The 105,368-nt window shown below is 37.6% G+C and overlaps 3 protein-coding genes across 7 annotated transcripts; 2 read left to right on the top strand and 1 right to left on the bottom strand.

Moving 5' to 3' along the window:
- The first annotated feature begins 872 nt into the window (after window positions 1-872).
- On the top strand, window positions 873-99,801 carry BLM (BLM RecQ like helicase). Of its 5 annotated transcripts, XM_037833101.1 has the most exons (24): window positions 890-957; window positions 2,570-2,643; window positions 18,965-19,027; window positions 33,882-33,983; window positions 34,852-35,543; window positions 36,676-36,838; window positions 40,458-40,585; window positions 52,976-53,108; window positions 53,425-54,119; window positions 55,777-55,968; window positions 57,827-57,945; window positions 58,872-58,985; window positions 59,844-59,942; window positions 60,193-60,341; window positions 67,275-67,381; window positions 68,432-68,592; window positions 76,970-77,165; window positions 78,727-78,917; window positions 83,891-84,032; window positions 89,627-89,826; window positions 90,272-90,464; window positions 93,830-93,952; window positions 95,651-95,852; window positions 99,086-99,801. In XM_037833101.1, the coding sequence occupies exons 4-24, from the start codon at window positions 33,886-33,888 to the stop codon at window positions 99,261-99,263; spliced, it is 4,275 nt and encodes a 1,424-aa protein (XP_037689029.1). In that variant the 5' UTR covers window positions 890-957; window positions 2,570-2,643; window positions 18,965-19,027; window positions 33,882-33,885; the 3' UTR covers window positions 99,264-99,801. The 5 variants fall into 5 exon arrangements, with proteins under 5 accessions (XP_037689032.1, XP_037689030.1, XP_037689031.1 ...); XM_037833100.1 differs by lacking the exon at window positions 18,965-19,027 and having other exon boundaries at window positions 881-957; XM_037833102.1 differs by lacking the exons at window positions 18,965-19,027; window positions 99,086-99,801 and having other exon boundaries at window positions 880-957; window positions 93,830-93,971; window positions 95,651-95,765.
- On the bottom strand, window positions 48,537-50,440 carry C4H11orf98 (chromosome 4 C11orf98 homolog). The gene is given in 2 exon segments (XM_037831587.1): window positions 48,537-48,960; window positions 50,370-50,440. Coding segments are annotated over 2 exon segments (495 nt in total).
- Window positions 50,918-52,134, top strand: LOC119531641 (60S ribosomal protein L23a-like). Its single transcript, XM_037833105.1, has one exon. The coding sequence runs from the start codon at window positions 51,328-51,330 to the stop codon at window positions 51,784-51,786; it is 459 nt and encodes a 152-aa protein (XP_037689033.1). The 5' UTR covers window positions 50,918-51,327; the 3' UTR covers window positions 51,787-52,134.
- Window positions 99,802-105,368: the final 5,567 nt, after the last annotated feature.

Raw genomic sequence — 105,368 nt, 5'->3', positions numbered from 1 at the left:
TGGTGAGAGAACATTGCAATATTACTGTTAACTATGGTCCATAGTTTGCATTAGTTGTATTTTTTCCATATACCACCCCGTGAGTTCTGAGAGGATCCTATTCACCACAATGGGTGGTATTGTTTGAGTCTAAGTGTTAGGTGCATTATTCTTTTCGTAGAGTACTCGTATCTTTTGTTGTCTCTATCCTGCTTCATCCTTGGCCATTTTGCTTTAAAAATCTGCTTACCTTACTCTGCTTTTCCTTTTTCCTATAGAGAAGGGTAGCCTGAGTAGTAATCTGTTTTATTTGCTTGCAGTGTTTTGTTTTGTTTTTGCACTTTAAAAATCGGCAGATTTCACCAAAAAAAAGGAACCCCACATTTTCAGGGTTTGTGTGTGTGTCTTTTTAAAAGGTAAGATCTGGGATTACAGAACCAACATTCTCTGTAGTTGGAACCCAAGTGTCACAGAAACAGCAGTCAGAGCCAAAAAGACGGGAGCACGGAGGCTTGGCCTGTGGGAACTGGAACGTCTCAGGCTCCCTTCAGTCTCCAGGGTTTTTCAATTCCGCCACATCCCGGGTTCCAGGGCCCTGTTTTAGTTAAAGACTTTACAGACATTTAAATAAAAAAAAACCACCCATACACACACCCACACCCCAAATCAAAGTCAGAATTCAATTCGCGCCAGCAGCTCCAGCTTAGTCGCGATCACGTGACCGCGGCCCTCCGGAGTCTGATTGGGTTTTGAGACTACGTGCCCCGCCCACCACCGTACGGCGACCCCGCCTCAGAAGCCCGGTGGGGCGGGGATAGACGCCAAGGAGAGAAGCTATTGGTTGTCTCGCTCAGGACGCAGCAAATCGGAGTCCGCCGACTTCCGGCGCGAAGAGGAGCTAGCGCGCCACTTGGGTGCAGTTTTCGTGGCGCGGGGAGTTTGGATCCCGGTTAGGCCTGCTTGGATCTTACAGGCGAGGTGAGTTCGGCGCGCGCGGTCCCGCCTCACCCCAATGCAACGCGGCGGACCGGTTCCCCGACGCCCGAATCGGAGCCAGAGAGGCAGACCCCGCCAGCTCCTCCGCAACCCGCTCCAGTTCAGCCATATCCGCTGAGTCCTCTCGTCTGGCGAGCAGCCTTGGGGGGAGGACGGAGACGCCTTCCCTGGTGGGGAAACAGAGGCCCGGGAGCAAACTTTACCAGGGTCGCCAGGGCGTAGGTGACAGAGCCGGGCCTGCAGCCCATAATGTTCGTTTCTGTACTCCAGTGACTGGCATGATACCTGGCACACAATAGTCACCGGGTACTCCCAGCCCAAGGTGTTGCCATTACCCCTGTTTCTCTCCTAACTGAAACCAAAACTCTTGTATCTTTTTTATGCCCTCCTATAATCACGAGCCGAGCTTCTGGGTTTTGTCATGTGCTTTGCACCCGCTATCTTAAAATTGTAGCTTCACAATTCTCCAGCGAAGTGAAGTGGTTAATACGGACTGGGTTCTAATCCAGACTCTTTGACCTACTAGCTGTGTCGCTATCCACACGTTACTTAAACTCTTTGTGGCCCAGTTTCATTCTGTCATTTGGGAAAGTTATCTCTTCTACATCCTGGAGTTTTTGCTACCATTAAATGAGTTAATATATGCAATAAATGCTTCAAAGAGTACCTGGTGCCTAGTGAGGATTCTATTTATCATCATTACCCAGAGAAGTTGGTGAAATTGTCTTCATTTTAGATACAAAGAATGAAGCCCAAAGCGATTGTGTCTGTGCCGAAGGGCATATGGCGATTAAGTGGTAGAGGAAGGACTTGAAGTAAGGTCTGTCTGACTCTAAATCATCTTCCACAACATCAGATATTCTCGCATACCCCCCATCTGCCCTTAGCCCACACAGAACTCTGGATACCTAATGGCATGAAATGGAGCAGACATCTTACAGCTTCTGTTGCCACCAGCCTAGATAAATAGCACTCTTGTGCTGTTGTTAAGATCAAGGGACAGTAATTGGAGAGACTGGTGAGAGATCAGAAATTAGAGAAGGGGGAGGGAGAAGTATTCTGTGTGGGGAATAGTAAATAGAATCAAACTGAACCAGCATTTTTTTTAAGCCAAGCTACTGTACCCTCAGAAGGTAGCTCATAGGCTACCAGGATGAAATGAAATCTCTAGATCCTGAGTCCCTTTCAGTTCCAGTCACCACAATTGGCATCTTGTACTTAATTTCTAATCCTCACAGTAATTGGGAGAAGTAGCTATTGCCTTCATTTTACTAATGAGGAAGGTGAGTGTTTACAAATTGGGCAGACCTTAGGGTTAGATGTGTAGTAAAAGAACACTACACAGTGAAATTATTCACATCCACTTTAGGATAGTCAGTATTACCTGTGAAGAGGGAGGGAAGACAAGTAGATAAGGGGAGTGAGTAGGATTTTAAATATATCTGAAATGTTTTATATCTTTAAAAGAGAGAAATAAGAATTCTTAAATTTGGTTGGTGGATACATGGGTATCATACTATTTCTGTACTCCTCTGTATATGGTATTTGAAATATTTAAAATGTAATTTTTTTTTTTTTTTTTTTTTTTGTTAAGGGAAGAAAGAAAAGAACGAAGAGGTCCAAGGTACTTCCAAAATCATCTCAGGAACTCGATGTCAAAAGCCCCTGGTGAGTCTCCATTGCCTGTAGGATGAAGTCTAAGCTCCTTAACATCGTACACAAGGCCTTTGAGCAGTCTACCTCACTAGCCACCTACTCATTCTATCTCAGCCGTTGCACAAATAGTGCATGGACTACCCAGCTTCACAGCCTTAAACCTGCCTGGAAGGTCCCACTTGTCCTTCAAGATCCAATTCTGTTTTTTTTTGAAAGGCTTCTCTATGATTTCCCTCAGTTTTCCCTTCATCTGGGAAGCCATAAAAAAAGCTTTTATTTTAGAACTTATCCCATTGCACTATATTTATTTGTTTACATGTCTGTTTCCCACTAGCCTAGAAGCTCCTTGAGGGCAGAAAGTATGTCTTGTTCATCTCATACTGCACTGCCTAGCATGATGTCTGGCACAGAGTAGTCACTAGGTAAATAATAGCTGAATGAAATATAGAAGTCAAATAGTGGAAGTTCTTGAAGGGAGTTATGAAATAATGGACTTTGTTCCCTAGAATGGCAAGGAACTGTTGAACTACTCTATTTTCAAAAACTCCTTTATCTTATTGAAGTATATTCTCAATGTCAAGAAAAATACTGTACTCCTAATCATATCTTTCAATCTTTTCAGCTGTTTTCATTTTTCGTGAGTCCTTTCCAAATTTTAGCTATGCACAATTCTTAGGTAGCTATAACCATAATGTACTCATAATTTAGTGTTTTGTTTGTTTTCAGTGTTAAATTATTCCATGTGGCTATACAACAGTCTTTATGGTTGTCATTTATCTTATACATTATCACAATATTCCACTCTCCTTCTTGGTTTAGTAGATATAAAATGGTACTCCCTGCTATTAATTATTAGAAAATTTGACCTTCTTCTTTTTCCGTAAGTTTATCTAGTGTTGGTATATTCTGGTAAATTGTGTGTTTCTTTTCCTGATCATTTGTTCATGGGAACTTGTGTGTTCTTTCTATAGTGTTTTTGTTTTTGTTTTTAACTTTTTATTACTTTCAGGAAATACTTTGGAATTACAGGACAGTTATGAAAATAATACAAACCTCATTCAGAGAACTCCAGTATTCCTGTACCCACCCACCCCTAGATACCCAGATCCACCAATTTTAACATTTTGACACATTTGTTGTGTCATCCTATCAATCCATTTTTTGAACACTTGAGTGTAGATTGTATACATCATGTTCCTTGAACACTTATTACTGCCATGTACATTTCTTCAGAACAAGGATATTCACATATGTGACCACCTTAAGTGCAGTTATTCAGTTCAACAAATTTAACTTACAGTTTTATATGCCAGTATTTTCATATGTCCCGGTAGTGTCCCTTTCAGCTTTTTCTCCACCCTTGTTAGAGCCCATCCAGGATCATGTATTGTATTTGATGGTCATTGTCTCTTTGGTTACTCTTTTTTTTTTTTAATTGTAGGAACATATATGCAACATAAACATTCCCCTCTCACCCACTTCCAAGCGTACCATTTAGTGGGATTAATCACATTCACAGAACTGCAGTAACCCTTACCACCTGCCATTAATGAAACTTTTCCATCTCCCCATTATACATTAGCTCCCCATTAGCTCCCCATTCCCCTTGCCGTCTGCCCCTGGCAACCTGTTTTCTAATTTCTGTCTGTGAGCTTCACATATTCTCCATTATTTTCTTTGTAGTTACCGTGGGGCTTAAATTTAACATTCTTAATCTGTAACAACCTTGTTTGCTTTGATCTTGACTTAACCTCAACAGTATACACTATGTTCCTATACCCCTCTGGACACCCACTTTTATGTAGTTGTTGTCATAAATTACATGTTTGTATGTTCTGAGTCTAAAACCACTGATTTATTGTTACATTTTATGCATTTGCCTTTTAGATCCTGTAAGAGGTAAAAAGTGAAGTTACAAACCAAAAATACAGTAGTACTGGCATTTATATTTACTCATGTCTCCCTCACTGGAGATCTTAATTTTTCATGTGGCTTCAATCTATTATCCATTCTTATCAACCTGCAGAACTCTCTTTAGTATCTGTAGGGCTGGTCTAGTTGTGAAGAACTCCCTCAGGTTTTGTTTATCTGGGAATGTCTTAATCTCGCTCTTTTTTTTTTTTTTTTTTTTAATTAAATTCAGTTTTACTGAAATATATTCACATACCATACAATCATCCATGGTGTACAATCAGCTGTTCACAGTACCATCATATAGTTATGCATTCATCACCCCAATCTATTTTTGAACTTTTTCCTTACACCAGAAAGAATAAGAATAAGAAATAAAAGTAAAAAAGAACACCCAAATCATCCCCCCCATCCCACCCTATTTTTCATTTAGGTTTTGTCCCCATTTTTCTACTCATCCATCCATACACTGGATAAAGGGAATGTGATCCACAGGGTTTTCACAATCACATTGTCACCCATTGTAAGCTACATTGTTATACAATCATCTTCAGGAGTCAAGGCTACTGGGTTACAGTTTGATAGTTGCAGAGATTTACTTCTAGCTATTCCAATATATTAAATCCTAAAAAGGGTTATCTATATAGTGTATAAGAATGTCCACCAGAGTGACCTCTCGACTCCATTTGAAATCTCTCAGCCACTGAAACTTTATTTTGTTCCATTTTGCATCCCCCTTTTGGTCAAGAAGATGTTCTCAATCCCATGATGCTGAGTCCAGGTTCATCCCTGGGAGTCATATCCTGCGTTGCCAGGGAGATTTACACCCCTGGGAGTCAGGTCCCACGTAGGGGGGAGGGCAGTGAGTTCACCTGCCAAATTTTGCCCTTGTTTTTGAAAGATAGTTTTGCCAAATATAGAATTCTTGGTTGGCAATTCTTTTGTTTTCAGCTCTTTAAATATATCATCCTGCTGCCTTCTTGCCTCCATAGTTTCTGATAAGAAATCAACAGTGAATTTTATCAAGGTTCCTTTCTGTGTGACACCTTGCTTTTCTGTTGAAGCTTTCAGAATTCTCTCTTTGCTTTTGGTATTCAGAAGTTTTGATTATATGTCGTAGTGTGGGTCTATATGTGTTTATATTGTTTAGAGTTCTTTGAGTGTCTTAGATTTGTGTATTTTGTGTATTTTGTTTAATGTGGGAAGTTTTCAGCCATTATTTCTTTGAATATTCTCTCTACCCCTTTCTCTTTTTGTTCTCCTTCTGGGACTCCCACAATGCATATATCAGTATGCTTGATGGTATCCCACAGGTTCCTCAGGCTCTGTTCACTTTTTTCTTAGTTCTTCTTTCTGCTCCTCAGACTGAATGGTTTCAATTGTGTTATATTCAACTTCACTGGTTCATTCTACCAGCTCCAATCTGCTGTTGAACCTCATGGGGAATTTTTAATCTCTTTTACTGTAGTCCTCAGCTCTGTTATGTTCCTTTCCATAATTTCCATCTCTTTATTGATTTTCTTTTTGGGTTTGTCTGTTGTCCTGATTTCCTTTAGTTCCTTTTCCACATTTTCTTCTGACTCTTTGAGCATATTTAGGACCTTTTTAAAAAAGTCTTTGGTATGTCCCAGGTCTGTTTTTCCTTGTTGATGGTTTCTAATACTTTAGTCTTTTCCTTTGCCTGGGCTGCTGCTTCCTATTTCTTTGTTTTGTAATCTTTTGTTTTTGTAATCTTTTGTTGACATCTGGACATTTTGATATGATTGTTGCTGGAATTTAGACTCTGAGGCATCTGTTCCTTTAGCTTGTTTGTTTTAAGACAGAGCTTTCCTTGAATGCCAAGAAATAGACAAAAAAAAAAGGGGGGGGGAATAAACCACTTTTCCATCTTTACAAATTGATTTACGCATGTAGTGCTTGCTCTCTTTAAGGGCTTATCCATACAGTGAATTAGAGAATAACTGCAGGCTACGGGCTTCCTTTCTGCTCATGCCTCTTGTCTTGGGCATGTGCATGTGGCCGTAGGAAATTACATGGTTACGAATATCCCCTCTTCCCCAGGAAACACTTTCCAGAGTATTGCACTGTATGCCCCACAACCAGCAATCCCTTGCCCCAGGTAGCATGACTTGACTGGTCTGTAGGAGAGATCTGATCTGCCTTCTACATGCAGCACAATTTCTGGGATGGTGAGTTCTTCTGGCCATGACCAGACACATTGGGCCAGACATACATTCTCCAAGTATGTGCACAAGGGTTACTCTGCTCCCTCTTGGCCTGGAATCAGGGATCCTCATGGGAGCGTGGGCCAGCTCCACAGCAAGCCAATGAGGGGTGGAAGGGGGCCAGCCAGGGCGCCATAAGATCTTACTGCTCTTACATAGCCTTTTTCTTGATTTGATGCTTGCTATGTTAGTAGTCCTTTAACTTTTTCTGGAGCTTTGAGAAAGATGTTTCTGCCAGTTCTTTCTGGTTGTTCAAAGCTTATGTAGGGGTAGAGAGTCCTGAAGAGTCTCATTCTCCATCTTTATTGGGGCCCAGGTCTTTTTATATGTTTTTAATATTAATTCTTTATCTGTCATTTATGGCTAATATTTTCATTAAAATTTTTTTATTGTGAGAAACAAGATAAATATTTGAAGCACATAAATATTTATATATATATATAATATAAAAACTATTTATAAAGTGAACATACACATGAGCATCACCCAGAGCAAGAAATAGAACATTACTGGTAGCCCAGAAGTGCACCTTTCTCGTCAAAACTGCTCTCCCCAGTAGAGGTAAATGTTCTCCTGATTTTTGTGATAATTGCCTTGCCTTTCCTTATAATTTACCTTCATATGGGCATAATAATATGGTTCAGTTTTGCCTATTTTGAACTCTATAGATGGGATGGTACTATTTGTATTCTAAAGTATCTTTCTTCTTTGGCTCAGTTCTTCCATATTGTAGATATAGTTAATTCCTTTTTGTTGCTGTAGAGTATTCCATTATTTTTATATTACAGCCCATTTTTCTATTCTACTTTTGATGGACATTTGGGTTAGTTTCAGTATTTGGCTATTAACGTTGCTGTGAATGTTCTTGTGTGTATATCCTAGTACACATGTTCATGAGTCTGTATGTAACTAAGACTAACACCGTTGGGTTAAAGAATATGTGTATATTTAAACTTACTACATAATGCCACATTGTTCTGAAAAGTGGTTGTACTCCCACCACGTATTAGACTTTCCATTGCGCCACATCCTTGTTAATACTTGGTATTCTATTTTTGGTATTTGCTAGTCTGATAGCTGTATAGTAGTATTTCCTTGGGGGTTTAATGTGCATTTCCCTGATTATTAGTGAGATTGAACACTTTGTTGTTGAATCTATTTTCTTTGTCTTTGAAGTGCCTGTTCAAGTTTTCTGTCTCTTTCTGTTGGTTTGTCTGTCACTAGCTTATTGATTTGTAGGAGTTATTTTTACATTCTACATACCAGTTATTTGTCAACAATATATATTGTAAATATCTTCTTGGTGGCTTATTTTTTAATGGGTTTAACATAATTTAGTCAACTTTTTTAAATATATCTTTTATTTTGAAATATTGTATGTTAGGCATAGATAAACAGCTGTGCAGGAATGAATTAACATAGTAGGCCTGAGACAGTTATCTTTAGAAGGCCTGCTTTCAAGGTTGGCCCTTGACTGGCATCTGGGAACTTGGCTTTTGAATCTTTCCTACACTGATAAAGTTGTTTTGTCCACCTGGGGCACTGAACACCTATTTTCCTTCTGGGGATCTGGAAATTTGGTGGCCAGAAGGTGCCTATGTGGTCAGCCTCCAATGAAACCCCTGGACTTTGAGTCTCTAATGGACTTCCCTGGGCAGAAATATTGCACATATGGGGCTGCATTTTTACTGCTGGAGAGAGAGTGGTTTCTCATAGGAGGTAGACAGCCTAGGACACCTGCATATGGACTCTTACAGACTGCCTGATGGGTCTTTTTCCCTTGCTGAGCTGGCTTTGTATCTTTATTGTGTCACTGTAATAAATCTTAGCCATGAGTACTACTATATACTGAGCCCTGTGAGTCCTTATAGAGATCACCAAGCCAGAGAATGGTCTCTAGGGACCCACAAAACAACAGCTTATTAAAAGCAAACACCCCATACCTACTTCCCAGGTAAGAAATAGAACATTGCAATACCCTCACAGGCTCCTCTGTGCCCCTTTTGTACCTCTACCCATAAATAACCATTATCTTGACTTTTGTGGTTATCGTTAATTTGCTTTTCCTTGTATTCAGGGTGCCCCAAAAGTCTTTGTGCAGTTATAAGCCATTTGATTCACAAGTTCTTAATAAAAATGCAGTCCAGTTTATTAATCTTTTTCTTTTTCGTTAGTAGTTTTTGTAGGTGTTCTAGTTTGCTAATGCTGCGGAATGCAAAGCACCAGAGATGGATTGGCTTTTATAAAAAGGGGGTTTATTTGGCTACACAGTTACAGTCTTAAGGCCATAAAGTGTCCAAGGTAACACATCAGTAATCGGGTACCTTCACTGGAGGATGGCCAGTGGTGTCCGGAAAACCTCTGTTAGCTGGGAAGGCACGTGGCTGGCGTCTGCTCCAAAGTTCTGGTTTCAAAATGGCTTTCTCCCAGGACGTTCCTCTCTAGCAAGTTTGCTCCTCTTCAAAACATCACTCACAGCTGCACTGAGTTCCTTCTCTTTGAGTCAGCTCATTTATATGGCTCCACTGATCAAGGCCCGCCCTGAATGGGTGGGGCCATGCCTCCATGGGAATATCTCATCAGAGTCATCACCCACAGCTGGGTGGGGCACATTCCAACCAAATCTAATCAGCACCAAAATGTCTGCCCCACAAGACTACATCAAAGATAATGGCTTTTGGGGTTCTTATTATAATACATTCAAACTGGCACAGTAGGTTAGTTTAAGAAATCTCTGGGGTTAATGAAATTAATCTCCTATATTATATTCTAGAAGGCTTATTGTCTTGCCTTTTACATTTAGATCTGCAGTTCACCTGAAAGTGATTATGTGTGTGGATTTAAATTTCATTTCTTCATTATATGTATGGATTTAAATTTCATTTCTTCTCCATGTGGATATAAATATCCCAGCACTAGTTATCAAAATGCCTCTTCTTCCCTAATGCTCTGCAATGCCACTTATGTCATAAGTTAATTGTCCGTATATGGGTTTGTTTTCGGGTTCTTTATTCTCTTCCACTGGTCTATTTATCTATCCATACACTATTGCTCACTGTTTTAATTATAGTGACATTTTAGTAAGTATTTATGTGTTTGGCAGCACAAATCTTCTCAGCCTGTAGTTCTTCAGGAGTATCTTGTCTCTTTTTCTAATTTTGTTTCTCTTTATAAATTTTAGACTCAGTTATTAAGTTCTTCCCCCCAAAAAAAAAACTATTAGAATTTTTATTGGAATTACATTTTTATAGATCAATTAGGAAAAAATTGACGTCTTGACAATATTGTCTTCCAGTCATATTTATGGTTCAAATATCTATCTCTATGTCTCCTCCTCAATTACTTCTAACGATTTATAGTTTTCTGAATAGATATTGTCTTAGTCTACCTGGCTGCTATAACAAATGCCATGCAATAGGTTGGCTTAACAACAAGAATTTATTGGCCCAGTTTTGAGGCTAGAAGTCCAAAATCAAGGTGTCAGCAAGGTGATGTTTTCTCCCCAAAGTTGGTAGCATTTTGGTGGTAGCTGCCAGCAATCCTTGGGGTTTTTTACTTATCTCTGCCTCCCTTCATAAGGCTTTCTTTGATTCAGTGACATCCAGGTTATTTATTTCTTTTTATTTTAATGCAATTTTTTTGAGATACACATTTTTTCTCTCTTTTTTATCCTTTTAGTTACTGTTCTGGTTTGCTAATGCTGCCATTATGCAAAATACAAGAAATGGATTGGCTTTTATAAAGGGGATTTGTTAAGTTACAAAGTTACAGTCGTACGGCCATAAAAGTGTCCAAATTAAGGCATCAACAATTATAATGCCAACTACTAAATGTAAAATGAATGATGATTTCTGACTTAATTGCATTTAGTTTGTGAACATGTTATTGTGATTTCAATTCTTTGAAACTTGTTCAGACTTTATGGCCTGGAACATGGTCAGTTTTTGTAAATATTTGTTCTTAAAAAGATTGTGTACATTTTGTAGTTTTTTGGTGCAGTGTTATCTATATCTGTTAGGTCAAGTTTGTATTACTCAAATCTTCTGTAACATTACTGATTTTTTTAGTTACATGCTCTATCAATTACTGAAGGAGATATTTTAAGCTCTATTATACTTACAGTTTTTTCTGTTTCTTCTTATAATTCTGTCAGTCTTGCTTAATGTATTTTGAAGCTATTTTATTTATGAGCTACACAAATTTAAAGTTATATCTTCCTGGTGAATTGAATTCTTACCTATTATACAGTGACCCTCTTTATCTCTAGTAAGGCTTTCTGTCTTAAAATCTATTTTGTCTGATATTAATAAAGCTATCACAGCTTCCTTTTGTTGAGTATTTGCATGTGTTTTTATCCATCTTCTGACTTTTAACCTTTCTATAACCTAATATTTTAGATATGGCTTTAATAAACTATATATTCAGTAGTTAGCTATTATGTTTTACTCAGATTGATAATCTTTTTAACCAAGGCAATTAATCAGTGTACATTTAATTAGTGAACATTTGGATTTAAATCTACTACCTTATTTTGTGCTTTGTATTCTATTTTTCTTTTCCTCTCTTTTATATAGCTTTCTCTCTCTCTCTCTCTCTCTCTCTATATATATATATATATATATATATGTATATGTATATGTATATATATATTTATAAAATACCTTTCTTTTAGGTAAAGTTTTTCTGTCTTTGTGCCAGTACTACTGTGGCTTTATAAGCAACTTCAAAGTCAGGTAGTATAAGTCCTCCCACTTTGTTTTTCTTTTTTAGAATGTTTTTAGCAATTTGAGGCATCTTTCACTTCCAAATAAATTTGATAACTAGCTTTTCCAAGTCTGCAAAGTAGGTTGTTTTTAATGTAATTTTATTGGGATATATTCATATACTATACAATCATCCCAAGTGTGCAGTATCATCACATAATTGTGCATTCATCACCACACTCAATTTTTTGGACATTTTAATTACTTCAAAAAATAAGAATAAGAATAAAAATAAAAGTAAAAAGAACACCCAAAACATCTCATACTCCTTTTTCCCCCTATTATTCATTTACCTTTTGTCCCCGTTTTTTTAAAACCCCACAAAACCTTATTGTTGTTGTTTTGTTCAGGATAAATTTGCATAGATTTACCTGTATATTTATTACTTCCTTTGTGCTTTGTTCAACCTGTCATCTGAGATTTTCTCTCTAGGCTCAGTTTTCTACTACTTTAAAGTACATCCTTTAGCATTTCATTTAGTGAGTCTGCTGGTAGCAAACTTGTTTTTTTGGGTAGTTGGAAAATGTCCTTATTTTTCCTTAATGTTTTCTGTACATCAGCTTTATTGAGATATAATCCACATATTGTAAAATTCACCCTTTCAGAGTATACAGTGGCTTTTAGTATAGTCATAGAGTTGTGTGACCATCACCACAATCCATTTTAGAATGCTTTGTCAGCCCAAAGGGAAACCTTAACCCTTGACTATCATCCCCTCACCCTCTACATTCCCCCCAGCCTTAGGCAACCAGTAATCTACTTTATGTCTCTAAATATTTGCTTATTCTGGATATTTCATATAAATGACGTCATACAATATGTCGTCCTTTGTTCACTTAGCATAATGTTTTCAGGGATCATCCATGTTGTAACATGTATCAGCACTTCATTTCTTTTTATTAGAAGATATTCTGTTGTATGGATATAGCGTATCTTATTTATTCATCAGTTGATGAACATTTGGGTTGTTTCTACTTTTTGACTATTATGAATAGTGCCTCTATGAGCATTCATGTACAAGTCTTTGTTTGAATACATGTTTTCATTTCTTTTGGGTATATACCTAGGAGTGGAATTGTTGGATCTTATGGTAACTCTTATGTATAGCCTTTTGAAGTGCTGCCAAACAGTTTTCTAATGCAGTTATGCCATCTTACATTCCCACCAGCAGTGTATGGGGGCTTCAATTTCACCACATCCTCTCTACCACTTGTTATGATCTGTCCTTTTTATTATAGCCAGATTTTTTATAATACTTTTACTGAGCTATAATTCATCTACTATATATTCACTATTTATTGAATGAGTGGAAAATAATTAAAGAATCAGAAATAGTGTCTCAAAAGTATTACAGTGTGATCAGCTGTGGCTTATCCCAGAAATGTAAAGCTGGTTCAACATTAAGTGAACCCATTAATATGATGCATCATCTTACCATTAATTAACAAAAACTAATATGATCACATCAATAGATTTTAAAAATACCTTTCTGTTGGAATATAGTATACATTAAGTAAAGTGCACTAGTCTTAAATGTATCTACCTCAAAAATTTTTACTTATCTATATAACTGTATAAGCGCAGCTCAAATCAAGATACAGAAAATTCCTAGCACCCAAGAAGACTCCCTTGTGCCCCTTCCCAGTTAATACCCCCCAGGGGGTAACCACTATTCTGATTTGTATCATCATAAATTAATTTTGCTTGTTCTTGACGTCTTGATTCATGTGTATATACATATATATGATTCATGTATACATGATACATATAGTATGTATTTGATAATATATATCTATATATATAGAATCACGTACTATGTATTATCAAACCACTGCTACTAAACATACTAAAAACGTAGAATTAGACTTAAAGCCAAAAGCCAATGTAATGTCTTATATTTTACATTAGGAGTAAAAATTAAAGTAGAGGCAAAAACAAGACTGTTTTCTTTTTTCCACTCTCATTTTGGGCATTCTTGCCAATACAAAAATATTCAAAAAAGAAAAAATACTGGAAAGGAAAAGACAATATCATTACATGTAGACAACATGATTGTATACCAACCCAATCCAAAGAAAATCAGCATAACAATAGATAATTAAAACTTCAGTGAACTGGTTAAATAAAAGATAATATAAATCCCAAAAGACAAAAGCATTCTCATGTAATAGTAATAGCTAACTAGAAAATACATTTTTAAAAGGCATTCAATTAAAAATAGTGAAGAAAAATAGTAAATAACTAGCAACTAATGTAAAGAAGTGTATATATGACTATAAGAAAATAACCAAATATTACTGGGAGAAATAAGGAGTTGTTGAATAGAGAAACGTTTCATGATTTTAGTTGAAAGGGCTACTTCTTCATAAACTAATTTCTGGATTTAACAAAATTCCAATTAAAACACCACAGGAGACCAATTGATTCTTCACTAGGAATCAAGTCCTCTTAATGGAGAAAAGACAGTCTCCTCAACAAATGATGCTAGGAAACTGGATATCCATGTGCAAAAGAATGAAAGTGGTTCCCCATCTTATACTGTATTAAAAAACTCACCTAGACGTCCCTGAAGATCAGGAAAGTGATTGAACTAGAGGAGGGGGTAGCAACAAATTCCAAATTCATTTGGAATTTAACAAATGATTTTGAATACTGAATATGTATACAATCTTTTTCTTAGTTGCTAGGGTATTAGAATAGTTAGAAGGAAAGAATTGAAATGGTGGAACTGTAGCACATAGCATCCTTTGAAATTTGTTCTATAGCTACTTGTTAAATAGCTTTCAAATATACCTTTTTGTATATATGTTTTTTTATTTTTTTTTACTTTATCAAAAAATTAACAAACAATAAAAAGAACATTTCAAATAAAACCCAAAGGAATAAGAAAAAACAAATAACCTAAAATAATTACATTGCTCCCAACATATCCCTACCCTACTCAAAGAAAATAAACAAACAATAACCAAAGGAATAAGAAAAACAAATAACCTAAAAAAACTACATTTCTGCCGACTTGTTTCTACTATACCCCCCAAAAACTAACAAGCCATAGTAGTTCCTAAGCATTCCCATAACATTGTTTATCCTCCATAACTTGTCTGTTCTTATTAGATTATCGTTCCCCCTTCACTATTTGCTACATCCCCTACATTCTAAAATATAAACCTTTTATTTTACATTTTTCACAGAGGTCACATTAGTGGTAACATACAGTATCTCTCTTTTTGTGCCTGGCATATTTCACTCAGCATTATGTTTTAAAGATTCATCCATGTTGTCATATGTTTCACGACCTTGTTCTTTCTTACTGCCGCATGGTATTCTATCATGTATATGCCACAATTTTTGTTTATCCACTCAACTGTTGAAGGACATTTGGATTGTTTCCATCTCTTGGCAATTGTGAATAATGTTGCTATGAACATCAGTGTGCAAATATCTGCTCAAATCACTGCTTTCAAATCTTTTTGAATATACCAAGTATATACCAAGAAGTGAAATTGCTGGGTAGAAGGGTAACTCAATGTCTAGTTTTCTAAGGAACTGCCAGGCTTCAGTTCCTACCTTTTGAAGTGTTTTTATCAAAAAAGGATGCTGGATTTTGTCGAATGCTTTTTCAGCATCTATTGAGATGATCATTTGATTTTTCCCTTTTGATTTGTTAATGTGTTGTATTACATTGATTTTCTTATGTTGAACCATTCTTGCATACCTGGAATGAACCCCGCTTGGTCATGGTGCATGATTTTTTTTAATGTGTCTTTGGATCCGATTTGCAAGTATTTTGTTGAGAATTTTTGCATCCATATTCATGAGGGAGATTGGCCTGTAGTCTTCCTTTCTTATAGCATCTTTACCTGGTTTTGGTGTTAGAGTGATGTTAGCTTCATAGAATGAGTTAGGTACTGTTCCATTTTCTTCAGTGTTTTGAAAGGGTTTCAGTAAGATTGATGTCAGTTCTTTTTGAAAAGTTGGTAGAATTCCCCTTTGAAGCCATCTGGTCCTGGGCATTTATTTGTGGGAAGCTTTTTGATGATTGATTGAGTCTCTTTGCTGGTGATTGGTTTGTTGAGGTCTTCTATTTCTTCTCTGGACAGTCTGGGTTGTTCATGTGATTCCAGGAAGTTATCCATTTCCTCTGCATTACCTATCTTGTTGGCATACAGGTGTTCATTGTATCCTCTTATAATTTTTAAAATTTATTCAGTACCTGCAATAATGTCACCTATGTCATTTATTATTTTATTTGGGTCTTCTCTCTTTTCGATTTTGTCAGTCTAGCTGGGGGTTTGTCAATCTTGTTGACCTTCTCAAAGAACCAACTTTTGGTTTTATTTGTTCTCTCGTTTTTTTGTTCTCTATGTCATTTATTTCTGCTTTAATCCTTCTTATTTCTTTTCTTCTACTTGGCTTAGGATTAGTTTGCTGCTCATTTTCTAGCTTCTTCGGTTGTTCCATTAGTTCTTTGATTTTAGCTTTTTCTTCTTTTTAATGCATACATTTAGAGCTATGAATTTCCTCCTCAATACTGCCTTTGCTGCATCCCATAAGTTTTGATATATTGTTCTCTCGTTTTCATTCATCTCTTGATATTTAGCCATTTCTCTTGCTATTTCTTCTTTAACCCACTGATTGTTTAGGAGCATGCTGTTTAACTTCCAGGTATTTGTGAATGTTCTAAATCTCTGATGGTTATTGACTTCTAATTGTATTCCATTGTGATCAGAGAATGTGCTTTGAATAATTTCAATCTTTTTAAATTTATTGAGGCTTGTTTTATGGCCCAGCATATGATCTGTTCTGGAGAAGTTTCCATGAGCACTAGAGAAGAATGTGTATCTTGGTGATTTGGGATGTAATGTTCTATATATGTCTGTTAAATCAAATTCATTTATTACATTGTTTAGGTTTTCAGTTTCCTTATTTGTCCTCTGTCTGGTTGATCTATCTATAAGAGAAAGTGATGTATTGAAGTCCCCCACAATTATTGTGGAAATATCTGTTGCTTCCTTCAGTTTTGCCAATGTTTGTCTCATGTACTTTGGTGCACCTTGATTGGGTGCATAGACATTTATGGTTATTTCTTCTTGGTGAATTTTCTCGTTTATTAGTATATAGTGTCTTTCTTTGTCTCTTATGACATCCTTGCATTTAAAGTCTATTTTATTGCTGGAAAACATGTTTCATCCCGGCACTTTTTCATCATTACTAAATATCTATTCACCATGCTAAATGGCATTGATTACTGAAGTGCTCACGTTTCCAGCAAAATAGAATATGCATTAAGTGTGTGTGTGGTGGGCAGGTGACTGTGGAAAAGATGCAAAGAGAGTATGACGGTTCTTGATTAGCATTGCACTATTCAGAATGGAGGCTCCCCTAGGGTCCTTTCCTTGGTTAAGTGCAGTCTTCCCCAGGTTTGTTCTGCCATCGACCTCCATTAGACTAGGTTAAACTTGGATTAAACCTGGATTAAAGTCAGGATGGAGTGGTGGAGATGGAGAAGTGGTCGAGGAATTTGGGCTTCCTGAGAAAGGAAAATTTACCATGAAGATAATGAAGCTTGAACCTCAGCACACCTCACTTTCTTCAGCCTCTTCCAGGACCCTTAGAGACACCCAGGCAATATGTTCACATTGCCATATATTTGTGTAAAATTGGAAAAAAATAAACTATTTTTCCATTAAAAAATAAAGTCTGTTTTATCTGAGATTAATTTTGCTACTCCTGCTTTCTTTTGGCTGTAGCTTGCATGGAATATTTTTTTTCCATCCTTTCTCTTTCAATTTCTTTGTGTCTCTGGGTCTAAGATGAGTCTCTTGTAAGCAACATATTGATGGTTCATATTTTTTAATCCATTCTGCCAGTCTGTATCTTTTAATTGGGGAGTTTAATCCATTCACATTCAATGTTATTACTGTGAAGGCATTTCTTAAATCAGCCATCATTTCCTTTGGTTTTTATTTGTCAGATATATCCCCCCCCCCCCATTTCCTTTAACATATCCTTTAGTTCTGAGCCCTTCTCCATACCTCTCTCTCCTTTCTTTTTGTCTCTGCCAGTATGGCTTCCTTTAGTATATCTTGTAGAGCAGGTCTCTTGTTAGCAAGTTCTATCAGCATTTGTTTGTGAAGATTTTAAGCTCTCCCTCAAAATCTGAAGGAGAGCTTTGCTGGATAAAGAATTCTTGGTTGGCAGTTTTTCTCTTTCAGAATTTTAAATATGTCATACCACTGCCTTCTCACCTCCATGGTGGCTGCTGAGTTGGCATTACTTAGTCTTATGTTGTTTCCCTTCTTTGTGGCGAATTGCTTCTTTCTTGCTGCTTTCAGAACTTGCTCCTTCTCCAGCTTTTGACAATCTGATGAGAATATGTCTTGGAATGGGTTTATTTGGATTTATTCTGTTTGGAGTTCATTGGGAGTCTATGATTTGCGTATTTATGTCATTTAGAAGGGTTGGGAATTTTTCCCCAACAATGTCTTTGAATACTCTTCCTAGTCCTTTACCCTTCTCTTCCCCTTCTGGGACACCAATGATTCATATATTTGTGCACTTCATGTTGTCCATCATATCCCTGAGATTCATTTCAAATTTTCTGATTTTTTTCTCCACTCACTCTTTTGTGCTTTCACTCTCCGGAACATTTTCTTCAAGTTTGCTTACTCATTCTTTGAATTCATCTAATCTGCTGCTCTTTGTTTAGAGGATCTTTTTAATTTGATCAACAGTTTCTTTTGTTTCCATAAGCTCATCTATTTTTTATTTACTCTTGCAAATTCTTCTTTATGCTCTTCTAGGGTCTTCTTGATGTCCTTTATATCCTGAGCCATGATCTTGTTGTTTGTGATTACTTCTTTGATTAATTGCTCCAAATTCTGTGTCTCCTCTTTTTTTTTATTTGGGCGTTTGTGTTAGCCGTAACTTCTGGTTTCTTCCTATGATTTAGAATTTTCTGTTGTTTTTGGCCTGTTGGCATTTGCTTATCTTGATAGGGTTCTTTTTTAGGATGTTCAGACTTATTTGAACAATTATCTGTCATTTGACCAAGCTACAGCTTGATGGACTGCACTTTCCCTGACCTACCAGCAGATGGCGCCCCCCGAGCTACCTATTACCCTCATGCCAGTTCTCCCCCAACTTCCTCTCTGCAGCTAGTGGGGGTCCAAATCTTGTGGCGGTCCAAACTGCACCAAATTTCCGTGTGCAGTGCAGACCACCAGCCCTGAGGGTGGGGTGTGTGCCCTATGTAGTTAGGCAAGGAAGACAGCTTTAAGACCCAGAACTCCCAGCTGTTCCCAGGGCTGTGACTGGAATACCCTGGGGCTGTTGCACAAGTCCAACCCTTTAACTCAGATTCCCCAGTCTCTCTCTGCCATGGGCCCACAGGTCCCTGGGATTGGTGTAGGGCTCTTGGTACTTCTGTTGCAGGACCCCACCTCTAAGATGTGCACTCCACGGACCTCCGCAGGGGAAGACTGCACAATGTCACAGGTGAGCAGAATCCCCAAGGGAAGCTCTCGGCTGTGGCACCACGAAGGGGCGTCTCCCATTCTGCTCTAAAGATGGCTGTACAGAGCATGGTAATATCCCACTTCCACGGTCCTCCACCTGCTGCAGCAGCCCATTCCTGTCTCCGGGACAATTGGCTGCAGGTGTGTGAAAGGCTATCATCCACACCAGATACTGAGGCAGGTGCCTGGGGCATGGAAGGCACTCCTCACCACGCTCGACTGCGGTTCTCTCTGCTGGATCCGCAGCTGCTTTCCAGGTTTTTAAGCTAACCCATCTCCAAACACGGATCCCAGGTTTCTCCCCACTGCAGCAGCCTCACTCACTCACTAGATTCTAAATGCAGACTCTCAGTTTCACCAAGTGCACAGTCACTGTGGATGTAAAGGAACTAGTCCAGCCAGTAAAACCCTGGAACTGCTATTCTGAAGCACTTTCTATCTTTTATCTAGTGTTTTTCACAGAGAAGTCTTTACTCTGTCTCTCCTAATCTGCCATCTTGGATTCTCCTGCCTTGTATATATGTTATATTTCACAATAAGGAAATAACTGAAACTATGGTACTATAACTCATAATAACTTTGGAAATTTCCTATATATCTACCTGTTAAGTCATACTTTGAGAAATACTGCCTTTTTGTACATGTTATTTTTCATAATAAGGAAATAACGGAAACTGTGAAATTGTAACCTATAATATTCTTTGAAATTTGCTCTCTAACTACTTGTTAAATTGCACTTGGAAAGTTATCACTTTTATGTATGTATGCTATATTCTACAAATGAAAAAAAGTTTAATTCTTCATTTCAAAAAAAAAAAAATTTTTAACTCAAAATGGACCAAGGAACCTCATATAAGAGCAAAAACTATAAAACTCTTAGAAGAAAGCATAGAGAAATGTTTTCAGAACCTTGTATTAGGCAATAGATTCTTAGACTATACACCAAAAGCATGAACAACAAAAGAAAAAAATAGATAAATTGGACTTCTTTGAAATGAAAAACTTTCCTGCATCGAAGGACATTACCAAGAAAGTGAAAAGACAACCTAGAGAATGAGAGAAAATATTTGGAAACTATATTCTGGTTTAATATTCAGAATATATAAAGACTCCTGCTACTCAGTAACAAAAAGACAAACAAACCAATTAAAAAATGGACAAAAGACTTGAATGGACGTTTCTCCAAATCAGATGTACAGCTGGCTAAAAGCATATTAAAAGATGCTAAATGTCGTTAGCCATTAGGGAAACAAATCAAAACTATGATGAGATACTATTTCACATCTAATCAAAATGGCTATTATAAAAAAAAATACAAAAAATAATATGTGTTGTTGAGGATGAAGAGAAATAGGAACTTTAGTACGTTGCTGGTGGGAATGTAAAATGGTACAGCTGCCATGGAAAACATTTTGGTGGTTCCTCAAAAAGTTGAACCTAGAACTACCATCTGACCTGATTTCTAAGTATATACTCAAAATAATTTATCGCAGGGACATGAGCAGATATTTGCACTCCAATATTCATTGCAGCGTTATTCACAATAGACAAAAGGTCGAAGCAACCCAAGTGTCCATCACCAGATGAATGGATTAACAAAATTTGGTCTATACATACAATGGAATAGCATTCAACTGTAAAAAGGAATGAAGTTCTGATACATGCTATAATATGGATGAACTTTGACTATGTCATACTAAGTGAAAAAAGCCAGACATAACAGTCAGATATTGTATGACTTCACTTATATGAAATAACTAGAAAATGCAAATTCATACAGGCAGAACATGGATTACAGGTTACCAGTGCAGAGAGTAGGGAATGGGAAGTTAATGTTTAATGGGTACAGAGCTTCTGTTTTGGGTGATGGAAAACTTTTGATAATGGATAGAGGCAGTTGTCAACTTTGTGAATGTAATTAACACCACAGAATTGTATACATGGAAAAATGATTAAAATGGGAAATGCTATGTTATATGTATGTTACCAAAATAAAAATTTTTTAGTAAGCACCACAAGAATATTTCACCAAAATCAACAAAAATGCTTTGAAAATTCCTTTGATGAAAGCATGAGACAAGAACATTAAATAATATTGGACTCAGGATAGCACTGGAAATATTACGATCGTATTAAAAGGAATAGTAATATAAATGACATGGTACTCATCTTTAAAAAGCACACACACACCACGAAGCCTAGTCTCTAAAATATAACAATGTGTAATGTAAGAAATATAACCAAATAGCAAAAGGAATCAGTATTTAGCAGATGTTATTGGGACAGTTAGTAAGTGTGATGGTTAGGTTCATGTGTCAGCTTGGCCAGGTGATAGTACCCAGGTGTCTGGTCAAGGAAGCACTGGCCTAACCTTTACTGCAAGGACATTTGTGGCTGGTTAATAAACCAGAAGGCTGATTTATTAAATCGTCAGTCAGTTGGCTGCAGCTGTGACTGACTGCATCATCGAAGGGCGTGTCTTCCACAATGAGAGAATGCAGTCAGATGGATTTAATCCAATCAGCTGAAGACTTGTAAGCGAGATGGATAGAGGACCTTCACTTCTTCAGCTAACCATCGAAGCATTTCCTGAGTTCATCGAAGTTGCCAGTTCGTTGCCTGAGGAGTTCATCAAACATGTTCATCAGTGTTGCCAGTTTGCTGCCTGAGGAGTTCATCAAACATATTCATTGGAGTTGCCAGTCTGCTGCCTACCCTACAGAATATGGACTCATGCATACTCACAGTTGCGTGAGACACCTTTATAAATCTTATATTTATAGATACCTCTTGTTGATTCTGTTTCCCTAGAGAACCCTAACTAATACGGTAAACAATATACTCTGGATGAGAGGTTGGTAAATTACAACTTACTGGCCAAATCTGGCCTGCTGCTGATTTTTATAAATGAAATTTTATTGAGATACAGCCATGTCTATTTGTTTGCATATTGTCTGTGACTGCTTTTGCACCATAGTTGAATAGTTGTGATAGTGAATGATTTGCCTGTAAAGCCTAAAAGATTTACTGTTTGGCCCTTTACAGAAAAAGATTGTTCACTCCTGGTTTTAATTATTGCTGGATAAAAGACAATATTCTTAAAAACATCAAGGCTCTGTCAAGAAGACAAAAGAAAGAAAAAATTACCATACCAAAATATAAATGAAGGGAGGAACCCAGAGAGGTAAAAAGAGCACAGAAGACACTTCTGTCCCCAGGAAATCTGTCTAATCTTGAGAATTTGAGCATCTGTTTTGATAGCTGTGCCTTGTTTGAATGTTATGTCCCCCAGGAAAAGCCATATTCTTTGATGCAGTCTTGTGGGGCAGGCGTTTTGGTGCTGATTAGATTTGCATGAAAATGCACCCCACCCAACTGTAGGTGATAACTGATGGATTTTTCCATGGAAGTGTGGCCCCACCCATTCAGGGTGGGCCTTGATCAGTGGAGCCATATAAATCAGCTGATGGGCAGAGGGAACTCAGTGCAGCTGTGAGTGACATTTTGAAGAGGAGCTATAGCCAAGAGGGACACTTTGAGGAAAGCACGGGAGCTGCAGATGAGAGACAGTTTGAAGACAGCCGTTGAAAGCAGACTTTTGCTCCGGAGAAGCTGTGAGAGGAAAAACACCCCAAGAGCAACTAAGAGTGACATTTTTGAGGAACTGCAGCCTAGAGAGGAACGTCCTGGGAAAAAGCCATTTTGAAACCAGAACTTTGGAACAGACGCCAGCCACATGCGTTCCCAGCTCACAGGTTTTCCAGACACCACCGGCCATCCTCAAGTGAAGGTACCCGATTGCTGATGTGTTACCTTGGATACTTTATGGCCTTGAGACTGTAACTGTGTAACCAAATAAACCCCCTTTATAAAAGCCGATCCATTTCTGGTGTTTAGCATTCTGGCAGCATTAGCATACTAGAACAATAGCCATGAAGAGAAAAGACAGAAGTCTGAATCAGGGCTCACCCAGGGTGGGAAGTCTTCCCCTATAAAACCATGTCCCCAAAGGTCTAGATCTTTTGGGAGTGGGTAAACCAAAATTAAGTCCATTTCTACCCCCAGGGATCTACAAGGAAAATAACATTACCTTATTGCTGAAGGGTTAGGTAGGGGAGACCCTGAAACCACAAGCCCAAGAATCTTTTTGACCCAGGTTTCATCACCTGAGTAATTCAAATAACTTCAAGCCATAACTTTAGAATAAAGTGATCCCAACTCCAAGGCATCTGGCAGGAGCTAGGGTGTTCCTAAAGGAATGCCCTTCATCCTAGGCCTCAAATAATTTCCACAAATAATTTTCCGAGGGCAATGCAAATACATAGTAAAAAATAGTCAAGCACTCAAGGAAATAAAGCACCAGAAGTAAGAACTAGTAGTAACAGAAACACTATTAGACATAAGAGTATTAAGCAACTTTGCCTGTTATGATTAAAGAAATAAAAGACAAGCTTGGAAGTATCTTCAGGGAACAGAAAACTATAAGAAATGACCTACAGATTTAAAAAACAATCCAACAGAACTTCTAGGAATGAAAAAATACAGTAACCAAAATTAAGAATTCTATAGATGGATCAGTACATTACAGACACCTGAAAAGATATTAGTAAATTGAAGGGAAAGCCAGAAGAAAATATTTAGGATCTATTTCCATGGAATTCAGACATTCCTTCATAGTCCAGGCCTTTTGAGAAAAACAGTTTTGAGTAGCAAACAGCCTTGGAAGCTAGAGATAGTGTATTCCAGAAAGATCTGGAGTCATACCTTCCCAGAGACATCAGAGAGTAGTAAATACAATTTATAATATAATATTATATTATATATTTTATATATACTTATTATATCATATCATATATTATATTGTGTCATATTATATCATATCATTTATATTATATCATATCATATCATATCATATTATGATTTCTTGCCCTGAGATACTTTCTTTACATTTCAGGATAATGAACCACAGGATACCTTCTCCCTCTCACCTGAGAGAGATTTGCTACACTCCAGGATAATGAGTAATCTTGCTGGAGGGGAGGATAGGCAGATATGGCAGCAGCCCTATAAAAGCTTGAGGTTCCTCATAACTTGGGGTTCCTCTTTTGTGATGCATTCTACTGTATATGATTTCTCTTATAGAAGTGTTCCAGCTAACGAATGAAGAAGGGATGACATAATGAAAATGTCACTATTTTGAGTGGTTGACTTCTGCAATAGTGGAGTCAAGACTTCAATGAACTCATTCTCCCTCTAAAAGAATGAAAATTTGGGGAAAACAAGGAAAATCAGTGATTTCAGGACTTTAGCAATTAACCAAAACCAGAGATCAAACTTATCAAGAGAAACTGCTGAACCTCAGTATGGCAGGGTCTGTTCCCCATATCCTCTATGTATAATAAAAAATTTGGCCTCCCGTGAAAGGTCTGTCCTTTGTCCTATTCCTGGGGGTAATCTCTTAAACTTTGGAATTTCCCAAATGATAGGAGTGTCTTTGTTATTCATGGTGGGCCCATCAGACCATATCTAATTATTTATTATGGTAACTATATTTAGCATTTTAAGGAACTGCCAGTCTTCTAACATGCCTGTATCATTTATATTCTCAGCAGCAGTGTATGAGGGTTCCAGTTTCTCCACATCCTCACCAACTCTTGGTATTGTCTGTTTTTTTTACTTACAGCCATTCTAGTGGGTGTGAAGTGGTATCTCATTGTGGTTTTGAGCATCTTTTCATGTGCTTATTGGCCATTTGAATATCTTTGGAGAAATTTCTATTTAGATTCTTAGCCCATTTTTTAAATTGGGCTGCTTGTCTTTTTGTTATTTTGAGATTAATATATTCCATATACAAGTCCATTATTGGGTAAATGATTTGCAAAAATTACGTACCAATGTGTCAGTTAACTTCATTTTCTTCATGGTGTCATTTTGAAAAGCACAAAGTTTTTTCATTTTGATGAAGTCTATTTACCTGTTTTTTTTTTCATTTTATACTTATGTTTTTGGTGTTGTATCTAAGAGACCATCGCCTAATCCAGGGCCATGAAGGTGTACCAAGATATTTCCTTCTATGAGTAGTGTAGCTTTCACTGTTACATTTAGGTTTTTGATCCATTTTGAATTCATCTTTGTATGTGGTGTGAGACAGGCATCGGACTTCATTCTCTCAGATGTGGATATCCAGTTGTTCCCTCACCATTTGTTCAAAAGACTGTTCTTCCCTCATCAGATTGTTTGGCACCCCTAACAATCAGTTGACGTAAATGTGAGAAATTGTTCCTAAACTCTCACTTTTATTCCACTGACCTGTATGTCTGATCTTATGACAGCACTAAATTGTGTTGATTATTTTTTAAATTAGAAAGTGTGAGTCCTCCAACTTTGTTGTGCTCTTTTTTTTGAGATTGTTTAAACTATTCTGGGTCCCTTAAATTTCCATATGAATTTTAGAACCAGCTTGTCAGTTCTGCCAAAAAAAGGCCTCTGGGATTTTGATAGGAATTGTGTTGAATCTGTAGATCAATTTGGACAGTGTTATCACACTATTAAGTCTTCTGATCCATGAACATGGAATCTCTTTCCAATTATTTATATCTTTTTAATTTCTTTCAACAATTTTTTTTTGTTTTTAGTGTATATGTTCTACAGTTCTTTTTAAAACTTTGTTCAAAAATATTTTATTCTAATTTTTTAAGTAGTCTTTTATTTTTTTAAGACAATTTTCATTTTTCAGAAAATTTCACAAAGTACAGAGAGTTCCTATATTCGTTCCCCAACTTCCTATCTCCCCCATTATTAACCTTTTGCATTAGAGTGGTATATTTGTTGTTAATTGATGAAACAATATTGATACATAGTTTCTATTAGGGTTCATTCTTTGTGTTTAGTTCTGTGTGTTTTGACAAATCCATAATGTCTTACTTCTACCATTACAGTATCAAACAAAATAGTTTCAGTACCCTAAAAATGCCCTGTGCTCCACCTATTCATCCTTCCATTCCTCCCTCTGAACCGTGTGCAGTCAATGATCTTTTTATTCTTTCTAGAGTTTTGTCTTTTCCAAATTGTCATGTACTTGGATTCAAATGGTATGTACCCTTTTCAGACTGACTTCTTTCACTTATAATATGTATTTAAGGTTCCTTTTTGTCTTTTCTTGGCTTGATACCTCATTTCTTTTTGTCGCTGAATAAGATTCCATTTACAGATATATCACAGTTTACCCATTCTATCCACTGAACGTCATTTTGGTTGCTTCCAATTTTTGGCAATTATGAATAAAGGTGCCATAAATATTTATGTGCAGGTTTTTGTGTGGACGTAAGTTTTCACCTCATTTGGGTAAATATCTAGGAGTGAGATTGCTGGATCATATGATAAGGCTATGTCCAACTTTTTGAGAAACTGCCAAAATGTTTCCCTAAGTGGCTGAACCATTTTGTATTCATATTAGCAACGAATGAGAGTTCTGTTGCTTCACAGCCTCGCCAACATTTGCCCATTGTCGGTGTTTTGGATATTAGCCATTCTAAAAAGGGTATAGTGGTATCTCGTTTTAATTTGTAATTCCTTAATGACAAATGATGTTGAGCATCTTTTCTTGTGTTTATTTACCATTACTTTCAATTCTTTGGTAAGGTATCTGTTCATATTTTTCCCATTTTGTAATTGAGTTGCTCGTTTTCTTATTGTTCATTGTTAAGAGTTCTTTGTTCTTTGTATATTTTGGATATATGTCCTTTATCAGACATGTATTTTGCTAATATTTTCTCCTAGTGTCTTTCATACAGTGAAAGATTTTCATTTTAATGAAGTCCAGTTTACAACTTTTTTCTTTAATGGATTATGCTTTTTGTGTTGTATCTAAATAGCCATTGTCAAACCCAAGATTTTCTCCTATGTTATCTTCTAGAAGTTTTTATAGTTTTTGCATTTAGGTTTATAGTCCATTGAGTTAATTTTTATGAGAGTTGTAAAGTCTGTATCTATATTCTTTTTTTTTCTTTCTTTCTTTCTTTTTTTTTTTTTTTCTTTTAAACCTGTGGATGTTCAGTTGTTCCAGCACTATTTGTGGTAAAGACTGTTCTTTCTCCATCAAATTGCCTTTGCTCCCTTGTCAAAGATCAGTGTGGATCTGTTTCTGGGCTCTCTATTCTGTTCCATTGACCTATTTGTCTATTCACTTACCAATATTATACTGTCTAAGTCACTGTAGCTTTATAGTAAGTCTTGAAGTCTGGTAGTGTCAGTCCTCCAACTTTGGTCTTCTCAGTAGTTTGTTGGTTATTCTGGGTCTCTTGCCTTCCATATAAACTTTAGAATCAGTTTGTCAATATCTACCAAATAACTTGCTGGAGTTTTTATTGAGATTATGTTAAGTTTATAGGTCAACTTTGGAAGAATTCGTATCTAATAATATTGAGCCTTCCTGTCCATGAACATGGAATAGCTCTCCATTTATTTAGATCTTTCATTTCTTTCATCAGTTTTGTAGTTTCCTTAAATAGATCAGGTACATATTTTGCAAGATTCGTACCTAAGCATTATTTATTTGGTGCTGATGTAAACGGTGTTGTGTAGTTTAATTTCAAGTTCAATTGTTCATTGCTGTATATAGAAAAGTAGCTAACTTTTCTGTGTTAATTTTCATTTCCTGCAACCTTGCTATAGTCACTTAGTTCCAGGAGGGTTTTGTTGTTGTTGTTGATGATGCGTCTTTAAGGTTTTCTACATAGACAACATATCAGCTGTGAATAAAGGCAGTTTTATTTCTTACTTTCTGATCTGTATACCTTTTATTTCCTTTTCTTAATTCAATTTTTTGCTTTTTATAGTTTTGTTGGTATTTTCTATTTCTTCTTAAGTTATTTTGGGTAACTGATATATTTCTAGGAATTTTTCCATTTCTTCTAATTTGTTGGTGAACAATTGTTCATAATATTCTCTTATAATCCTTTTTATTTTTGTAAGGTCAGTAGATAACATCATTTTGCTTTCTGATTTTATTTATTTGCATCTTTCCTCTTTTTTCTTTGTTAGTCTAGCTAAAGGTTTGTCAATTTTATTGATTCTTTTCCCCAAAGAACCAAATTTTTGTTTGACTTATTCTCTAAATTGTTTTTCTGTTGTAAATTCCTTTATCTTCCTTCTAATCTTAATTATTTCCTTTATTCTGCTAACTTTGGATTTACTTTGTTCTTGTTTTTCTAATTCCTCAAAAATATAAATTAGGTAATTAATTTGAGAGCGTTCTTGCTTTCTTTCATTTTTTTTAATATGTGCATTCATAGATACACATTTCTCTGTGAGCATGCCTTCACTGCATCCCACATGTTTTGGTATGTTATATCTTTTCATTTTTCTCTAAGTATTTTCTAATTTCCCGTGTAATTTCTCCTTTAACCCATTGTTTGTTTAAGAGTGTGCTGTTTAATCTCCATGTTTGTAAATTTTCCAGTTTTATTTCTGTTATTGATTTCTAGCTTTATTCTATTGTAGTCAAAGATGTTACTTTTGTGATTTCAGTATTTAAAAATGTATCTAGACTTCTCTTGTGCTTTAACATATGGTCTGTCCTAAAGAATGATCCATCTGCACTTGAAAAGTATGTGTATTCAATGTTGTTGGATAAAGTGTTCTAGAAATGTTGGTTAGATTTAGTTGGTTTATAGTGTTGTTCAGGTTCTCTGTTTCATACTGATCTTCTGTTTGGATGTGTTATGTCCCCCAGAGCACCATGTTCTTTGATGCAGTCTTGTGGAGGCAGATGTATTAGTGTTGATTAGGTTGGAATCACTCGATTGTTTCCATGGATATGTGACTCAAACTACTGTGGGTGAGACCTTTGATTGGATAATTTCCATGGAGTTGTTGCCCCACCCATTTAGGGTGGATCTTAATTAAATCAGTGGAGCCATATAAAGAGCTGACAAACAGAACGACTTCAGAGCAGCTGAGAGTGACATATTGGAGAGCAGCTGAGAGATACATTTTTAAGACAGCATTGAAAGCTGACACATTTTGGAGAACGACATTTTGAAACACAACCTGGGAGCAAGCAGTCGAAGCCACGTGCCTTCCCAGCTAACAGAGGTTTTCCAGGTGCCAGTGGCCTTTCTGCAGTGAAGGTAACCTTTTGATGCCTTACCTTGGCCACTTTATGGCCTTAACACTGTAACTTTGTAACCAAATAAACCCCCTTTATAAAAGCCACTTCATTTCCGGTGTTTTGCAAAACGGCAGCATTAGCAAACTGAAACAGGTGTGCTATTCTGATTTGAAAGTTGTGTATTGAAGTTCCCATCTGTCATTGTAGAAATATTTTTCCATTCAATTCTGTCAATGTTTGCTTCATATATTTTGGTGCTTATCTGTTAGGTGCATAATTGTTATATCTTCTGGTTGAATTGACCCTTTTATTAATATATAGTGTCCTTCTTTGATCTTAACAATTTTTGACTTAAAAGCTACTTTTATTAATATAGCCACCCCTGTTCTCTTGATTATTTGCGTGAAATTTTTTTCCATACTTTCACTTTCCACTTATTTGTATCTTTGGATCTAAGATGGGATGGGTCTCTTGTAAACAGCATATAATTGGGACATGTGTCTTTATCCATTCTGCCAATCCCTGCCTTTTGATTGGAGAGTTTAATCCATTCACAGTTAAGGAAATGACTGATAAGGCAAGATTTACTTCTGCCATTTTGCTAATTTTTTTTCTTAGTCTTACACGTTTTCTGTCTGTCGTTTCCTCCATTACTGCCCTCCTTTTTGTTTAGATGAACTTTTATAATAAGCTATTTTGAATCACTTCTCCTTCACTTTTGTGTAGATTTTTAAAGACATGTTCTTACAGTTACCATGGGGATTACAGTTAGCATACTCTATTACAATTTAATTTGTGTTGATTCCAACTTGACTTCAGTAGCCTACACAAAGTACCTATACTCTCCATCCCTTCCTTTTAAATTTTTCATATCATAAATTACTTTTTTATGTATTTTGTGCCCAGTAACAAAGATTTAAGCTTGCTTTTTATGCATTTCGGTTTTTAGCCTCATAAGAAGAAAAAGACAGCATTACAAATGAAAAATAAAAAATTCTGGTATATATATTTACCCATATGTTACTTACACTGAAAATCTTTATTTCTTTATCCAACATTGAGATTGTCAAGTGTTCTTTCCTTTCATTGTGAAAAGCTTCCTTTAGCATTTCCTTTAAGGCAGGTTTAGTGATAATAAGCTCCCTCAGTTTTCATTTGTCTGAAAATGTCTTACTTTCTCCCTCATTTTTGAAGGACAACTTTGCTAGGTTTATTATTCTCAGATTAACAGTTTTTTTTTTTTCTTTCAGCTCTTTAAATATGTCCTCCCACTGCCTTCTGTCCTGAATGGTTTCTATTGAGAAATTGGACGTTAATCTTGGATAGTAATCCTATGGATCCCTTATATGTGACACATCACTTCTCTTGCTGTTTTTAAGATGTTGTCTTTGTCCTTGGCATTGGACAGCTTGATCATAATGTATCTTGATATAGATCTCTTGAGTTCATCTTGCTTGACTTTTGTTGAGTATCTTGGATTCATTAATTCATATCTTTTATCAGATTTGGGAAATTTTCTGCCTTTATTTCTTAAAATATTTTTTCTGACCCTTTACCTCTTTTTTATTCTTCTCAGATACCTATGCTGCATATATTAGTATACTTGGTGGTGTCCCACAGATTCTTCAAACTCTTTTTTTTTTTTTTCCATTCTTTTTTCTTTCTGCTTCTCAACCTGGAAAATTTCAGTTGTTTCATCTTCAAATTCACTGATCTTTTCTTCTGCTTCCTCTAATCTATTCTTGAACCCCTCTATGGAATTTTTCACTTCAGTTACTGTACTTTTGAGTTCCATAATTTCCATTTGTCTGTTCTTTATGATTTCTGTCAAATGATTGACATTCTCATTGTGTTCATATATTGTTTTCTGTAACTCCTTTTGTTCTTTGTCCATAGTTTCTTTTAATTCATTGATCCTATTTATGGGAATTGTTCTAAAATCTTTGATTAGTAATTCCAGAGACTGCGCTTCCTCCAGAATATTTTCCATCCAATTCTTTTTTTACTGTGACTGGGCCATACTTTCCTGTCTCCTTGTATATTATGTAAAAATTTTTTGAGAAGTGGGCATTTTGAGTCTTATGTTGTAGTTGCTCTGGAAATCCATTTCTCCCACTCTTCAGTCCACCAGACTAAGCACAATAAGAAGAATAAAAAAAGGGAAGAAAAAGGAAAAAAAAAGGAAAAAAATACTAAGGAACAAAACACCCATGCAAAATTAATAATAATAATAATAGGGGAAAAAAAGATGTAAAACTTTCTACTCCACCATTTTGTACCTGTACCCTTTATCATCCTTTTATTGTCCATAGGATCAGTAGTAATGATCCCTTTTTTATTTCTGATATTAGTAATTTATGTCTTCTGTCTTTCTTGCTTAGCCTGGCTGGAGGCTTATCTATTTTGTTGATCTTTTCAAAGAAACGGCTTTTGGTTTCACTGATATTTCACTGTTTTCCTTTTTTTTTTTTCAATTTCATTGATTTCTGGTCTAAATTTTATTACTTCTTGTTCTAGTTTGGTAATGCTGCCGGCATGCAAAACACCTGAAATGGATTAGCTTTTATAAAAGGGGGTTTATTTGGTTACAAAGTTACAGTCTTAAGGCCATAAAGTGTCCATCAACAAAGGGTACCTTCACTGGAGGATGGCCAGTGGTGTCCAGAAAATCTCTGTTAGCTGGGAAGGCATGTGGCTGGTGGCTGCTCCAAAATTCTGGTTTCAAATTGGCTTTTTCCCAGGATGTTCCTCTCTAGGCTGCAGTTCCTCAAAAATGTCACTCTTTGTTGCTCTTAGGGTGTTTTTCCTCTCTTAGCTTCTCCAGAGCAAGAGTCTGCTTTCAACGGCCGTCTTCAAACTCTCTCATCTGCAGCTACTCTCTCAGCTTCTGTGCATTCTTCAAAGTGTCCTTCTTGGCTGTAGCTCCTCTTCACAATGTCACTCACAGCTGCACTGAGTTCCCTCTGCCCATCAGCTCATTTATATGGCTCCACTGATCAAGGCCCACTCTGAATGGGTGGGGCGCATATCCATGCAAATCTAATCAACACCAAAACGTCTGCCCCATAAGACTGCATCAAACAATATGGCTTTTTCTAGGGGACATAATATATACAAACCGGTACACTTCTTTTCTTCTGCCTATTTGGATTTAATTTCCTCTTTTTTTCTGGTTTCCTAAGGTAAAAGCATAGATTGGTTTCAGATCTTTCTTTTTCTCTACTATATACATTCAATGCTATAAATTTCCCTTTAAACACAGCTTTTGCTGCATCTCACAAATGTGGATGTTCCTTTTTCCTTCATTTAGTTCAAAATATATTTTTAATTTCTCTTGAGATTTCCTCTTTGCTCCATTGTGTTTTAGAAGTGTTTAATGTCCAGATATTTTGGAAATTGTCGGCTCTCTTTCTGTTGTTGATTTCCAGTATAATTCACTTGTGGTTTGAGAGCATACCTTGTTGATTTCTGTTGTTTTAAATTTGTTAAGATATGTTTCACGGCCCAGGAATGTGGTCTTTGTTGGCGAGCATTCGAAGTGAACTGGAGGAGACTGTGTTTTCTGCTCTTTTTGAATTAATGACCTAATGTTAATTAGATCTAGTTGATTGATGGTGCTGTTCAGTTCACCTATATCCTTACTGATTTTCTGCCTGCTGAACAGAGGGGTGATGAAGTCTTTAATTATAATAGTGAATTTGTTTATTTCTCCTTGCATGTTCACAGTTATTATTGATATAGTTGGATTAATAGTTACCATAGTTATAACTATTTTCTATTCATTTCCCTTGTTCTTTCTTTTTTGGTCTTTCACTATTTTTTTGCCTTCTCAGTTTTTTCTTTGTTTGCTTGTTTTACATTTTTATTGTGGTAACATGTACACAGTATAACATTTCCCATTTTAACCATTCTCAAGTATATAATTCAGTGGTGTTAATTACATTCACAATGTTGTGCTACCATCATCATGATCCATTACCAAAACTTCCGCTCTTTTTCTGCCTCCTCTGGCTTTAACTGAGCATTATATATGATTCCATTTTCTCTCCTCTCAGCATATAAGTATACTTTTTAATTTTTTTGGTGGTTGCCCTAGAATTTGCGATATACATTTATAACTAATCTAAATCTACTTTCAAATAGCACTTTATCACTTTTCAGATAGTGCAGGTACCTTGTAATGGCATATTCTTATTCTTTCTTCCCATCCCATATAATGTTGCTATCATTCATTTCGCTTATCCATAAGCTATAAATCATCTCACAACCACCTGATTTTGCCTTTGGGTAGAGAATTTTGAATCGATTTATTTGTTCTTTGGGTTTTTAGTATATTGTACTCTGATGATTTACTATCTTCTCACTCTCTAGCTTCCATACATCTTTCAGTCCCAGACCAGGTCACATTTTTCTTTAAGCCCTTTCCAAATAATCCATTTTAAACTGATCCCATCCTAATGTCTTTTGTACTTATTTTAGCATTGAGGGGAAATCTGGTCATTTTGTTATTTAAGTGAGCCTTCCGTTACAGATTATAAATGTCACATGTCACCAGTTGTAAATGTCAGAACACTATTGACATAAAAAAAAAAGAAGTCTCTAATTACCCTTGGCACAATTAGAACAATATCTGTTTGAATCAAGTTCTCCCTCTTCCCCTGAATAAATATTGTAATTAATACAAAGTACATAACTCCATTTTCCCCCACTCCCTCACTTTTAGGGCCATGGCTGCTATTCCACAAAATAATCTGCAGGAGCAACTGGAGCGTCACTCAGCCAGAAAACTTCATAATAAATTAAGTCTTTCAAAACCCAAATCTTTGTAAGTATTTTGGTTTGTCTGCTGTTGTAAAAGCACTAACATACTATGTCATACAAATGAAATATTTAGTTTAACCCTTTCATTGTTCAGATGAAGATATGAAGCTCACTTTCAATTTCCCACTTTGCAAATAAATTAATGGTAGAGTGTATTTTAGCAGCACCAGGTGATAACTGTTCGGCACCTTTGCACATAATAGATGCTTCATTAATATTTGTTCATTGTATAAATAATGAATCTTCATATGTGTGTTTAATATTTTAATATAATTTTGTATCCTTTTAATTTCTGCCTTCTTTCCTAAGCTATATTCCAGCTTTCTAATGATATCTGATAATAATTTATATTCTTGTGCATTTATCAGGTTCCAAGCACTGTTCTGGGGTTTGACTTTAAAGTCACCATCAACCTTCATGTTGCTAAATCCAACTAAATCCAGGACTCTTGCCTCTTCTACTTGTCCTTTAGATCTTAGCTTAGCCAGCTGTTTTAACTCTTTTCCCCATAAAACCTGAATCAGAGTACTAACAAGTAGTTACATTTGAGTCTCTTCTCTTTTTCACTTATGCTGCCCCTTACCTCTGGAGGTGGTATTAATTAAGGTCTACCAGCCTGAGAAATTTAGGAGTGGCAATGGCCTGGATACTCTAAAAATTGAATAATTAGACTCTGAATAGGAAAGATCAGAGCATAAAGTATAATTTAAGTTACATTATATGTTTTAAAATCACGAAGGGAGATGGATATTCTTTGCTCATTTGTGATATAATCAAGATAACTTATATGTGTTAGTGGAAAAATTTAATGTTTTGTAGAGTTGGTGGGTTTGTTGAAATGAATCTAATTCACTTTTTCAATTATTTTTCAGCGGTTTCACTTTTAAAAAGAAAACTTCAGAAAATGATGTATCTGTAACTAGTGTGTCAGTAGCAAAAACACCTGTGTTGAGTGATAAAGATGTTAATGTTGCTGAGGCCTTTTCCTTCAGTGAACCTTTAGCCCGTGCCACGAATCAGCAGACAAGCATCGGTGACTTTAAAAATGCCGCAGTAGGACAGCAAACCAAGAGAGTTGGTTCAGAATTATCTTCACCAGATTTGTTGCGCTTTTCACAGGAAGTTTTGTGTACTGCCCAAAACACACCTGTTACAAAGGAACCCCGTGATGCTACTTTCAAGTTAGAATTTAGTTCTTCAACAGATTCTTTTATTACCGTCAATGATTGGGATGATATGGATGACTTTGATATTTCTGGGAATTCAAAAGCATTTGTTACACCACCCAAATCTCACTTTCTAAGAGTAAGCACTGCTCAGAAATCGAAAAAGGCCAAGAGAAACTTTTTTAAAATACAGCTACCTAAAACAAATACAGTAAAAGCTGATTTGTCTCCCTCCTCTGAAAACAAGCAAGTAGATTTGACTAAGGAACAGCAAGGTGACTCAGAATGGCTAAGTAATGGTGTGATTTGCATTGATGATGACCCCATTTCCAAAGGACTTATCAATGAAGATACTCAGGAAAGTCACTCTTTAAAAATTCACTTGAGAGATGAAAGAGGTAAGTATCATTTTATCCTCTTTTTAGCATGTTGTTTTTAATTGTTTATTGAAAGCTGGGCATTGGAAACAATAGTAATTATGTATGATACAGCTTTTGTCCTTCAGGATCTTTGAATCTGTAGAGGTGCTGTTGAACATTCTGTTGACCTCATTAATGGGGCTGGATATATTGATAGAATGGAAGGTTTTATTGTACACTGGTTTTTAATAGCACCAAAGAGAGCTCTGTGATTTTATACATGAAGAAAACAAGGCCCAGGCAGGTTAAACTAGCTTGTTAAAGGCTTATTGGCTGATTAGTGGTAGATTTGGGAAGTGAAATTCAGCCTTTCTATTGTAGTTCCAGTATGGTTTGCTGCCCCCTAATATTGATGCATAATATGATCTATGCTAGTAAAATATTATAAATAAACTCAAATTATTTTGTATGTATATTTTATATATTTACATTCAAACTCAATAGCTGAGATGGCTATATATATAGAAGTAATTCACCTAATGAAATAGTTTGTAAATATGACACTAAACTGAATCCCACCAAGGTCAGAAAGGACTGAAAAGTGATTGATAGTAAGCAAAACTGTATTGTCTAATCAATTGTGTTACCAATTCTGAAGGAAAATTGGTAAAAGGTAAACCAGAGAGCAACAATTTGGCATTGCATTTTCTAGTGTAGTACAAGAGAGAGTCATTGAATCTGATAGAGTTAAATAGCTAGGAAGCCATTGCAGGAAAGAAGATAGAGTTTACCTGTAGAAGTAGCAGGGTTTTTGCAATTATCAGACTTATTTGTTGCATTTACCTTTATATAAATATGAGTGAAAAATAGAAAAATGAAAGTGCTGATGCTAAGTATAGGTTTCATAATTTAACTGAAGACAATCATGAAAATCCTTAAGAAAATCTTCAGCCTCAATCCAGAATTCATTGGATTTCATCTAGTTGACTTCAATGATCATTTGTGCAGAAATAAGCCGACATTAACATGTGAAAGGAAAGAACTTGTATATAAAGTGGTATATTGTTGTTTATGACTGGCCTGAAGCTCTTGCTCTGAAGTGTTCACATGCTGTCTTTTCTGTCTCATTAATTATTAAAATAACCTACTTCCATCATCTGTTTTACTTTAGATAATAGTGAAAAGAAGAAGAGTTTAGAAGAAACCGAATTACACTCAAATGAAAAACCTCCATGTACTGAGTTTGATGAGGATGATTTCAATTTAGATTGTGTTCCACCATCTCCAGAAGAAGGAATCACTTCTGCCTCTTCTTCCTCCTTAAAATGCTTTAGGTAAAATAGCTAAGTATTAATAAACCTTATTGTTTCTGGGATAGCTTAAATAATTTAATTTAGTTATATAGTACCATTTCTATTCAATGTACTTTGTGCTCTGCACTGTTTATTTTGTATCCAAATGGAAACAACAAAAAAATCCCTATTTCTACATTTCATTTAATTTTTAGTATTCTAAAGATGTAAAGTCCCATTATAATTAATTATGTTGGATCCTAAACAATTTTATGTAGTTGATTTTGATATAACGAGTGTCTTCCTAAAAATATTTCTAAATTCTTGAACCTGAAATGATACACAGCTAACGCATTATTTGGGAAATGAATTAGTTAGTAATATGTCCTTTTTTTTAAACCAACAGAATAAAATTTCCCATAGTATTGATAATTCACTGAATTTTAGTAAAGCGTGACATGATTCTATTTAATGATAATATTATGGGGAAAAGGAATACTCCATGTAGCCCACCAATAACTCACTTTGCCAATTGTAACTGTCACTTCCATTACCTCCCCAATCTAAATCACAGTCCATTTCAGTGGTGGTGTATATACTATGCTATTAACCAATATTTTTATGAGAAACAATTCCCTATAGTACATCACCTTATTTATTTATTTATTTATTTATTTTTGGTATATAAAGATATTTATTACATCATGACAAAAGATTATCTTTAATTTATAAAGAACACATACACATCAAGAAAAAATCAAGACCCAGTTGAAATTAGGTACATCACCTTATTTAGGGAAGGAAGGAAAGAAGAAAGAAAAGAAAGGAGAGAGGTGTTTGTATACCTAACCTAGTTTCTCTCGGTTTGTGTTTTAACTTTTATATTGGGATATTGGAAGAGGTGGGAAAAATTGAAGCATACTTACTATTTAATAACAAAACTAAAGAACGAAAGAGCTCCCCTCTCTTCCTCTCTTTTTCAACAGAAATTCAGACAGACTTGTAGATAGTTAGCTCTGAAAGCATGCCTGGATTCTAGATTAGAATTCTCATTTAACATGGGAAGTAGCTGAGGCACAAGTAGGAGCAGAGAATTGTCCAAGATTATACAATTAATGGCAAATGGACTAGGATCCAGGGCAGTGCTTTCCTGTGCTACCCTGATTCCTTGTGGAACACCTGACTTTTTTTTTTATTTAAAAAATTGTGTATTACACAACTAACATTGTAGCCACATTAACAGAATTCCAAATAAGAGAGAAGAAACACTAACTCATAGCCCCACAGTTCTAACAAACCAAACATTTTCTTTGACCATTTTCAATTTTGATCCTTCTCTCAATTTGTGTATGATTTTTTGCGTTGTTGTAATCAACTTGTGACTATAATTTTTTTTTATTAAATTCAGTTTTATTGAAATACATTCACATACCATACAATCATCCATGATATACAATCCACTGTCCACAGTATGATAACATAGTTATGCATTCATCACCACAATCTATCTCTGAACATTTTCCTTACATCAGAAAGAACCAGAACAAGAATAAAAAATAAAAGTGAAAAAAAACACCCAAATCATCCCCCCATCCCACCCCATTTGTCCTTTAGTTTTTATCCCCATTCCTCCACTCATCCATACACTAGATAAAGGGGGTGTGATCCACAAGGTCTTCACAATCACACTGTCACCCCTTGTAATCTACATTATTATATAATTGTCTTCAGGAGTCCAGACTGCTGGGTTGGAGTTTGGTAGTTTCAGGTATTTACTTCTAGCTATTCCAATACATTAAAGCCTAAGAGGTGTTATCTATATAGTGCGTAAGAATGTCCACCAGAGTGACCTCTCGACTCCATTTGGAATCTCTCAGCCACTGAAACTATTTCGTCTCATTTTGCATTCCCCTTTTGGTCAAGAAGATACTCTCAGTCCCACGATGCCGGGTCCACATTCATCCCCGGGAGTCATACTCTGTGCTGCCAGGGAGATTTACACCCCTGGGAGTTGGGTCCCACGTAGCGGGGAGGGCAGCGAGTTCACCTGTCGAGATGGCTCAGTTAGAGAGAGAGAGGGCCACATCTGAGCAACAAAGAGGTACTCAGGGGGAGACTCTTAGGCACCATTACATACAACTTTAGACTCTCCTTTGTGGTAATGCTTCATAAGGGCAAGTCCCATGCTCGAGGGCTCAGCACATCAAACCGCCAGTCCCAATGTTTGTGACAACATATGCTAGGGGATCAGCATCTCAAAGTTTAGAGATAGGCCTTACAATTCAGGGATAGAGTTAACTGCTGTAAGAGCTTACAATCTAGGGACTATTACAATTATTGTGTGTGACTATAATTTTATATTCTGCTTTTTGTCTCCTAATATTTTTTAAACATTTCCCATATTACTGTATAGTCTACTTTTATTCCTTTTAATGGCTACATAATTTAAATTATCATTCTTTGGTTAACTTAAGTTAGATCTTCAGCAATCAGAAAATGGTTATTTCCAAGGTAGTTTCTCTAGTATTTTTTTCCATTGCAATCCAGTATATATATTTGTATAAATTATAAAACTAAAAACATTTTTGCAAATGATACTACTTTATATACAGTAAACTCTTAAATTTTCTGTTCTATTTTATTTCATTTTTTTAAGAATGCTGTTTGTGATACCTAAATTAATTTCAGAGGTCAAATGGTCAGACAATATGTAATTGAAAAGAGGAATATTTTTGCATCTCTTCTGTTCCAAACCTTTTAAACTGGCCCTTGTAGCCCTCCATATTCTGGCCCTAGATTATTTTTTCATTTTTATCTCCAGTTACGCCCTTTCAATAAGCCTTAGCTTCAGTGAGCTTCAGTCAAACCAACAATTTGAAAAACAATGCTAAAAATATTAGGAGATTTTTTAAATTATAATAAAATATCATTTTGCAAAAGATACAAAAAGATTTTAAAAATATAAATGATATACATCACTGTTTTGATTTAGTTAGAATATTGTAGTCCATAGTTCTGCTTGAGGCAAGTACAGGTGATTCCTGGATATCAAACAAATGTCTTTTTTATCACTCCTTCATAGTTTCGTAGTATGTCATTTTAAGTACATCCAGTTCAGATTGATCATACTTTTATATATATATTTGTGTATAATATGTATGAGTTAATTTTATATGCACATATACAGATACACACACACGTACTTATACATATTGGCATAATGAGAGAAGTCTGGGTAATGTGCTTTGGACTCCCAGAAGAGAGAGATATCAATAACTACCCAATGGAGGGCCTAGAAGGACAAGTGATTTAGATGAGAAAAGATTGCAATGACAGTTTTCAAAATTGAGAGAGGAGCAGAGGCGAAATCCCTAAAGTAGACAATGCAGGGCTCATATGGAGAATGTAAGTGGTGCAACATAATTGAATGCTGAAGTTATTGAAAGGGCGTAATTGGAGATAAGTCTATTGGGGCCAGAAGATGGAGGAGGACTTTGAGAGCCAGCTAAAGAGGTTTTGGAATAGACGAAATACGAAAACATGTCTATTCTCTGTTGTATATTGTCTGACCAATTGTAGAAAAATATTCGGGGTGGGTGGGATTATGTATTTGTTTGGTCCAGTGTATGTTATAATTGGCTTTATGTTTCTTTATTTGTAGTATGTTAAATAACCTTGATACCTCTGACATAAAGAAGGATGTTCTTAGCACATCAGAGGACCTTTTGTCAAAACCTGGGAAAGTGACTACACACCAGCCTAATGAAGAAATCAGCGCAGACTGTGACGGTACAAAACGAATTTTAGATATATCAAATATTTCAACTACTTACTTTTTTTTTTCCCTCGCCCCCCCTTAACTACTTATTTTTGAAAACAAAATAAGATTGTGTTCTAAACCTGTGACTGTACTGTATAAAATCACAAGTTTATGGTTCCTTTTATTCTAATACCATAGAATCATCCCTTTTCATTAGTTAACCTGCATTTGCTTGAATACTTTCGGGATCGTAAACTTATCCTCTCACAAGGTTGTTCATTCTGTATAGAAAATTTTTTCTCATATTGAGTCAAAACTTACTTCTCTGTAATTTTAATCCTTATGAGGTTAGTGTAAAACTCAAAGAAACCCCAGACTAAACATTGTTAGGTCTTTTAACTATTCTTTTTCAGTATTGGTTTCTGGAATTTTCATATCCTTTGTTGTTCTCCCTTGTATATACTCTAGCTCTGGATCTTGATGTCCCTTTAAAGGTTAATACTTTTTCATTATTTTATTTGTCTTTTAATTCATATTTTATTTCTATTAAATATATAGTATGAATTGTCAGAAACAGCAGTCCACTTTACTACTCCTGATTTCTATTTCCTTGCAGCTCTTTTATTCTGGAGATTGTGTCCTTCCGTTCTGGAAATTTTCTGGTATTCTTTCTTTTTGTTTTCTCTTTTTGTTCTTCCTGGAACCTTCTGTTATTTGGATGTTAGACTACTCTATTTTCTATCTCTTGCTTTTGTACTTTCTAGGAGACTTCCTCAATTTTATTTCTCACTCTTCCATGGAATTTTCCTTTTTATCAAATCAGTTTCCAAAAACTCCTTTTTGTCCTCAGAATATTTCTGTAATGGATCCTATTCTTATTGGATGGATGCTGTACTTTTCCTATGATATATATGTGTGCACATACCTGAGTATAGTGTTCTGCTCTCTCTGTGCTTTTCTGTTTCTTCCAAATTATTGTTTGTTTTGTCTTTGAATTTCTTTTAGGAAAAGACATCCTAGGCACTGTTCTAAATGCCTTATATATTAATTAATTTAATCCTCACTGTAGTCCTTTAAGGTCATTTCTGTTATCCCTATTTCATAGATAGGGAAACTGAGATATAGGAATGTTAAATAATTGCACGAGGTCATAGAATCAGAAAGCAGCCAAGCTTGGATTCAAACACAGGTAGTCATGAGGCTCTTGACTTCACATATCTCCATTGCACTATACTGTCTCTACATCAAGTTTCACTGAAAAAATGATTGGCTAGGGGCAAAAAGAGAATCCTACAGAATGTCATTAGAGGCCTCCCTCTCAGTTGAGATCAGTCTATTCATCACTACTTCTTGTTCAAGCAGTTATAAATCAACCTGCAGACCATGTTTTTCTTCCTAGTCCACGGGGATGCAGAAGTCATATGACTTGGTCATATGGTTTATAAAAGGTCAAAGTCTGAGACAGCAAGGAGGAGTGGATGGGGCATTGTCTCTAGGGTGATACAGACCTGAGTCAGAAACCTGACCCCCTACTCCTAGCTGTGTGACTGGCAAATTAAATTTCTCTGAACCTCAGTTTTTTCTTCTGTAAAATGAGGGGGAAAAAAATAGCTTTCTTGCATGGTAGTTGTCAGGACCTTCCACACTGTAAGCTTGTAATAAATAGAAGCTATTATTGTTCTCTGCCAGTCTAGTAATCCTTTCAAAGAATGAAGTGCATTAAGATGACTGGTTTGTCTTTATGAACTCTTACTAACTCTATAATTATTTCCTCCTCTTAGAGCTCATGGAGCAGCCACTTGATAACATGTTCTAGAGTTTTGCCTTGGAGTGACATCAAGATCACCAGTCTGTAGTTTTTGACAATCATTTTCAGAGTTTTTTGAAAATTAGAACAATGTTTCCCTGTTTTCACTCTTCCATCAACTCTTCTATTCACTGGATGCAACAGTGGCTCCAAGATCTTGTTTGCATGTGGTCTGTTTGGACAAGGAGACTTGAGCTCCTTTGCAGTAACTAGGTGCTCTTGTATCTCTCTCTGAGCCTGTCTTGGCTTTCAGTTCTTTGAGAACATTGTTTATTCTCTTTTTCCCAATCCGATGCCCATTCTCTTTGCAGAGAAAACAAAGTAAAATAGGAATTTAGCAGTTCCACTTTTACCATCTCTTACCTGCCATCCTAATTGACCTCTGTCACCATTTGCCAAATTTCCAAGATCATTCTCACACAAACTCTTGTTCCCAAGCTTCTCTGTCCCCCCTTCTTCTCCTTCCTCCCCTTTAAACCTTTCAGCTGACTGCTCTCAGTCATTTCCCTATAACCTTGTTCTCTTCTCCGAGTATTTTCCCCTGATTGTCTCCTGAGAATACTATTTCTTCTGCAGCCCACTTAATCTTTTTGTTTTCCCACATTCCTTAGGCCTTGGAGGGGTAGTAGGCATCTACTCTCGTTCTTTCCCATTGCTGCCCTAAACCATTTTTTTCTTCCCTTCATCTAAAACCTCAACTCCTTTGAAGTTTTTAGTTATGTGTCTCTTGTCTGTCTCCTCCCACTAGAATGAAAAACACTGTAAGGACCAGGCCTTTATCTGGGTAGTTAACTGTTGTATCCCTGGGACACAGATAGGTAGTAAGCATTTGTTAAGTGAGTGAGTGCATAAGTGAGTTGATTATCATTACATATTATCCTACCTTTTCTTTGAACTTACCAAGATCTTCTATTTTGGATTGCTTTCTCCCTAAACTTCCATCACTTCCAAGTCACCAACCGATTTCTCTTTATTAATCAGTATTGTGTCCTAAGGTTCACTTCCCTTATACCAAGAGGTGAAATTCTCAGCAGGACATAAGAAACTTTGTCCAGTTACACCATTTTAGCTAGATACAGCTTTCTAAAAAATGGCTAGAGCTAAGGTTTCCCCACCCAGGAATGCCACTGTTCAGTTTTATTACTTGCTTTAAAGGCTTCCTATTTTCCATCTGCCCAGTGGTCTACAGTAGATACCCCCAGTGACATTCCTTCTGTTTATTTAACTTGTTTCTACCTTCAGGTTTGTAGATGTATATGACTTTGGCCTAGATGTCCCTTTACTTCTCTTTATACCCTTCCATTGATGCAATCCAGTGGTGAATCCCATCACACCAACTCTCAGGTTTGGTTTGCTTTGTTTATTATATCATGTTTCATTTAGCATTTTTTAAAACTTTCAGTTAGCTTTTCAGAAGAGAGGGTTGGTGTATTAGATAAGCCTCATTTTGCTGCAAGTGACAGAAAACTCCTTCTCCCTCCCTCTCTATCTCTCTCTCTTTCTTTCATTAGAGAAGTTGTGGGTTTAGGGAACAATCATGCATAAAATATAGGATTTCCATATACCACCCCACCACCACCACCACCTGTCGTTGGTGTGGAACATTTGTTACAATTGATGATAGCATGTTTTTATAATTATACTATTAATTAAAGTCCATGGTTTAACTTAGGGTTCACTGTTTGTGTAGTGTGGTTCCATGTATTTTTTTATTTTTATTTTTTTACCAAATATACATGCTAACAATTCCCCCTTTTAATTGTATTCATATATATATAGTTCAGTGCTGTTAATTGTGTTCACAAAAGTTGTGCTACCATCACCAACATCCATTACCAAAACATTTCCATCATTCCAAATAGGAACCCTTCACTTTTAAGCCTTAACTTCTGATTCCCTATCCCCATGCCGTCCCCTGGTAATCTGTATTATAGATACTGATTCTATGAGTTTCCTTATTCTAATTGTTTCAAAACAATGAGATCATATAATATTTGTCCTTTTGTGTCTGGCTTATTTCATTAACATGATGTCTTCAAGGTTGATCCACGTTGTTGCATGTATCAGGACTTCATTGCTTTTTACAGCTGAATGATATTCCGTTGTATGTATATACATTTTATTTATCCATTCATCAGTTGATGGGCACTTGGGTTGCTTCCATCTTTTGGCGATTGTGAATAATGCTACTGTGAACATCAATGTGCAAATGTTTGTTCGAGTTCCTACTTTTAATTCTTTGGGGCATATACCTGGAAGTGGGATTGTCGGGTCATATGGTAATTCTATACTTAACCTTCTGAGGAACCACCAAATTGTATTCTGCAGTGGCTGCACCATTTTACCTTGCCACCAGCAATGGATGAATGTTCCTGTTTTTCCATATCCTTTCCAATACTTATTTTCCATTTTTTATATAGGAACCTTTCTAATGGGTATGGATTGGTATCTCATTGTGGTTTTGATTTGCATTTCTCTGATGGTTAATGATGTTGAGCATCTTTTCATTTGCTTTTGGGCCATTTGTATGTCTTCTTTGGAGAGATGTCTGTTTTGCCTGTTTTTTAATTGAGTTGTTTGTCTTTTGTTAAGTTGAAAGATTTCTTTATAAATTCTAGACATTAATCCTTTATTGGATATGTGGTTTCCAAATATTTTTTCCCATTATGTAGGTCGTTGTTTTACTTTCATGATAAAGTACTTTGAGGATCAGAAGTTTTTAATTTTGATGAGGTTCCATTTATCCATTTTTTTCTTTTGTTGCTTATGCTTTAGGTGTAAAGTCTAAAAAACCATTCGTAACACAAGGTCCTGAAAAATGCATCCCTACATTTTTTTCCAGGAGTTTGATAGTTCTAGTTCTTATATTAAGGTCTTTGATTCATTTTGAGTTGATTTTTGTATACATTGTATAATATAGGTCCTCTCTCTCTTTTTTTTTTTTTTTTTTTGCAAATGGAATTCCAGTTTTCCCAGCACCATTTGTTGAAAAGGCTATTCTTTCCCAGTAGAGCAGTCTTTGCCACCTTGTCAAAATCATTTGGGTATAAGGGTTAATTTCTGAGCTCTCAATTCAATTCCATTGGTTTATATGTCTGTCCTTGTGCCAGTATCATGCTGTTTTGATTAATGTGGCTTTGTAATAAGTTTTAAGATGAGGAAGTATGAGTCCTCCAACTTCTTTCAAGGTGGCTTTAGCTATTTGGGGCTCCTAACCCTTCCATATAAATTTGATGATTGGCTTTTCCATTTCTGCAAAGAATATTGCTGGAATTTTGATTGGGATTCCATTGAATATAAATTGCTTTGGGTAGTATTGACATATTAATGATATTTAGTCTTCCAGTCCATGAAAGTGGAATATTATTCTATTTCTTTAGGTCTTCTTTAATTTCTTTTAGGAATATTTTGTAGTTTTCTGTATACAAGTCCTTTACATTCCTTGGTTAGATTTATTCCTAGATATTTGATTCTTTTAGTTGCTATTGTAAATGGAATCTTTTTCCTGATTTCCTCCGTAGAGTGCTCATTAGTAGTTTATAGAAAACTGCTGATTTTTGTGTGTTAATCTTGTTTCCCACCATTTTGATGAACTTGTTTATTAGCTCTTATAGCTTTGTTGTGGGTTTTTTAGGATTTTCTATATATAAGATTATGTCATCTACAAACAGGAAATGTTTTACTTCTTCCTTTCCAATTTCAATGCCTTTTATTTATTTATTTTTGCCTAATTGTCTGACAAGAACTTCCAGTACAGTGTTGAATTACAATGGTGACAACGGACATCCTTTTCGTGTTCCTGGTCTTAGAGGGAAAGCTTTCAGTCTTTCACCATTAAGTAGGATGTTAGTTGTGGACTTTTCATATATACCTTTTATCATGTTGAGGAAGTTTCTTTCTATTCCTAGTGTTCTAAGTGTTTTTATCAAGTATTTTGTCAAATTCCTTTCTGGCATCAATTGAGATGGTTGTGTTTTTTTCCCCTTCATTCTATTAATATGATGTATTACATTAATTGATTTTCTTATGTTGAACCAACCTTGCATGCCAGTAGTAAATCCCACTTGATCATGGTGTATAATTCTTTTACAATGCTATTGGATGTGGTTTGCTAGCATTTTGTTGAGGATTTTTACATCTGTATTCAGAAGAAATATTGGTTCTCTAGCTTTCTTGTGGCATCTTTTTCCAGCTTTGCTATGAGGGTGATTTTGGCCTCAGAGAATGAATTAAGAAGTGTTCCCTCCTCTTCAATTTTTTGGAAGAGTTTGAGCAAAATTGGAGTAAGTCTTCTTGGGATATAGAATTTCCCTGTGAAGTCATCTGGTCCTGAGCTTTTCTTTGTTGGGAGCTTTTTGATTACGGATCCAATCTCATAACTACGAATTGGTGTTTTGAGATCTTCTTTTTCTTCTTATCAGTGTAAGTAGGTGGTGTGCTTCTAAGAATTTTCCGTTTCATCCAGGTTATCTAATTTATTGTCATACAGTTGTTCATAGTACCCTCTTTATAGTCCTTTTTATTTCAACAGGGTCAGTAGTAATGTCCCCTTTATCATTTCTTATTTTTGTTATTTATATCCTCTTTTTTTTTCTTTGACAGTGTAGCCAAAAGATTGTCTTTTCAAAGGACCAACTTTGGGTTTTGTTGATTTTCTATTGTTTTGTTGTTTTCTATTTCATTTATCTCCTTTCTAATCTTTGTTATTTTCTTCCTTCTGCTCGTTTTGGCTTTAGTTTGCTCTTCTTTTTCTGGTTCTTCCAGTTTTGAGGTTAGGTCTCTGATTTGAAATCTTTCTTCTTTTTTTAATGTAGGCATTTACAGCTATAAATTTCCCGCTTAGCACTGCTTCTGCTACATCCCGTAAGTTTTGGATTTTTGTTCTCTTCAAGGTACTTCCTAATTTCATTTCTGATTTCCTCCTTAACCCATTGGTTGTTTGAGCATGTTGTTTTATTTCCACATATTTGTGGATTTTCCATTTCTTCCTCTGTTACTGATTTCAGGCTTCATTCTCTTGTGGTTAGAGAATACATGTGGTATGATTTCAGTATTTTTAATTTATTGAGACTTGTTTTGTGACCCAGCATATGGTCTATCCTGTGCATTCAAGAAGAATGTGTATGCTGGTTTCATTGTGTGCAGTGTTCTATATATGTGTTAGTTCTAGTTGGTTTAGTGCATCCTTCAAGTTCTGTACTTCCTTATTGATCGTCTGATTAGATGTTCTATCCATTATTGAGAGTGGTGTGCTAAAGTCTCATACTACAAACATAGAACCATCAATTTCTCCCTTAAAATCTGTCAGTATTTGCTTTATATATTTGGGGGCTCTGCTATTAGGTACATATATATTTATAATTCGTATGTTTATGAATCTATAATTCAACATCATCTTGTTGAATTGTCCTCTTTATCAGTATATAATGACCATCTTTGTCCTTCCCAGCTGTTTTTGACTTAAAGTCTATTTTATCTGATATTAGCATAGCCACCCCAGCTGTCTTTTGCCTACTATTTGTGTTTCCTTTCTTTCACCATCAACCTCCTTGTTTTCGGAACTTGAAGTATTTCAATCCATGGCCTTCTTGCCTCCATGATTTCTGATAAGAAATCAGCACTCATTCTAATTGAGACTCCCTTGTATCTAACACATTGCTTTTCTCTTGCTTCTTTAAGAACTCTCCTTGTTGTTTGCATTTAATAATCAGTATATGACAGGTTTTATTTTTCTTCCTGCTTATCCTGTTTAGTGTTCTTTGAGCTTCTTGCATGTGCATATGCATGTCTTTTGCTAAGTTTGGGAAGGTCTCTGTCATTATTTCTTTGACTGTTCCTTCTGCCCCTTTCTCTGTCTTCTCCTCTGTCACTCCCATAAGGAGTATATTGGTGCATTTGATGGTGTCCCATAGCTGTTTTAGGCTATTTTTACTTTTTTTTTTTTTTCCAGAACTCTAGGCCTTTATTACAAATAAACCCGTTCCCTAGCTCCCTCCAATCTTTCTTTTCTACCCTGTTCCTTCCCAACAAGTCCCTCCAGCCTATCATGGAAGAGGAATCTGGGGAGAATGGAAAGGGGCAATGCTTTCTCCTAAGTCTGCTGAAACCTGGGCTCCCCTGGCAGGGGCCTCCTGGCTCCAGATGAAAATCATTTGGTGGAAGGGGTGAGAGATTCAGCTCTCCTCATCAAGTTCTTCCATTTCTACACCCTGGGGGGCTTTCGTCTTCTTTGGGCGTTTCGGCTGTGGTTTGCTAGTCCTGGCTGGCTTTGGGGGAGCTTCCACATCCATGGCTGCCTTCTCCTTCTGGGCAAGCCAGATCTGCTGGAGGAGTTTCCTCTGCTTCTTCCCTGACAGAGTAATGTTGGCATGAGAACTGGACGCCCATGTCTTGAGGTGGTGCCACATGATCAACCCTTCATGTGTCACAGCTCTGACCACACAGTGCCTCAGTCGCCACTGCCGGTTCAAAACCTGCCGTCAGTTGAACAGCTTCTTCAGCTCTGTGCCAGGCCGGTTGACTTTCCCTCCCAGAGCCCGGTGGTAGCGCTGCGACCATGGCGCAGGATCCTGGTTTCCGTTTGTCTCCGGGTTCTGCCTATTTTTACTTTTAATATTTCTTTTTTCTTCTGCTAGCTCCAGTCTGCTCTTGAAACCCCCCTGGGCATTTTTTCATTCAGTTATTGTAGTCTTCAACTCCAGTAGTTCTGTTTGGTTTCTTTTTAAAATTTTTATCTTTATTTTGATTCTCATATTGTTCATTATTTTCCTGATATCCTTAGTACTTTTTCTGTATTTTCCTTCATCTCCTTCAGCATTTTTAAGATCATTTTTTAAAGGCTTTTGTTTGATGTGTCCACATTCTCGTCATCTTTGTTGTTTTCTGTATTTTTAGCCTCTTCTATTGGTTGGGCTATCATTTCCTGTTTCTTTGTGTGTCTTGTACTCTGTTGCTCACTGTACATTTTAATATTTTAAAATGTTAACTCTGGAATTTACTCCCTGGCATGTCTGTTTGCTGGTGATAAGACAGAGACTCTCTTGCGCTTTAGCCCTCCTATCAGGAAGGTCTGCCCAAGGTGAATACAATATGCAGGGTTTTTCCTGTCTTTCTGGGCCCCTACTTGTCCTGGGCTTTTGCTTATTAGTTGTTTTCGAATTCCCCTGTTTATAGGAGTTTGGTTGTCCCCTCTGATTCCCAGAGGACAGTCTTGCCTCTCCCAGGTATTTGACACTAGCAGGCCTTTGTCCCAAATTGTCCACCTATATAGTTTTTTACAATCCTTTTGTTGTCTTACACTGCTTTTGCCTGGAGGGCAAATTCTGGGAGGACAGTCACCCCAGAGTAGACTTTCCTAAGTCATTCTTTCCCAGTTACAACAGGGCCAGGGACCCACCGAGGGGTTGCTTACTGGCTCCAAGCACCCTGGAGAAGGGATCAGAAATGTTCCAGAATCTTCTCCAGTGGCTCCCCAAAGCTGAACATTCTTGGACTGTCCAGCAAACGCAGCTAACTGTCATCTGCAACCCTGAGGAAGCCCTGTGTCTTTAAATCTCTACCGCCTCCACCCCAGTCTGGAGAGGGTTAAAACAATAGCTACCCTTAACAACCAGGAATCAGTGATCTGAATTCACTAATCAAAAGCCGAGATCAGTGATTGGACTTACCCACCCCTGTTCTTGAGGAAGAGGCTTTTTATGTCCCTTTCTGTCAACAGCAGCTAGCCAGGGTCTGGACCCCGCAGCAGCCTGCTGCAAGAGTCAGGTTTGAGCACCGGTAGCTGCCACGCAGAGAGAGCGACTTACGGCTCTTTACCATAATTTATCTGCCTCTTCCTCCCTGTCTTCCGTGGATGCTGTACAGTGTTCTTCTGGCCTCTGGAGTTTCAAAATAGTTGTTTCAGACAGTTCCTGCCTGTTTAATAGTTGTTTTGGTGGGAGGACTGAGTCCTGGAGCTCCCTACTCTGCCATCTTCCCCAGAAGTCTCCCACAGGCTTATTTCTTACTGACACAGCAACCCCAGGAAGAAGATAGCTTTATTCCTAGTAGCTGCAACAGAAGTCCGGATAGTGTTCATAATGGTCCAACTTGGGCTAAGTAAGCAACCATAACTGAACCAGTAACTCTTCGCTACTCTCACTGGCCAGGTCTGGGTCATGCCACCCTGAACCAGGAATTGGAGAACATCAGGGTACTATTTTTAAAAATGGGAGGAATGCTTGATGAGCAGGCAAAGATAAATGGGTAAGTTAGAAGGGAATCTTTGACTTCGTAGCAGACTTAACTTGTATTTTAAATGATAATGAAACCAGCTATCCCAATATTCATATGTGAAAATGCCTTCTTGAGGGAGTCAGGTAGTTATCTTTCCATCTATATGTGCCAAACGAAAAAGTCTTTATGCCTCAAAGAAATCTATAACCATAGTTGTAGAATAGAGGCACATAGGTGTTTTAACTTGTACATTGACTTTAAAATCCAGCGCCCCTCACCCCTATAAACTGAAAATTACTGGGAGAATTCATGAGACCAAGGCCCAAGAGCTGGGGAAAGACAGCTTTTAGAGGAGCCAGACCAAAGATGCCATCTTAAAAATGTCCCCATTTATCTCTACAACTTTTCAAAGAAATGTGGACCTGAGCAATCAAAACCAGCAAACATTTATTGAGGACTTCTTATGTGCCAGGTTCTACACCAGTTGCTCTCACATGTCTAATTTCTTCAGTATTCATGATAACTAACAAATCTATTAACAAATATTAGGTTCTAGGTACTTGAAATTAGAATGGAGAAAAGTCTTAAAGAATACTTCAGAGTTTTCTACTCATTCCCCCATTCATCTGGAATTTGATAATTATCTTAGAGGCAGACTGGTTTGAATGTCCAGATATCTGAACACAGCTTACCTTTAGAGGTACCTAGGTTTTAGTGTTCCAAAAATTACTATACAGCCTTTTCACGAAGATGGCACTGAAAGCGAAGAAGGAATCCCCTGCCCCTCCCAAAACCGAAGCCAAAGCAAAGGCTTTGAAAACCACGAAGGCAGTATTGAAAGGCATCCACAGCCACAAGAAAAAGATCCGCACTTCACCTACATTCCGGCAGCCCAAAACACTGTGTCTCAGAAGACAGCCCAAATATCCTCCGAAGAGCGCCCCCAGGAGAAACAAGCTTGACCACTTGGCCATCATCAAGTTCCCCCTGACCATTGAGTCAGCCATGAAGAAGACTGAAGACAACAACACACTTGTGGTTGTCAAGACCAACAAGCACCAGATCAAACAGGCTGTGAAGAAGCTCTGTGACATTGACGTGGCAAAGGTCAACACCCTGATCAGGCCTGATAGAGAGAGGAAGGCATATGTTCGACTGGCTCCTGGCTATGATACTTTGGATGTCGTCAACAAAATTGGAATCGTCTAAACTGAGTCCAGCTGGCAAATTCTAAATATAAGTTTTTTGACCATAAAAAAAAAAAATTACTATGCAGATTCTATATGGAAAACCATGTATACCATACTCTGGCTGAGTTAAAGGATTTTTCAAGAATAATTTGAACTGAACTCAATTTTGCCTCACCAAAACCGATGGCTTTGTAAGAATCCTCTCCACTGGACTGATGGGCCAAGTAAGGCAGGTTACCTTTGTGAAAGAGGCAACATTTCTGCTCTATTTGACCCTATAGCACTTTCTCTCCAGAAAATATATTTGCAATATAGCTGGTATATCTCCCTATACCTTAGACTCAGTCTCCCCCTACTCTAGTAGAAGTTATATATGGACATGATTTAGGAATTACAATCCCTTAATAGTCATAACTTTTATTGGAAGTGATAGAAACACTCAACTGCCTTATTTAAACAACAAAAATGTGGCTTGGGCTGACTGGATTCAGATGTCCAAACAATGTCATCAGGAATTTCTCACTCCTGCATTCTCTCTCCTCTCTTCTGTTTCATCTCTCCATCTTTCTCCCCATTTCTTTCTGTCTCTGCTTTTTGTTTTTCCTTGCGTTGGTCTTCTCCTCAAGCTATCTTTCCCTATGTGGTTGCAAAGAGGGCCACCTGCAATGATCACGCCTGCTGAAAACAGAAGGCCCCTTTTGGTCATTCTGAAAATTCCTAGGGTTAATTCTCGTTGGACTACCTTATATCAGATGCCCAGGGAGTGTTTTGGGGAGGGGTGTGCCTCAAAAAAGAAAATCTGTGTGCTCTGCTGTTACCATTAAAAGATGGATGCCAGATGGGCCAAAGCAACAAGTGTGGGTTATTGCCTGTCCATCCCTTTATGATATACCTGGTACGGGCAGGTGAGATTTATACCTGAAGTTAGTAAAAAATTCATGGTAAATTGATATACCTTTGTACCCTCTACTAATGTTTGTTGCTCTAAGAGAAATACCAGTTATTAACATGAAATTAAATGAAAACACAGATATCTGTCTCTCATGATACAGAATAGAGACAATCTGATTTCATTTATTTCACAGATAATAAGACATTGTATGTTGTTTATGATCTTATTTTAAATGACTTCAAATTTTACATGCCTATTTCAAAATCTTATGTTTTTTGTTTTCAAAGAAGAAAATAACAACATAATTGCTTTATAGCTAGACAGCTAAGTTTACAGCAGCAGCTTATTCATGTGATGGAAGACATCTGTAAATTGGTTGATACTATTCCTGATGAGGAACTAAAAGCTTTGGATTGTGGGAATGAACTGCTTCAGCAGCGGGACATAAGGTATCTTGATTTTTCTTCTCCTGGAATATATCTGATTGCATTTCTACCACTTTAAGGCAAAAATAGGCAGGGCAAAATTTCCAGATATTCTAGCCAGGAAATTGGTTAGGACGATCTCATTAATATTGTCACCCTTTTAAATTCATTTACTTTTTCAAGCGGTTCCTTGAGCATTTGTGTTCAAATTTTTGAGATTGGAAAAAACAGGATATATTTTGCCACAATTTTTGTTTAGGATGAAAGCTGAAAATATACTTGTGTGTAAATATAAGTAGGTTACTCCCGTTTAATATGGTGTTCTGTTTTCTCTCTTCAGAAGGAAACTCTTAGCTGATGCAGATTTTAATAGAATTGATTCAGGTGTTCTTGGCTCAGTGTGGAAATGCAGCCCTGTGGAAGATATGGCATCTCTTTCCTCTCCTTATTCATTTCCAAAGGGTGATTCCTATTCTACACAGAATTCTGTTAAGAAACTAAATTTTCCACACCTTCCTTCAAATTCCGTTTCCAGTGAAGAATGTTTACTGACCACTACCCCAGGGAAGATAGGATTCTCAGCCACCAAGAAGAATCCCTTTGAAAGACCATTATTCAACTCCCATTTAGACAAGTCCTTTGTAAGTATCAACTGGGCTGAAACACCAAGGATAGAGAAAAGAAATGAAAGCTCCTATTTTCCAGGAAGTGTTCTCACAAGCACTGCTGTGAAAGATCAGAGTAAACACACTGCTTCAATAAATGACTTAGAGAAAAGAGAGATTTCAGAAATCCAGGCTTCCTGTGATATTGATAATTTTAATATAGATGATTTTGATGATGATGATGACTGGGAAAATATAATGCATAATTTAGCAGCCAGCAAATCTTCCACATCTGCCTATCAACCTATTAAGGAAGGTCGGCCAATTAAATCAGTATCAGAAAGAATTTCTTCAGCCAAGACAAACTGTCTTCCAGTGTCATCTACTGCTCAAAATAAAAACTTCTCAGAGTCAATTCAGAATTACACTGGTAAGTTTAAAATAAATTGAATGCTTATGTATTAAAGGAAAACAAAACTGTCCAAAGTGGGAATTGCATAGGAAAAAGCATAGCAAGCCATCATTTCTTGAAAACCATATTGTTTATATGCAAATTTCTACTGATAATATGAATTACAAATCACAATTTCAAAAGCAAGTTGCTCTTTTGTCTCTGTAGCAGCTGTAGTTTTATAAAATGTGTAATTATAACCTATTGTAGTAAAGCTTTAAAAGTCATTACAAATGTGCTTTGCCTTTAAATTAACATTTTTAGTCTTTTAAACAAAAAAGCTCTAAAACAAGAGAGCCAAATTTTAAATGATTTTGGGGGGTGGGCAAAAGTAAAGATGAATTTATATAGTAAAAATGTGATTGTATGTATTTTTAGAATTCTAGATTGGTGAGAATTGATTAATTTGTATCATAGAGAAACACATTCTATGTCTTAAAATGCAGGGCAGTCGAAGGATATGAAGTCAGAAATGACATAGTTCAATCATTTATTTAATGCCTACTACGTGCCAAGTGTTGAGCTAGGTTCAGGTGATAAAAGATGAATAATGAATATTTCCTGCCCTCTTGGAGCTCACAGTTTAGTGAGAGAGAAGTTTTTGGAGGCATGAAATCAGCCACTCTGAAGGCTACAGAAGAAAGCCAAAGTTAATTTTTAAACATTACATCAACTCTATAATGTTATCACAAAATATGTTTTAGCTGAAACAAGTTTATGTGTGTGAGATGTTATAAAGTACAGCCCTCCCTGTTTTTACTGTTGATGACTTAATACCGTGGAGGTTGTTCTTGCAGTTATGCTGTTGACCTTTAAAATAACCATTAATAGATTTATTTTTGTATCATGTTAGCATGTGTCATACTTGATGTTCCAAATTATCTTTGAGACAGTTGAGTGTTGGGGTTAGAGTAACTGCCAAAGCTGGCATGGTACTTCTTGTTCTCTGTACTGAACCAGAGTTGTGACAGCAAGGGTGCAAGAGCAGGGAGTGAATGTGAGAGATATTATGAAAGAAGATTCAGAATAAGCTGAGATGACTCTAAGTTTCAGGCCTGTGTGACACTGCTAACAGAAAAAGGGAAATCAGGAGGCAGAGTCAGATTTGGAGAAAAACTGAGGAGGCTATTTTAAGACTTGAGCTTAAAGTGTTGGTAAGTCATTCAGGTGGAAATGTCTAGCAGACAATTGGAGGTGTATTGAGGACTGGAACTTAAGAGGATGTCAGGCGAGTCTTAAGAGAGAAATCTAGGCATTCTCTGCACAGTGGTGATGTGTAAAATCATAGGACCAGGAAAAATTAAAAAAAAAAGAATGTGTAAAAATCCCAGTCAAAAGTATTTTAAGAACTCCCAAATTTAAAGGGCCAGTAAAGGGAATTCAGCATGAGTAGAAAATACGTGATTGTTTTGAATGTGAAGTAAGATGCAGAAGGACAGAATAAATGATGGTGGTGAGTGCTGCAGAAGAGTCAAAGACAGACTTCGCTTTGGATGTCTCTGGTGACTTTGAGAGTACAGTTGCTGGAGAGTGGGGGGGAGGGGAGGAAACCTTGGTAAACAGCTGAACGAGGCATGTGCTATGTGTGCTGACTTGTTACATTGATGCACTGATTTTTCTTAACATTGGTTTTTAGGCAAGTCTGGGCAAAATTTAGCATCCAAAAATCTGAAACACGAATGTTTCCAAAGTCTTAGTTTTCCTCATTCAAAAGAAATGATGAAGATTTTTCATAAAAAATTTGGATTGCACAATTTTAGAACTAATCAGCTAGAGGCAATCAATGCTGCGCTGCTTGGTGAAGACTGTTTCATCTTAATGCCCACCGGTATGTATTTTTAGATACAAATTGGCAAGAATCTATTGGCAGATGTTAAATGAAAGCCCTTCAGTAAAAATAAAAAGAATACCTAAACCGTGTTTCCATCATTTTGAGACATTTAAACCTCCCATGCCATAGCAAGAAAATTCATTACCTCATATCCTATGTTCTTGTTGACATGGTAACATTTATATAGCCCTTTTAAGATTTTTACTTAAAGCTCATTGTGTTAAATTGGTTTAGACTTTCTCGTCAGGATTTTTTCTTTTTTCTGGACTGAATAAGTCTGGAAAGCAAACCAAAAAGTCACTGTCAAAGAGCATGACCATTTCTAGTATTTTATTTGGTAGCAGTCTAGCATTGCATTGTGGTTAAAAACGTTGGCTCTGGGGTTATGGCCTGGGTTTAAAGCTCAGCTCTGCCACTTATTGGCAGTATGACATTGGACAAGTTACTTAACTCCCTAAACATCAGTTTCCTTATCTGGCAGTAGGATAATAATAAAGTATCTACCTCTTAAGGATTGCCATGAGGAATAATGTAAAGTATTTAGCAAATTCTTTCTTGGCCCCAGTTTTGAAAAAGTCCAGGACTTTTCATTTTGCTTTTAAAACTCAAAACAGCTGTCCAGTGATTTATAGCTGTCCAAGTAAGAATTTAAATAAGCGGTTAATAAGTGTCCCATAACAACACTACTATATAACTGGAGCTGTTATGTCTAATAAATATTTGCTGGCTGGCATGATAGGAAAAATGAAGAATTTGTAGTTTCAGTGCCTAAATGTAAAGTCTTCCTTCTGCCTTTGACTCTCCTTATGTCCTTTAGCAAAAGGGTTATTGACATCATTATTAAATAATGTTGACAGTGCTTCTGAATATTTACAAACTGATTTTTAAATGTAGACTATCTATGGGCTTCATAATCAGCATTTCACACTTCACTAACTTGTTGATCACTCTGGATCTTCAGCTTCAACCCAAATTTGATATTATAAAACTTGAAAGGATTCCAGCATTGATCTAGTCCACTTTTTTTCAGGACTTTCCAGGGTCCTCCTACCCCATTGAAGCCTCTGGATTTTATCGTTATTTATATTTATATATATAAAGATTCCAAATAAGATTTAATTAAGACAAAAAAAAATTTGAAAATTACTTCCTAGTACATTTTGCAGGTGATAAAATTGAGGTATGGTAAGGTTAAATGGCATGTCTAAGTTCTTATAGCTAATTACATGGTCCAACACAAACTAGAACTCAAGATCTACCCTTATATTTCAAAGGAAGATTGGGAATATTATCATATTGATAAGAGTACTGTGAGTAAATGCTCTGATATTCGGTGTTGAGAGGTTCATACTAATGGTTTTTAAAAAAATGAGATCTTAGAAGTGCCTTCTGGATCATCAGAGAAATATTAAACAAAGTTCAGTCTGGTTTTTAGTGTTGTATATTTTATTACATTCTAACTCTTTAAAAATTTAAATATTATATAGAAAGTAATTATTTTAATTTGAGTATCATGTTAATTGGAGCACCCCTTGTACCAGAAAGAAATAGAAAGCTTGCTGTATTTGGATTTCTCAAGTAGACTTTTATTGCATTTAAGTTTCCTGCCCTGAATTACTGATTTTGCTGTTATGTATGCCTATATAAGAAGTCCTGAAAGGTAATTTTGACACATTATTTAAATTGTCTTAATGTTTGGCTCATAAATATGGCAAATTGTTTGCACCATGGGGAATATCACTTAGTGTTCTGTTAGTTAATTGTTTTCAGTATTATACGTAACCCACTTTGTAACTTTTGCCTTCATGCTTCAAGATGGAACCTGACAGATATTTTTTCTCCATTTCTCTTATAGGAGGTGGTAAAAGTCTGTGTTACCAGCTACCTGCCTGTGTTTCTCCTGGAGTCACTATTGTCATTTCTCCCTTGAGATCACTAATAGTAGATCAAGTCCAAAAGTTAACTTCCTTAGATGTAAGTAAAAACAAAGCACTGTGAATTATAATGAAAATACTAATAAAATCATGCTATAAAAACAATTATATTTCAGTATTCTGGACAACGTTTTTTTTTAACTGTTCATGAATTGTGAGAATAGAGCCCAGAAGTTACAATACAGTTAAGCACAAGTCTTTGATAATTCTGATACAGATAATTTCCTGTAGTTGAATCTGATTTTATTCTAAAAGAATGTATTTTAGTAAGAACTTTTAGCCTGTATTTTTACTAATATGAAGGATTTCTTTTTGTACCGCTGCCACATAAGCATAGTCCTCATTCCCTTGTATCTTAAAATGCATGTGCATGTGTGTGTAGGCATACGTATGTGTTTTTTCCTTGTGGCCAAAATTAAGGAAGTCTGTGAATGCACTCTACTAAGCCCCACATATTATGGTCAAACAGAACTGTTTTCAGGGTCATGAGCCACTACCCCTTGACAAGACCACACTGGTTTGAGTTTTTTTCCAAAGGATGTCTCAATGCAGTGATGGTAGATGTCTATGATGTTACAGCCCTTTCATGGTGATTATGCTCTAAAAATCTGAAGATACATTTACCTTTAAAAAAAATGTAGCCCTTTATTAGAACTGGAACCTCTTCGATGCTGAATTCATATTTAACTTACAAATATGAAATAATTAGGGAGACCAAAAGAACACTGAATTTAAAGCAGGTTAACTTTTTCAAATTTGTAAAGCATAAAAGGAAGTAAAGAATATTTTGAGTTGTGTTTAATAAGAATTTTTATTTTTTTAATATGTACATTTATTTTTATTATATTGAGAAATATAGTTCCTTTGACAAGTTTGGTATGTGACTTATCAAATGGTTATAAAACTTAAATATAAATATAAGCTTAAGTCATATTAATAGCTAATGTTAACTACTTTTATACTTAGATTCCAGCTACGTATCTGACAGGTGATAAGACTGACTCAGAAGCTACAAGTATTTACCTCCAGTTATCCAAAAAAGATCCAATTATAAAACTTCTGTATGTCACTCCAGAAAAGGTTTGTATTTATACATTATTTTTAAGTAGAATACTAAAGCAACCAGAGATACAGATTTTTCATTTTTTTAATTTTTACGTACTTTCTGATGTAGAATATAATACAAAGAATTCCTGTATAACTTTCACCCAGAAATCCCAAATCATAACATTTTACTACAGTTGCATTATTGTTCTCTTTTTGTATGTTTTTTCCTGAAACATTTGAGAGTAAGTTGCAGACATAATATCTCTTTATCTTTTAATTGCTTCACTGTGTGTTTCCTAAAAAGATGTTTCTTACATGACCACAGTACAGTTATCAAAATCAGGAAATGTATATCAACACAATACCTAATCTATAGACCTTATTCAAGTTTTGCTAACTGTCCCACAGTATCTTTTATAGCAAAAGAAAATCCCAGATCATGTATTGCATGCATTTGTCACATCTCTTTAATCTCTGGTAATCTAAACTGTTTTTCCGTCTCTCTTTGTCTTTTATGATCCTGACATTTTTGAAGAGTAAAGGCCAGTTATTTTGAGAACTGTCACTCAATTTACAGCATGCATGCACATAACACGCATCTGTAACCCTGTTATCAGTGTGCGTGTGTGGCAACCCTTGGATGCTTTGAGGCAGGAAAAAAGTTTCAGAACCACTGGCCAATACATAACTGTTTGTTGAATGTGGCTGAAAGTTCTAAAATGTTTGATCTGCTATTTTCTATTATTTCTGCTATTCTCTTCATAGATTGAAATAAGGCCAAAAATGGAGATTTTAATGCATCTTAGTTGTAATGGAACTTAAAGACAACAAAGTCATTAAGGTGATGTAGTGTTTAACTGTTTTAAAATGTCTAATACATTTCTGGTCTAGATTTGTGCAAGTAACAGATTGATTTCTACTCTGGAAAATCTGTATGAGAGGAAGCTCTTGGCACGTTTTGTTATTGATGAAGCACATTGTGTCAGTCAGGTAAATTCTGTTTTTTATGTCTTGAAACATCAATGAATATATACTACCATCATTAACATAATTTTCAAAACTGAAGAGACACATTGAGTGAATTGTTCTGTTTCACTGAACAATGGGCACTCTGTTTTGTTGATAACCATTTTTAATGATTATATACATTTCATTGAAACTTAATCTATTGACCAGTTTTTGCTTTTCACATAAGAAAGAACCAAGTAGTCTGAAAAGCAGTATTTTGTTTTCCAACTAGTGGGGACATGATTTTCGTCAAGATTACAAAAGAATGAATATGCTTCGCCAGAAGTTTCCCTCTGTTCCGGTGATGGCTCTTACTGCCACGGCTAATCCCAGGGTACAGAAGGACATCCTCACTCAGCTGAAGATTCTCAAACCTCAGGTGTAAGTTGTTGAAAGTCATGCATTTAAAAACCCTAGGGCAGTGGTTCACTTATGCTGCGCATTAGAGTTATCTACAGAGTTCTAAAAATCTCAGTGCCCAAGCTGCACTCTATGCCAATTAAATCAGAATGTTCAGGGTCAGGAAGCCAATTTTTTTTTTAAAGATCCTCAGGTGATTCCAATGTGCAGCAAAGATTAGGAACAAGGCCCTGGGGATTTTCTTAACATGCTGAAATTAAAACAGTATCCTAGCACCTATTTTGGATGTAGGGACAAATTGCATGCTGTACTTACTGACCCTGATATAGTGCCAGTAATGAAATAGCTTTTGTTTATCTCATTTTGGCTTCCATATATATCCCAGAGAATACTTCAAAGTGAAAAATGACCCTGCTTTGTCATTTTCTCCTAAATTTTCATTTATATCCAGGATGTTGAAAGCAGTCTAGAAAATAGGTATGTTTTTACTTTGTTTTCATCTGAACAGCAAAATGCTTCTTGTTGCAGGGTTGGTGAGCATGTGGAGAAATAGGAACCCTTATGCATTGTTGTTAAGAATATAAAATGGTGCAGACATGGAAAGCAATTGGGCATTTCCTCAGGAAGTGAAATACAGAATTAACATGGTACCCAGCAATCCTACTTCTTGGTATATACCCAAAAGGTATAAAACGGACTCAAACATATTTTTACACCAGTGTTCGTAGCAGCATCATTCACAATAGCAGAAAAGGTAGAAGCAACCCAACTGTCAATCAATAGATGAATGGATAAACAAAATCATGATGTATACCTACAATGGAAAATTATTCAGTTATACAAAGTAATGAAGTTTTGATACCTGCTACAACTTGGATGCACCTTGAAGATATGTTGAGTGAAATAAGCCAGATACCAAAAAACAAATATTTTATGATTTCACTATGCGAAACACCTAGAGTAAGCAAATTCATAGAGACAGAAAGGAGGTTACAGGTTACCAGGGGTGGGAAGTGGGGGTTGGAATGGGGAGTTAATGTATAATAGGTTGAGGGTTTCTGTTTGGGGTGATGGAAAAGTTTTGGTAATGGATGGTGGTATTGGTAGCACAATATTGTGAATGTAATTAATACCACTGAATTGTAAAGATTTAAAATGGGAAATTCTCCATTGTATATGTTACCACAATAAAAATTAAAAATTGCTTCTTATTGCCACCAAATCCATAATTACTCAATAATAAACACTACTATAAAAAGTATTCCCACATGTATAGGTTATACTGGGTTGTTTTGAACCTATTCCTGAGTTTGTAGAATGGTGCATTCTCTGGGAGGTTCATTGATTCAGCAAATATGTATTAAGCATCTTTTGTGTACCAAGGTTAGAGTATTTTTTTTTCATCCTAATGTATTAGTGAGCACATTGAGTATGAGATATAAACATTAATCTGGAGTGTCTAAAGGAGTCATGACAAAAGGATGTTGGAGTGAACAGCTTTTGTTCATTTGGGAATAAAGACAATAAACTAGATCTACGAACATCATAAAAAAAAAAAAAAACAATTCTCAGAGCATCATGAGAAGAATTGAAAGTTCCATATGAAGGCTGTGAAAGGAATTAGAAGTTTAAGGTAGATACAAAGGCCTTTGCAGATTAAACTGACAACTTCTAAATTAATCTGTTGTCGAGCAGGGAATTCACATACTTTGGATTTCTTCCAGCCTTTACCTTGTTTGTTTTCAGCTCTAAAGTTTTTTTGTTGCTAATAATTCTTTTACATAGCACTAGTGGTCATACTTGAGTATAGGAATTATATCTATATAATTCCATTCCAAAATTAGAATGGAATCTTTAATTTAATCTCACTTTCAGAGGGGGTGTTTCTATAAAATAAGGAGAAAAGAGATATTTTGCTTCCATAGTTGGTATGTATTTTAACACAATGTCATATTGTGTTTTAGTATATATAGCCAGTAGCCTGGAAATTTGCTTCTATAAGTACTACATTGATCTATGAAGTTTTTCTTTTTTCTAATAGACACTTTTTAACTTTTTCCATCAGTTTGTGCCAGGTGCAATCTATGTTCTTTTAGATCAGCTATACTAATTGGCAGATGGTCAGAGTTAAAAGAAATGATATAGATTCCATTCACCTTTCAAATAAATTTTGGAAGTATAGGATTTGTGATTTATGTTTAACTAACCATTGTACATATTTATCGAGAGGCAGCACCAAATTGCAGAATAAAGTAAGTAGGGATTAGAGATATATATTACAGACTACGGGAACTCAGGGAAGCAAGACCCTGATAATTGATGTATCATAAAATTTACCCATTTAGTTCAATTATTTTTAGTATATTCATAGGATTGTGCAACCATCACCACTGTCTAATTTTAGAACATTCTCATCCACCCTAGAAGAAACCCCTTACCCATTAGCTGTCAATTCCCATTCTCTTCCCTTCCCCCATCCTTCCCCCAGACCTAGGGAACCACTAATCTACTTTCTGTCTCTAGATTTGCCTGTTCTGGTTTTTCATATGAATGATTATCATGCAATATGTGACCTTTTGTGCTGGCTTCTCTCAGTGTTTTTAAAGGTCACTTACGTTGTAGCATGTATCAGTACTCCATTCCATTTTATGGCTGAATGATTCTCCATCATGGATAAACCACTTTTTATTTATCCATTCATCAGTTGATAGACCTTTGCATCATTTCCATTTGGGGGCTATTATGAATAATGCTGCTATGAGCATTTCTGTTTAAGTTTTTGTGTGGACATATATTTTCATTTCTCTTGGGTCAAAATAGGTATATACGTGAGAGTAGAAGTGCTGGGTGAAAAGGTGTATGATGCTTATGATATGGTTTTGTCAAAACTTTGGAGCAGTAGATTTAGTTCTCTGAAATAATGGAAAATGAGTACCATGTAACCTAATTGGCAAAGCCAGTCTTCATTGCCAAACCAATTAGCTAAAGTATCGTGTTTTTTTGATCCTCCCCACCCAAAAAAAAATGACTTCATTTTTCAATCTAACTTAACTATTTAGTACACATCCCAGTGACACTATCTCAGTTTCAAAAACAATAAGAGTTGAGCACAAGTTCATTCCATTTCCTCACACATAGGTTTAAAATGGCATCTTGGTAAGTATTTACCGTTTAATGGAAATATCCATTATTGCTCCCTTTAGTCAAGATATAATTCTTTGGCATCCAAAGCTTTTTTTTTTTTTCCTTTTTTTTTTTAATGTTTAATTGAGATTTAATTCATACACCATAAAATTTACCTATTTGAAGTGTACAATTCACTGGTATTTCATATATTCATAGAGTTGTCCTACCATCCCCATGATCTTTGTTTAGAACATTTTTATTGCTCCCAAAAAAAAAGCCCCGTTAACTATAAGCAGTCATTCCCCATTCTTTTTCTTCTCTTCAAGGGTCATCCATGTTGACGCATGTGTCAGTACTTTATTACTTTGTATAACTAAATAAATATTTCATTGTATGTGAATTCCATTGGCATCCGGAAAACCTCTGTTAGCTGGGAAGGCACGTGGCTGGCGTCTGCTTGCTCCCGGATTGTGTTTCAAAATGGCGTTCTCCAAAATGTCTGTAACAGCTTCCAACAGCCACCTTCAAAATGTCTGTCTCTGCTCCAGCTTGCTATGAGCTCCTTCTGTCTGGGCTTATATAGTGCTCCAGTAAACTAAACAAGGCTCATGCTGAATGTGCGGGGCCACGCCTCCATGGAAATTATCCAATCAGAGTCATCACCTACAGTTGGGTGGGTCACATCTCCATGGACACTGAAACAATAGGTTCCAACCCAATCCACACAAATAAGTCTGCCCCTACAAGAATGCAGTAAAGAATATGTCTTTTTCTGGGGGACATAAATATACAAACCAGCACAGAGCCCCACCAAGGGACTGGAAAGGGGAAGCTAATATAGGGCAAACACGGAAGCAAGCAAGGAAATATTAAGTTTCCATTTTCAGTTTTACCTTTTACATGTGGGAGGCGGGGGGTGTTTTACAAATTAGGGAGCAGATACACATTGATTAGCATGGTATGCTTGTCCATTCTGATAAGCTATCTCTCCTGGACCAAACCTGGTTTATTACCAAGTGTTGCTTATCTGCAGTTCTATAGGGTGCATTCCATTCTTCCATTTTCTCAGAAAGCCCCTACAGGTCAATAGGTTTTGTCTTCCGGAAAGTTCTCCGAAAGGGGTCCCTCCCAGCAGCACCCAGTGCAAGCAGCCATTTAATTTTACTTTGCACTTGTTATTGTCTTTCTTTCTTGGTCTATAGATTTTTTTATGACTAAAATATTGTTCTAAAATTAGTGTTTAAAGCATGGAGAAAAGCAACAAGGCCCCTCTTATGTCAAGTCACTGCAGCTTTCCTACTGATAGAGATTCTTATGCCACATCCCCGACTTAAGCCCAAAGTAACTCAAATAAATTGTGAGATTATCTTCATCATTTGTATTCCTAGGCGATTGTTTTCATGCCATAATATTATCATTACTGCAGTTTCCTTTGTTGTAGCAGCAAATGTAAATAATTAACTGAAATGATAATCCATGGCTCTATCAGTCTTTTATCTCTGCCTTTTTGCTACAATCTGCTAAACAGTCTTTTGCCATTTCAAGCACTAAAAGAACTCTGTTTTTTCTATAAAGGATATCATAAGAGAGATAGTCCTTGTATCGTTTAACAACAGCATCACCAGACCTCGGGAGTAATGCCTCCTATGACAATATCAATGAAAGAGGTAAAGTCATAAAGTGAAAAGCATCTTCATTCCCACCACTTTACTGTCAGTATATCTGAAATCAGAACATCCCAATAAGGGCAAAATACCTCACTCCTAATGTCACACAGAAATATGTAAAACACATAGAGACATGAAGCCCTACCAGGAGTTTCTGGTGCTTTGAGTAAAGAAAGATTCAGCCACACCCATGCCATATTTCAGTTTGTTTTGTTTGGTATCCTGGAGGTTTTTACATCATGAAGCTATGCACCACAGTAAAATTTAGAATAGATGAGAAAAGTGGTTGCTTGTTTGTTTGTTTGTTTGTTTGTTTGTTTTTTGGAAGGTGGAAGAAGGGCCATTGTAAAAGGAAAAGTGAGAAAGGAGGAACCAGTGGGGGTTTCTTGATTACAGTTGCATTCTCAGACAAATCCAGTTTTAGGAAAAGAACGTGAAAATTGAGGATCTGGAAATTGATTTCTTTAAAATCATCTTTGCTCATGTACTCTTGGAGAATCTTTGAACCTTTAGGAGTATGCATTCCCCAATTGTAGACCACTGATCTAAAAAGAAGTCGAATGTGGTTTAGGAATCTGAAAAGAGTTCCAACCTGGGGACAAAAAGGATGATCTTAATGGGTGTCCGTCCATTAAAACAGTGAGAGTGAGGTTCCTGAAGGAGAGAATGTAGAATAAGAAGGGAAGAGAAACATGCATTTGGGGGATGATTTTCACTTAAGGAATAAGCAAAGGAAGAAGAGAAGGAGATGGAGAAGTCAGAATTGTGAGAAGAAACCCACAAAAATGCAAAATAGTGAGCTAGTAGAGGGTTTTGTGTAAGGAAGGCCAGCAATGTGGAATGACAAAGACTCCAGAGAGAATGAGATCTGAAAAAAGGCAACTGAGTATACTAAAGGCAGTAGGGAGATCACTGCTGCCTATTTTGTGGCTTTCTTATCTGTAGCAGTACCGTAAGGAACAAGGCTGCCCACCACATGTGAAGCAACTTTAGTCCCAGAACTAAACTGGAGTTTATCCTGCCAATGGCAACAAAACCTGGACCCATTTAACTTGGATCTAGGTAGAAAGACAAAGCCAATGGTTTTAACCCCATCTTTCCTCCCTCTGATCCTACTCCTTGTAGACGCAGGCAACCTCCTTACGATGGCTTATTGCAATTTAGGATATCTTTTTTGTTTCCTTCTATCAGCCCAAGCCCTGAGATATCTTTGTGCTCTAACCTTAACTTGTTCTACACTGTTGTCTCTCCTTGTGGATAGGAGATAGTTGGAACCTGGGTGGAGGGTCCCTGAAGAGCCAGGAACCCCGTAACAATTCCCTCACCTTCCTTAGTTTTAAAAGCTCTGAGAAAATAATTTTGGTAGAATGGCGGTGGCGAAAGCCAGGGTGGAAATGAAGGGAGTTGAATTTGGATGTGTGGCGAGTTGCTTGGGGGCCTAAGTGTCTTCTCAAAAAACTGCCATTGAAGGAGAGAAGAGTGGAATGCTAGCTGCAGTGGAAGACAGGGTCAAGAGAAGCTTTTACTGTTTTTAGGATTGGTGGTCTTAGAACATATCCAGAGACAAAAGGAAGAATTCAGAAAAGAAACTGAAAATACAAGAAAGGGAATAATGGAGACGCTGAGCTTCCGGAGGAAATGAGATGCCAAGAGCAAAAGACCGGAGGAGGAGGAGCACATCTGTCTCAGAGTCAGCCACGTCCCCTCTGGGCCCAGACAAAATGTAATCCAAAGTCTTCCCTATGATCTGTAGGGCTTCAACTCCTGCTGCCCTGTGAAGAACTCTATGTACGCTGTCAAAATTTGGGAACATTGATGGTCTAAAAATGTACATGTTTATATCATAAATCTTTTAAATAACTTACCCGTCTCTGGCTTATCTTGTCTTTTCTACAGATTCTCTTCTTCAGTCCTAATTTTTTTTTTGTCCATCTCGTCCCATAGACATGATCCTTTCCCTGCCTATCACCATTCCCTTCTTTAACCCTTAACCTAACTTCCATTTCAGTGTTCTATTCTGGAAGCTGCCAACGGCAATATTCATCTTAAGACAACTTAGTATTTAGGCTTGCACTGTGGAAAATCAGTGTTTAATTTTTGAAGATGGCTCAAACTATATTTTCTCATAATACTACATTTTATGTTTGGGACTATTTTTTAGGTTTAGCATGAGCTTTAACAGACATAATCTGAAATACTATGTATTGCCGAAAAAGCCTAAGAAGGTGGCATTTGATTGCTTAGAATGGATCAGAAAGCACTACCCATGTGAGTATGGCCATGTGATGAATTATGTCTAGAGGTGATTTTTTATAAAATCTTTTTAGTACTGCAAAAGAATATGTAAAATTGCATATTAAACATTTCTTTTCTCATTTTGATAGCACTAACTTGTTATTTAGAGAATGGAATATTGCAACTCTTTCAATTCTAGTAATTGTGAAATCTCATTTGGTTTGATAATAAATCTTAACAAAAAGTATATTAAGTACTACCTCCTACACAACTATATTATAATTCTTTGTTTCATTGTCTTTCCTCTTACTTCTATCAGTGTATGAACTGTACAACTCTTTGTTTTAGTGCATTCTCCCAACTGCATTTGCTTTTGAGTTCTATTAATTTGAGATTCTGAAATTTATAGTAATTTTCCATGTGGCCCCTTTGCTACTTTTCCCTGGTGAATTTTTTTTGTTAAAAATTTCTATTTCTTTTTTTTTTAATTAGTCTATATTGCTTGTTTGAACAAATCAGCAATACAGAGAGATATCAAGGAAAAGTCAGTAACCACCCTTTCCAGCTCTCCAAGGCACCTAATACAGTTTAGAGTATACATCTATATCTTTGGCTCTGCCACAGAAAGTTGACTTTTTCTTTAGTACCTTTTATTTTCTGACTTTAAAAACAATAATAAATGTAATACTTACTTATTGATAAAAATTTTGAAACAAGCAAAAGAGAAGCCTCACTCTAAGACAAATCACCATTAACACTTTGGCCTCTATCCTGCCAATAATCTTTGAATGCATTTTTCTTTCTTTTAGCATGCTATATCTGTAGTGGTTGTAGCCTTAACCTGCTTTGTTTCTTGAGCATTTCCCCATGTCTTCTAAAAATTTAGAAAGCACTTATAATAGTTACAGTATCTTTCATTTCACATTTCACTTCTTTAATTATTCCCCTAATGTTGGCCATTAAGATGTTTCTAAATTTTTTTATTTATTTTATTTTATTTTATTTCTAAGAGCATAATGTAAAGTCTGTTGTTATCTATGTTAAAAGCCCTAATTTCTCAATACTGTTTTGGTTTCTTGGCAGATGAGTCCGGGATTATTTACTGCCTCTCTAGGCGAGAATGTGACACAATGGCTGACACATTGCAGAAGGATGGTCTGGCCGCTCTTGCTTATCATGCTGGCCTCAGTGATTCTGCTAGAGATGAAGTACAGCACAAGTGGATTAATCAGGATGGCTGCCAGGTAACTGTAAAATAAACAAAAGGAAACAATTTTTTATATTATGTACGCAAACTTGAACATGTTGAATGCAAATTATTTTTACCATAGGTTAGTAAATATCATAAGACTGAAATTGAAAAACAGACTTGTTTGAGCCTTCCAAAGTTGTTTCTATTTTTTCTTAAATCAGAAGGTTTTTTGAGGTATAATTCACATAGCATAAAATTTATCCTTTTAAAAGCAAACAAATTCAGTGGTTTTTAGTACATTCACAGGGTGGTGCAACCATCACCATTATCTTGGTTCCAGAATGCTTTCATTCTTTGGCATGTGGATATCCAATTATGTCGGCACCTTCAAATTGTCTTGGCAAAAATCAATTGACCTTGAAGCTTGTTGCTGCAAAGAAGAGGTGCTTATAATTGTGCCTAAGAGTCTTTCCCTGAGTGCCTCTGTGTTGCTCAGATGTGGTCCTCTCTCTTCAACTAAGCCACCATGGCAGATGATCTCACTGCCCTCCCCCTCTATGTGGGACCTGACTCCCAGGGGTGTAAATCTCCCTGGCAACGCAGGATATGACTCCTGGGAATGAATCTGGACCTGGCATCGTGGGATTTAGAACATCTTCTTGACCGAAAAGGGGATGCAAAATGAAACAAAGTAAAGCTTCAGTGGCTGAGAGAGTTCAAATGGAGTCGAGACGTCACTCTTACGCACTACATAGATAACCCTATTTAGGTTTTAATGTATTGGAACAGCTAGAGGTAAATACCTGAGACTACCAAACTCCAACCCAGTAGCCTGGACTCTTGAAGACAATTGTATAACAGTGTAACTTAAAAGGAGTGAAAGTGTGGTTGTGAAAACTTGTGGATCGCACTCCCTTTATCCATTGTGTGGATGGATGAGTAGAAAAATGGGGACAAAAACTAAATGAAAAATAAGATGAGATGGGGGGGTGATTTGGGTGTTCTTTTTTACTTTAATTTTTTATGCTTATTCTGTTTCTTTCTGGTGTAAGGAAAATGTTCAAAAATAGATTGGGGTGATGAATGCATAACTATATGATGGTACTGTGAACAGTTGATTGTACACCATAGATGACTTTATGGTATGTGACTAAATCTCAATAAAACTGAATTTAATTTTTTTAAATGGGCAAAAAAATAAATAAATTTGCAAGAATTTAAAAAAAAATCAATTGACTTACTTTGCAAGGTGTTAAAAAAGGGATAGTATTGGGGAAAAAATATAGTCAATGCAACTGGAGTCTATAGTTACCAGTAACATTGTAATATGCTCCCATTAAATGTAGCAAAGGCAATAAAAAAATCAATTGCCTTTAAGTATGAGGGTTTATTTCTATTCTATTCCTTTTTCCTACAGATCTGTCTACACTATTCTTGATTACTATAGCTCTGTAGTAAGTGCTTATGCAGAAGAGGAATTTGACCAAATCCAGGAATCCTTGATAAAAACATTTAGAAAAGTAGGAATAGAAGGAAACTTCCTCAACATGATAAAGAGCATATATGATAAACCCACAGCTAACATCATATTTAACAGTGAAAGACTAAAAGCTTTCGCTCTAAGATTAAGACAGAGATACCAATTTTTACAATTGCTACTGCATACTTATACTAGAAGTGCTAGCCAGAACAGTTAGGCAAGAAAAATTAATAAAAGATATCCAAATTGGAAAGGAAGAAGTAAAACTTTCCCTGTTTGCATATAACATGATCCTATATGTAGAAAATCCCCCAAAATCTGTAACAAAGCTACTAGAGCTAATAACTGATTAGCTAATAACTAATAAACTAATTAAGCAAAGTGGCAGGGTACAAGATCAACAAACAAGAATCAGTGGTGGTTCTATACAGTAAGGAACAATCCAAAGAGGAAATCAAGAAAAAAATTCCATTTATAATAGCAACTAAAAGAATCAAATATCTAGTAATTAATAAGGATGTAAAGGACTTATATTGGGAAACTACAAAACCTAAGTGCAGGGAAGGGCATTCCATGTTCATAGATTAGAATACTAAATATTGTTAAGATGTCAATTCTACCCAAAGCAATTTATAGATTTAACACAGTCCCAATCAGAATTCTAATAGCCTTCTTTGCAGAAGTGGAAAAGCCAGTCATCAAGTTCATGTGAAAGGGTAAAGGGCCCAAATAGGCAAAATCATCTTGAAAAAGAACAAAGTTAGCGAACTCCCACTTCCTGATTTTGAAACTTATTACAAAGCTACAGTAATCAAAACAACAGACATATAGACCAATGGGATAGAATTGAGAGTTCAGAAATAAACCATCATATCTATGGCTAATTGATTTTTGGCAAGCATGCCAAGTCCACTCAATGGGGAAAGAATAATTTCTTCAACAAATGGTGCTGGGAAACTGGATGTTCACATGCAAAAGAATGAAATTGGATCAAAGACCTAACTATGAGAGCCAAAACCATAAAACTCCTAGAAGAAAATGTAGGGAGCATTTTCAGGACCTTGTGTTAAGCAATGGTTTCTTGAACTTTACCCCAGAAGCACTAGCAACAAAAGAAAAAAAAAATAGATAAATTGGACTTCATCAAAATTAAAACTTTTGTGCATCAAACTACATTATCAAGAAAGTGAAAAGACAGAAGTGGAAGATAGCAGGTACTGGGCAAGGATGTGGAGAAACAGGAACTCTCGTGCATTGTTAGTGGTAGTGTAAAATGGTACAGCTGTGGAGGAAAACAGTTGGGCAATCCCTCAGAAAGTTACACATAGAATTACTATATGACCCAACAATCTCGCTTCTAGGCATATAACCAAAAGAATTGAGAGCAGGGACTCAAACAGATATTTGCACACCAGTGTTCATGCAGCATTAGTCACAGTAACCAAAAGGTGGAAGCAACCTAAGTGTTCAATGTGTGAATGGATAAACAAAATGTGGTATATACTCAATGGAATATTATTCAGGCATAGAAAGTAATGAAGTTCTGCTACATGCTACAGCATGGATGGACCTTGAAGACATGATGTTGAGTGAAATAAGCCAGACACAAAAGGACAAATATTATATGATCTTACTTATATGAAATAACTAGAATATGCAGATTTATAGAGTCAGAAATTAGAATACAGGTTACCAGGGGCAAGGGTAGGGAATGGGAAGTTAATGCTTAACCATTAATGCTTAATGGGTACACGTTCTGTTTGGGGTGATGGAAAGTTTTGATAATGCATGGTGTTGATGATAGCACAACATTGTGAATGTAATTAACACCATTGAACTTACACTTGAAACTGGTCAAGACGGGAAATTTTATGTTTGTATATATATATGTTACCACAATTAAAAAAATTTTTAGGTCTTATTCCAAGTGAGGGGAAAAATATCCACAAAGATACAAAGCTAGGAAAAACTGATATAGATCAGAGAAAAGCTCATGCTAAGGTCCAGAAAGCATTTCCATTAACTACGGCATCAGTGGGAATGGGTTGAAAAACATTTTAGCATGTATATTTGCTTACTCTCTGAATCAGAACAGTAAGCAGGGACACAGAAAAGCAGAAAATTGTTGAATTATCAGCATGTCTGCCCTGACTCTAAGACAAAAGATGATGCCAGTCAAAGCAATAAACACAAGTCCTTCTACTGCACTGGAACTATCTATTGGCCTGACTTACCTACTCCATCCCCATCTGTGCTTTTCCTTATTAATCTAATCAGATTTCTGAGATGACAAATTTGGCATTTCCCCGGTGAATCAAGGAGGAAGCTGGGAACACTGGACATTCCATTTTGTGGCAGATACCAGATAAATCCCTCTATATACAAAGATGAATTTGAGGAAAACAGCTGGTAATTATTTAAAGCTTATGAAAAGTTTTTCACCTCAGAAAAACAGAAATCATTAACTTGAAGATTTGGAATAATCAAAAAGAGAAGAAAATCTTGGAAGACAATAACCTAGTATCCTCGGAAAGATATATGATATAGCTTTTATGAACTAGGAACAGTTTGCTGTAAGGAGATCACAGGCTGAGATGAAGGGAGAAACAAGAAGACAGCTGATCCAAATAAGAAAATTTAATAAAAAACAAATCGAATTATATATCAAGAAACAAATGGGTCGACTCAGTGCAAACATTTGAATTAGTGATACAGTGATGTAGTAGTGACTAATAAACTTGAGAATTCAAAGAAAAAAACAAGGAAATGATAATTAAGGGGAAAGGGGGAAATGACATTTGTTAATAACAGGTAATAGGGATTCAGCCTAAGAATAATGTGTTCCCCAAATAGTTGAAAATGCAGTAATCAAATATATATATCATAAGTAAATACATAACAGGAATAAGAGATTTATCACAAAATCGCTGGGCCAAAATTCACATGTAGACATGGTTCAGCAAATTGTTTGAATTATGGAGTGTCTTTGATTGCCAGGGCTGCTATAACAAACTGCCATAGAGTAGTTGGCTTAAACAGCAATAAATTATTTTCCTCACAGTTTTAGAGACTTAGAGGTAAAAAATCAAGGTGTGGACAGGATCATGCCTTCTCTGAAGTCTGGTGGCAGCTTGCTGGCCATCCATAGCTCAGTCTCTAACTCTGTCACATGGCCAGCTATCTCCTACTCTTCCATATCCAAATTTCCTCTGCTTTTAGGGATTCGAGTCATATTGGATTAAGGCCCACCCTGATTCAATTTGGCCTCATCTTAACTAATAACATCTTCAGAGATCCCATTTACAAATGTATTCATACCCACAGAACCAGGGGTTAGGACTTGAACATGTGTCTGTGGGGGGCATGATTCAATCTATAATATAAAGCTAAAAGAAATTGTCTATATGCATTAAAGTAAAAGAAATAGGCTATTCTACAAAGACCAAAAAACAGACATGCCTGATACTGCTGTAATAGACACACAAGACTAGGAGTACCATCTTCAGAGTCAGAAGAGAAAGACTGGAACTGAAGAATTCCATACCCAGCTCATTGTCATTTATGTTGAAAGCAATAGAAAGGCATTTTCAGATGTGCAGAAGTTCGGAAAGTATATTACTTATCTCATTCCTGAAATAATTAAAGATGTCCGTCTTTCTAAATTAATTTATACATTTAATCAAAATTCCAGTGTTTTTTCCCTGCAATATGCTTTTTCTAAAGTTTACTTGGAAGAATGTTCAAATGAGAGTAGCTAAAAGAATTTGGCAAGAAAATAACAACATGAACACTGACTTCACAATACATTAAGACAGATCAGTGGAACAGAAAATCCATAAATAGACTAGAATACATATAAAAACTTGATATAAGGAGGGTGTTCCCGTTTGCTAGTGCTGCCGTTATGCAAAACACCAGAAATGGATTGGCTTTTATAAAGGGGGTTTATTTGGTTACAAAGTTACAGTCTGAAGGCCATGAAAATGTCCAAATGAAGGCATCAATACATGTATACGTTCACCGAAGGAAGGCAAATGGCATCCGGAAAACCTCTGTTAGCTTAGAAGGCACATGGCTAGCATCTGCTGATCCCAGGTTGTGTTCCAGCACCACTCTCAGCTCCTGTGCATTCTTCAAAGTGTCTCTCTCTTGGCTGCAGCACCTCCTTCTGTCTGTGAAACTTTTATAGGACTCCAGTGATTCAGTTAAGACCCACCCTGAATGGGTGAGGTAACACCTCCATGGAAAGTATCCAATCAAAGGTCTCGCCCACAGTTGATTGAGTCATATCTCCATGGAAGCACTCAATCAAAGGATTCCAACCTAATCAACACTAATATATCTGCCCCCACAAGATTGCATCAAAGAACATGGCATTTTGGGGGACATAATACATCCAAACTAGCACAGAGGACATTACAAATTAATGAGGAAACGAAAGATTATTCAACTAATAGTATTGTTTATCTGATGGGGGGATTGTTTAGCTCTTCGCATCAATATAAATTACAGATAGATAAAGGTATTGATACTTAAAATGTATGATCTCTAAATGGGAAACTTTCTAAGCTTAAAGGTATTGGTGATATTTTAATTTTCTTTCATCAATAATAACAAATGTACTATACCAATACTATGGGTCAACAATAGGGAGGGATAACGGGTAGGGGAAGATTTTGGTTTTATTATTTTATTCTTATTTCTTGTTCTGGAGTAATGAAAATGTTCTAAAGTCCTTCATGGGAATGTATGCACAACTATGTGATGATGCTATGAGCCAATAATTGTATACTTTGGACGGTTTGTGTGGTGTGTGAGTACATCTCAGTAAAATTGAAAGGAAAAAAAAGTATTGTTGATGACGTTGTAACAGATGCCTTCATGCAGTGCTTGTGAAAGCCTTTCTTGAAAATAATGTGGCAGATTTTACCAAGAGCCCCAAATCTAAATTGTGGGTATGGTGTTTACATCAGTGTATTTTTTAATAGTAAAAAATTTTGAATAGCTTAAATGTCCTGAGAGAGCAATTGGGTAAATTATGGTACATTCCTACCATTAAAGGTGATTTAGGAAGAATTTTTTAATAATATGAAGATCTTCACATGCTAATGATGTGGGGGGAAATCTGATTCAAACATATAAAATTTCAACCATATAAAAAGAAAATTGAATAGGAAAAGGAAAAGAATGAACAGAAGAAAGCCTAGAAGAAAATTGTCAGAATATAAGAGCAATAGCTCCCAGTCATGTAACTAAAAGTGATTTTGTCAAGTTCTTTGAATCTTTATATATACTTTAAATATTCTACAATGACTGTATATTACTTTGATCCAAAAATATGGTTAAAAATGGTGAGATGTCATGGGGGCTTTGTTTTTTTGTTTGTTTGTTTTTAATCATTTCTACTCTCAGACTAGCTAATCCTAACAGTCAAGGTATAATCCTACACCAACAGGACAGCCTTGATCTTGTTAGATTCGTGAGACAGAATAAATTTTGTTGTTTTTCTTTACAAAGAAAAGATTGTAGCCTGAAGTTTTAAAAAGAACAACACAGAAATAAAGAAGGAAGTAACAACTCTACAAAGCAAGTTTTCCCAGTTGTAAGAGATAAGGGCTTTCAGAAAGAGGTGACGTCATGGTGGCTTTATTTGGGAGCCTGCAGACTGCCTCACAGTCATGTGCCTACTCCCTTTGGAGATGCCCTCAGGCTTCAGTGTGATCCAAACAGCCGCAGCTTCTCCCATCTGGTTGCAGAGCCTCTCTGCCTGCTCTTCACCACTAGAGGCTACAGCAGATTTTCTCTTTCCAGGGAGATAAGACTTTGATGGAAGTGCCATCAATTTAGATGGATGACTAACCTTGCGTGCAGGCTGTTGCCATCCCCGGTGTTGATAAATGTACCCAGTTTCTGTCCACATACTCCATAGCTTGCAGTTCCTTTTTCTGGTACTCAGAGTTACTAAATTCATGTCAAGAGCTTTAGTCTTGCGGCCAGATATTTCATTTGCTTTTAAAATACTGTTCTTGCAGTAGCAGTTCATTTTTTTAAGTGCTAAAAAGTCTTGCAGCTTTATCTGTATAATGTAATTTTGCCTGGAGATAGAATTTTTTTGTCTGGGCTAAACAAGACCTACATTTGCAACTGAAATGGATATACTTGAAAATGATTTTTGCTAAAAACTTTATCAAGATTAAAAATTTTATCAAGCTCCTGAATTTTAACCATCACCTTGCTTCCACTAAGTAATTTGTATGGGCTGAGATCAACAGTCCTTGGCCTTTTTTTTTTTTTTTTTTTTTTTTTTTTTCCTTTTTGATATAAGCAACTCTCAGACATTTACCCACATGAGTTTCAATTAAAATTTCACAAGTTTTGACTTTGAAATCAGCTGATGAATGAAAGGAGTTGGTGTATGATAAGGTGAAGCCACTGGGAAAACTGGTAAGCCCCAGAGCAGGTAAGAATGCCATTGTACCTGCATCATCGGAGAAGCTAGCAGCAATGACCTCTAAAAGCCCAAGCCCTGGAAACACCCCAGAGATCCTGAGCAACACGTTTATGATCACTGACCTGGATATCAGGGCTATGTAAACAACAACCCCCACACTTGAAAGTCAAAAATGTAAGACAAACAGTGGCAACACATCAAGGACTGACTGCAGTTTATTCTGGCTTCCTTACGTGATAATACCAAATCACACAAGAAAGTCCCTGCTACACTTAGTGTCTCTTCATCTCTTTACTTTTTTTGGGTCTTAATAGAATTGCAGATTTTCAAAATGAAACTCTCATATTAATCATGCTAAAGAGTGAGATTAAGATAATAGGTTGTTGTGTGGGGTGCATTTTAAAGTAAAAGAGGCTGTTAGAGCATTTAGAAGTACCTTTTACTAAAATGTTGCTTTAAATGCATTGTGAGTCTAATAGGCTTTTGCTTTTACATCAGGTTATCTGTGCAACAGTTGCATTTGGAATGGGAATTGACAAACCTGACGTGCGCTTTGTGATCCATGCGTCTCTCCCTAAATCTGTGGAGGGTTACTACCAAGAATCTGGCAGAGCTGGAAGAGATGGGGAAATATCTCACTGCCTGCTTTTCTATACCTATCATGATGTGACCAGACTGAAAAGACTTATATTGAGTAAGCTGAGCTTCATTGTGGAGACATTCTGTCATCTTCAGTCTCATGATAGTAATCTACTTCTGCTTTCCTGCTTTTTGTGTTACTTTGGGTCCAGTTTTCCTTAAATAGTCATAGAAAAACAAGTTCATGTAGATACAGAAAAATTATTTTAGTTCATTTTTAGTAGAACACTCTTGTTACGTAAAACTCAAATGATAGAGACATGTATGAAGCAGAAAGTTTCCAAAACATACCTTGTAGTACTGTCCCAAGAAATACCTGGTTATTGGTTTCCTTTTTTATCTTTCCAGAACCAATTTCTGCATGCATCTTTAAACACAACACACATGTCAAACATGCAGAAAGGTAAAGGTAGATAATGTAATGAGCTCTGAAATACCACATAAGAAATAAAACACAAATAATAGGGCAAAGGCTCCCTATATATCCCTTTCCTATCTCATCCCTCTACCCGCCCCATCAGAGGTTAGCAATATCTTTAGTACCTACTATATGCTGTTTTAAATGCTTTGCATATATCAACTCATTTAATCTTCACAACAATTCTGAAGGATAATACTATTATTTTCCCCATTTTACAAAGGAGGAAAATGAGATATGGATACGGTTAAGTGGCAGAGGCCTCACGGAACCCAGGTTCATTTGATTCCAAAGCCCATGTTCATTGCACTATGCCAAGGTGATTCTCAGTGACAAACTACAACTTTTACATTTAATTTGCCCATTTGTTTAACAAAACAAAAACCTTATGAAGTTAAGGCCAAACAATGTTATAATCATTTAAGTTCTCTAACTTAGCAATAATAAATCCTAATAATTTAGTAGCCATTTGAAAAGATAATGCTCATAAACTGGAAGAAAAATTATATTTTTATTTCATTAACCATAATTGCTCACTAATGGAAAGTGTGCACCTGTTCTCAAACCTCAGAATCCAATTGAACACTGCCAAATATCCAGCTTTGCAAAGACATGTTATTGGAAGAAGCGAAATCTAATGTTAAAACCATGAGCTACCTCATGCTCGTAGTTTGCCTGGTATTCAATTGATGTCAAGTATTGCTGTGTTGCCCTTCAATTTAAAATGTCCTGCCCATACCTCTGAATTCACTAGAGCACCCCAGGGCTCCCTGGTACACAGTTTTGGGACTGCTGGCTTAACCACTTTTACTTCAAATGCGCAAGAAGTATACTGCCCTGCCAGAGTTCCATGCTCTGGTTACTTTTGATATTCAGTTCAATATCATAATAAACATAATAAATATAAGTCAAAGTTTCATCATGATGAATAATGAAGATTTCAAAAAAAAAAAGAAAAAAATCCAGTTGCTCCTGATAAACATTTATTTCTATAAAACCTAAAAATCTTGAGGGATGAACATACCTAAGTACCCTATTAATTATGAGATAGAATGGTGTCATATTGACTTAATGCTGTTAATAATTTTCTTATTTCATTTCATTAAATATTTGAAATTATATGAATCTAAATAGCTCTGTGATATTCTGTTTTTGTATTCTGATAAGTATGTTTTGCTATGCTGTTTATCTCTTTTAGTGGAAAAAGATGGAAACCATCATACAAAAGAGACTCACTTCAATAATTTGTACAGCATGGTACATTACTGTGAAAATATAACAGAATGTCGGAGAATGCAGCTTTTGGCTTACTTTGGTGAAAATGAGTTTAATCCTGATTTTTGTAAGAAATACCCAGATGTTTCTTGTGATAATTGCTGTAAAACAAAGGTAAAATGAGACAATTTTAAATTCTTTATGATAAGGAAATTACCAAGATTTTTAACTTCTCTCCATTTGGAAAAGTTGATATAAGTTAGATTATAATAAGTGGACCCCAAGGGACTAGATAAGGAGAAAATGGCATCCTCAACATAACAAATTGGTATAGAAACATTTTATAAAAATAATTTTGTGTAATCTCTTTTTCTTTAGAATTAAAAGCCTGTAAATATATATATATACTAGACATCCACCTGTCCAAAATTGTAAGGTTCACATAGGTACACTGATAATCATAGTATATTTTAGAAATACTAGAATATATATAGTAAACATCCAGAAAGACCCAACATGGGCAGGTAGAATTTTTTTTTTAATTCAACTAAAACCTATATATTGAGAAAGCTCGCATTCTCAAAAGGGTTACAACCAATGTACTGTGTATTTGAATTCAGATCAATTACATTATTCTGTAAATTGGTTTTTAAAACACTGAAGAATATTGTCAGTGGCTTCTGGATGAGTTCACTTTCATCTGTCCTAAAAATAACCTTGGAAGATTGTTAAATTCAGTCATTGGGTACTTCTTATACCTATCATGGTAAATCTGCATAGTAATGGCTACTGTGCTTTAAGCTTACACAGCATTTTCACATTTAGTATACTATTTTAAATGTACCCTGTGAAATAGATGGGCAAATAGTATTAGCTAGCCATGCCCACTTTATAGATTTGGAAACCAAATATGAGTGTTTGTGCTAAGCTCTGTGCAAGGTGCTGGGGATTCACAAATGAATGTGGTGTGGGTCAGTTCATTTGAGGGGAGGCAGATATGTTTGTATTCATTTGACTATAATACTGTGTAATGAGTATGGTTACAAAGGTAAGAAGCGCTAGCCAGAGCAGAGGGTGATTTACTCTTGATATGGAATCTGCAGATTCAATGCCCTCTCCCCCGCCACCAACCCTGTAGACATTGCTAATCAATTCATTTATTCAGCAAATATTTGTTGAGCACCTACTCTGTAACTGGCACTGTTCTAGGAGTTTGGGGTGCATTATTGAACAAAATAAATAAAGATCCTTGCCCCTGTGGAGCTTTTAGTCAAGGGAGGCAGATTACAAACTATATATTATAAGTAAACTATATGTTAAGGAATAAGAGCTGTAGTGACAAGAGAAGTACAGTAGAATAGGGAGACAGGAGTAATGGGTGGGTGCAAGATGCAATGTTTGATAAGGGGGTCAGGGGAAATTTTTTTCAAGAAAGTGAAATCTGAGTAAAGACTTGAAGATAAGGGAGTCAGCTGAGCAGCTCTCTGGAAAAGGGCCTTCTTGGCAGAAGCATTGACTGGAACGAAGGCTCTAAGGTGGGGGCATGACTGATGCATATGAGGAATAGTAAAGAAGCCCATGTGGCTGAGCAGAGTTAAGAGTTAGTGAGCAGGAGAGGTAATAGAGAGCCAAAGCCGTAGGGCGTTGTAGACTGTTGTGAAGACTTTAGCGTTTACTCTGAATGAAATGAGGAGTTTTGCAGAATTTTGAACAGAGGAGTGATATGATCTGACTTAGTTTTTTCTGTTTGTTTTTTTTTTTAATTTTTTTTTAATCTTCATTTTATTGAGATATATTCACATACCACGCAGTCATACAAAACAAATCGTACTTTCCATTGTTCACAGTACCATTACATAGTTGTACATTCATCACCTAAATCAATCCCTGACACCTTCATTAGCACACACACAAAAATAACAAGAATAATAATTAGAGTGAAAAAGAGCAATTGAAGTAAAAAAGAACACTGGGTACCTTTGTCTGTTTGTTTCCTTCCCCTATTTTTCTACTCGTCCACCCATAAACTAGACAAAGTGGAGTGTGGTCCTTATGGCTTTCCCAATCCCATTGTCACCCCTCATAAGCTACATTTTTATACAACTGTCTTCGAGATTCATGGGTTCTCGGTTGTAGTTTGATAGTTTCAGGTATCCACCACCAGCTACCCCAATTCTTTAGAACCTAAAAAAGGTTGTCTAAAGTGTGCGTAAGAGTGCCCACCAGAGTGACCTCTCGGCTCCTTTTGTAATCTCTTTGCTACTGAAGCTTATTTCATTTCCTTTCACATCCCCCCTTTGGTCAAGAAGATGTTCTCCGTCCCACGATGCCAGGTCTACATTCCTCCCCGGGAGTCATATTCCATGTTGCCAGGGAGATTCACTCCCATGGGTCTGACTTAGTTTTAAAAGGATGTCTCTGGCAGAGAACGTGCTGGAGGGGGAGCAGGAAAGAAGAGAGACCTGTTAGAGATGCTATTGGCAATAGATAATGGTGGCTCTGACCAAGCTTGTAGTGGTAAAGAAGGTGTGACTGGTCAGATTACAGATACTAGATAGTTTTAAGGATTTCTTGATTGCGTGGAGTATAAGAGAAAGAAGGGAGTCAAGTATGGCTCCAAGCTTTTGAGGCCAAGTAACTAGAAGAATGGAGTTGCCCTTAGCCAAGATGGAGAGGGCTGAGAATGAAACAGCTTTGGCAGAGATCAGGAGTTAAGTTGACATGTTGAGTTAGCTATGTCTGTTAGAGTTCTGAAAAAAAAGACTGGTAGTACATATAAATTTGGGAGTGATTGGCATATAGATGGTATTTAAAGACAGGTGAAATCATCAGATGTATAAGTTTAGATAGAAGAGAAGAAAAGCAAAGAATGAGCCCTGGATCATTAAGAAGTTGAGAAGAAGAGAAGAAAGTAAGACAGGAGACCAAGAACTAATAAGATAAGAGGAAAACCAGAGAAACTAATGCAGAAAGTGTTTCAAGGAGAAGGGAGTGCTAACTGTGTCTAATGCTGCTGCTAAATTAATTATGGTAAAGACAGAGAATTCACTGCAGAAATTATGGTGACCTCAAACTTGACCACTTTCAGTGGAGTGGGGTTAAAGCTTTATGGAATGGGTTTAAGAGAGAATGAGAGGAAAATTGGAGGCTGTGGATATAAACGCTTTCAAGTTTTGCTGCAAAGATAAGCAGAGAAATAGAACAGTAGCTGGCAGAGGAAGTGAAGTCAAGAAAATATAGGAGAAAGCATGATCATATGCTGTTAGAAGTGTGCCTATAGAGGATGAAAAATTGATGTGTAAGGAGAAAGAGAGGAGAATTACTAAAGAAGTATCCTTGAGTAGGCAAGGGGGATCTGTATTGGCTTTAGATAGGAACTAGGATAATTCATCTGTAGTAACAGGTGGGAAGGTAAGAAAATGTGCGGGCAGGTGGAATACACATGATGGGAGTTTGTGAAAGTTCACTTCTGACAGTTTTCAGTTTTCTCAGTGAACTAGGAAGCAAGGGTATCAGCTGACTGTGAGGACAGAAGTGGGGAAAGGAAAAAGTGTAAAATAGTCATTTAGGACAGAGGTTGGCAAACTTTACCCTAAAGGGCCAAAGAATATTAGGCTTTGCAGCCCATATGGTCTTGTCTCAACTACTCAACTTTTGTCATGGTAGCCAAAAACCACCTGTAGACAATATGCAAATGAATGGGATGGCTGTGTTCCAGTAAAACTTTATTCACAAAACAGGCATTGGGCCCATGGGCCACAGTTTCCTGATAGACTCGGGATGAGTAATAATTACCTGGCAGCATTAGGGATCCACCTGAGATTTGTGGTCCTATACTGAAGATGAGAACAGTCAGTATGGTCGTAGGTAGAGAATTAGATCTAATGTGTTTGGCCAAGCAATGTGATGAAGCGACCTAAGGACAAGAGAATTGAGGGTATAAGAAACGTAGTGATTATAATGATTGACTCTGGAACTTAGGCTGAGTTAGGAGGTCTCTGGGGACATCTGAGGGTGAGGATCAATGGTTAGGCAGTCCCAGGGTGGGTAGGAGGGTTGTTGGAGTCAAAATACTAGAGGGAGTGAGCAGGAAAGAGAGGAAGTGGTGGTCAGAGAATGAAAGGGGTGCGGGAATTAGTAAGGAGAATATAGGAGGTGTGACCATGGTGTGAGTGATTGATGTGTGCAGAGGACTGGATCATTGGAGCAGCAGAGGTCAAGATGCCAGAGGATCAACTCTGTTTAACTGAGGTCACTAAGATAAATGATCAGACAGAAATGATGTTAGAGAGAGTAATGGGGTACTCTTTCTTGCTGATTCTAGATGGGGTCTCAGAATCACTACCAATTGTTAGTATAAGAAAAGAGTCCTCTCACAAGAGTGTCACAGGAAATGTTTTATATAGGTTGGTGTGTGGCAGATGAACAAAGGTGGAAAGTAGGGAGAACAGCATATACAGGGGCACAGAAGCTTAATGCAACTTTTTAGAACTCAACTAGTTAGCATTGCTGGGATGGAGAACTAGGATATGACAACAGAGAGATCATCTAGGAATAAAGGGTTTAAAAAGTGGGCAAGTACACTAATGCAAAATAATAATAGGGATACTGGGTGGGAAGGTAATATGGGAATTCTACTTTCTGCATGATTTTTCTCTAAAACCTAAACCTGCTCTAATAAATATATATATATATTTATATGGGTAAGGTTTAGACACAACTGAGGGGAATGATAAAGGAAACAACTGATTGCAGAGAATAATAACGGATTAACTGTGGCACCAAAGACCCAAAAGAGATTAGAAATCATAAATTTGCATGGTTGAACATTGTTTTTCATCCCCAAAGTCACCATTAGCAAGTGACAAAGCACTATTCAAGGTGATATGTTTAAAAAGAGTGCCCCACACACACACACACACAGTGCTGTCAGGTAGTTGGAAGACAAGATGTATGTCTGTGAAACAATAATAAAATAGGAATTGTAGAGTGCTAATTGTTCAGAACACTTAAGTCTTTCTTGGTGGTTAGTCTTAGTTTTAGTCTGGACATGGTTTATTATGAGACTACCATAGTTAATATTGAACCCTAGCAATCTAGATATCATTATCGTAATTATAGCAAAGGCAATCTCTTTCTATTGATAGGATTATAACACAAGAGATGTAACTGATGATGTGAAAAATATTATAAGATTTGTTCAAGATCATAATTCATCAGCAAGAAATATAAAACATGTAGGTCCTTCTGGGAGATTTACTATGAATATGCTGGTCGACATTTTCTTGGGTAAGTCATCTGTTTTATTTGAGTTACATTAGTTGAAACTGAACGTCATTACAAGTATATAAAAAATACCTTTTGTCTATTTCTTATAGAAATATAGAACTTAAGAGTTTCAGAATATACCGTTACTTCTTTTGAATAACAAAAGAAAACCTGTTTTTATGAATTATTCCAATGGTTCTATAGAATTGATGTAAGTTACTGTGATGAAGAGCGTTCACGCACAAAAAAAAAGAAAATATTAAGCTTATACAATTTCATCTGAGTGTACATTTTACCAGTCACTCAAAATCATGTTACAGTATCCTTTGTTTTATATTTGATCTTGGCTTTCTTGTATAATTTGCCCCCTGGAGTTTCTAAGTGACTTTCTCTTTTTTGTTGTTGAGAAGCAATATTTGTGTTCTTTGAAACAAATTCATTTGCTTGGGACCTATTCTTGACTTCCAATTACAGTTTTCAGATTGCTTACTAGACCTGCTGCATAGCTGTGATTCTGGAATTTCTTCTCACTGGACCCAAAGCTCTGTTGTACTGTGTATCATCTCGTATGCTGTGCACTTTCTTTGCTTTCTGTAGTCTCCAGGGTTGCTGATATTAATCTGATGCCAGTCTAGCTTTGGTTCCTGTTTGGTTTTTTTTCCTTGTTTTGTTTTGTTTTTTTTTTCTTTTCAAAAGCTTTCAGGATTGTCCCTTTACTCTTGGTATTCTCAAATTTCAGAAATATGTATTTTAAAATGTTTTAAATGCATCCCATTTAACTTTTAATGGGCTTTTTAATCGGAAGGCTTTTTCTCTCTTCCACCCTGGAAAATTTCTCTTACATTATTTGTTGCATAATCACATGTACTTTCTATTTCCAAAATTTCATTAGTCAGATTTTACGTCTCCTAAGGATTGATGCTCTCTATCTTTTCTCATATTTTCCAGGTATCTTTTTTGCTCATGTCTTAGGAGATTTTCTTGACTTTTATTTTCTAATTTTTCCACTAAATTTATTTTGTCAATCAAGTTTTAAAATTTCCAACAGCTCTTTCTTGTCCTTATTTCTTTTCCATAACATTCTATTATTATTAAAGTATGCAGTATCTTAAATCTCTGAGTCTTTGTGACAATACTAATTGTGAATTAGGAATTCGCCCTAAATTAGCTCTATCCCCGAGGATCAAATATTCTACTTAATTTTGGTCTTTCTCTTGATTGTCTGTTATATTAACCTCCAGGGACTAGGTTAATTTTTTTAGGCAGGTTTCCTCTGAAGTTTTATATCTAGTCCTATTTTTCCCCCAAATTCTTTCCCTGAATGGGGATATCCAACTATCAGGCTTTGTGATCGGGTAAGTAGGTAGGAACAGACTTTGGGCTGGGCAGTTCTCAAATGCCAGAAATGGCAGAAGCATTCTCCTGTAACTTGACTGCTCTTGCAGTTGCTTTATTTATTTTTGTTCTAGGAATTAATTCTATGCTGTTTCTGCTTTGTTGGGATTGAGAGATGAGGAAGGAGAGGTACTTGATGCAGTTCTTTTTTTTTTTTTTTTAAATTCAGTTTTATTGAGCTATATACACAGTCATCCATGGTGCACAATCGACTGTTCACAGTACTATCATATAGTTATGCATTCATCACCCCAATCTATTTTTGAACATTTTCCTTATACCAGAAAGAATCAGAATAAGAATAAAAAAATTTAAAAAACACCCAAATCATCCCCCCATCCCACCCTATTTTTCATTTAGTTTTTGTCCCCATTTTTCTACTCATCCATCCATACGATGGATAAAGGGAGTGCGATCCACAGTGTTTTCACAATCATACTTCACCCCCTTGTAATCTACATTGTTATACAATCGTCTTCAAGAGTCTAGGCTACTGGGTTGGAGTTTGGTAGTTTCAGGTGTTTACTTCTAGCTATTCCAGTACATTAAAACCTAAAGAGGGTTATCTATATAGTGCATAAGAATGTCCACCAGAGTGATCTCTCAATTCCATTTGAAATCTCTCAGCCATTGAAGCTTTATTTCGTTTCATTTCGCATCCCCCTTTTAGTCAAGATGTTCTCAATCCCATGATGCCAGGTCAGATTCATCCCCGGGAGTCATATCCTGCGTTGCCAGGGAGATTTACACCCCTGTGAGTCAGGTCCCACGTAGTGGGGAGGGCAGTGAGTTCACCTGTCGAATTGGCTTAGCTAGAGAGAGAGGGCCACATCTGAGCAACAAAGAGGCGCTCAGGGGGAGACTCGCAGGCACAATTATAAGCAGGTTTAGCCTCTCTTTTGCAGTAACAAGCTTCATAGGGGCAAGCCCCAAGACAGAGGGCTCAGCATGTCAAGCCGTCAGTCCCCAATGTTTGTGAGAACATCAGCAACAATCCAGGTGAGGAAGTCCACACCTCCGTGATGCAGTTCTTTTAACTCCTGTGCCAGTTTGAATGTTTTATGTCCCCCCAAATGCCATTATCTTTGATGTAATCTTATGTGGGCGGACCTATCAGTGTTAATTAGATTTTAATTCTTTGAGAGTTTCCATGGAGATGCGCCCCACCCAACTATGGGTGATAACTCTGATGAGATAATTTCCATGGAGGCATTGCCCCATCCATTTAGAGTGGGCCTTGATCAGTGGAGCCATATAAATGAGCTGACAAACAGAAGGAACTCAGTGCAGCTGCAGCTGTGAGTGACGTTTTGAAGAGGAGCTACAGCCAAGAGGGACACTTTGAAGAAAGCATAGGAGCTGCAGATGAGAGACAGTTTGAAGACAGCCATTGAAAGCAGACTCTTGCTCCAGAGAAGCTGAGAGAGGACAAATATCCCAAGAGCAACTAAGAGTGACATTTTTGAGGAACTGCAGCCTAGAGGGGAACATCCTGGGAGAAAGCCATTTTGAAACCAGAACTCTGGAGCAGACGCCAGCCACGTGCCTTCCCAGCTAACAGAGGTTTTCCGGACACCATTGGCCATCCTCCAGTGAAGGTACCCGATTGCTGATGTGTTACCTTGGACACTTTATGGCCTTAAGACTGTAACTGTGTAACCAAATAAACCCCCTTTTATAAAAGCCAATCCGTCTCTGGTGTTTTGCATCCCGGCAGCATTAGCAAACTAGAACTCCCCCACACTGTTTTTAGTTTCCTCCCTTTCACTCCAAGCCTCTGACCTCTTAACTTCAGCCCTGATGTCTAGTGATGTGGTTCTGCATGGTTGATCGTCCCTCTACTGCTGTAACTTTCCTGTATTTATTTTTGGGCTGTGGTTTATTCCATTTTGTTTCATTTGTCAGCATGCTTCCATCCATTTCCTAAAAAATTTTCTGAAACCTCTAATCTGATGATGGCCTCTCTCTTGTCTGATTATGGCCTCTCTCTTGTTCTCTATGCAGTTATGGGTTGCACAAGAGCCATGAGGTGCCAAGTATGGCAAGAAACTTGTTAAAATATAAGCACTGTGTATTAGGTAAAACAGTTAGAATCAATTTATATCCTTAAACATGGTTACAGAACAGAACAAGGTATAAATGTTCATCTTCACAATATAAAAATACAAGTATAATAAATAAAAATAAAAGAAGGTGTGGGTATGGGAAGGCTTGGGATGCTAATAACCTCTATTTACATAGCTGGGTGAGAGAGTGCTCAGAAGCTCTATTGTAGTTGATGGGGCAAGAAATAGAGGTTTAGTAATTATTATTTAAAGTTACCAAACTAACCAATAGATGAACCAAAATAATTATATATAGCTAGCAACATTTTGGGAAGGATGGGGTAGATGGTATGAATGAGATAAAGCCCCGTCTTTCATAGTATGAAGTCAATAGGTAAATGTAAGGGACTACCCCTGGCTAGCGCAATGACCACATGATTTAGGGTTTTATATGGAGGTAACTCCCAGAAGAGCTTACCACAAAAACCATTTAAAAAGTGGTTGCCTTGGGGAAGTGAGTGAGACTGGGGAGGGTATGAGTGGGGCAGAGGAATGTTACTTTTAATTATAAATCCTTTTGTACTATATTTTATCTTTTCCCATATACATGAATTATTTTGATTAAAAATATATAAAGCAATTAAGTGATAAGGTAATCCATTTTAAATATTAATAGCCTAAGTTGGAGTAGGAAAATGCTTTGCTCTGTTTCTTCTGGATCTGCTTATTCCCTCAGGCAAAAGCAGCTTTTACTGCTGAGCTTGCTTCTCTTTCTGGATTTTTGCCTTTTGCTAGTTTGGACCTCTTTGCTGGACAAAGGATTTCAGATAAAAATAACTTATTAAAAGAGTGATACATGAAAGTCTACATTATGATATGTAGAAAATTGAAAAATATAAATAACTCCAGAAAAAACTACTGCTAATATTTTGTTTCCTCACAATCACACATCTATCAAGTGTATATACAATTATATCATTATGTAATGAGATATGAACATTTTCTTAATTTTTTTCTTCTAAAGCACAGTTTTTAATAATTTATATGGATGAAATAAGTGTATTTAAGTAGTCCTTATTTTAGCATGTATTTTTCTATTATAAATAATGCCATGATAGTCTTTTAAATAAACTTTTGACTACATCTTTGATTACACCTTTCATATAGATTCCTAGAAGGATTACTACACAAAACATTTTTTCTGGCACATTCTTTGGTTTCTTGTTAGCTCTTACATGTTTTTAAGAAGATTGTTTATGTCTCATCTAGCTTTTTTAGTTACTCTTAGCAGTAGGCTTGGTCCACATCAACCAGCCCACCATTATCAGAAGCAGGAGTCCTGCTATTCTATAATGTGAAATTTCATGGGTACACATCACTTGGAAAAAGAAAAACTTGAATAATTCAGCATATATGGCCAGAAGTCATCTAAAATTTATAATAATGTAATTCTTTGCAATTCTTAACATAGAGCTAAAACTTTACAAAGTAATCGTTAATTCTGATTATAATCAGTGTCACAAGGCATCTTGAGTAGATTGGTATAATAAAATTGTGTTTATGTTGAAGACATTAGTAATTACTGCAGCATGGATATGAACCAAAGGAATCCAGGCCACTGTGGTACTTTTCAGCTTACAGAGAAAGAGGGAAGTACACGCATTCTCTGTCAAACATAGACTTAAATCCTTGGATTATAATTTAAATAATTGGATTATAACAAATAGCAGTTCCATGAACCAGAACTAAAGACAGTATTTATAAAATTAATTGTCAAGGATGTTGGATAGCTAAATCAATAGTGCACAGTTATCCTGATATATCACAGTGGTATGAAACTAATATAGTTTATATAAACTCTGATTTTTTTGCTCTAATGTGATTTTAGAAGCTGTAATTGCAACATTTTTAAATGGTAAGCTTTATTTTGCTACTGTTTCATCAAATACATGTTTTAAAAGAGGAAAAATACTTACAACCATGGAAATTTCAGTTTTACTCAAAATATTATTATTTTACAGAAATGAGTGTCTATTTGCACCATGGCATTTCCTGTAGAACGAATTATCTATTTCATTTATCCAGACTTGTCCATAAATGACTTTTTCAGCCTTTATTTGAGGGTAGTAATATACCTATGTTTACTAATCTTGCTTCTTTATACCTTCTTATCAGGGAGTAAGAGTGCAAAAATTCAGTCCGGGATATTTGGAAAGGGATCTGCTTATTCACGGCACAATGCTGAAAGACTTTTTAAAAAACTGGTCCTTGACAAGATTTTGGATGAAGACTTATACATCAATGCCAATGACCAAGCAATTGCCTATATCATGCCTGGAGAGAAAGCCCAAACTATACTAAATGGGCATTTAAAGGTATGGCATTTGAAATGCTTATTTTATTTTATTACCTCATAAGAAGCCAAAAAATATATATAACTGCAAATTTTAGTGTGTTTTCCAAAGCTTATGATTACTGAATTTACATATACTGACCTATATGAATATATTCTGTTCTTAATTTAGAAAGAGATCTTAAAATTGAACCCAAGTAATGTGATGCACATCAAAATGAATTTAATGGGTGATCAGGTCACTAATTGTTCATGTATTCATTGAATAGACATTTATCAAGAGGCAATTCTGTGCTCTACAGTTATACAGAAGGAGAAAACACAGCCCCTGTTCACTGGGGGGTTGCTATCTACCTGGGCAAAACAGAAATGAAAAAAATAATAATAATACAATTAAGCATCAGATAAAACCCATTTGGGTACAAGTGTGCATGCACCCATCCTTATGATTTCTTTCTCTCACAAAGGTAGACTTTATGGAAACAGAAAATTCCAGCAGCATGAAAAAACAAAAAGCTTTAGTGGCAAAGATATCTCAGAGGGAAGAGATGGTTAAGAAATGTCTTGGAGAACTTACAGAAGTCTGCAAATCTCTAGGGAAAGTTTTTGGTGTCCATTACTTCAATATATTTAATACTGGCACTCTCAAAAAGCTTGCAGGTAGGTGTGTGTGGGTCTTCTGTTACATGGCACAAATTAATAGGCTAAAAAGACATCTCACTAAGGAACTTTTCAAGTGTAAATCTCATTCTTTATTGTTAATATTTGATCTCTGAATTGAAAACTCAGAAACTATTTAAACTCATTCTTGAGATACAATATAATCTTTAAAATATATACAGTACTTGTTATTCAGATATCTGGTTTGATTTTAATTTTATTTTTTCCTCTAATGCTGGGCTTTAGGATATAGATCATTGTAGTCTCTAAAATCGGAATGATATTTTGTTACTTAATGATTTTGTGCTGGTTATTTGCCGGCTTCACCATGTTTGGCTGTGTTATGTACAGATGTCTCTGCAGTGAAGAGCTAAGTTAATTATGAAAAGAGATTGTGTTTTATGCTTCTTTCAATCTGGTTCTAGCATACTGCTCTGTCTTTAGTTAATAAATGCTTGCTAATATAAGTAATTTCCACGGCTTCAGATAGCTTAATCTAAAATTTTAGTAGTAAAGTCCCTGGAAAAATAACTTATTCACATAATTGACTGACTGTGTAGATTGCCTTCCATATTCTTCCTTCATAAAATCTCGTAATCATCACACCTCTGTTTCCATCCTACTCCTACCACAATAGGCCATTACTGTATTTCATTGGCTCTAAAATGCTATCTATTTTATGGCACTGTTATTTTAAGGACTACTAAGAAATAAAAAATTCTTCTAATTAAACTCTGACTGTGCTTTAATTGAAATAATTGGCTTTTATGTATTTAGATACAGATTTTTATCATATGTAACCCTGTGCATACATAAAATATATTAATTGATTCAGGGACTTGTAAAAATTCACATTAAGGTCTGACTCTCTGAATCACTTTTTGACTCAGTTGTCTGTGTCCTTTTTTTTTTTTTATCCCTTGTGTCATCAAGAATGTTAATGTGACAGCATTTTTAACAGTGCTCCACTATTTTCCCCAGGATTTTCATCACAACTTCTGTCACCATTCTAAAAGTTTTGATGGTGGCACTTTCTGGATGATACCAGAAGGTGTCGACGGAAAGTTGCACATCTCTCTGCTTCAAAACGCAACACTGCTTTATCTACTCTGGGCATCTTCTTTTTATAAGTTATGTAAGGCACTTAGTTGTTTCTTACAAAAAAACTATGGAATTTTGGTCATTTCCTCAGAGACAGTTTTGCTTTATTAATGCCAAATGCATTCCCTGTTACTCTGTTTCTGTGATTTTCTGCATTCATGATCACTTTTTCACTTCAGTGCTGATTACAGTATAGTCTTTTTGAAAACAGCTCACATGGCGGTTAAACTCCACACATGAGGTACAACAGTGCAGTGACTGTTGATGCTGACAGTATTAATCGCTGTGACTAGGTTCTCATATGCTCAGGCAATAGCAGCCACGCTGCAGCTGCCATTTGGCCATAAGCAGTTGTACTATACATCTCAGTTTCAAAAATGCTAAAACATGAACATTTTGAATCTTAGAATCGATGGTATTTTATTCTAGGGTGTTAGAATAGTTTCCAAACTGGTCTCCTCCAGATGTGAATATGATATACATTTTAACTTTCAAAAACTATTAAACTCCCAGGGATGAACCTGGCCCTGGCATCATGGGACTGACAATGCCTTCTTGGCCAAAAGAGGGAAAATAAATGAAAGAAAATAAAGTTTCAGTGGCTAAGAGATTTCAGATAGCATTGATAGGTCATTCTGGAGGATACTCTTACGCAAGCTTCAGCCAGATATTGCAGTTTGCCACAGTATGCCAAACTGAAAACCCTAAAGAATACCCTGAGCTGTATCTAAGACTATAAAAAATTTTTACTTATTAAGTTTATTTTTTTAGAAACTTAAAGCCTCCAGATTATTCCTAAGCCAGATAAGCCCTGAAACCCAGAGATACCAGTCTCTCCAAGAACATCAACCAGTTTCATTCCTCTACCCCATAATGTCAACACCCTTTCCAGCATGAAGAAGTTAGAATGGTCATTGCCCAACTATCCCTGAAAATTGAGAGAATGATCAAATGAGAGGGAGGAGGTGTAACTGAGAAGTTAGGATTTAACAAACAATTATGACTACTAACTCATTATATAGATATTTCTTTTTAGTTTCTAATGTATTAGAATAGCCAGAAGGAAATACCTGAAGTTGAACTGTAATCCAGTAGCCTTGATATTTGATAATGAATGTATAACTATATAGCTTTTGTCTTGTGACTGTGTGATTGTAAAAACTTTGTGACTGACACCCCCTTTATCCAGTATATGGGTAGATGAGTAATATAGTAAAGACATGCATGGGGGAAAAAAAAACTATTAAAACTAACTGTTCTCCAGTTCAGGATAAAAGTACAAATTTTATCAAGAGTCTACATTTCTCCTTGCCTCTCCTACTTTTTCTTCCACAACCTCCCTTCAGCAACCTTCTCTTCTGTCCAATAGTTCTTTTATCCCAAACATAGGAATGATGTGAAAATCACAGATTTGAAAGGAGTTGAAATCCATCCATCTGCTCAAGTCAGATAAATAGAAATTATTACTCCCTTGCTTTCCATAGAACCCATCAGCAAATCCTACAGACCCAGCTTCCAAAGCTTATCAGAATCTGTCTCCTCTCCATCTCTACTCCATTCTAGTGCAGTCCATCCTTGCTTACTCCTGAGTAGCTTCTCCCAGGTTCCAAGTTTTCACTCTTTCCCTTTACAGTCCACTTTCCATACAGCAGCCAGAGTGATCTTTTAAAAATACAGGTTTGTCTAGCTACAAGACTCAATATGCTACCTACTTGTTAACACCGTAACAGAACACTTGCTTCCCCCCAGCTGGGGAAAGAACAGGTTTGGTTTGGGGGGAGGCAAGAATTTGGTTATGGCCTTATCGAGTAGGACCTACAAGTCTGGAGTGCAGGGGAGAAGTCAGAAAATAGACTTGGAAATAGAATGTGGGTGTTCTCTGGAAATACATGGTCTTGCGCCTACACAAACCTTTGCAATGAAAACAGTGGGCAAGGGCAAAGTCTGGTTAAACTTTTGAGGCACAATGTGCAGATCCCACCCATCAGGTTTTCCCCTGTGTCCTTGTCTGTCTCCTTTCTGCTGTGGTTTTTCCACCTTTGCTGCTGTGGAATTAGATGATGGGCTCCTGCCCTCTCTGCCCATATGCTGCCTTGAATGATGCTAACTTTGCCTTTCAGAAAATTGGTCCATGTGCCCAGTGCTTTGCAGTTAGTTGGCACTTAACAGACATGTGCTGAATGGGTGAATTCAAGCATATGCTTGAATTTCATGGGTTTTCTATGGGTATTAATTTAAATTCCTATTTATATCCCCATATACAGAATCTTTATCTTCTGATCCTGAGGTTTTGCTTCAAATTGATGGTGTTACTGAAGACAAACTGGAAAAATATGGTGCAGAAGTGATTCCAGTATTACAGAAATACTCTAAGTGGACACTGCCAGGTTCAGTATACAGCCAAATGTGTGTTTTCTAAACGTTTGTTTTAATGTTAAGTGACGCATCTCACTGGATTAGAATTACATGGTTTCTGGGGTGTGTTAATACTATGTACACCTTGTCACACTGAAGCTCAAGTCTTTGGAGTAGCCCACACTGGTGTACTGGGCATCTTTGCAAAGGCACTGACCGTTTAGGTTCCCTGGAGTACCAGTTACTGCACCTGCTAATAGGAACCAAAGGGAAGGGGGCCTTTGGGCCCAGGAACTGCTGGTTCTGTCAAGGCAAGTGCCTGAGGAATCAAGAGCCCTGATTGTTAGAGGAGGGCATAAGACTTCTGAACTCTTAATATCGCCAACAACAAAATTCTTTTTTATAAATTTTCCCTTAGTCAGTGCTTTCCATAGCTTAGCAATGAGGCTTGTAATTAGAGGTGCTACGTGACAGGGCCTAATGTCACCTGTGGGAACGGCTGCTAATGATGCACTCACTGGGATAGATTCTTACAGTGACTAATAACAAGACTACCTAGCATTCCAATTGCATGTTCATTTTTTCAAAACACTTAAACATACTCTTTTAATTTTACCTTTAAGACATGCTCGGCAGGTAACATGTTTCTTCAGATAAGGAAACTGAAGCACAGAGAGGTTATTTGTGATCTGCCAAGAATCAGACAGAGTGAGATGGTGGCAGGTCTGAGATCAGCAGCCAGGGCTCCTAGTTCCTCAGGCACCTGTGGAAACAGCCCAACAGGGTGGTAAGTTATTGAGGACACCGTGCCAAGCACTTTGCTGGGTTTATATCGTTTAATCCTCAAAACACCCATTTTACAGGTGAGGACAGTGAGGTTGTTGTGTTTTTTTTGTTTTTTGTTTTTTTTCGTTTTTCCAAAGTCAAACAGGCCAGGATGACAGAGTTCTTTACTCAGTGCTGCATGTCTTCCATGTGAACCAGTGTTAGCCGGATAAGGAGTCTGCACATGTCACAGAGGAATCCAGTGCCCTTCATGCTGTTCCTGCCAGGCAATAAGGGAGCTGCAGGGTGAACCAGAGCACCCAGGAAATTCCTTTCTTCAGAACATGAAGATAAGATAACTTTGTGACCTAGGAGAGATTCCATGCCTTTTCCGTGCCTGGGGATGCAAATAGCTATGAAAATTACCATCTTCTTTACACACGTGTGCTTTCATGCAGACCCATTTCCTACGTAATATGTGAAAAGTCACAACTATTATGCCAAGAAGTGTTTTTTGTCTTTAAAGAGTAAAATATGGTCTAGAATTTTCTGGTGCTTATTTACTAAGTAACTATTAGGTGAGGATGGTGTATGGTACCTTATACTCTTCAAAGAACTTGACAGCATTAATTGCTCAGTCGATAACAGGGACACAGGCCATACACAGGACCGTAGGATCTAAATCTAGTGTCTCTTATGTTAAAGATTGTCACAAATTTTTTGAAATGAATTTTGATTCCCTTTCATTAAAGTAAATTGCCATTGAGCACTTTGGGACTTTGTAAAATAATGAACGTTGTGCTCTTGCTGTATTATTCAATCCATATTGCCGCAGGGACACACCAGGAAAGCAGCGAGGAATCAAGTGAACCAGAAGCCTCTGCTGTTTGTCCTCCTATGGACTATAAAAGCTCTTGAAATCAGCCCGGTATTGTCTGTAAAGTCTGCATTGTGTCCATTTGTAGCTGATGACGACTCCCCACCGCTAAGCTTGCCCAGCAGCAGAGGCCCTGGAAGAAGGGCCACCAGGGAGCTGGAAGAGGAAACACCCACGTCTTCTCACTATTTCGCAAATAAAACCAAAAATGAAAGAAAGAGGAAAAGGATGTCAGCTTCCCAAAGGTCCAAGAGGAGAAAAACTGGTTACGGTGGTTCTAATGTAAAGGGGTATGTTCTGTAACGTCTTTTGCAATGTAGGGTGTAAGAGGGAAAAGTACAAAATGACAAATGTTCTGCTTTGCTTTGAAGCATTTATTAAAATAAGCCATTGTTAAATCTTGCCTCTCCAGTCAGTAGAGTGATGATTAAGGTTTGATCTAAAATGTAACATTTGTTTCAGATTTTTAAAGTGTCTACTCCTTACTAAGTGGAGTATGACGAGTTTTTCTAATTTGCAAAAACTCCAGTTTGAATTTTACCTTAGGAAAAAAATTTTTTTTGATAATTGCTCTTCTTAAGAGACTTCTCCACCTAAAATACTAAAGCATACACCATCTGAGTAAATAACAGAAGGTTTTGTTTTCTCATTGCTTTTATGATTCGGTCAATATTTGCTACATTGCTTTTATTGCAGCAAAATTCTGCGAGCCTCCCCCTTGGAGGCTTGTCCACACTCCCTACCATTCATTAATGCCTGGGAGAATTAACCTCCCAACCTTGGCGGAAGTACCAGACAGGAGACCGCCACAAGCCAAAAGGTCGCTCCAGCCAGGCATCTTTAGGGGCTGCATAAGTGGTTTATGTCTTCCCTTTCTCTCTTTGCTGGGACAAATGTACTTTGGGAAGCTCCCTGCACACCAAAAGAACAAAGATAGCATCGTCAAATACTGTGTGATTATCCTTCCGATGTCTCTTATTTCTTACATTGCGTGGCTCCTGCTGGCCTCTTTTTTCCTGTCTTCTGTAAGCGCATCCTCTGCTCTCTGCCTTCTAGGTGAGGTCTGACAGGACTGTGAACGTCCTGTAAATCTGGAGAAGGTGGCCCCACAGAAGCATAGTGTGACAGAATTGCTTACATTAAAAGGAAGACAAGTCCTTAGCAAGCTTTGCAAGCTGCTGTGTTTTCTTTTGCAGTTTTTCTACCTCTTTTCCTTCTGGATAGTGAAAAACAAAAACTGGGTGGGGGGAGAGAAAGGAAGGCAAATGTTAGCAAATTGTCATTTTCTTGTTAAACCCATAAACAAGCATCTTGTATGTGTTAATCCTTCTGCCAGGATACAGAAATTAAAGGCATTAGTAAATGTTAGTTTAATTTTGTGGTTTTTAGTGCGCAAGTGACCAGCAGATGTTCTGCAGTGGGGACCTTTTCTTATTTTCTTCCTTTATTCCTCCAGTTTGGGAAATACTCATTTCCTCAGTAACACACTCAGAACAGAAGGAGTCCTGAAAAGGCATCTGGTCCACCCCCTCGGGTTTATGATGAGGAAGCTGAGGCCTTGCCTGGGGAGGGCTTGTTCCGGGCCGTCCCCAGCTTGGTCAGGGACAGGCAGAGGTGGGATTGGACAAGAGGTCATCTATGCCTGCTTGGCACACTTTCATTTCTGCACAGTGCTGGTGGGTATTCCTTGAAGAGCAACAAGATCTTTCATCTCATTTTTACTTAATTGTTAGAACAAAGCAAACTGTACTTCAGGGTTCGCTGCTGTTGGCTCCCTTATTTAGTTTAAACAACTTGTGTTTATTATGAAAGTGAAGTAGTTTGCCCTATCATCTAGTACCAAACCTAATAAGAAGCAGTAAAACTCACACTCATCCAAAAGCTTTACATTACCGAAGTTGATGGTCATTTCAAATTAGCTTATGTATTTAAAATAGGATTTTTTTCTAATCCTTTCTGGCAAAAATCAGTAAGTTTGTTAACTTTTTTTTTAACTCTTGTTGTTGTCTTCAAAAAGAAAAAATAGAAACCAACTAACTGTCTTTGTATCGGTGCTCCATTCTCCTTATTTCCACCGGGCCCCTCTGAAAGATCGTTCTCCAGTTTCCAATCTCCTGACCTGGTTGAGAGTCCCTGGGCAGTGAATGGATAAACGTGGCTCTTAGAGACCTTAACTCTCCATCCAATCCTCAGAGTTTTACATTTTCAGAATAACATACAATGAGCCAGTTGTGCTCTGGGCTCACTGAGTGGGAGTAAAATGGATGGCCCTGGTGGAATGGAGGCTGCTGTTGGCAGATTCATTCTGTAAATCAACATAAACAGCAGGCTTTCACTCAGGGCTTAATTTCTCTGCAGGAAAACAGCATAAGGAAACTTAAGGCTGCTTCTCTGCTGATTTAGAATGGGTAGCACATTTTGCCATGTTCTGCAATAAAATTGCCCTGAAGCAAAAGTTTAAAAATGTTCAAAAGCCGTCATCACCCAACCCCACCAGATTGTCATCACCCACAGGCTGGTGACCCGAATACCTGGCCCCTAACTCAGACCTGGGAGGCCACTCACATGTCCTGATGCTGTGGAATTGATGCTGGACATGAATTCAGCCCAGTTACAAAGCAGCAAGAAATACTTGCCTAGAGAAAGGCTTCTGTAGATAATGCTGCCCTTATCCTGTAAACATGCTGGCCCTGTGAGGTCTTTTTAATTTTGTTTTGGAAAAAAACCTGTTATCTTCAGAGTGGCAAGGGAAGTACGGTGCTGGAAGGACTTTGTGATAGGCCCTGGCAGGGGCTTCTTCTCTGGCTTTAAAAGACAGAGTGGGAGGTGGGTGCTGGCAGAGAGCTTGGAGTGTAGACAAGCAAAGGAGCCAACTGCTGGCGACGTGGCACTGACAGACATGCCAGACCTCAGTGGATGGGGCCAGAACAACTCGTGCGGCCCTCCTGGGCAAACCACATCTGCAGCCCTTCCCACAGTTCAGCTCTGCTCCACCCGCCCACCAGGGCAGGCAGCTGGCTCAAGAATGGGACCCCAGCTCTGCCCCCATCTCCACTACCCACATTACTGTGCAAGAACAGTAATTCCATGGCATCTATTGTCCGAGGATTTGAGGCTTGAAAACAATTTGTTTTCACTTCCTTTATTTGGTTGGAATAGCTCAGGGTATGTGGATCTCAGTTCTATTGTCCAAGGGAGAGCTCTGATGATGGGCTGCAAAAGGTGTGGGAGGATAGAGGGCAAGAGGCATGGGCCACAGGGACAGAATTAAGAAACAACCCCTGACATTTTGGAAAGACAAATTTAGGACAAATTTCTGTGAAGGGCAGCAGTCCTTCATTCCTTGAGTAATAAGAAAATCTTCCTCACCCAAGAGGGTTATAGGCAGAAAATGGACAGATAGAAAAAAAAAGGAAACAAGGAAAATCAGGGATCTTAATTCCATGCTGGTAAAGAAAGAAGCTTGTTCACTTTTATTTCTATTCAGCATTTTAATTTTTTTTTTTTTTTTGTCATATTTTAGGGGGTCTACCACATGCAGAAAGATCTCTTCTAAAACTAAGTCCTCCAGCACATTTGGATCCAGTTCAGCCTTGCATGGTTCTCCCGCAACTTCAGGGACAAGTAGAAAACTGGGGATTATGGCTCCACCAAAGCCTAAAAATAGACCATTTCTTAAGCCTTCATACGCATTTTTATAACAACCAAATCACAACGTTCATAGCTCTTATTTCTTGTTTGTCGGCTTCTGACCATCTGTGAATATAAAACTGTTAGTTTTATTATACCATTTGTAATTTTTTTACCCAGTAAATATTAATATCTAAATAAATGCTTGGAGTGATGGTTCTTATTTTTTAAATAAGCATTTGTTTTTGAATAAGCATGATTTGCTGCCACTGCAAGTGCTGAGGCTGTTGTTTCGCAGAACGTCTGAAACAGCAGCTGAATCATCTCAGTGAGAGGAATTCTAAGCACAACATAAAACCCAGAAGCTGAAGAAAAAGACACGTGATGTTGTGAAATTGTAACACTTTGTATATAAGGCAACATAAAGTTAAAAGACAAACAATAGAGAAAATAGAAGAAAATGTATTACAAAGGATTGATATCTATAACATATAAAGAGTGCCTATAAATCACTAAGAAAACAGCCCAGGAGAAAAATGGACAAAGAATGTGAGTAGACTACTCTCAGAAAAAGTACAAATGGTCCAAAAATATGTGAAAAGTGCTTGACCTCCCTTATTAAAAATATAAATTAAAACAATGAGATATGATCTTTTTGTCTTATCAAGTTGTCAACAGTGGATAATATCCAGGGTCAACAAGAGTGGATTCATATTTTATTAGTGAGAATATATTAAATGTTGATATAGTCCTTTCATATTAAGAAGGCCTTATTTTTCAAGGCCATCCATTAATAGGCTGGTTAACCAGAAGTCTTTAAGGTAAGAATTTGGCACCTCTTGCCAGAGTTCCAGTGACCCTATTTTTTTGGAGCCACCCCATTACTCACCTTTAAGTGGTCTTGGTGGTCGATTTGGTGTCCCACATCTCTCCTTGGCTTCAGTCAGGAGGATGGAGCTGGGAGACCCCCACCCAGGCCAACGGTGTTGAGGCAAGGCTTAGCTAGAAGCCTCATGACCTTTGTCCTTGGACTCAACGCTGAGATGGACCTTGCACCCATCCTGAGAAGCCACCTTCATCACCACACACCTACTTCCTGCCACCTAAGGCTCCAAGTTTGATTCAGGGGGCTAGCCAGACAAGAGTCAGAATCTGCTGGAGGCTGAGTACTACTACATCAGCATGCTTTCTAGAGCTAATGTTTCCAGGGATGGCTTGGGGAGATGATGCATTTTTGGAGACACCATCTTTCAGGCAAGTCCTGATTCAATTGGTCAGAGAACCTCCTCTGGGGGTAGAGAGGTAGGGGGTAGGTACAGAGGATAAAGTAGCCAGTAGTTGAGAGTAATGTCCCCAGCATTAGATCACCTTGGAGAGCAACTGGTGCTCAGATCATTCCACCCCCATCTCCCCCACCAGTGGCCATTCTGGCCTTGGAGTGTGTGGGACAGATTCAACAGAGCTGATGCTGTGGGCCTTGAGTCACTTCCCCAGTTCTGACTCCATTCATTTGTTTGTTTACTGAGTCTTCTGTGCCAGGCACAGATTTAGCTTATCCACTTGTACTGGTTTGTATATATTATGTCCCCCAGTAAAAGCCGTGTTCTTTGATACAGTCTTGTGGGGGCAGATGTATTAGTGGATTAAGTTGGAATGTTTGGATTAGGTTGTTTCCATGGAGATGCACCCCACCCAACTGTAGGTGATAACTCTGATTAGATAATTTCCATGGGGGTGTGGCCCCGCCCATTCATCCTGGGCCTTGATTAGTTTATTAGAGCACTATATAAGTTCAGACAGAAGGAGCAAGCTTGCTGCAGTCAAGAGGGACACTGAAGAATGCACAGGAGCTGAGAGAGGAGCTGTAGCTTACAGAGCAACATTTTGGAGACAGCCCTTGAAAGCAGACTTTTGCTCTGGAGAAGCAAAGAGAGGACAAATACCCCAAGAGCAACTAAGAGTGACATTTTTGAGGAGTTGCAGCCTAGAGTGGAACATCCTAGGAGAAAGCCATTTTGAGACCAAAACTCTGGAGCAGATGCCAGCCACATGCCTTCCCAGCTAACAGAGGTTTTCCAGACGCCAATGGCCATCCTCCAGTGAAGGTACCTAATTGTTGATGACTTACCTTGGACATTTTATGGCCTTAAGACTGTAACTTTGTAACCAAATAAGCCCCCTTTAGCCAATCCATTTTTCGTGGTTTGGGAAAAAGGCAGCATTAGCAAACTGAACACCACGCCGAGCACACAAACCCCTGCGCCAAGGGGCATCCAAGCTCTGGAGAAAGAGAGATAAAGGCAGCATGTGGTGGGGGCCCCAGGGGTGGGGAGCAGAGGCCATGAGCAGAGACGGCATTACCCACAGCCCTGAGAAGGAAAAGGGAGGTTTGGCTTGCCCAAGACCAAACAGCCACAAGTGGCAGAAACAGGCCCCACCCCCAGTTCTTGAAACAAACTGTTGGAACAGGCTCTACTTAGCCACTCATGCCCTGGAAGCCAGCATAGAAAATATAAGCTGCCTCTTTCCTGCAGCTCACCTCGCAGCCTTCCCAGGCAACCCAGGGAAAGTAGCTGTGGGCATTCCCAGAAGGGCAAAGCATGCAGACTCCTGGAGCCAAAACATCCAAAGACGGTGGCGGAGCCACTCCAACTGGGCCCTGATGGGGGGCTCCATGGGCACAGATCTCCCCCACCAAGGGCCAGCCTAGGACCTTTCCTGAGCCCCTTCCTCTGGGTACAGGAAGGCCTGAGGGAGGGGGCAGGGGCTCAGGGCTTTCCACAGCCCTGTCACGGCCACCCTGGCCATCACCCCATTGGAGGGCACTGGGAAGTTTGGAATCAGACTCTCAGCTGCATATGCCCCCTCCCTAGGTCCTCTCCCAACAGGAGAACTCTGGAGAGCTGGCAGGTCCCTGCACACCTCCTGGAACCCACTACCTCACAGGGGAAAAGGATGAACATCAAAAGCAGACTGCCAAGAGCTGTTCCAGGATTTTTCACATAATTTAATTCACTCCTTTAATCCCTCCAACAACCCTGGGAGGCAGGCACATGAAATCAGCGTTTTTATGATGAAACTGGAATTCAGAGAGGTTATGTAACTTGCCCAAAACCACAGCGCTAGGAAGTGGTAATAAGTAGGATAACATGCATCTCGGTTTGTCCTGAAGAGTCCCAGTTTATGTCTGTTGTCCTGGTGTAATAATTAACACAGCTCCCTTTCATTCTCAGAAGTGCTTGAGTGTAGACAATAAATAATGTGGAATCCAGGTCTGTGTTCAGGAATCTGAACAATCTAACTCCATACCCCAGCCTAATTTTGCCATCCAAAGTCTCAAGGGCCACCTGTATTACCTGCTTATAATTTCAGGCCCCTGCTGCAGGCTCCAGGGACAGAGACTATAGAATTATCAGCCAGCACAGTTGAGCTGCGGTTTTTCTCCAGAAGAGGAAGTGTAGGCTGTGGTCCAGGCCCCCTTCTCTTCTTTAAAATTTATTTCTTCTTCCCCTTCTGCAGCTTGGAGCTGCTCTGAGCCCCAAGACCTACCCTAGAGTCCCAGGACCAGCTTTCCTGCACTGAACAGCTGCCTGGGTTAGGGAGCAGGCAGCAGTCAGGCCCTCACCCAGCCCTGGGTTCCCACCCTGATAAAGGCCTCTCGACCTCTGGAGCCAGGGGGCTCCAACAGCCACTTCTCCCCCATTGCAGCCACCACAGCCCCTGCCTGACTTCACAGGCAGTAAAGGAGCAGACTGGCAGGGCCTGCTCAGTGGGCCCCAGACCTGCCAAGGCCTGCTGGGTGCTCCAGTTCAGCTCAGCCACCTGGTTGCTCTGAGGCCAGGGCTCAATTTCTGCAGCGCTGCAAGGACAACCACTCTTGGCCCTATTGTTCTCCACATCCTCTCCCCCCACTGAGGCTCTCCCCAGACAGACCCAGGGCAGCAAGGGAAGGAGGAAGAGAGTGAGACCCCATGGTGGCTGGGGTGGCTGCAGGGCCGTCTTCCTGTTCACTACCACGAGGGCAGAGGGCAGGACAGAGGGTACACAGCTCAATCTTGTCCACAGAACCCCGGGGGCAGGGGAGGCCTTCCCCTGAGCAGGGCCTGAGGCTGGGTGGCTGCAGCTTGCCAGGCCGGTGTGAAGGGAGGGGCTTGGTGTCACCACTGTGAGAAACAAGCACTATTCCTAAACAGGAATAAAAGCTCACCCAATTGTGGAGAAGAATTTATTCAGGATCTTGCAAGAATGGGTGCACAACCAAAATGTGGGGGGTTGGCGCCCAGAACAATAGACCCAGCACTATTTATTCCCTACACCGAACTCGCTAGTCCCTCCCTGTTTCTCCAGTGGCTAGATACTTCCAGAAGTTACATTCTATTGGACAAGCCTAACTAGCCCGCGCAAATTTGAAACATGCAGCCCACCCAAATTGGAAACATTTGAAAAAAAGTCTCTGGTGGAAACTTGAAACATTTGAAACAAGTCTCCACACCCCCTTCCTTTGTTCTTTAACTGCAGAGCCAATCTGAGCTAGTTTGGTAACAACCTATGAAGCTATTTTGTAAGTCTTCACCTTGTAAATATAGTGGGTGGATAAACAGGAGGACAGGCCACCGATTACAGCTTGGCTTCTTGACCCTCTACCGGCTCCCCGAGCTGCCCCCCTCCCCCACCCCACCACCCCCCCATGTGAAAGCTAAACTTAATTTAATTCTCACACCACTGCTCAGCTACATGGTGCTGGGACCCCACAGGGAGTTCTGTGATCTTAGAGAAGGTGTCAGAAGGGCACTCTGACGGCTCGAGGCTTCGGCCTACCCAGGGTGCTGGGAGTTCACCCCTAGGCCTCTGTACCAGCTCGGGCCCCACACAGAGCCCGCCCCTTCTCCTCAGCCTGGCCAGGAGCTGCACGGGCCCCAGGAAGGTCAGGCCCCGGCCATGGGCACAGTCTGAGTGGGAGCACAGCACGCAGTTCTCTGGGACAGAACCTGAGCAGTGAACACTGGGAGGTGGGGTGGGGTGCTGGGAAGTCCTGGCCAGGGGCTTCTTGCTGCAATCAGGACAGGACCCTACCCTCTGGAAGGGTCTGAAGAATCTCTATTAACAGACGGAGACCCCAGCCTGGAACAATGGCCGTTAGAGAAACCGAGGCCTACAGCCAGGGCACTGCTCAGACCCAGCATCCGGGGCCTCCGGCGAGGGGCCCCAAGCATCCCGTGACTCTCAGGGCAAGGCGGCAACCCAGCTAACCTCAAAGGCAGAAGAATGAGAGGCTGCGGCGCCTGTGGCGAGCAGCCTGAGGTTAACAGTCAACGCCTGAGAAGGCCGCCACGCGAGCCCCACTGCAGGCAGCTGCTGCTCTCGGCTGGAGGTGCAGGCCACGAGGCCACGGCCGGACCCCTGGCGTCCACCGAGGGGCAGCACAGCGTCAGCGTGACCTGCTGCTTCCTGGCTAGCCACATGGCTTGGGGCGAGCTCCCCCAAAGCCACCGAGGGCCCCCTTTCCATCGTATTTTCCACAGAGATCCAGGCATGGCCCCAGCCCTCAGCCGGGTCAGGGAGGGAAACAGCGAATGGGTCTGACACCCCCCAGAGGATGAGAAGAGAAGCCACATGGGGCTGTGGGGAGGGTGCTGTGGGAGCCCCAGGTGAGACTAATCCAGTCTGAGGGCACAAGAAACATGAAGTTAGAGCCTTGAAGAATGAGGAGGGATTCACCAGAACAAGAAGGCAGAGAGCTCAGGCAAAGGCATCAGTCAACACAGAATGTGAGGGGACCCCCGCGGTTCACAGTCTAGGTCTCAGGCCCGGGGGCACACAGGGTTCCTGGGGTATGGGGAGCCTCAGAGGGGCTTCAGCAGGAGAGAGATGTGATCAGATCTGAGGGTTAGAAAAATTACTCTGACTCCAGGGCCAGAAAAGGCTTAGGTGGTTCACACTAGAGGTCGGCAGGTGGGAAGGAGGCTCTTGCTTGTCCAGTGAGGGGCACAGCAGCCTGGGCCAGATGACAGGCAACAGCGATGGACAGATTCCACTGGCCACGGCCGAGAAGTGGCGCAGGGAGAGGGGACCACTGACAAGCTTCAGAAACACCCCAGAGGTAAGACCTTCTCTGTCTTAAAGTAACAGTCACCCCTCCCCTCCTAGCAGGAGAATGGGAGGACCCAATGTTGCTT

The sequence above is a fragment of the Choloepus didactylus genome, chromosome 4, assembly GCF_015220235.1.
Source record: "Choloepus didactylus isolate mChoDid1 chromosome 4, mChoDid1.pri, whole genome shotgun sequence".
NCBI classification, from domain to species: domain Eukaryota; kingdom Metazoa; phylum Chordata; class Mammalia; order Pilosa; family Megalonychidae; genus Choloepus; species Choloepus didactylus.
Note: the sequence above shows the minus strand (reverse complement) of the source record. Positions and strands in the feature narration are given on the sequence as shown.

What these genes read in the sequence shown, in the direction of transcription:
- LOC119531641 (XM_037833105.1), top strand. Translation starts at nt 51,328, where the DNA reads ATGGCACTGAAAGCGAAGAAGGAATCCCCTGCCCCTCCCAAAACCGAA.
- BLM (XM_037833100.1), top strand. Translation starts at nt 33,886, where the DNA reads ATGGCTGCTATTCCACAAAATAATCTGCAGGAGCAACTGGAGCGTCAC. An exon ending in TTTCATCTTAATGCCCACCG is followed by an intron (nt 55,969 to 57,826) that starts GTATGTATTTTT and finishes TTTCTCTTATAG; the next exon opens with GAGGTGGTAAAAGTCTGTGT. An exon ending in GGTGGTTCTAATGTAAAGGG is followed by an intron (nt 95,853 to 99,085) that starts GTATGTTCTGTA and finishes GTCATATTTTAG; the next exon opens with GGGGTCTACCACATGCAGAA.